General features: G+C 47.8%; 1 protein-coding gene across 3 annotated transcripts; it reads right to left on the minus strand.

Annotated features, from left to right (window-relative positions):
* Nucleotides 1–47,148: 47,148 nt before the first annotated feature.
* On the minus strand, nucleotides 47,149–103,201 carry Lpin1 (lipin 1). Of its 3 annotated transcripts, XM_032907494.1 has the most exons (21): nucleotides 103,129–103,201; nucleotides 92,647–92,847; nucleotides 91,844–91,939; nucleotides 88,881–89,188; nucleotides 85,735–85,860; nucleotides 80,853–80,982; nucleotides 77,814–78,120; nucleotides 77,002–77,095; nucleotides 75,618–75,808; nucleotides 73,605–73,698; nucleotides 72,094–72,163; nucleotides 70,382–70,459; nucleotides 70,145–70,237; nucleotides 66,009–66,088; nucleotides 61,027–61,153; nucleotides 59,603–59,751; nucleotides 58,876–58,962; nucleotides 56,792–56,944; nucleotides 53,860–53,974; nucleotides 52,914–53,017; nucleotides 47,149–49,741 (listed from the first exon to the last, which is right to left on the minus strand). In XM_032907494.1, exons 2-21 carry the CDS (start codon nucleotides 92,836–92,838, stop codon nucleotides 49,582–49,584), a joined length of 2,754 nt encoding a protein of 917 aa, XP_032763385.1. In that variant the 5' UTR covers nucleotides 92,839–92,847; nucleotides 103,129–103,201; the 3' UTR covers nucleotides 47,149–49,581. The 3 variants fall into 3 exon arrangements, with proteins under 3 accessions (XP_032763385.1, XP_032763384.1, XP_032763386.1); XM_032907493.1 differs by lacking the exons at nucleotides 70,382–70,459; nucleotides 103,129–103,201 and adding an exon at nucleotides 83,418–83,516 and having other exon boundaries at nucleotides 92,647–92,844; XM_032907495.1 differs by lacking the exons at nucleotides 70,382–70,459; nucleotides 103,129–103,201 and having other exon boundaries at nucleotides 92,647–92,844.
* Nucleotides 103,202–144,179: the final 40,978 nt, after the last annotated feature.

Raw genomic sequence — 144,179 nt, forward strand, 5'->3', positions numbered from 1 at the left:
AGGAATGCCACTTGAATTTGAAATACACCACAACCCAAGTATGAACAGTTAACAATGGAGAAGATAGAGTAGACAGGATGTAATTGCATAATGCAGTTAAAAAGGCAAAGCCAAGATCAAATATAAACAAGCTAAGTCCAAACAACTGAGGGAGAAATAGGCTCACATCCATCAGCCTCGAGGTCCCATACTGAGTATTTAGATTACAGAATTAAAAGACCAGTTGTGAATATCACCTTTGAGGGGAGGAAGGAGTGTGTCCATGATACTAGCATACAAGTGGGCACATCCTGCCTGGTGGGATGGTATTGTAGCTCCTAGGGATGACAGCGGAGACAGAGACTGACAGCTTTTCTTACTCTGCAGCCTACATCACACCTTCTGGTGTCATGAAAGCTAACCAGAAAGGAGGTAGTTTCTAGTTCAGCTTCTGCTCGATGTGTCTCTATCCTGAATAGAGCATATGGTAACATCAGCAATAAGATCTCCTTATCTAGTGCCAGTGGGCAACATAGGGCATTACCAAGAGACTGTATTGTGGGCCTTGAGGGCCTCCCTGATCAACAACTTCATAAAGCATTACCATGCCAAAGCTATGAATTTTGTTTAATAACTGGTGGCTTCTGGGAGCAACAGCATCTACTCCTGCAGAGTACGTCCCTAAAAACTCTTCTGTCATTAATGTTGTTGTTGTTGTTGTTATGTTTTTAATTTGCTTGCAAAATAGTGGGTTGCATATGAATTTTCAGAACATGTTTGTCAGTTGAGTTAACCAGACTTCCATCACTATGACAAAATGCCCAAGAAATCAACTTAAAAAGAAGGAAGGTTTTTTTATGGCTCACAGTTTCCATCGTATAAATCCATGGTTTCTTTGTTCTACCACTGGAGGCCTGTAGCAAGGCAGCACACCATAGTCATGGGAATATTACTGGGACAAAGAAGCTCTTCACATGTCCAAGACAGACAAACAGACAGAGACCCAGACAGAAAGAAGCCAGAACCAATGTACACCTTTCAGAGGCACATCTGCTTCCTTTATCAGGGAAAAGAGGGCAGTAGAAAATATGCTATTTTACAAGCTAATTAAAAATATGGGGTTGTCGTTGAAGGAATCAGAGAAAGAACTGGAAGAGCTTGAAGGGGCTTGAGACCCCATACGTACAACAATGCCAAGCCACCAGAGCTTCCAGGGACTAAGCCACTACCTAAAGACTATACATGGACTGACCCTGGACTCTGACCTCATAGGTAGCAATGAATATCCTAGTAAGAGCACCACTGGAAGGGAAGCCTGGGTCCTGTTAAGAATGAACCCCCAGTGAACTAGACTGTCGGGGGAGGGCAGCAATGGGGGAGGGTGGGGGGGAACACCCATAAGGAAGGGGAGGGGGAAGGGGATGTTTGCCCGGAAACCGGGAAAGGGAATAACACTCGAAATGTATATAAGAAATATTCAAGTTAATAAAAAAAATAAATAAATAAATAAAAAATATGGGGTTGTGTATTTAGCTCAGCAGTAGAGCACTTGCCTAGCAAGCGCAAGGCCCTGGGTTCGGTCCCCAGCTCCGAAAAAATATATATATATAATAATAATAATTAATAACAGCAGCAAAAAAGAGTTTGTAGGGTAGTACTGTGCATGGGTAAAAAGGTGACTTCCGGTGAACGCTTCCTCCAACCAGACCGTATGTCCACTTGCTAAGAGCTCACCAGTGATGTAATCAGTTGATGAAGTGGATGTCACTGTGCTCCAGTCATGACTCACCTGGAGACCAAACCTTCTGCACACAAACCTTTTGTGAAAGATGTATGTTTTTGTGGTAGTGTGTGGCAGTGATCTCTGAGTTCAAGGCCAAGATGGTCTCCATAGGTCTCCACAGCCTGGTTCCAGGACAGCCAGGGCTATATAGAGAAATCCTGTCTCAAAAAACAAAAAACAGAAATGAAAAGATTTATTTTTATTTGGATGGATGGATGGATGGATGGATGGATGGATGGATGGATGGATGGATGGATGGATGGACAGATGGATGGATAAATAGATGGGTGCCATGTGTTGGAGTACTCACAAAGGCCAGAAGAAGGTATCAGATCTCCAAGAGTTACAAGCCATTGTAAGTGCCAGGGATTGAACCTATTTGTTCTATAACAGCAGCAGGCACTAGTAGACTCTGAGCTATCTCTCAAGCCTCCCGTGGACCATTTTATATCCAGACTGTAACACGGGCACTTGACATGGTTCCCAATGCAGAGCACACATTCCCCTTCACATATGCTGAATGAACAAATGGGTACACGAGTCATAAATTACAGTTAATAGCACAATAATGCAAGTGAGAAAAGGAGGCCCTAAGGGCACAGGACAGGGGCCTCCCACCCACTAGGAGTGTCAGTGAGGAAGTAAACAATGCTGAGCTTGGGCAATGGTCCAGAAGGAATGAAGCTGTTAGGTAGTTAAACAGAGCCAGCTTCACCTCTGCCTGCCACTACCCCCGAGTGTCAGAATTAAAGGTGTGTGCCACCACAACCTGACTTTCTTTTTTTTTTTAAGATTTATTTATTTATTATATATGAGTACACTATAGCTATCTTCAGACACACCAGAAGAGGGCATCAGATCTTATTACAGATGGTTGTGAGTCATCATGTGGTTGCTGGGATTTGAACTCAAGACCTCTAGAGAAGAGTAGTCAGTGCTCTTAATCACTGAGCCATCCCTCCCTGCCTTTCTATTTGTTACTCTTTCTGTAAAGCCACTAGTATCACTTTGGTGGTCCCACCCTCAGGACGTCTTCAAGTTTGAATTACCTCCCAAAAGCCCTGCCTATGATATGACAAAGTATAAAATTGGAGGTACATCTCTAACACATGAACCTTGGGCAACATGTCAAACCATAGCAACTAGGTTTCCACTTTGTACTGGGGTTCACAGCCTCAGAAACTGATCTTGCAAATAAGACTGACTTGTATAGATGAAAGACATGGAGAAGACAAGTACGTTTGGAGACCTTAAAGAAGCTGGATTCGGCCCATATTCATGCCATTCCAAACAAACTCAGCCCAAAAGGAAGAGGTATCTCTCTTGCCCTGTGATATTGGTTTATTTATAAATGTTCAGCATTTTGGAGACCAGAAAATCTACATTTCTAAGCATTTTTCCTTTGTGTTCAAATTTATATTTCATGGGGTGCATCATATCCATTTTCTCCAGCTTCCTATACAATTGGGTCACTAGAATGGCCTTTTATGTCTCCCTAGTAGGCCCATGGTATAGCCAAGAAGTCCTCAAGCTTGCTTAAAGCATCATGGGCTTAAAGAAAAGGAGACAAATTTTGAGTTTGACTCAAGAAAGCTTGGTTTAAGTTTCTAAAGGTATGATTGTCATTTACAGCCCTAATTCTCCCTGCCCCAAGGTGAGTATCCAGATTAGTTGGGTGTGACAAACCACCCCAAGGTAGGTATGGTCTTTCAAGAAGGGACTTTTGCTCCCAGGAAGAGAACAGTGCCTTATTTGTCCACCAAAAGCTGGAAACAGAGGCTGGAGATAGGACTTTGTGGTTAAGATCACTTGCTGTGTGACCATGAGGATATGAGTCTGGGTCCCAGCCCCCAAAACAAGGTGGGCACTGTGTCTTTGCACCGGTAATTCCAACACTGTGGAGGAGAAAGGTGAAGACAGGATGATTATTGGAGCTGGCTGATCACCAGTCCAGCTGAAAAGCACAGCTCTGAGCTCAGGGAGAGATGACACTTCAAAGGAAGCAGCGACAGACAGACAGCCTTCCTGTGGCATCCATGCATGTACACACAGGTGCTTATAAACCAAAGACATATACCATGTTCTCACATGCATAAACACATACACCAAAATAGAAAAGCAGATAGGGAGAGTAAGAGAAAGAGTGAGGTGGGGTGAGGGTGGGAGGCCTGAGGACACCCCATCCAGCAGCAGTAGCTGCTTGGGAAGGAGTCAGCCCTCCTGCATGAGCACATCTAGAATCACAAGTCTTTGGACTGGAAGGGATAATTGAGACCATCCGCTCTAACATCTACCATCTGCACAGCACTCTGCAACAGATAAATCACACTCACACTCACTGTCTGATCAGTTTCAAAAGAGGCTGAGGCAAAGGAAGCTCGGAGAGGTTACACGCACCACCTGCCATCCCGCAGTCACTGAGCATGATGGCAGAACTCAGACACACACCCTTGACAGTCTTGGGGAATGAGCATAACCTAATGCACTAATTCCCAGGGGCCGCTAAGCCAGCAGAGCCAAGGTCCTTCCAGTAACCATCAAAGACAGACAGAGGTGACCTCACTGCACTGACCTCCCTGCTGGCACCTTTCTTATGTGACTGACAGGCTTTAGAATCACCTAGGAAACAAACCTGTGGGAGAGTCAGTTGGGAAGTTTCTTCTAAATTAATTGAGGTAAGACGACCCATTCTGAATGTGAAGATCCACAGTTCTATGGGATAGATCCTGGGAGTGGATTTAAAAAAAAAAAAAATAAGACAACTAGCCAGCATTCATTGCTCTGTTTCTGTAGACATATTGTGGCCTCATATTCCTGCCACCATGCTCCCCTCCACCACTCCCCAAGCCACCATGATGGACCATATACTCAAGCTATGAGCTAGAATAAGCCTTTCCCTTGTTAAGTTGTTTTCAACTTTTATTCTGTCATACCAGTCAGACAAGTAACTTACATGCTGCCCTCTAGGTGTCCCTTGTCTGAAAGAAAATATCAGACAGGAAAGGTTCAACTCTTCTCTGTCACTTAAGACACGATCTTATTGATTCCAAACATGCAGTCCCCTTGAAACCACCAGCAATGGCCCTGCTCTCTTCTACATCTGCTCCTTCTAATTCTTGAGATACAGAACACCCTGCAACCCCCTCTCCACAAGGTAAGTAAGGGAAAAGTAAGGCTCGGGAAGGAAAATCATGGTCTCTGTTGACATAAGTAGTCAACGAGTAACAGAACCAGGAGCTAAACCAGAGCCTGGGGAGATGGCTCATGGGTAACAGCACCTGTGGCACAAATGTTAGGGTCTGGGTTCTAATCCCATTACTCTGATAAAAAGCTGGGCAAGGCCTCTTGGGTGCCTGTAATTCCATCATTGAGAGGTTAGAGATGGGGACTGTTGAAGCCCAACAGTCTACTAGACTACCAGCCTAACTCCAGTTTCAGTGAGAGACCCTGTCTCAGGGGAATAAGATGGACAGTGATAGAGCAGGACCTGGCATCTTCCTGTGTCCTCTGTACTCACCCACATAAGCAAACATCACACTTACACTCCTATAACCATATACATGTACATAAGCACACTCCTATACCATACTCACGAATATATACATGCATTCGTTCACACAACATACATCATTCACACACAGTCCATATTCAAGTACATATACATACTTATGCACATATATGCATATGTGCAAAATAATTAGACTTGAATTTCCTGACTCCAAGCAAAAGGCTTTCTACTAAGTCCTATTGATGGCACTTGGCTACCATCCCACCAGGATAACCAGAGTCAGAGAATGGAGTCCATAGAGGAGGAAGAGAAGAAAAGTTTGCTACAGGCCTGCAACTGAGACAAGGGATTGTGCAGCCCACTGGTTTGGTCGAGTTTGCCAAAATCTTATAGAAAATCTTTCATGTAATGAACAAGACAGACTGGGGTCAGAATGGAGCCTGACTTAGCACATGTCTGAGGGCTGCATTGTAGACACGTGAGGAAGGCACATCATTCTGTCTCTCACAAGTATATGCAAACTAAGCTATAAATTTAGTGGTAATCAGTACCCGTGAGGTGCATTAATTATAAAGTTATAACTCACAAGAGTCCCCCATTACTTGATAATGTATCACCAAAGCTTATGAATGCAAGAATTAATTACTTGGCCCAGATGTTAAAAGAATGTTTTAATTCCTCAAGTACTTGGTTTGAAGCAGCCTCCAGTTTTACACAGCACTAAAATAAGACAGTATACTATTGTGCACTTCTGAATGATTACCTTAGGAAACAGCCAGTCCTGATCTGTAATTTAGTGTTTAGTATTTTGCTATGCTAAGTATCTCAAAGGCATATTTTCATTGAATAAGCACAATAACTACCAAGGGAAAAAAATTATCATGATTCAACATGTTACCAAGAGCTGAGGCTCAGTAATCTAAGAAGCCAAGGTCACAAGAATGATACCACATACCACAGTGACCCTTGTTTCAAAATGAGCCTCAGGTATTTCTGACTTAATAGAATTTGAATGACTGTGAATTTGATCCATTGTAAACAGGCTTTGCCTGGTTTTCCTTTGAAACCAAGGGATATGCTTGCATTTCAAATCTGCATATTCAGAAATCCATTCATTCAAATTGTTTTTGTTTCTCAGCATCCCTTTAGCCAAAACTGAAACTAAATCTTTCTCCACAGTAAGTAACAAGAATAAATTCTCATCATCACAGCAGGGACCTGGGATCCAAATAAGCAGGAAAGCCACAATGAAAAAATTTCAAGTTTAAAAGTCTGGGACTTGTAGATTTTAGGCTTCTAGGACATTTAGAATGTCTAATAGCATGGTTTTGTTTCCCATAATGAATATGACTTGCTTTCTTTTTGTGACAGGAAAATAGGACTGAATTATTAAAATTATAAGTGATTGTTTGGCTGGGTATAAAATTTGTGGTTATCTGCCTCCTCCCACTGTCTAAATGTTCCATTAACAGCCCTAAACAAGTGTTACAGAATCTAAAACCACCTTGATCTCCTCCCCACATTGTATCTTGGGGTTGTTTTGCTTTGTTTTGTTTTGTATTCCCTCTATTAAACATCTTAGGATTATTTTGCCGTTGTAGGAGTTTGATCTGTTCATCAGAATGTATTAAGGTATTTCACTGGCCTAATTTCCTCTAATAAGGTTTTCTTGATAGATTCACAACCCATAAATGTTCCCTGTACCATTTCAGGCAATTACTGATGATAGGCTCTTCAGGCCCAGCAGTTACTCAGTTTCTTCTTGGTGTTGCCATTATCTTTTTCAGATTTGGATCTCTGCCATACAGTTCTTCATGATTCTGCATTTCTATGCTGTTATTATGTTTCCTTATATAACTTTCATCGCACTCCCCCAAAAGTAATACAATAGGGTGACTTGGGAAACAACAACAAAATCCTTAAGTTTTTGTATGGGAATAAATCATTTTTAAAATAATATTTTTGATTCTTTGTAAGTTTCATACATGTAAAAAATATTTTTGATCATCATCATCCACCACTATCCCCACCAACTCTCTCTAGTGTCCCCACCCCCATTTCCCTTACAACTCCAAGCCCCCTCTTTTTATTCCTACTAATAATCCCAAAGTCAATAAATTTTCATGAGTAAATGGAGTTATGGAATGAGAGCAAGGAACTGAACAAATAAAAGTATAGAAACCATGCAAATAAAAATATATTAAAATAAATTTGAAGGTCAAGATCTTACACAAAGTGAGCATGACCCTTTGCAATACAGACAAAGGAAAGGACTTTTCATCCAAGGGGAAAAAATGACCCCCAAAACAAGGAACTTCCAGTCAGACACGCAGATAAAAAAATATCATGCTGGATGGTATAAAAATCTAAGTCAAGTTTATAGACTTAAAATCTTGGCTTACTTGATAATGTGTTTTAACTCAAATATTTTTTTTAAAAAAGTATAGAAACAAATAAAATGAAGAATATTGGCACAATACTCATACTTGAGAGGACTTTAAAAATATTTTTCAAATGAAAAACTAAATATAAAACTGAGACTTCAACTATCTGTCTGTCTATCAGCTAGGAAAATGAGTACCTAAGGCAATGGAGGAAACACAAATAAAAACTGACCAGAACAGACAAGATATCCAGTTAGCTTACTGAAACATTTAACTGCCTTACAGATCAAAGGATTGTAAGTTAAAGGAAGTTGTCTACAGATTCACAGAGGTTACCTCTCACTTCATACTCTCTGTGCATATGTGAGATTTGTGGGAGACTTAGAAAGCTGACCTTCACAGAGCTTTCTGGAGACTGCTTGGGACGAAGGTAGAACATGAACTAAAATAGAGTCACTGTGCCCAATGGTAAAAATATAATACGTGGGCATAAACTCAGTGGTAAGGAATTTCCCTGCGGACAGATGTAGACAGAGACTATCTTATCCAGGATTTCTATTGCCGTGATAAAACATCATGACCAAAGCAACTCGGGAAGAAAATGATTATTTCCTCTTATACCATACAGTCCATCATCCAGAGAATTCAAAGCAGGAACATGAAGGCAGGAGCTAATACAGAGGCCATGGACAATTGTTTGATTACAGACTTGGTCCTCTTGGCTTGTTTAGATTGTTTTCTTATAGAACCCAGGACCACCAGCCCAGGGATTACACGTCACACGATGGGCTGGACATCATTAATATCAATCATTAATCAAGAAAATATACTACAGGTCAATCTTATGAAAGATTTTTCTCAATTGAGACTCCCTCTTCCAAAATGACTCTCACATATGTCAAATTGACATAAAACAAACCAACACAGAGACATGAATAAAAAATATAAATAAATAAATAAATAAATAAATAAGCAAGCAGAAAGGAAAGCCAATGACCTTCGACATACTCCAATCTTGGTCACCTGCTCTTAGTAAGAGAGATAGCTAGATATTCCCAGGAGAAACTGGGTAGTAGGAAACTGATTCAGTCTAAGATACAGTAATTATGCAGTATGTCTGCCTCTCTTGTTTAAAAGGAATTGAACTGTGTATTATTTTTACATAATCTTTCAGCAACTTTCAGTATTTGGCAAAAGAGGCTAGAGGTCATAACCCTCAGTTTGAAAGGTCATGACCCAGTTTAGACTGAATAAAGCGTGGGGAGAGAGTGTGTCGTAGTTGTAGTTTCCTGCCATGCCATTCCTCCAGGAGGAGCATGAACCCCAGCTCTGTTGCCACATGGGATCAGAGTAACCAGCTATGAGTCTTTTCCTAACAGATGCTCTGGGCTCAGAGCGGATCCCCATCCAGGTGTCAAGTGCTGGTGCATAGTAACAACTAGTGTTTGGTATAAAATGTTAGCAGGTGGGAATGTTCTTACAGAGTCCATATGCTCTTACTACCTCAAAAGATCTATTCCTGGCAGAATAGGAAAACAGTACAGTAAAGGCTTCTCCTGAAAGAACTCTGTTCATAAAGCACACTACATTTCTGAGGACATACGCTTCTTTACCAGCGTATTTACTTCTCTGTCAATAACCCTCACACTGGGACTTGGTTTCTCTAGGTACTCATCTAAAGGATTAGGCAGTATACTGTCAATCCCCTTCCAGCTTCAGGCGTTACAGTTTAAGAAGGAAATTAACACATACTCAGAGAGGAACATCTAGAGTCAAAAGAACCAGAAACCATACAGTTATAAGGTATGGCCAGAAGAGCCAAGGACTAGATATCAGGACACTAGAGATACGAGGGATGGCTGCTTCCATAGTTGAAGCTCTCTTGTAGAAGCTACCACAAGCATTATTCCAGTGGTCACTGTCCTGCTTAGACATATAAAGACTGGCTGGCCTAAGTATAAATACCCTGCCTGACAGAAATAAATATATTTTAAGGCAGTGGTTCTCAACTTGTGGGTTCTAACTCCTTTGGGGGGCAGAGGGAAGGGGTCGGACAACCCTTTCAAAGGGGTAACCTAAGACCATCAGAAAACACAGATATTTGCATTATGATCTTATAACGGTAGCAAAATCGCAGTTATGAAGTAGCAACAAAAATAATTTTATGGTTGGACGTCACCAGGTGAGGAACCATATTAAAGGATCATAGCATTAGGAAGGTTGACAACCACTGCTCTAAAGGGACCCCTGAGCCCCTGTCCTTGGATATCAGATTGTTGAAACAGTAAACCTCAAGACATCAGAATTTCCCCAGGACCCTCCTAGAAGAACAAAAGTTTGAAGCCTTGTGGGCACTCAGTGGGGAGTTTGTCTCCTAGAGAAAGACTGACAGCTTACCAGAAGACCAAGGAAGAGAGACAATGTTGGGGTGGGAACCACACCTTGCCGGACTGCTTAGTTATTTGTATTTCTGGCTTTTAAGCCCCATCTCACACTAGAACCAAAGGTAGGTGGGTGGGAAGGGTGGGTTTTTCCCTCTTTCCAGTGCAGCCACAGTAAATACATCTTTTTCTGGTTTTCACCGTTTGAAAACAGGCAGCCCGGCTTGGTACAGCACATGCTGTACCCCTAGCCTGATAACACAGGGAGCTGCCCTAGCTCCCCAGATTAACTGTGGCCCTGGCAGGCAGCACCAAGACCCAGGTCCTGTCACTGCACTCCCACGGACTTTGAGGAAGGTGAGACGCACCTTGCAGACTGTGGCTCTGGGGATGCTGATGCGGCGCTCCTTCCTCGGGAGGAGCGAGGAGCGAAGGCCAGCGGCAGCTTTGCCCACGCTCAGCACTTTCTCCGCTCTCCGGATCTTTCAGCTGAGGCTGCAGTGTTAAATGTACAGTTTTGTAAATTAATTCTTTGAAGACTTTCTCTTGTCAGCTAATGCCGGGGAAGTCACTTAGAAGCAACTGAGTCTTCGACTCCCATGGACTCCAAAGCCTTCTTAATGCAAGACAGTGTCCCAAAACCCTCCATTCAGCGAGACTTACCAGAGATAGGCAGCGAGTCTCAACGCTGTTCACTCCAAATTAATGAGCAAAATGATAATTTCTTCACGTCCCGGATAAGAAATGTGGCTGAAATGTGTTATCTAATGCAAGAGAGAGTGCTGAAGATGAAGACTGCTTCGACACAGAATAATCCCACATGGGTCCCTGATTTCTCTCTCCTTCCTGGCCTCCATTCAGCCCCTATCCAGGCTGGCAGCAACTTTGTGCCAATCTGTGAGACAGTGCCATTGCGCTCTCTCTCTCTCTCTCTCTCTTTCTCTCTCTCTCTCTCTCTCTCTCAATTCCCAGTTGGACCAGGAAAGGACACATAACCCAATTTAGAGTAGAACAGACTGTCCCTAGAAATGCAAGGTAGCCTGCAGCATCCTAGTCCAGGGGCTCCTTCTGCCTCCCAAATTTGAACCATAAATTTGAACGAGTCATTTGCTCTCTCACTGGGACTCAATTTATTGATTGAGCAACAACAAGCTTATTTTTAAAACAATTCAATTTACTCTTTTAAGCATTTTTTTTAAAAGAGGGCCAGCTTTTAACTAAGTTTTCTTTTACTCCCAGTTTCTGAGAGCAGCGGAATAGTCAAGAAAAATTAAGAAGAGAAATCCTCATTGGAAACCGTTGGGAAAGTTCTAGAAAGGTAGTAATGGTAAAAGGACTGTGGAGGAAGAGACAAATGGGTGACCTGAGCTCACTGGCCATTCTTGTATTAGTGTACCACTCCAGGTTTAGTGACAGGTCCTGTCTCAAAACAACACAAAGAGAAATTAAGAAATAACAAGCCTTGATATGGACCTCTGACCTCCTCCACATGCCTGTACACATACCCACAGATCCACGTGTCCAACACATGCATACCAAAAAAATGCACCATCTCCCCCCACGATTACCCTAAAGAAGGATGGCAAATTACAAAAAGGGAGTAGTCAAGAGCTAATTTGTGAACTTTATTAACCTTTTCAATTTCCCGTTGTTCACCAAACAATAATCATCAACCCTCATCTATCTACCAATAGTTATACTGTGATAACAGCCAAGGTTAATTAAAATCTGGATTTGCTGAGACCCCTGTCTCTACAATTTCCAAACATATGTTCAGAGAAGCTACAGAATTACACAATTGCCCATAATATATTGTCTATACCAACGGCATCTCGTGTGTGCTATGTGCATGATAAATAGTGACAATGTTGCTCTGAGAGGATATACTGCAGCTAAGTTCACTGTTAGCAAGTCATTTGCACTTAAGTTAGGAAACCAAGATGGTCCTTTGGAAATGTGTGCATTGAAATCTTCTGTACCTTATCTACACAATAGGCTATTCATTACTACACGATGTCTTCAAGAATGGAACTAATCAAGCTATCATGCCATGGTGCCGTATGTAGACTAGAAGTTTGAGGTAATGTTTCAGCTTGCGGTTGCTTTTCCACAAGGTACAGATTAATCTAGTCCACTGGAAGAAAAGACCACCCATGGGCTAACCATGCAGGTGAGGTGTGAAAACTGCCTCACAGCTAATTTTCTCATAGAATGTATGTAACCAATTGACACATTTCCGAAAAGAAGAAACCACGGAGGGGCCATGGGTCAATGTATTCAACTCCTAGGAAATCTGTGAATTGATTCATTTTGGTTCAATCATCTGAGCCATTGTAATACAGAAGTTTAGAAATCTTGTAAGACCAATAGCTTTGATCTCTTTGTCCCTATTAGTCAGAGGTAAGTGGGGGGCTGGGTCTTGTGATGGAAGCACATTAGTAGCTGCTGCTCCTGTATAAACACAACCCCAGTGACAGGTGAAATGAACTCCACATGGGCCTAGCAAAACCAGCATGTAACCTCATGCCAGGGTGTTATCAGATCTCCTTAGTCCTCGTGGCCACATAAATTCTCATTCTATTTGTACCTCATGTCAATCTGTTAAACCCTGAACTTATCTACTCTCTCTTCCAGCATTCATTCAGCAATATCTGCTTTTATTCATTCATTTGTTCAGAGATCATGGGCAGATCCTGACTTACAGGAAAACACAACACACACACACACACACACACACACACACACACACTTCAAAGAATTCATAGACCCAACCTCGCCTCATCCACACACCAAACTACCAATGCAGAAGCAATCGCCAGTTTTGTAATTATTTTCCTTATTCTCACTATATTGTCCAAGGCCAACCTGGCTAGCAAGTCACTGGAGCTACCTAGAGCCCAGGAGTGTCTGACTACAAACTCTTTGATACTCCCATTTCCCTGGCAGTTTCACATACTGGAGCCTGCCCAGGACAGGAGCAGCATATTGAAAGCAAAGCCTACTTTCCACTGTTCTTGGTTGCCCCCCAGAAGTAGATAGTAAGATGCCAAACTGAACCACTCTGATTATATATAGTTTTACAGAGGAGTCAAAGTGGAATGGAGATAGACACTTTCTCCCTGCTGGCTAGAATTCACGGTGCTATGAAGGCTGCTAGGGGAGGAAAATCATCAGTGGTTTCACCTGGCTGTAAAACAAACACGCTACAGTGCCAACCTGATAAGCAAGAAATATCCACAGGTGCGATAGTGGCACAGCTATCTTGGGCACAACCAACTGTTTTGGGATTAAATATAAGGTCTAGTCTGTAGGAAGAGGTAGCCTATGGCTGTGGAGGTCATGGGAAGGGAATTGGAACTTGATGCATTTCTACTGTTTCCCTAAGTGAACAAGTCATCAAACTGTCTTCTAAAGACTCGTGTTTATATCTATAGATTAATACACCTCTCAGCCTGAGCAAAGAGGAATGGTTAATGCTAAGACTCATATATAGTCCAAGTGCTGAGACTAAGTGGCTGATGGGTACTGGGCCTTAAACAGCACACGTAAGTCACACACTTCCTCTCCAAAGTCCTAGGAACATTGCAGAAGGGAGGGTAGAGAGGATTGAAGAGCTGGAGGATGGGGAAGGATGCTATGAAATGCCACCATCCACGTATGACATCGCTCTTGCAACCAGGAAGAAGACAGCAGTTTTGAATAGCTGCAGAGTCACATCTTACAGGGGAGGAGGAGACACACTCTGCCCTCCCAGCCTGTTCCTTCTAGAAGAAGCCTGACAAGGGTTTGGCTTTTCTCTTTTGTTCAGTCTGATCAACCAACCTAGCCTGGTCATTTGGAGCCAGTGTGGGTGGAACGAGACAACCAAGGCACCCTCACTCCTCAATCTTCTTGGCCAGGCATGAGGCACACTCAAGATGCCTCTGAGATAAACTGACCAGGTTGACCGCTGTCCAGTTCAGCACCAGGATGTTGGGTGGGTAAACAAAGGCATGAATTTTCAAGTAGTCTACAACAGTCTACACAAGGCTGACTGTGCTACTGTGACGGGGGAAATACCACAGGTGTTCAGCAAGTGAAGCCATGAAACCAGAGCTAGAAAGCATTCACCATAAGGATCGTTTGCTGCTCTTCCAGACAGCTTAGGGTCAGTTCCCAGCACCTATAACCAGGCTCACAGGTGACTGTAACTCCAGGTCTGGGAGATCTAGTGCCCCCTTCTGGCCTTTGTGAGGACCTACACATGGAACACACTCATGTAGGCACATACAGATAAATTTAAAATACTTTGTAAGAAGAGGTTGCTTCTGGGTACTTATACTACTGGGCCCCCTGTCAGAATGCAGAATGGGACAATCCTAGTCCCTAACTCCCTAACAGTTGACAGCGCTCAAAGCAAAATGGGGCAATGGATCCTGGCTGCTGAGGCATCTGCTCAAACTGCCGCCCGTGTACTGACGCGCATAACCTCACATCTGCCTGCAGTTGCAAAGGGATGGAAAAGGCACAAGTAGGTGGAAGCCTTGGAAGAACAAGAAATCATCGGAGAGCATGACACTGGCTCCCCTTCAAGGCCACACTTCATCCTTAAAACTACACGTGCCACTGAGGGAGCATGCAGCGTGGGGACCGACCCCACAGTCACTAGAACTCAAATTCACACTGAGAGGAAGACCACTGAGAGGAAACTACGGCAAGCCATTGAGGTCCCTGATGACGACAAGCCAAACCAAGATTGCAAAATGCACAAAGGAGAGCTACAGGTCCCAGCTCCGGGCCAGGCCGACGCCCACTGTAGGAAAAACCAAAATCCCTCAGGTGTGAATGCTGTGCCATTTCTTGCTGGCCTCGCAGCTACATAACATGAGGCCTTTGCTGTTCAGCCCCGTGTCAGCTAATAGGGACCCTGGAGGCAGTTTGCCCTGCTCAGCTAGAGGGAAAAATCATTACACAGAAGAATCAGCTCCACCTGTCAATCCTGGTTCGAAAGACAGACAGCCCTTCCCTTCCCCTCTGCTAAGTGGCAAGGCCTCTATATTTGACATTTTTTGAGAGATGGATTGAAACTGACATTCTAAGCATGAAAGCAGGGGAAGTTTCAAGACAAAATAATAATAAAATAATAATAATAATAATAATAATAATAATAATAATAATGCAGATTCAACACTGGGAAAATACAAATCACTGTATGTCTAAAAATAAATTAACAAGCCGGGGCTGGGAGACATCTCAGTCAGTGAGGTGCCGGCATGCAAGCATGGAGACCTGAGCTCCAATGGCACCTGTAACCCCAGCACTAGAGGGTGGAGGCAGGTGGATCCCTGGAGTTCATAGGCCAGCCAGTCTTGAGGACTTAAAGAGCTCCAGGTTCCGTGAGCAACAATGTCTCGAGAAGTCAAGTAGAGAGTTGTAGTGGAAGGGCTTAATGTCAACCATTGGCCTCTATATGCTTAATATACTCACTTGTGTAGACACACACACTCACTTCGTCTGGACAGCACAGCAAAGCTGACCCTGGTGGTGGGGGCTCAGGTGAGGGGGCCCGAGGGGAAGAGCATAGAAGAGCTGGCCCTGCCACTCATCTGTCTGCTATGAGGTGGCATGGGTGCAGGGGTGATGCCCTTTCTGAAGTGAGGACATCACCACCTGCAACAGTCAGAAGACCTGGCCCTGTCCTTACCAGGCTGAAGCACTTGGGAGAGCAGGATTCTGCACCTTGACAGGGCAGCACAGTAGAGCTGGCCCTGGTTGACGGGGGGATGGGTACGCCAGCTTCACAAGGGCAAGAGCAAAGGTGAGCTGGCCCTGTCACTTCTCTATCATGAGGTGGAGTGGGTGCAAGTGAGCCAGTCCTGCCCCCTCGCTGATTGCAGCACTCAGGAGTGCAGCCCCCACACCCCCACAACTCACCTGGGTAACACAGTAGAGCTGGCCCTGGTGCAGAGAGAGCAGGTGAGCCAACCCTAGGAGTGTGAATGCAGAAGAGCTGGTCCCACCACTTGTCCGCCATATTGACATGGCCTGGGTAGGGAGTGATCCTCGCCCTCCCTTTCTCCCTCACCATGAGCTTCAGTGTAGTCAGGAGAGCTGGCGTCAAGGGCATGACAGCAGGAGAGCTATCCCTGTCCCCTCACTGGTGGTAGCACTCAGGAAAGCCGGCCCTGCACCTCGCATGGGCAACACAGTGGAGCTGGTGCTGATGGTGAAATCACAGGTGATCCAGCCCGGAGGGTGTGAGAGTGGGGAGAGCTAGCCCAGGCCCTCGCAGGCTCCAGCACGTGGGAGAGTGGTCCCTGTGCCTTGACTGAGCAGCACAGTGGAGCTGGCTCTGGAGGCATGGGCATGGGAGAGCCACCCCAGAAGGCATGAAAGCAAGCGGGAGAGCTGACGAGGCCTCAAGCCAATGGCTGCCTAGCCAGAACTGTGCTGGAGAGCTCCCCCTAGTGGAGAGCTGGCATGCTGACCACCTCAGCTACCACCCAGGCCCAGATCTGGGGCTCTGAGTTGTCCCACTCCAAAATCTCTATCATCTGTGAATAATCATCTCAACAAGAAAGGGTCAGTCCTGCTGATCCAAAGCTGGAGGATCTCTGTGACGCAGAGCAGCAATAGGGTCACCCAGAGGAGTCCTGATGAGAATCCAATACTGATGGGGTCCCAGAAGCCAGAGACCTGGAACCGGACCGATGACTCACTGCAAAGAATGTTTACAAGTGAAGATGTGTGGAGAGAGGGATGTACTGTGGGACACACTGCAGCTTCTGAGATGAGATGTTTTCTGTGTTTCACTGTTGTTTGTTTATGTGTGTGTTATGGGGGATGGGCAGGACTGGGGTGCAAGATGTGAAACTCAGAGAGAATCAATAAAAATTTACATAATAAATAATATCAACAAAATTAATAAAACAGGGTTGGGGATTTAGCTCAGTGGTAGAGCGCTTGCCTAGCAAGCACAAGTCCCTGGGTTCGGTCCCCAGCTCCGGAAAAAAAAAATAATAAAACAGAGAGATTTACTCCAGAATATTGTACATCATAGACAAACAAAGAGAACCAACATGAAGACCAAAAAAATAAAATGTACTAAGAGAATAGGGTTAAAGAAGATATGATGGGGTGATATAAGAGTATTTAAAAGTACCCTATTTTCAGGAATAATTTGATACCATCAGAAACTGTTCATCCTGTCAATCAAAAAAAAGGCCTTTTACCACTCTTAAAAATTAGTATTGTGTAAACATGTGTTCACACACGCAGTAACACATTCATTCAGATGCTAAGATGTAATGTCATTGTCTCTGAATGGTGCATTATAGGGGAGAATTTTATATTTCCAAAATTTTCCAAACTAGCTCACACACACACACACACACACACACACACACACACACACACACACACGTATGCATACACAAACATGCATAAGCATTAAAAATGTCTTTTAAGAACAAAATATAGAAGACCAAAAACCTTGCCACAAATTACTTTCCTCCCTGTGTCCGTGTCATATCCACTGCCGCCAAGGCATTCCTCTGCGGGCATTCGGATCTACTTCTTTGGGAATCAACGTAGACTGAAACGGGATGGTTCTCTAGTACTTCCCCAAGGCTGCAACACCACGCTGCGACACCTGAGACATCCAGTCTCAAGGGTTGAAAAGCTACCTGATCTTTAAGCTTTTCCATGGGGAGACACCCATTGCTGGACCACCTGCATTCATTCTAGCCGCTCCATTCCTTTAGAAGGCCCCGACAAATGACCGTACAGCAAGCTCACTCCATTTCTGAGACCCTCTTCCGTGCATACCATCTAGGCATAGCCTGTTCAGGATTCTGACTGGTGGATTCCATCCAAGCACAGTTTCTGGGGAAACGTAAAGGGTGAACTGGGGCCCTGCTGTTGTGTGTCTCGGGTGACATCTGGAACTTAACCCTACCACCCACATGTCCCATGGTATGTAAATGAAATCTCTGTGTGCACGGGGCTAGGGGGTAGGTGTCAGGTCAGCAGGTGTGTGTAGAGTTCCCAAAGGAAGTGGGATACACTGGGCAGGGTTGTGCTTGGGCCCTACTTGTTACATCCTCATTGGCTACTGCTGTGAGGTTTTACACAGTTCCTTAAACCTGAGTGCGGGGATGCTCAGGGAGATACCTCAATGACGAACGTCTTCCTGCCCTCCATCAGGAAGTATCATGAGGCAGTATAACCTCTCTTTCTTCCTGAGGAGCAGGGTCCATAACTCCTTCCAGGACAGCTACTCCTGGAATGACTCCTCACCCAGAGCCCAGTGAGAAGCTGTAGCCCTCGGGGTTGAGGGTCTCCTATTACCTGATGGTTCCAAGTGCCCTACGGAAACCAAGACTTCCAGAACCTCAGGACCTAACATTAGAAAGGGATCAGTAAAGTCCCACATGGTGGCTGAATGACAAGGAGCAGGCCACTCTTATGCCGTCTCTTAGCTCCGGGCTTTGTAGGTCTACAGTGTGTCTCACCTGGGAATACCTATGTCTGTCTTCTTACCCCCTCCCCTACCTTTGGCCAGAGGCTCCTGGAGGACAGAGCCCATTTTTGCAGATCGATGGATGGATGGATGGATGGATAAATGGGTGGATGGATGGATGGATGGATGGATGGATGGATGGATGGATGGATGGATGGATAAATGGATGGATGGATGGATAAATGGATGGATGGATGAATGGATAGATAGATGGATGGATGGATAGATAGATAGATAGATAGATGGATGGATGGATGGACGGATGGATGGATGGATGGATAGATGGATGGATAGATGGATGGATGGATAAATGGATGGATGGAGGGATGGATGAAGATAGATAGATAGATAGATAGATAGATAGATAGATAGATAGATAGGAATTATTGTCTGGCAGAGAGGGTAGATGATGGGTAGAAGCAAATGGCACTTTCTTTTGTATGCCTGTGGTGTGTATTTATTTATGTGCAGGAGTACATGTGTGCATATGTATTTACATGTGTGTATACATGTGTGTGTGCGAGCCAGAGAACGACCTTAGGTATCATTTCTCAGATGCTACCCCCCTTGTTTGGTTTTGGTTTGTTTGGTTTGTTGTTGTTGTTTTGTTTTTGTGGTTTGGTTTGGTTTGGTTCATTTGGAGACAGGGGACTTCGTTGGCCTGGAACTTGCCAACTAGACTGGTTGGCCAATGAACCACAGTGATTTGCCTCTTTCTGCCATCCCGGTGCTGGTATTAGAAGCAAGAGCCACCGTGCCCTGCTTCTTTTCCCATGAGTTCTGGGGGTAAAATACAGTTCCTTGTGCTTGCAAGGCAAGTATTTTACTGACTAATCCGTCTCCCAAGCCTCAAAGATGCTTTCTTGTGTCATGGCGATCACATTTCTGGAATGTCTGACCTATTTCTTAGATACCGACTATAGTCCTGGTACCTAAGATTGAGTCAATGAGTTGGAGTGTCCCAATGGGACCATCCCAGGATACCTGTAAAACAAATGGGGGGAGCTAGAGAGCCAGCAAAGTTAAAAATATCGTGGATAGTCAGTCCATTTTTAGTCAGGAAGAGAAAAACCATGGTGATACGGGCCTTTCCAAGAGTCTTGGCCCTGGGGAAAATCAGGTCTGAAGACAAGACCCCTTTCCCCGCTGGGCAAAGCTTTCTATATTTGAAAATCAGAGCAGAGAGATCCTCAGTAGAGGCCACAGACAAAAAGCAGGTTTCTGTCAGAAGAGCCAGGAGTCCTTCAGGCCTGGAGCTGGGGGAGAGAGTGCACCTAGAGAGTATATATGTCTGAGAGTGTGATCTCTGAATATCTTTCCTTGGCCAGAAAGAACCTGAGAGGAAGCATCCAGAAAACATTTGGGAAAGGTCTAAGGCCAATACGGGAGTCCAGGAGTCCGCTGTGCAAAGTCAGTAGGCAGCCCATGAGCCATTCACGGGAGACAGAGAGAGAAAACGAAGAGGTCAAAAGAGCCCTCCAAACTGCTCCGAAGCACACATCATTCAGTTTGATCTTCAAGGACTCTGCTGACTGACACAAATTGTTTTATGTGACTTTCTGCCTCGGACCTGAAAGGACAGACCTCTCCCAGAGATGAGACTGAAAGGGGGTGGCGTGGGGGTGCGGGGGACTCAAGAAGCCACGACCTTGGTTCCCACGGGAGTGTTGAGCGCCATCTGCTGGTAAACAAGGAGCTCCTCACGCCTTTTGAAGAAGGCTGTTTCTAAGAAGTGGGTGTGTATGCAGAGAGAAACAGAGCCCTTCTCACTGCAGGGAGCCAGCTCCTCCTCCCCTGAACGTGGTATCCCGATACATAGCAATTATTCTGCAATGAGAATCCAGGGTTCAAAGGGCACAGTTAATCTGCCAAGAGCAAGAATGTGCACACTGTCTGCCGCCGAGAGTACCACTCCTTATCCCGAATTCAGTACCTGGAAGACATCCTGGAACGTCGCTTGCTGAGTGAGTGGCTGAATGGGGCTTGAGTAACTGATCTTTTTGTCATATGTCTGTAGGAATCCAACAGAATAGGCAAGAATGAATGCAGAGATGTGAACAGTAGCTGCTGTGGCAGGTGGTTCTCAGGATGCCCGGGACATAGCGGTCCCTTCTCCGTTTTCATCTACGGCATGACAAACACTTCAAAGCTCAGGGTCGATTTCACTCCTTCCTGACCCCTGCCCAGCACACAGCTGTCCTAGTCAGCTACAGAAGGGAGAAAGAACGGATCATGCTGGCTAGGTAGGTGCCACACTTCAAAGATCCTTGAACCAGCCTGAAGTGACAGGTAACAGACCCCCACTAAAGGCTGTGAAGGAGCATTGAGAATGTAATACCTTATACCAGCTGCTTCATCGCGTCCTGGCTGGGAGCAAGACCCTCATTGTCTCAAACATTCTGTGATATTTCAGCCCGCCTAGCCTTTGTTTATCTGTACTAACCCCTCCAACCAAGCCCCTCCCCACCTGCCTCCCTTAACCCAGAGCCTTCCAGCATACTGATCCTTCTGTACACAGACAAAACGGCAGCCACTGCCTTGGCCATGGTGTTTTTTGAAGCAATGTAACAGTGACTAAGATACCTACCCACCTCAATTAGCCATCAGGACAACTCCCAAAGATATGATCATAGTCCAAGTACTCCAGTACCTGATCTCAATAAGTTTTTTCATTAATATTTCTTCCTGGATGATTCTAGGTTGTGTCAAATTGACAATTAAAATAACTACTCACCTGAGACTTTCACCTGTATCCCATAACTCCAAGCCTTGCATTGCAATAGCCATCCCCTCCCCCCAAGGGAAGAAGACACCAAACATGGCCAAGCATCAGCAGCAACACACCTGTGACTTTTTTACCTGCTCCTGGGCAAACATTTGCATCATTTTCTGACAGGGGAAGAAAGACACTCCAAGAGGGGAAACCAGTGGCCCAAGAACATGCAGCTTGCCAGCGGACATCAGGGCTCTCTCTAGGCTTGCAGTACAATGACCCTGCCCCCTGCACTGCTTCATGAGGACCGGAGGCCAAGAACATAGGCTGACCCTCTTCTGGGGGCTTGCACTCTAAGTGACTTCTTTCCAACTTCTAGACATGCAAAAAAATGGCAATAACTCTCTTGAGGATTTGTGGGCTCCTTCACCTATTCAAAAGGACATAGCGGAGAGGAAGGCTGCACATGTGTATGTTATCAGCTCAGTAATCACACATGCTATGTGCCTGCAGACCACAAGACTGCCTGTCTCATCCTAGGCACATCACAGGGAACGGGGGACAGTACTACCCATACCTGGACCGGAAGGCAGTTCCTCGGGCAGTTAAGGTTGACAGTAAGTGTGCTGCTAGTTTTTATAGAGCTCAGAAAAGGCATAAAGGCCAGACCACATTGTGCCACCCGCGAGACCAAATTTCAGCCTAGAAATTGCTTGTTCGGCTTTCTGGGCCAGCTGTATCAGAAATACCTCATGCTCTGAGGCCAAAGACACTTCATCCTGAGGATACAGAGAAACAGGAGACTCTTGATGCATGATCCTCAACAGAACACACAGCCCAGCCACACAGTAGGAACTCTCTCCCACAGAGCAAAATCCCAGCTGCTGTAGAAGTGTTTGCACCTGCACTCCTCAGTCATCGATCTGCTGGGGGTGAGTAGGCATGCTGTGAAATGCTGTGTTCTGGACCTGATGTCGCTATTGTAGTTATGAACTCTCTCTCTCTCCATCCATGGTTACCTGCACAAGACCTATACAAGATCAGGCCAACAAGAGCAGTCGGCACTCCAGCCACAGCACTAGTGTACTCAGTAGGTTCTAGAAAGGGTAAGGGAAGACGTGAAGATAGTGGAAGGCAGGCATGTTGGAAAGTGACTGAGGGGTTTCCTGGAGGAATGAGAGGGGGCCTGCGGGAAAATATGATTAGTTTGTAGATGTTCGAAATTGTCAAAAAAACAAACAAACAAATAAATAAATAAATAAATAAATGATTTTTAAAGAAGAATGACAGGTAGTATCTAAGACCCGATGATACAAAAATGATGTGCATTTAGTAGTGCACTTGGACTTTTAGATTTGTTATTCTCCAGTCTTGTGAGACATGATAGGAGACATTCTCAATGCTGGGCAGGGGCAGGGGCAGGGGTAGGGGCAGGAGCAGGGAGCCATAGTTCCAAGCCAGCCCTGAGATCATGAGAATCACTTGTTCTGTGGTGGACTAGGCTCTAGGGGTTGGGGACATTTCATGCATTTTCCTTTAACTTGGGATATTTTCAACCAACAGTTGGGTGAGGATGAAACCCACTGTACACCGAGAAACATCTGTACGTGCGATAGGAGGTTATGAGTCCTATTTTTTTAGAAGAGTCATATTGCAAGCAGGGGGTAAGAAGCACAGCTGCATATAGGGAAGCTCTGAGAACACAGCCATTACAGGACAGGTTTCTGGTCCCCTCTGAGGCGCTATTGAACAGTAATGGAGTCTGGCTCATTTACAAAGTAGGATCAAGTGACAGATGCCCTCATAGGAGCCTACGTGGGGAAAGAAACAGGTGCTGCTGACAGAGAGGTTCCATAGTTTTCTTTCCCCATGTAAGTGGCCCTAGAGCCAGTGTCAGCCAACAGACCACTTGGAGCAGAGTCATTTCAGGCAATTATCAAAGGCCCAGTGCCCAGGGACATACCTGATCATAAGAGATGGGCTGGCCTGGTATGCCAAGTGTCTAGGGTTACTTCCTACTAGGGACCAAACAGTGGAAGCTTCTAGTCTCATAATCCACATCAATGCCAAGGCCTTGGCAATCTGGCTTTTCCTGAGACCTCTCCTGCTGGCATTAGTTAGTGAGCTAATGTGTCCTCTCATGGGCTTTCCTGTAGGCACACAGACGCCTGCATTCAAATTTCTTCTTACAAGCACACTTTCCCAGTTAGACGAAGACCATGTTAAGGGCCTTTTCATCCTGTCACCTTTGTGAAAGCGACCTTCAGAGGTGTGGGGAGCTCAGAGTTTTGAGGAAGCACAGTTTATCCCCACCACCTGCCCTCTGACCAAGGGTTTCAAGCACGGTCCTTGGTGCAGAACGTATGCTCAGAAGCAGTTGACACTGGGGTCCACGACTGACAGACTGAATCTCTTCCATCTAATCAAGTCACTCCCTGCCGTCTCAGAGCCCGTTTCTCCACCTACAAAATAGAGACAACGTTACTTCAAGAAATGAATGAGTGGATTCTTCGCCTCAGCCTATGCCACACTTTCTAGAATCTTCTCCTGGGTTGGAGGTCCCACTTCCTAAGTACCAGTGATCTTCATGTGCCTTGATGTAGCAAGGAAAATCTGTAAGACGCAAGCACACTATTTCGGTGTGGGCATGTGTCATGGTTTGAACAGGAAATATCCCTAGAGGCTCGTGTGCTAAAGGCTTGGTGACGTTATTTGGGGTATTGATGGGATCTTTAGGGACCAGCCTGAAGAAGTAGATCCCTGAGAGGGTAGCTTTTAGGGGCGTGTCCTGTCCCTGTCCTTTCCTGTCTCCTCCTCTTAGCTCTAGTGGCAGCTCCCACCTGGGTGTTCTGACTCAGCCCAAGTTCAGAAGCAATGGAGCCAACAGCCCTGAACCATTGAGAGCCTGAGCCACAGGGAGGCCCAGCCCACCCCACTCAATTTGCTTCTCTTTGGGTATTTGTCAAAGGGACAAAACTCGAGCTACCACAAATCTTATGATTCCAAATCCTCACCAAATGCCTCATCTTATCAGCCTTCTATGACTCACCTACAAGCCATAGTCTCAGAGAAAGCCATTGGCTTTGGCATTGGAAGTTTGAAGGAGTTGATTCAGGGATGACGAAAATTCAGGCATTGTGACCCTTGACCAGGAACAGTTTCTTTTAAGGGCGCCCTTAAAACCAGCTCGTAGAGGAACAGAGTGACAGGCTGCGGTGGCCTTCATGCACGCAAAACATTCATAGAGGTGCGACTGAGGCTTGTCAGTAACAGTAGGCAAGCTTACTTGCCTTGGAGCCTAAGTGTCCACACCATAAAAACAGTGTGATTTAAAATGTGGCTGTTAGATAGGATAACTAAAAAGACAAGTTAATTACAAATCAAGGCCCACCACGTGTGCACTGTTATTTAGCTCTCTATAGTATAGTATAGTATAGTATAGTATAGTACAGTATAGTATAGTATAGTACAGTATAGTTCTCTCCTCGATGAGATAAAATACCTGAGGAACAACTGAAGTGAAGAAGGGGTTATTTTGCTTCCAAGTACTGGGGATCATCAGTCTGTCATGGCCGAGGAGCCATGTCAGCTGCGGTGGCTCCTCTGAGGTGACAGAAGCACAGGACAACAATTATTCACACCTTGACAGATCAGGAAGCAGAGAACAGGATCGGAAGTAGAACGCCGTGTATTTCTTATATGGCTTCAGTGAGGATATTTACTGGGAGTCTGTTCTTCCAACTGAAAGTTATACACAGATCTTACTAGGAGTCCTAGCATGGCAGCCATACAACACCAAAGACATGAAGCCATCCCAGCCACATGTGGCATTCTTTCAACACAGTGTCACTCCCTACAGGACTGAAATAGGGGAGGCTGTGTGATGGCCTCTCACAGCAGCCCCAGGGAACAAGCAACATGGGTCTGGAGCCTCAAAGCACTGTTTAGAAGGACCCAACTGAGTTCAAGTGACTACCCACTGATAGTGGCCGTACCCGTGTGCCAGGCCAGGAGCTGCCTGCTAGGGCCTAAGACAACTGTTGGCTGGCACAGTCAGTGGCCAGCCCCAGAAAGCAGACCATCCCAGCTACAAAGCTGTCAACAGGAGCTAGGAATACTTCCCACGGGAACAGAGCACCCTACTCGGGCCCCAGGCACCGGTCCAGCGGAGCAGAGCACAGCGCGCAGCTGGAGGCCTGCTGAGCCAGTGCACACTTACCCAATTGTGCCAGGAACGAATGGAGAAACTGTATCTGCTCTGACGGGCTCAAAGCTGCCGTCTGCCCCGCTCTCCAGGTGCTGCCTTAGGAAGCCTTTTCAAGGACTGTTCAGGACAAGAACAGCTCTTCAGGGACATCAGGGCCTTCCCACGGGTCTCCTGTCAGCTTTTGCTGGGGGTTGGGGGGTGGGGGAATAATGTGGAAAACAATCCAAGTAATGCCATACTCTGTGAAGCCTGGAAGCGGCTTCCAGGGTGACTGTGTGTTTTGTTTCCTCTGGGTAAGCCCCGCCCCCCCTTGCCTATTGGCCATCCCACAAGTCAAGGCAATAGGCATAAGCTGTCCCTTTCAAAGGAAGCTTTGCATTCATTTTAACCAGGCCTCGAACTTTAGACTCTCGGGACCTCTCTCACTTCCCCAGGCATGCTAAGACACAGCTGCTGTGTGCTCTGGTGCCTACTCCGATCTAGCATTTCCCGTGAGTTCCAGAGCGAGGGTCAGCCATGTCACTAGGAGAGCATTGATCCAGTCCATCTATTGGCACCGTGCAGAAATCAGGTAAGGACTCCTGAGGTGAGGGTTCCTGGTACTCAAGGAGGTCTGAACCCAATCTATCCAAGTTCAATTTAATGTCACTGTGACCTCCCCCCTCCCTGAATTGTCTCTGTGCATTCCCACCAAGAGACAAGAACAGAATGAGCTGGAAGATGGCAAGGATTGCAAGGGAGTTGCCCCGTGGGTCTCGAATGTTTACTTAGAGCGACTAGAGTGTGCAGTGGTAAGGACCAGGCTTTGGCCATTCTGATGAAAGAGGAACAGTGGGGGACCAAGGCAAGCTGGGGACTCTGCAGAAAATGAGAAACAGCAGAATGAGCACCTGATCGTGGAGAACCTGGCTTTGCACACTTGGAAGGGGTGCAGACAAAGCTGGTGTGCTTTCAGTCAGGACAAACATCCGGGGTGCATCAGAAACAAGAGTCCTCTCAAATACCTGGCTCACAGCAGATGCTTCACGTACCCAGATTCAAGGCACAAAAAATGTTTGCCACTCGTACCTCCTGCAGGCTAGAAACCACACAGCGCTCTTAGCAGAGCCTGTCCAGTTGGGATGCTCTTCCAGACCAAGGCATCGTCTCAGCAATGCAGCAATGTGAATGTCTGTCCCCAGAGACCCAGCACCTTCAGGCCATCCCCCATCCACCACAGGGCACCAGGATAGAGGAAGAAGCAGCCCACCATGATGTTCTTCCTGTGTTCGGTTTGTCTACAGGTCGTAGATTGTGAAAGGTTCATCCCCCTTGGACACAGGGGAATCCATTCCCCTTACCTGGAGGGCAGTTTGAAGAAGGCAGTGTGAAGTTTTAATTACAAAAGAAAGTAACCATTAGGTTTTCAGGAACTACACACTTCACCCTGGCCCAAGACTGGCACTTCTCCCTCTGTACTTCTGCAAGAATGGGTGCTGCTTGGGCAAGCGTCTCATATGTCAAGGTTACTTCATGCTAGTATTACTACAGACAGATGAGAACACCCAGCAATGCCTCCCACGGCCCTGCATGAAGCAAACGGTAACAGAACCATTGCTCTGTCAGGGTGCAGCACCCTTCATACCATTCCATGCCAAGTGGCAACTGTGAGCCCCAACTCCCAGTAGATAAGAACACACGACTGTACCAGAATGAAGGAGCCTGCAGGAGTCCTGGAGAATCCATCTGTGTAGAGTTCAAACCTATATGATAAACAAGCCAGCCATCATTCTAGCATGTAAGGGGAAGGAGTCTGCAAGCGCCCATCCCTATCTGGGGAGCCATAGACAGTTGATGACCTCTGGATGAGGGAGAATCAGGTTCCTTAAGGGTACAGCCCCTGGTTGGTCAACCACACTCCAGGGACGCCTGCACACCTAGGAGTATGTGCCAACACACACGGGACTCATGGGTTATTAATAAAATAAATCAATAAAGCATGAAGTTGGGGCAATAGGAAGATAGGGTGTATCTGGAAGAAACGAGAGAGTAAATATTATACACACACACACACACACACACACACACACACACACACACACACACACGTTGTTGTAAAATATAAAAAATAAAAAAAGTCAGGTTTTCTTTTATCCCCACTAGGTCCGGCACCACGGTGCCCCAAGACATCTGCTGGTTATCTTGCCAGAAGCACACATTCCAACTCCATGGTGGCCCAGACCAGCCGCCCCACACTCCATTACATTTAAATCTACACATGAACGAGCACACAACATAATAACCTTTGGCCCAATTGATAAGATATAATTGCCCACCTAAACATACAAAGCCCAGTACACATCCATCCTTTAAAAACATTAATAACAACCTGTAGATACACAGAGCGGGATCTTAACATCACCTGCTATGGCTTCTCGCCGTCTCCCTCCTATCTCTTCTCCTTTCCGTTCCAGTCTCCTCCTCTTCCTTCAAACTTTTCTCCCGCCCATCCTTCCTTCTCGTCCAATGACAGGCCCCCTTCTATCTTGTACCTGCCTCCTCACCTGTGAATATATATGTATGTATAATTTCTTAAAGGATTAATAAAATAAAAAAAAGGTAAGATAAGGCTGAAGGAGCTGACTCTCAAAGGACTTGGAGCTAAAAAGGTTACCTCAGACTCTATCCGCCTCGGAAGAAAATCTTTTAATAGCAGAGAGGCTACAAACATGAGTGTAGCCCTTGGTAAACCACCCAGGTACACTTCCAGTTCCTCCGATGCACAGATGAGAGATGCTTAAGTTACTCCTATGCCAATATAACCTTTGTGAAGGATCACGTGTATGTATAACGTGGGTTTGAATTTAAGTGTGGTCTAATCATTCAGTTTAATAGCAAACGTGTGACTTTTGTCTTTCCCTAACTTGGATTTCATCCATGCTTGGTAATGCCACCAAATAGTATTAGCAAATATTGTATTCAAGTGTGTCCAAGCTCGCTTAGCCAGCACCACAACCTACAGACATCATTTCTCTTCTAGAAGGAACTAAGAAGAACACAACCTGCCCAAGGGCCAGACCCTTGGTCCCCAAGTCACTGCCGTCAGACACTGTCTGACCTCTGCAAGGATGCCCTCCAGGATTCTCAGTACATGTGTCACAGAAAACCACAACTAATGCTTCCCTTGTCAGTTCCCTCCCAACAGCCATGCCTAGAGCCTGTGAGGCGTTCACCGTGTGCTCTCTAGCTATGCATGCGCTTAGCACGTGTCTGGTACAGCAAACCTTCAACACATGTCAAATAAACAAACGCATGAAGAAAGATTTGCTGGGAACAAATCCAGCGTTAAGGAAAATAAAGAGGAAAGAGTTTTACTATTGAGCGTGTGTGTGTGTGTGTGTGTGTGTGTGTGTGTGTGTGTGAATGCATGTCTATGTACGTATATATTTAGCCTAAGGGATAATATACATATATTTATACAAATATATGTAATCATTTTTAATCTCCAAGACAAACCAAGGAAGAGACACATGCTCCACTTCACAGATGAAACAAAAATTAATCCGGATACAGGAAGATGCTTACATGTTCATGCTCACCAATACTTGTTTTAATGTGGAAGATTTTGAAGTGGGAAAAACCACATTAGTGAGTTTTTCCCTAGAGAATTCTCCCACCTTATCTGCCTTTGAGGGAATCTCTCAGCTCTCTTTACTCTGTGCAACGTAAAGGGTGGACAGTAGTAGGGTGAGTCACCCTGTCTGTGGAAATGAACTTTGTCTATTGGAGAAACGGTCATTACTATCATGTAGATGCTCCCTTGTTTTGCATTTACTTGCAAATTCTTTCCCAGTTCCTGATTGCCTATATTTGTATAGCATTTGAATTCTGCAAAGAATAGGTTTCTTTTCTTTTTTTTTTTTTTACATTTTACTGGTTTCCTCATTAAAACAAAGCACCCTTGACATGTATTAATTAAACACTTTCACAAAGTCATGATTTTACTTTTATCTTCATTGTAACGGCACTTAGAATTCAAACCCAAGGTTATCGGTTCCTTCTGATTAATTAATTACACACACACACACACACACACACACACACGAGCTGATGGAAAGTTCTTTATCATTAAGTTCTCTGTCAAAGGCAAGCAAGCTAACCTTGGTTTAAAAATAATAATAACCTTGAAAATAGGTTAAGAGAGCTCAGCATTAGAGTGTGTGCTTGGCATGCTTAAGGATGTGGGCTCAATTCCCAGTGCAAACACACACACACACACACACACACACACACACACACACACACACACACTACCCTAATTCAAAAGACCTTTGAAAAACTATGTTTTCCTTTCTTTGAGATAAGTTGAGCTCAGATTTGCCATGGAGCTGAGGGTCAGTTTGACCTTCGAATATTCCTGCCCCAACTTTCCAAGTACTAGGATTACAGGTGTGCATGACCACATCTGGGTTATACCGTGCTGGAAACTGAACCTAGGGCTCTGTGCCTGTTAAACAGATACTCTGAAACTCCATTTTTTTAACATTGCCTGGCAAGGACTGAATCAGAAAGCATACTGAATAATGTAGTGGGTTAGCCATCTATGAGAGCTTTTAATTACCAGGATAGCATGCATCCCATCCTGTCTGTCTGTCTATCTATTGCAAATGTTTGTTTGTTTGTTTGTTTGTTTGTTTTGGGGGTTTTTTGGGCTTGCCTGCCTGAACCTCTGCCAGATCCAAAGGTGCCTGAGTGCTCCATTTCCAGCTGCTTTTCAGAAAAAGCAGACAGGTGGTCAAGGCCAAACGGCTCAGGTTAGATGGAGGTGGGTTAGACTGAACAAAGCCCGAGTTCAGCCTCATAAACCTATTCAGGAACACCTGCCTTCCCCAGGATGGGATCCAGGAAATGGTCTTTCAGAGGTGCTATATCCTAAAAGATTCCCCCCCATGAAGACAGCAGCAGCCCTCTAAAGCAGGAAATATTGCAGCTGAGTGACCCTGAGACAATAATCCCAGTCTCTCTCTCTCTCTCTCTCTCTCTCTCTCTCTCTCTCTCTCTCTCTCTCTCTCTCACACACACACACACACACACACACACACACACACACACACACAGAGACAGAGACAGAGAGAGACAGAGAGAAGCTTAATGGATAGCTTCTGGGGCCATGCACCCCTCAGTGGAGTGCACCCAGATACACCTCTCAATACTTTTTCTGAGATTCAACTTTACCATTTTTCCTGGTTGATTTTATATTTCACCTTGGACTAACTAACTACGATAGCCAAGTGTTCATTTCAACATCCAGCTAGATGTTGCAGCTAAAGTAGATTTCAATGTGACTAATGCTTGAGTTTTCCAGGCACCATGATGCACTCCCATAATGCCACCAGTCAAGAAACAGAGGCATGAGGATCGCTGTGAGTTCAAGGCCAGCCTGGTCTATGTAGCAATTCCCAGACCAAGCCAGCACAATATAGAAATACCCAGTCTTGAAACGAAGCAAGCACTCTAATTGGTAGACTTGGAGTGTGGCTTGCGGGTCTCCTCCAATCAACAGAAAGACTAAAGGAACACCAGTGGAGAAGGAATCCTGTCACCAGAAATCCCTGCACTGGGCTGCAGTATCATCTCTCCCCTGGGTCTCCAGCTGCTGGCCCGCCATACACACATCAGACCTATATCCACCATCATCCACTCAAATAACAGACCAGGAGCCCAGTGCAGAGCTGGGCTTGCTGAGAGGCTGTGGGGCAACAGAAATGTGGTTGCTATGACTCTGTAGGTAAAGGAGGGTGAGAGGAAGCGGCGATGGGACTCCTCTTCTGTTCTGCTCCGGGCAGCTCCTTTACTTCCAAAATCATCGCCATCTTCAGCTAAATAAATAAGAAAACGCCTGACCTTAAAGTTACTGTTTGTCTAGGTACAAATCCATAGGCCACCTAAAGCGTGACAATTAACGTTAAACCTCCCTATTGTTTGCAGACTTCTCTATAGAAAGGTTAATGGAGAGAATAGGGTGTCAGGATGCACTAGAATAGAACTATCCACAGTATCCCAGGCCACTCATTCTGATCAAATGCAGAGCAAAATCAGTAGGATGGTGGCTCTCACCAGCTTCCGGACTACAGAACCCAGTGTACAAGTGTGCCTACATGCTCAGCTGTCCCTTCAGGGTAGGTCATTGGCTGTGAAGCTGCCCTTTCAGCCTTCCTATGACTTTATATGTATCTACAAAGGCTCAAAAAAAAAAAAAAAAAAGAAAGAAAGAAAAGAAAAGAAAAAAACCCACAGGATATTAATTCAATTAACTCAAGGTCACACTGAACCCCCATGCTGAACATTCACTCTGGTTTTTTTCTCCCTATAAAAATAGCTCAGCCATATCCACTCTAAAAAGAGCCCTACAGCCATTTTACAACAATCATGGTAGATATCACACTGAGACATAACGTTTAAATTTCCCCCCATTTAGGTGACTTCTGCATAAGAACAAACCCAAATAAACCGAAGTCTAGAATGTCTCACTTGTGGTGCTCATTGTTAAGAGGCTCCTGGTGCCCGTAGCTCTCAGGTGGGTCTCTGGAAGCCTTGACTCCCTGCCCATTCTCAGTGGAAAGATGTCACTCCTTCAGCACTCGGGAAGGAGCACAAATCCACTGCCAAGTCTCACGGGTCCCACCTCCCCCAAGAGCCACTAGGGCCATGGGGTTATCTCACATGAGTTAGAGACATCAAGAAAAATCACCCAACAAAATGATGCCAGGAAAAATTCCTAGTAAATTTCAGACCCCAGACAAACCCTGTAACAGGCATCCACGGGCTAGTGGGGGAAGGAGGGAGAATACACAAAAAAGGTTAAACAGTCATGATTTCAACCACAGTGCCAACATGTCTGGCCAGTTGTTGGGTATGTGCTTCCATAAACATAAACTGAGCAGGAAAACTAACTTTCCAGATAGATTCTAGAGTCGGTGGCCAGTGAATTGGTCTCCAGACACTGACTTCTGTCCTCTTGCAAACCTGAGAAACTTGATGCCTCTATATTTTACAAGACACTCCTGTCTGCCTTTTCAAATAAATCTCTTTATTTCTGGCTCCCCTGGTGTTCTTGGCGCCCAAATGTTCAACCCAAGTATTGGATATGTCTCCACTCCCTCCTGTTGGCCAAGGACAATGTGTTTATTTTTAGCTTTCTGTTTCCTGATCATTCCTCTTTTTTTTCTTTTTTTTTTTTTTTTTTTTTTTTTTTTTTTGATGGACTTGTCCTAAAAACACCCCTTCCCCAACCCACAAAGGTCTTTATCTTTCTGTAGATAAAAATCCACCATCATGCAGCTGTGGTTAAAACCACAGTCTGGGTCTTTCAGATCCATAAAGACAAACTAGGGTTTATGATATAAGAATAATCCAGCAAGAACTGAAGGCAGAAACTTGGAACGGAGAGCAGCACTGGCTTGCTTCCTGGCTCAAGTTCAACTACCTTTCTTATGCACCCCAAGCCCACCTGCCTAGGGACAACGCCACCCACAGTAGACTACCTCCTGGCCCTGTATCAAAAGACAGTTAAGAAATTGTCCCATAGATATGCCCATTGCCACTCTGATGGAGGGGTTTTTCCATTGAGATCCCCTTGTCGTGGATGTGTTTCAAGCTGACAACCAAAATTAGCCATCACACCAACTTTGGCTGATTCTATTATTACCTTTGGCTGCCTCTGTTTACCAGGCCCTTGGCCTGCAAAACCTTCCCGCTTGCATTTCCATGTCTTTGTGGGAATACCAGAGGTGACACAAATTCCTCCTAAGGTGGTCTCAATAATGTCTTCATGTCCACATTGCTACCTTCACTCATGCCCTCAGCCTCCCCATTTCTTCCCAGTAAAGACCCTGGACTACTTCCAACTCCTGTGTACCCCTCTTCGGTCATGCCCAATGCCCCTTTTCTTTCTTTAGTAGCTTCAGGGTACATGAGAGAGAAGAATAGATTATCTGGGGGCTGACAAGATCACTCAGTGGTTAAGCCCGCTGACTGTTCTTTGAGAGGTTTTTAAGTTCAATTCCCAGCATCCACATGGAGGCTCAGAACCATCTGTAATGGGATCTGATGCCCTCTTCTAGCATGCCTGAAGACAGAGCACTCACATACATAAAATACAGGAATAAATAAATCTATGAAAGAACAGAATATCTAGCTGTGGTCCCTGCCCACCTGATCTCCATCTCCAGTGATCTCAGGTAATCCCAGGATTGCTGTCCTCTCTCCATACTGTATCATCCTTCTCCCCAGGTGCCAAAATGCCCCCTCATCTCTGCAGACTCAGCCTGAGTGACCCCTCTCAGAAGCAACTTTCTCTACCCTGGAAACAACCACCGTTCCCCACCTGTCCTCCTGCCTTTTCAAATAAATCTCTTCATTTCTGGCTTCCCAAGTGTTCTTGGCATCCCAATGCTCAACCAAAGTATAGAATCTGTCTCCACTCTCTCCCGTTGGCCAAGGACGATCTGTTTATTCTTAGCTTTCTGTTTCCTGATCATCCCGTTTTTATTTTTTGATGGGCTTGCCCTGAAACAGCCCCTTGTCTAACTCACAAAGGTCAGAAGATAAAAATCTACAGAAATAAGCAGATAAACATGTCTGCCTTCTGTGTACTTCCCAGCATACAGGCTGCCTAGTTTCTAGGCTTGCCCCACCCCCACCCCTAAAACTGCCATTGACTTGGCACACAGCAGGCCTTCAAGGAGGATTTTCCCTCCCAAATGCCTTTTTTATTGTCAATGTAACTCTAAGATATCAAACACCACTCAGGCCAACATATGGGTAATTATTTAACACTAACTGCAGATGCTCTCAAAATTGACCACCATGCTGAATAAAGGGGCAGGTCCTGTAGGATGACTGGTGGGCAGTAACACCTTTAGAACCCAATAGAATGGATACAGAACGCTAGTGATCTCTTTCCATCTCCCCAAGCTCTATTTCTCTCCTGCCTCCGCCATCTCTTTCCCATACCCTCCTTCTGGTTAAATGCTTTCTTCCTTGATCCCCATATTCTCCTGACTTCTCCTAAGGGTTCTTAGTCTATCATTCCCCCTACACCTAAACAATACAGTTACACAGTTCTAAAAGTGGAAGACGTTGGCCAGAAGGCAGATGGCAGAAATCTACAGGGGTTCCACCTGCTCCTCTACACCCTTCTTCTGCTCCCTGGTGATAGCCTTGCCTCCCCATCTTTGAACAGTTGGTTCTGCATTTGTCTCTGAATAATGTAAATGCACTATAACACTTGAGTAACCAAGTGCAGGCATCCTGTCTTACGGCTAATGAAGGTCTGCCATACAAGTGCCTTACTCATCCCCAGTCTCCCACTGTAGAAATATTCTCTGCTCTTCTATGATTGGCATTTCCTAGGCTTTCTTTTCATTGCTCACTATTTTTCCAAAGTTTTTGCTAATTTCTTTTCTATCCTCCAAAAAGTGCAAAAAAAATTAACAAAAAAAAAAAAATCTCAGCATCTTTCTGTGATGAAACCCCATGACCAAATGCAAGTTGGAGAGGAAAGGGTTTATTTGGCTTAAACTTCCACAGCACTGGTTATCATAGAAGGAAGTCAGGACAGGACTAAAACAAGGCAGGGGCTGATGCAGCAACCATGGAGGGGTACTGCTTGCTGGCTTGCTCCTCATGGTTTGCTCAGCCTGCTTTCTTATAGAACCCAGGGCCACCAGCCCAGGGATGACTCCACCCACAACGGTCTGGGTCTTCCCCCATCAATCATTAAAAGAAAATGTTCTGCAGTTGGATTTTTATGAAGGCATTTTTTTCTGATTTGAGATTCCCTCCTACCAAGATGACTCTAGCTTGTGTCAAGTTGACATAAAACTAGCCAGATCAGCAACATTTTCAGCATCACCCAATATATTTACCTTCCTTTTGTTCCTGGAAACTTTCCCACTGTGGGGCCAACTGTGGTCCTGATACTATCCTTCTGAGCCTCTTCTCTGCCTTCCTTTCTTCCTGCTAAGAAAAGACCTGCTTCACAGACTGGTCCAGACACATCATTCTGATCCCATCATGGTGTTATATAAAGTCCCACCTCTCATCTCATGACTGTATTGGTACACCCTTCTGAAGACATCAGTCACAATGCCTGTGTCTTTGTTTCCTGTCTTAATAGTGATGGCAACCCCCTCAATGTTGCTCGCTTGCTTTGATTCCTATTGGGGACTTCTTTACACATTCAGCAATGCTTCATATGTGTTCATAGGTGAGAGCTGAGCTAAAATGTTGTAGTGGGATGTCTGTGGATATAGTCTGTGTCTCTGTACAGAGGATGAATGTGGGGATGTAAATGTGGGTTTGTGTCTGTGTGTCTGTGTTGTGTACAGTGGTATATCTGTGTATATACTTGTTGGGGATGGTGTATCTCATGAGGATAAAGGACAAAGCTATATAAGTGTGTCTCTATATGAGTATGTCTATGTATGCATGGATAAAGATGTGTGTAAGTGGATATAGGCATACAGAGGTAATTTCTGTGGCTCCCATGAGAATATAAGGAATAGATATAAACATGTAGGTATGTGTCTCAGGAGTACATGGCAGTGGACTGGGGACAGTGTCAGTAATCTCTGGGGCATGTGTCCATATTGGGATAGAGAAGATGTGTCCAGGTGTGTCGTGTGTGTGTGTGTGTGTGTGTGTGTGTGTGGAGTGTGTGTGTATGTGTGCCCGTGGTATATGAGATATTAGTGAGAGAGCGGTATCTATGTATGTATATGCAGAACCTGTCAGCTAGTGGGCTCTGCAGTACACAGACTGCATATTTCTTCATTCTCTAATTCAGTCTTTGGAAAAAAGATAGGGGTAATGCAGGATCCGGTAAGCTTAGCTGTGTCCTTTTGTGACTGGGCACATGAAATGAGGACACCTCACTGTTCTAACCCCGGGTGTCTCACTGCCCAGTTTTTAGTTCAGCACCTCACCGCGTCCAAGACCAGTCCCTTCTCTACCACTCAAGGATATTAGTCTTGTAGTTGGCTGCTTAATCTCCTGTCCTTCAAGTTTCTACTCTGCCATCCCCATCTCCATACTGGCATGATATACTGTGCCCCATCAGAGTAAACTCTACTTCAGCGATTCCCCGGTCTCCTACCACCCATCTCTCTGCTCCAACTATTGCTGTTGCTGCTGCTGCTGTTGATGTTTGAGACAGGTTTCCCTCTGTAGCTTGGAATTCATTGTGTAGAACAGGCTGGCCTTGAACTGCCTCTGAAATGCTGGAATCATCATCAGGTGTTGCCCTGTTCAGCTCTCTGCTTCTTTTGTGGCCAAATTCCTTCAGGAGACCCTGTCTGTGCTTTCTCTACTTGTACTTCTTTTGAATCCACAATGTGTAAATATTCACCCCCTCTCCCACTCAAATGCTACCACGCAAGTAAGCAATGTCTCCAATATTCTCCAAAGAACACAGCGAAAGCAGTCTCCTCTCTTGGCTAACAACCATGGAGGGCTCTAGCTGGTCACGGTGGGTCCTCACTTACCCGCTTCTCTCCCATCTTTCTCTGCCACCTCAGACCCTCCTCACAGTATCTCTGCAGCCCTCAAGCCCTGAGGTCCTTGGGACCTCATCCTATGCACCTGTTCTTACTCACTGTTCCTTTCCAAGTCTCTGGTCTCAACCTAAACTCAGAGGACTAATTACTGTCTTTGACTGACTGCTCTCCAATGTCTGCCTGTAGTCAGACTTCTCCCCTGAAGTTCAGGTCTAGACACCCAATTGATTACTCAACATCTCTCTTTGGTGTCTAATAGTTCTCTCAAGTTTACCATATTCCAAAGAAGTCTACACTCCTCCCTGCCCCATAATCTGTTTTATCTTGGCTGTCAAAGCCTTACCCAATCAAAAACCCTTTTCCCCTGAATCATCTGTGCCCTAGCCATGCCCACCACTCCTCTGCCCCCACCCTCCCAGCTCTACTGTGACAGTAGTGGTGACAGGCTGACCCAGTGACCTGTGGAAGTGGGACTCTTGCACATCCCCACAACCAACCTACTTCCGTGTGACTCATAGCACTTATAACCACAGGATGTTTATTTATTCATGTCCCGACACAATATAGCAATCTGAGGACAGAGGCTTTATCTGGTCTGTTGACTTCATTGTTGGTTCCCCCCCCCCAGTACCCAGGACTATCTTTAGCATGCAGAATGCACTAAAATAGGAGAATAAAAACCATTGCATGGCTTTTCACACCTCAAGTTAGACTTCCAAAGTGTACATTAGAGGTTTTGATGGCAGAAGTAATGCCTCATGCCTTTCTGTATCTCCAGGTTGTACACACACACACACACACACACACACACACACACACACCCTGGCTGGTCAATGCCTGCGGATGACACAATGGCTTCAGATGATTAAGTCTACTGAGAGGGAGGGTTAGTTCCTCAAGACCTGCAGCTGATAGCTAGGCCTCTTTTAGGAACCCTGCTTCTGTCTGTCTCTCATCACTGCTGTTACTGACTTGGGTCCATCCTAGTTGCTGGCTCTGGGTCTAGGAGACCAGCTACTAGGGAGGATGGAGGGCAAGGATCACCTGATACGAACCTGTGCCGTGTTTTCCTATTACCACCCGGAAACCAAAGACCCTCTGACCCACTTAGAAGCCGAGCAGGCAGCCTGAAAGCTGAAGTGGAAATGACATAGTATACTGTTTACATAGTATACTTAACCTATATCCCACCCCAGGGGAGCTGGAAGTGACAGATTTTCAGACAAACAAATTTAAAACTCTTTACATTCCAAATAGCATACATAGTTGAGACAGTGTCTATAGCAGTGGGTCTCAACCTTCCTAATGCTGCAACCCTTTATTACAGATCCTCATGTTGTGGGGACCCCTAACCATAAAGTTATTTTTGTTGTGACTTCATAACTGTAATTTTGTTGCTACTATGAATTATAATTATAAATATCTGATGTACAGGATATCCAATATGTGACCTCTGTGAAAAGGGTCGTTCATCCCCAAAAGGGCTGTGACCCACAGGTTGAGAATAACTGGTCTATAGCCTCTGAGAGTAAGTCAAACCTAAGTAGCAAGGGTATCAGAATTTCAGAGTTTCTTGGGTAAATACATTTCACCTTCAGAGAAGTAATCTGCACACATTTAGTGCCAGAGTCTCTGCCTGCCAGGAGCATCTGCCCTTGAGCCCAAGACACTATTATCTAAAATGCCTTCTCTGCTCTTATCAGGAATTCCACTTCCCTCCTCATCATCCTCTGATGGTGTCAGCAATGGTGTCAGCATGTCCAATGAGCCCCGCTGGATAGGGACTGTTGCCCAGTGATTGACTGTTGGCATCTCCAGTCATCTCATTACTGGTTAGCCATGGCTCCTGAAGGCCGTGGTCCTGCCTACAGCCTTCCCACCTCCCTTTATGTCCCCAAAGTTATCCCAGATGGGACACAGGATGAGGTAGCCCCCAAAGATTTGAGGATGTCTTGAAAGAAACACAAACAAACAAAGGAGACATGAAACTCTTGACGGAATACTCCTGTGGCTCTGGACAGAAAGGGTTGGGGAAGCCACTGAGCTCCTAGACGAGTCTGAGACAGGTCTCCTCTCCAGTGTGGATCTTTCTCCTTTCCTCAGTTCTCTCACTCCTACTTCAGACTGTCACAAGCAAACTCTGAAGGCCAGAGCATCTGGCCACCCTGGGAGCTTAGTCCTCTCACAGAACTCATCTTATACCAGCAGCCACTGTCTTCCTCGTAAGGCTCAGGCCCTGAGTTCCCTCCATCTTGTGGCTCTACCCTTTCAGGCCTCTGTTTCTAGTTAATGGATAAAGATCAAGATAAGAGATGTCCAAAACGACACCTGTTTGCTGCTGAGGTCCAGAAGTAATGCAAGTAACCACTACTCGTGTTCCCATTGGCAGAAGGGAGTGGCCGATCAAAGGACAGGACTAGGAAATTCAGTCACTACCACATGGAAGGTAAACAGACCCAAAGAAGGACACCCAGCCACTTCAGGCACACCTCCCGGGCTCAGAGTCTCTGAACTCCCCCTCTGTCCACACATACACAGGAACCCCCAAACCAATCCACTGCCATCAAATGTTTGATGATTGGGAACTTGGCAGCTAAACACGTCATTCTGCCGCACCATTACTCTACTGAACACATGGATGACAAAGAACAGAAGGCAGAAGAAGGGAATGGCGTTTCCGTCTTCACCTGAGCTCACACTCAAGTATGTCAAATTGGCTGGTTTGGTTTGTGGCTCCCCAGTTAAGCTTCGTCCAAGGATAGCTTATGTTCCATGGGCGTTTCCACTACATGGGCTCTGCTCTCCGCCCAAACCTAGTTGGGCTGTGACAGATACCGCTGAGGCAAAAAAAAAAAAAAAGGGTGAGCTCTGCCTGCGGAGAGGAGCCAGGTCTGGTTCACATTTGTTACTGGTCAAAACAGGAAGTGCTTAGCCCAGTTTCCAAAGTGAGCATCTCTCGAACAGCTATTTTAAAAAGCAAATGTACTGCCTTTTGCACAATGATGCAGCCCTGGTTGTTACGTGAGAGATGCTTCTAGTCCTCTCGTCCTTCTTTGGGTCCTTCACAGCCTCTCGTCCTCTCCTCGACCCGCTTCATGCAGGGCACATGCAGGGTGGCCATCACTCCAGTGCTGCTCAGTTCACCTCTAGCTGTGCTTCGCCTGCAATCATGGTATGACTCTCCTGGACATCGGGGACAGCTTCATATCCGATGTCTGCTCTTCCTATAGTCCACAGTCTTGCTCTATACAGCAGCAACCCTAAACTCACCAAATTCCAACTGCGGGATCTTAGTTTCTCACTGCTGTAAAATGATTCTGAAAGCAGATGCTGCTGCTACTGCTAGGAGAAAACATATAGGCTTCCTCTAAGGTCAAAGTCAAAGCTGTTGTCTGCTTCCTCCTCTCCACAGATGTCAAGGGAGTGTCAGGATGGATCCTTTTCTGCCAGGCTCTGTAGCTTTCTGACCAGCTTGATGTCACAGAGGGAGAAGGTGTCTGTGCAGGTGAAACTGACACCGCCTGAGGTCTCCACTCATCTCAAGAGAAATCTCTTCTCCGGAGACTTCAGTGAATCATAATAGATCTGTCTTAGATAGGGTTCCTCTGGCTGTAATAAAATACCATGGCCCAAAGCAACCTGGAAAGGAAAAGGTTTCTTTCAGCTACAGTTCCACAACATAGTCCATCAAAGAAGGAAGTCAGCACAGGAACTCAAGGCAGGAGCTGGCACAGAGGCCATGGAGGGGTGCTGCTTACTGGCTTGCTCCCCACAGCTTCCTCAGTCTGCTTTGTTATAGAACCCAGGACCACCAGCCCAAGAGTGGCACCAGCCATGTCAACCATCATCAATCGAGAAAATACACCACAGATTTGCCCACTAGCCAAATTGGTTGAAGCACTTTCCTCTCCAAAAATAACTGTAGCTTAGGTCAAGTTGACCAAACAACAAAGACGCACAGACCTGAAGGATTTCAAGACTGCTTGGCTATCCTACCCTGCAATTCCAGCTACAGGTATTTATGGAAATGAGAGGGAACCAGGTTAGGCACCCTGATTCCTAGAGAAAGCTGCTATCTATTCTGGGATGCACCAAATGCTTGCAAGGTTCTTCCCTGATACCCACTAGATGGCTCTCAGATCAAGTAAAAAATGATTAAAAAAAAAAAAAAAGCTTAGCAATACCTGTGGCTCCCAGAGGTAGAGTGGCCCACACATCTTTTTTGTTCTTTCTGGCAATGTAGAAATGAAACTCAGGCCTTATACATACTAGGCAAGAGCTGCACTACTGACCATCCATCTCCAAGCCCCAGTTAGACGTTCTACCTTATAGCAGGCACCAGCAGCCATGCCTGTCTGTGAGTTCCCATCTGTCTTTGGAAGGAGGAGCTCTCTAGGTGGGAGCGCTCAGCTTTGGACCATAGGATCTACTTGGCATTGTGCCAAGGCTGACCGGTTATTTCCAAGTTCCCTTTCTGTTGCTGTCTGCGAACAAAGGCTCTGAGAAAAAAGAAAGAAAGAAAAAAACACCTTACTGGCCGAAAGTATTTATTAGGCTTGCACTTCCAGGTCACAGGTCACAGTCCATCACTGAGGAAAGTGAGGAAGGTGACCAAGCCAGCTCAGTCATCAGGGTCTCAAGGGAGGGAGGGAGACTGAAAAGACAGTTAGACAACGTTATAACACGACTCCAGCCAGTGCTGAGGCCGAGGCTGGTTTATGTTTTATTTTTTCCTGGTCAGCTTTTATACCATTCTAGGTACTTGCAGAGAATATCAGTTCTTAGATCAAAGACAAAGTAATCAAACAAGTTAATAAAGAGAGAGATCAAATGGGGCAGTAAACAAAGCCCCCTGGTCACTCTTTCTGGGGGCTTGTCAGGATGACCAAGATAAAAGGAATGCACACATTCCGAGGCTGAGTTTACCTTGAGCTTTGCGTTAGCCCAGATGTGAATATTCTTATCTGAGCCCACCTCCTGGAGCCCAGTGACAAGTACTTGCCAAATGTCTGTAAGTGGCACCAGGAAGAAATGTCTAGCAGGAACTTGAAGCAGATGCCATAAGGAATGATGCTTCTCTGGCTCTCTTGAACTCATGCTTAGCTAGATTCCCTTCAGTTTCTTTGTTATTATCATTATTATTATTTATTATTATTATTAATTATTAATCAGTGATTTTATTATTATTATTATTATTATTATTATTAAGAAAGAAAGGGTCTCAGCCAGGAATGGTGGTACACACCTTCAATCCCAACACTCAGGAGGCAGAAACAGGCAGATCACTATGAGTTCAAGGCCAACTTGGTCTACAACCCAGGACCCCTGCCTAGGGATAGAGCTACTCACAAAGGACAGGGTCCTTCTGCTTCTATTAATAACTAGGACAACCCGCCACAGACGTGCTCACAAGCCAATCTGTTCTGGGCTGTTCCTCAACTGGAGCTCCCCTCTCAGATGACTCTGGGCTATGTCAAGTCGACCATTCTGCTCTCTCATCTTCAAGGTGTCAAAGCGAGGAGGAATTATCCACCTTGGGTGGTCACCGGAGATATTTAAAGGTCCCATGTCAACTTCAGAGAGAAGCTAGTTCAACAGGAAGGTCAGGATTTGGGGCACTCACCTCATATGCACAAGGTCCTGGGTTCCTTCCCCAGCATCAGAGGGGGAAAAAATCATAACTTCATCAACAGCAAAACATCCACATAAACATGGAGTGAGGCTGTTTCATTCTAACTCTTGTAAAAGTCAGTGCTTAATGATGATGGTGGTTTAAGTGACTGCCCACCTTGCACAGAAGTTGAAAGGATAAAGTTGAGAAATGAAACATCAAATGCATCTCTTCTAAACCCAAATGTATCATTTCATATCAGCTTTTCAGAATGTTAATGCTAATTGGAACTCTGACTATGGTTTTAGCTGCACTTAATTCTAAGTGCATTTGGGCTTTGTTAATGAGGAAGGGACTAGGGTTGTGCACAAAAGAAGAATTACAGCAAAAGAATTTCGGGTGTGCATCTCACTTGCTAGAGTCCTTGGCTGCCATGCATGAGGCCCTGAGTTCAATTTCCAGCACTGTGTAAGTCGGGTGTGGTGCTGTGTGTCTGCAAAGGAGGTGGTGACAAGAAGATCCAAAGGTCACAGCTGACCTTGGTCACATAGCAAGTTACAGCTCTAGACTGGCCTGCGACACATGAAACCCTTCTCAAAATAGTAGTACCAATTTGAACTGCAGATACACACACACACACACACACACACACACACACACACACACACACGCACGCACACACGCACACATATCCTTAGCAGCTTCAGAGGACCCAAGCTTGATTCCCAGCCAGCACTCATGTTGGATAGCTCACAATCGCATGTACCTCCAGTTCCAAGGGAATCCAGTCCCCTCTGCTGGCCTTCTCGGGCACCAGGCACACTCGTAGTACTTACATGGAAGCAGTTAAAATACTCATACACACAAAAATCTTTACAATGGTGGTGGTGATCATTTGGTTCAGCTCCACACCATTTTGAAGATGAGTCTTTAAACTTAAGGGGGGAAATTGCTCTATAGCCCTTACAGGCTTATCCAAAGAAATACATGTATACAGGGCCCATGAATTGACCGCTGGGGAAGAGCCTGATGAAACACACTTTATTATTCAACCAAGTCTATTACCATCACTCTTTCCGTGCTGCCCAGTAGTGAGAATCCAAACTTTGGTCCTGATCTGAGTCATTTTCAGTCAACTAAGGGATGGATCACACAATCAACTAATACTGGAAGCTTTGTTTGTTTTTTGGTTTCCTTTGTTTGTTTGTATTTTTAGATAACCCTAAAAAAAATGGTCAAGATGACAAAGAACATTCTGGAAAGAAAGCACAAGTCCCTGAAATGAATGGGTTACTTGAAAAATATAAACCATTTCTTCTCAGCTTGGCTCTGCAGACCATCTCAGAAAAGGATGTTTTTACAATCAGAGCAGAAACACGACCGGCTGCACCTCCATTTACATTTCTTTGTTGCAAAATGAATGTGACTTGTTGGGGTTCCAGCCTCGGGAGAAAGTGGCAGCACTGGTGGTTACTTTCCGAAGTGAAACTTCCAACCACAACCTCCGGTGCACAAAAGGCGGAGTGAGTCACAGGAAGAGGCCACTTGCTTGCAAAATGCATTAAAAGTAATGCAGGCTGAATGGACTTCCTGCACCAGTGAACAGATCGCTGGCAACGGGACAGGCTCCTCCAGACTCCCGACCATTTCTGGGAGGACGAGACCATTAGGAATCTGGGCACATCCACCTCTACCCTGTTCCCTGCATTCTCACTCTGCCCAGGCTGCCAGACCTGCTGTCTCCTCTCAGGCCTACGGCTCCCATCTGAGATTACCCAGGAAGGCAGATCTGACTGGACGGATGCCTCCCACCACAGGGTCACAAGGGTATCTTGTGACTTAAACCTGTGGCTGGGTCTCTAAGGACCTTTAATAGAAAGAGGTGAGGTGTTCTTTGTAGAGGCTTCTCCGGGTGGGACAAGTGGGGTGGGGCTGATGTGTGTCCGGAACGGAGCGGATGGCAATCCTGAGCTGGCCGGATGACAGAAGTAAACAAGGGCCTGGGCTGCATGGGCCACAGCATGTGAGTGCATCCAAAACCCCACAAGGACTTATTAAAATATATTCAGAGGCCCACACCCACTGCTAGGGTTGGTAGGTCTAGGGTAAGGTCCTGAACATTTGTATTTTTAACAAACTCCCTCCAGGGCCACAAAAAAAATAAAAATAAAATCAAATAAAATAAAATAAAAAAATTGTAGATCAAACAGTTTGTCCTCCAAAACTCTCTCAAGGGTTTGGACCTCAGATTGAGCCCATCCAAGGGACATCAATACTGAAACAGTCCCCTGAAGAAACTCCCCTGCCTCCACACAAATCCAATCCACAACCTGGCTGGTCTCCAAGCCTGACACTACAGGGGAAAAGGCCTTTGTCAAAGCAGAGGCTGCTTTGAAAGGCTATTCGGTCAAATAAGAACCAACTGTGCCCCCCTGTGGCCACTGGCTTTCACTGACTTCCAGGGACAGCTTCTCTGGTCAGACTCTGCTTCCCTTCAGGGACCCAGGCTGGCTGTACCACAAGTGATAGCAATCATCCTCTTCGATGCTACAGGATTGAAAGAAGGATTGGGCATGTAAAGGCTATGCTGGGGGTGTGGGGCAGGTACTTGCCTAGCATGCATGAAGCCGTGGTTCAATTACCAGTACCAAGCAAGCCGGTCCTAGTGGCACACACCAGCAATCCCGGCACGTGGGAGGGGCCGGGGAGGCAGGCAATGATGGTAATTCAGTCATCCTTGACTATAGTGCTCCAGGCTATCCTTGTGAGACCCTGTCAGAAAAACTGACGCTGGGAAGATAGCTCTATGGAGAAAGCACCTGCCACTCAAGTGAGAGGGCCAGCATTCTGATCCACAGACCACGCAAAGTCCAGATGCCATGGTCACCTGTAATTCTTGCAGCTCACAAGGTGGAAATGGAATCCCTGTGCGAGCTGACTAGAGAAGGGAAAAACCCCAGAGGCCTGTCACCTCTCCTAGTTCAGGGGAATGGGCAGTGCTGTTCACACTCCAGGACCATCATGGGATGGACAAAGTGAGATGGGCAAGTGGCATATAGGTCTCAGCTCTGATGTTGGGGCCATAGGCCTCCTGAAGTGTTTAGTCCCAAACTGGGCCTCTTTAATTTTCCTCTATGACACCACCATTCCAGGACTGCACCGGGGTCATATGTGTTTATGAGACCAGTCCACCATAGTTCTTGGCATCTGATGCAAAATGGGAACCTGTTATTCTTTGAAACCAGACCAAGCCCTTCAAATGCCGGGTGAACAGAGCTCGTCTCTGGGAAAGTTTGAGCATCCAAAAATCATTGTGTGCATGGGGGTGTGAGCTGCAGGGACACAGGAGAGACTTGGGTGCCACCATGGAGGTACAGTGTCAAAGGACAAAGAACACATATGAATGAATGGCCTACACACAAGTTTATCCTGGTTTTTATTCCAGACAAAAGAGCTTTAGACACTGCAGTCAGGTACCAGAGATCTGTGGTGTTCAAGGGTTTCTCCTGCTTTGTAACATGTTGAATCTACAACACCCAAGGCCCTGTTGGAATTTGGCCTCCTCAGTTTTTACCCAGAAATGCCCTTAGCATTTAAGGATGACACTCTTCCATCCCCTCCATAGTCACCAAGGCCAACACAGCAATCCGCAGGAAGCCATTACTAGTGCACAGTGTTATTAGAATATGATCAACCTCAGCTCAAACTAGTCATGGGCTTTGATGGATTCCTTCAAAATGAAAAACTAAAGACAAATGTCCAAAAGATAGGGGCAGTGGCTATGGACGTGAAGACACCTTACATGGCAAACAGTACCTGTGAGGCCATTGTGTATTGAACCTTCTGTGCCTCCTGGCTCAACAATCCTCTCAGGCTCTTCCAGGGAGGAGCCAACATATTTCAAACAGGCCTCCCAACCTGATGATCTAATGTGAGGTGTGCAAGGACCACAAGCATTCGCTTTAATGGAAAGGACACATTCTTATCTCTCCTGTCCGTCTCAGGGGTAAATGGGGTTGGTATGATACCTGTATCAACTCAAACAACAGAAAAGGTATTTATTCCCATGGTGAAGGGTTCATAACCATTAGGCTTCTTTTTCTGTGTTCCCAGTCCACTTGTGTGCTGATCCTTGGATACACGTGTGTGCCCGTCCATGTAGAAGCCAGGACCTCAAGTAATTGTTCCTCCTCAGATTCAGTCTACCATATTTATCGAGACAAGGGTCTCACACTGGGACCTGGGGCTTATGGATTCTACTAGGCTGTCTGTCTAGACAGCACCCAGGATCCACCTGTCCTCACGTCCCCAGCACTGGCATTACAAGTGCACGCTATGTCATCTGGCTTCATACATGGGTGCTGGGGATAGAACCTGGATGCACGTGCTTGCATGGCAAGTACTCTTACTGCCTGAGCCATCTCCCTAGCCTACATTAAGGGTTTTTCCCCCTTCAAGTAAATGACTAAGTATTGTATACAATAACACACCAGGAAAAAATAAGAGCACCGGAAAAATGATTTAGAGTTCATATGCCTGATTTTCGGAAGTCGTTCACTCATCTTGTTTATTACAGAAATTTCTAGCTCTGCATCAAGCACAACGCAATAAAATATTACATTGATTTCTTTTCCGTCATCACACCGGCATTTGCAAACACACAGCCAACGTTGTAAATAAAATATACTGAAGTAGTGATCTGAACCTGAAGTCCAAAGGGGACGTGTCTGTGACGACAGAAGCCTGTCTCTGCAGTGTGCCAGGTGAGTTCGCCTCCATCTGTGTGATCGGCATTTGAGGACATGTCACTACGGAGCGAGTCGCTCATTTCCATGAGCAACTCTGAAATGTATGGCACCCATATAGTTTCCCAGCATTGGACCTTGGGGCCCCTGGGGTTTAGTGCATATGCAGATAAGTGACTTGAGAGAACCTGGGTGCAGCTACCATTTGGCCTTCACAAGGGAGCCTCATAGGAGGTGTTGGCATCACTGCCTGTCCAGGGCTCCCAAAGAACTTCACAAAGTAGAGTGTGGTTTTGTGGTAGGTGTGCTCTGTTGGAGGGTAGACTGATGGGGAAGTTTAAGGTATATCAGAACTAGGTTCCCAAGTCAAGTGGAAGGACTGCTGCATTCTGAGATGGTGCACTGCAGACCAGCCTTGGTTACAGAGACTCTGGCTCCAGTCGTAGCATGCTGACAGAAAGCTACCTGGACATCTGGCTGCGGAGGGCACTTGAAGAGATTCCAAAGCTTCCCCTGGGCATGAGGGAGAGGGCCTTGAACCTCTCTGCAGGCTGATGAGCTCATACACAGTCCACAGCAATCAAAATACACACAAAACCAACCCACTGTGGCCTCTAAAGGTCAGTAAACAAGAAGCCAGGAGCTCCCTACAGCAGAACTGTGCTTCATGACTTGTGGGACACCTAGAGGGAGCCACACACTCAGGTCTGAGTTTCTCCGTCAGTGGACACCCGCAGTGGATGGCAGCTGCCTTTCAGTGGCCGTTCCTGTGAATTATGGTAGGCCACATCCGACCTTAACAGAGCCCAGTGACTACAATGGCAAGGACTCTAGGTTTCCTTTCACAGAAAGAGTAACAGTCCATCCTGCTCCTTTTTGTCCTTTTTAACTCTTCTTTCTATCCTTTTTTTTTTCTTTTTTTGCTCCTCTGACTCTAACAACGAAATTTAAATAGAAAGGTCTTTCAGTCTCTGGAGTAAATCACCGTTTAAAAAAATAATACTTTCAAAGTAAAGCAAAATCTTTTACCAAAATACTTGTTTCATTTTTCACATTGTTCTGAGACAGTTCACAGCTACCCTCTATCCGCTTAAAGAACATTGCTCAAATTACTACAGTTTTTTTCTTTCCCTTAGACTGCGTGGGGGAAAAAAAAAAACTAAGAAAAGTTAGTGAAGGGGAGGTTCCAGATCAGTGTGGCATCCACAGAACAAGGCTCTTTGGATTGTCTAGCACACTTGACTTTTAATGCATTCATAACAGCCGTAATCCTACGGCTCTGGCTAGGATGCTCACAACAGCAGCCCAGGGACAGTAAAGTAATAAATATTATCTGCAAAGAAAATAATTTAACTTCCGGAAACTATGTTTCTTAAAAAAACAGCCAGTTTCTTTAGCGGCCTCCTTCTCGTTTGGCGTAAATGCTGCTCGAGTCCACACTAGTGGCGCCTCCTTGCTGGGTAGCAGGACGCAGGAGGTGCTGAGATGTCGCGGACGCTGCCTCGGGGACTCCCCACAGTAAGGTAAGGCATTGCAGTTACGGAGAGCTAGACAGTGCACGCTAAGTACATGCCTGCTGCAGATGCGTTAAGGCAGACATAGCCCAGCATTGAGCTATGAGGAATGGGGAGATGCAGCTGCGTCACAGGCCACCTTTAACCAAAGCAACTTAAGAGCTTATCAGCTAAAGTGAGACTAAGCCAGCAATACTGCGAGGGAACGTCTAAAAAGTCAAAGCCAAGGCCAGGGCTGAGAGCCAGCGAGGCCCATGTTCCCTTCACTAAGGCTCGGGACACAGCCTTCCCTATGTGCGGAAAGTGTCATGGATGTCACCGTCGTGGAAATGTGCCCCTTATGCTACCAATAACTGTGCACATCAGAGTTCCAGGGGATGGGGCACAGTGATACTGAGACAGCTCTCAGGTGGCCTGCCGCTTCTGCTAAGGGGCCATCGCCCATATTGCACATTAACTAACTGCTGGAGCAGACTGGACTGGAGGGTGCAAGATGATGTGTGCTAAACCCAGACAGGGCTGCTTTGCACACTGCTAATGCACCCAATCCTCTTGACGCCTATGGGATGAGATGCAGCCTCTCCGCCCTCCATGCTTAGAAGTGCCACCCTGGGGCGAGCGAGTTGAGGGAGAAATGCTTCTCTCAGGCGGATGGCCACATATCAGCCTTCCCAGCAGCTCCAGGGTCCCCACAACCTATCCTTTAATGCTGGGTCGAATCAAGCTGAGGCTGAATGCAGGTCCTGGTTTTCAAAGGGTGGCAGTGGCTCTCTCCAAAAGGTGAAGTTACTGAAAGTGTCTGAACAGGGGAAGTCACAGGAATGGCTTCTCTTCAGCAAGGGGAAGACGTGGTCGACCACTTCGCAGAGCCGCACATACCTGGGAGGTGAAAAGAACAGTGGGGGTCATTGCCCATGGAGACAATGCCTGACACATGAAGGGCAATGCCAGACTCTGGGCTGCACTTCAGGCTAGGGAAGAGAATACTACCCCAACCCCAGGAGCGGCCAGCCACTCAGCCTGACTAGAGCCGTCCTAGCCTTGGGAATTCACTGGAAGTGAGAAGGGGAGCCAGGGTACGCCAAGCCTCACGTCATGAAGAACAGACAGACTGAGCGGAGGTACAAGGGATGGGGGTTCGGGGGATCTGCCTGCCACAGAGGCCATGTGTGGGGTGAGGGGGAGGAGCCACAGTAAGTCGCATGTCTGAAGCAGCAGAGACTACTACAATCAACGGTGAAAAGGTACAGGGTCCCGTTTTTATCTAAGTGCAGATCTGGCATCAATCCTGCCCTGTTATAGCTGTGTGATCTCAGGCAGAGAGGGGCCTGGAAGTCTCTACGCCCTGACTTCCTCTACCATGAGGGGAGGAAAATGAAAACCATGCCACTTGCTTAGCATCAGAAACAAGAAAATAACATACCCAATGACTCCACTGATGTACTGGAGACTCATCATTCCACAGTGGATCACTTAGACGTCAGGAAAGAGGCCCTGGCCATGGGTCAGAAAGCCTGAGGCCTCCAGCCTTACTTGTGTGACTCTGGGAAAGTATCTTACCCCTCCCTGAGCTTCATCCTCACAGTGTGTGGGGCTAGACCACACAAGGGTTTCCTACTCAGGGCATTTCCTCTGCCCCCAGGAAGATGTTGCCTAGTCATAGCCTGCACTACAGGAAGAAAGCAGCCATATGAATCAGCCTGGGAGACCTCCGGGCCCCTCCACACAGTGATTCAGACACACCCAGCCCTCTCCTACACAGTCTAGACTTCTGTTTGACAGTTTCTGAGCCCCTCTCCACTCATGCTAAGACCAAAAGGGGCTTTCGAAATCCAAACGCCAGGAATTAGCATGTTCTGAGGCGTGAAATGCCTTATTCAATAAGGCTGAGTGTGTGTTTAATAAAGGGCCTCCAAGAGACTTGTGAGAAACAGTGTGCCTGCACAAAGTAGGGAAACCTCCCTTAGTAACGCACCAAGAAGTATGTCTTTCCTGGAGATTAAAACAAGCAAGCAACATTTTTAAAACGCCTCCTGACTTAAAGGTCTATTAACCTGAAGTGTGGCTATGGGGGTGGGCGGCTCCCCACAGGGAGAAGCAAGCTGGTGAGGCTCATGTGCCCGGGCAGCAGGGCCTGCTCCATCTGGGTGGCCCATTCTAGCCTCTAGGCATGGGGCCCCCTGGAGCAAGGACTGCACATTCCCTGACCAGAATGGGAGAAAACCCTGAGCTCAGTGCTCCACCCAGTGGGGCTTCACTCAAAAATGCTCCAGTTCATCCAGGCTCCGAGGGATAACACCTGCTTGGCTAGGACCAGTCACACGCATGGGACCGCAAGATAACTCAGCCATAAAGAAGTGCTTGTCTTGAAAGTCCCGAGGCCTAATCCCAGGAACCCACATAAAGGGGGAAGCAGAAAATGGCCTCCACAGAAGCAGTCCTCTGATTTCTGCATGCACACTATAGCATATGAAGGTACTTGCCTGTGCACGCTCTCGCTCTCCCCCCACCCCCGTCTCTCTCTCTCACACACACACACTAAGAATAATTAAAAGAAAAGGTCATGCCAAGATTGGCATACATGCTTCCTGAAGATTGGGGGGGGGGTTCATCTCAGAGAACCTGGCTGACCTACTACAGGACAGAAGGGTGTGGGCTCCATGTTCTCTCCCAACACCTAAACAGCTACTTGAGGGCCTGACCAGGAAGCCAGGGTTCCCTGACATCTGGAACTGCTCTAGTCAAGTTGGATTCCAGTCTAGCTGCAAAATAACAACCATCTTCAAAGTGAGGAACTACCCTGGTGGTCTCTCTCAGAACTCCAGGCTGGCCCGGAACTCCCTATGCAGCTTACAGCTAGCTTCAAACCTACAGCCATCCCCCTGCCTCTGCTTTCCCACGGTACTGAGATTACAGGTGTGAGTTGTGAACCAGGCCCAGCTCAAAAAGAGCACAGGAGGTGCTTGCAAACACGAGGAATCTTACATCCAACTCCCCAGATCCGATGCTCCAGCTTACAACAGTGTTGGGATCACTCAAGCCAGAGGCCATTTTCTAGTTTGGTGCACATCAAACTAAAAGATGCGCGGTCTCTGCAGGGGACAAGACAGAGTGGCGCTAACAAGTGAGGACGCCATAGGAGATGAGGCAGAGCCACGAGTGATGATGCTACATGGACCACAATGCCTCATTCCACAGTAAATCGGCCAGGGGCACACCTGTGGTCCCAGTACTGGGGAAACTGAAGAAGGATTGCAAAGTTCAAGGCCGGCCTGGACTCCACAGCAAGATCCTGTCTCCAACAAAGCAAAGCAAACAACAGCAAGCCAGGAGCTGACCTCCTGTCACCTCTACAGTGTAGGTCACCTCTACAGTGCAGTGCTAGCCTAGCATTTCCAAGACCCTGGACTGTGAGAAAGAAAGCATAGCCTCCCGTGGTCCACTGGGGTTACATTTCTAATTGACACCCTAGCTTGGAGAACTGAACATCTAGCGTCTGAATTCATTCCATTCTGTTCTGCATATGACTCTAGCCTCTAGTTTAAGCTTTACATCCTGAGGGATCTGACTTCTTTCTTATTGTCTAAAAACTAAGCAGGAGAATAAAGATGTAGAGTTGAACTCTATTCTTTAGAGGAATTAAAGATTAAAGCGGGGCCTGGAGACAAGGCTCCAGTTGATTAATTGCCCTCCCTGAAGACATGAGAACTTGAGATTGTCAACATCCACATAAAAAGCCAGGTACCATTCATGCCTGCAACCCAGTGCTGGGTCATGGGAGACAGGAAGGTCCTGAAAGCTCACGGGCCACTCAGGCTAGCCAAGTGGGCGAGCCCTAAGTTCGTGAGAAACCGTCTCAAAAAAGCGATTGGGGAAAACAGCTGGCATTCACCTCTGGCTGCCTTACATATGAGCACATGCACATATGTGTATTGTACATGTGTCCACACACATACATACACAAAGATCAGAACAGAGGTAGCAGTGGCTGCAAGGGTCTGCAATAGACAAAGCTGGAGGGCCCAGTTCCTGGGGAGCTGATGATACTCACGAGCTGATGTTGGTCTTGGCATGCTCCTGCACCAGCTCACCCTTGGGGTTGACGGTGAAGATTCTATTCAGGGACACTCCCACTTGCTTGTAGGAATACACATCCTGTGTTTAGAAGAGGTGATTTAACACGTCAGGGGGAGTGGAGAGCTCATCATACAAACAAGAACATGCCACCTTTCACCAAACGTTGTTGTAGTATCCGATTTTCACTAATCAGCACTGCACCTTGGTAGAATGGGGATATATTCAGCTGGCTCTTGTACCTGGGCCTTAGTTCCTTAAACCTGAGCTAACCTCCCATGCCCCTGCCAGGCTGGCTGGCATTCTAACCTGTTAGAATTCTAACCTGTTCTAAGGCTTATTTTCTCACCTGTTTTCTCATTTCACAATAATCTGCTGCCGGTTTTAAAGGCAGAATTTTCCAGCCTACTTAAGAAGTTAATAGCCAGCTATCTTCTATAGACTACGGGAGGAACCTTTTAGCAAGTTTGTGTCACATCCACAACATCTGGGGACATTTCTACCACCCATGAGTCTTTGCTGCAGGCTTCGAACCTTCCAGAAAGCTTGGGTCACACACATCATCTCCACACATTTCCTTCAGCCAGGGAAATCTCACTGCATGCTTCAGGCTGGAGGGGCTGGACCCAACACTGTGGTAAGGCAAGGCTGGCATAGCCCTCCCATCATGGTGGACACAGCACCTGCAGTGTCCTTGTTTTACTAATTTAACAAGTAATGTGCAATTGCAAGAGATAGCCCAGGTCACCAGCTTCAAAGTCACTGGCCAGCCTTCAAAGAAGACCAGAGGCCATGTGTGACGGGATTTAATCATTCTGCCTTAGGATGAGACTCTCTTCCCATGGCCAAGGGACCAGGCCTTTGTGGAAACTGCTGGCACCAAGGGCGGTGTCTATGACTCCATTAACCCCTCGGGTACTTACGGCAGGCCGGTTCCCAAAAGCAGCATAGAAGGGCTCTGTGTTTGGGAAAAACAGGTTTTTGATGTCTGTCAAACACTGGACTTTGAACTTTTCTGGCTTCTTTTCAATCACTTCTCTATTAAAACAAACAAACAAACAAGTGGTCAGCATGAGAGGACGCAAGCCTTGCTTGCACTGAAGTGGTCTGAGAGCCAGCAAAGCTGCTTAGTGGTTAAGGGTGCGTGCTGCCAAACCTGACCACCTGAGCGTATCCCAGAACCTCAGGGTAGAAGAGGACTGCCTCCTGCATGCTGTCCTGTGACCTGCGCGCACACACACGTGCGCGCGCGCGCGCGCGCACACACACACACACACACACACACACACACACACACACACACACACACACACACAAATAAAGAAGTAATTGAAAACGTAAAACTAGTTTTCAATGTGCAAGCTATAAACTTGGTCCAGCAGCCAGAATGAACCTCACTGTCAGCACAAGAAAACTGCAAAGGGCCAGCCATGGCCAAGGTATAACCTCAGAAACAAAAATCTGTGTTAGCTGGGCCACACTCGTTGGTGAACACCCAGGCAAAGTTCCAAGGGCATCTAAGTGCAAAGAGAGGCAATGTGGAGAAGTAGTCATTACAGAAAGGAGGAATGTCCTCTATAAGAGCAGCATGTGCTCCAAACTGCTGGGCCATCTCCCTAGCCCCATAATAAAAATTCTTACATCAAGAACAGAAAAAAATTCAAAAACCCACTTCAAAAAGCTGGTTGTGGCAGCAAACACCTGTAATGCCGGAACTGGGGAGGGAGAGGCATGGGGAGGGCCAAAAATTCAGGAGTTAGTATGGTCTACATACTGAGTCCCAGGCCAAAACAGGGCTACATGGTGAGTCACTCCCATATGGACCTCTGCAAACATCCTGTGGGTAGTAAAACAACGGTCCATGGAACCACTGCCAGTCAGTACTGGGCTTCTGATATTACCCAGAGAATAACAGAAGAAAAGGTAAATAAAGGCTATAAAAATGAGAGTTCTAGTGCATCATTGTTTATGCAAAAATAATCCTTCTGTATGTATTTGATGAGTTTATTTGTGTGGACGCATGCATGCACAATTCATTCACATAGAGACCATCAGCCAACCTAAGGAATCAGGCTTTTCCCACCACGTGGGTGGGTACCCAAGAGTCTAGCTCAGCAGGCTTGGCAGCAAGCACCACACACCCTGGCCCATCTCACCAGTCCCAGTCGCACAGGGGCTGGGGTGAGTTAGCAGAATAAGAAGAAGCTAGGAAGATTATTAAAAGTCAATAAGCAAACACAAAGCAATGTACAAAAACCAGTGGATGTTTATGCATTAGTGACAGGTGAAAATATAATCACATAAGTAGTATTTTTAACTAAAGTTGTAAACATCAAGAATCTAGAAATATATCTATCAAAGATGTGATAGACGTTCTTGGATAAAATTATAAAAACTCACTGAAATATAAAAGGGCAGAAAATCGTAAGTAAAGAAACAGACTAGATTCTTGAATCGAATGACTATATTATATTAATTCTCTCTAAACTGGTCTCTAGACTTACTACATTTTTAGTCAAATAATAATGGACCATTGGGTGTTGTAATGGAAAAGCCACACAGCAGAGCAGTGGGTCTGACACAGCTTGGATGCTCCTGGGGGTGGGAAGGAAGCACTGGGACTATGATGGTGCTCAGAGAGTCCAGCTTTGGAGTGAGTGTGTATGCTGCATGCACATCTGTGTGGGCACATTAGGGAGCGTGGAGGCCAGAGATCAGCCTCAGGGTCATTCCTCGGGTGCTATCAACCAACTGTACTCCCCAGACAAGGTTTCTCCCTGGTCCAGGACTCACCAAACAGGCAGGCTGACTGACCATCGAGGCCCGGCTGTCTCTGCCATCACACCCATCTTCTCTTTTACATGAAGATGAATATTATGACGACATCTCTTATATCCCAAGACACTGGAACTTTTGCTGAACCTCACAGCCAGAGTTAATATACCTTGAGGTCACTTAAGACTTGAGACTGCCACCCTACTGTGTGCTCAGCCTGTTTGTTTGATTTGCCTTTAAGAGGACAATGTAACGACTACCTTACCCGCTTCGGAGTTCCCATGTAATCCCGTTTTACACCCTAAGTTAATGCACAGCTGTAGTCTTAATTTACGTGCTCTTCCATGCCCTGTCCCAGAGTAACTACTTGTATGTTATGGCAATAATTTCCGAAAAAAAGCAAAAACAGAGGTTGAAAGCAATCTTATTCACCACAAATGTTGAGCATAACATTTAGATATCGCTTAATAGGCAACGATATTTGTTATCTGGGTCAGCCAGAGTCAGTTGGAGCCAGTGACTTAATCCCTTGTAAAGCTCTGTTAAACATTTCTATAAAGCATCCCTCAGGCCTTCCCCAAGTGATTCTTTCTGTGCCGTTCAACGAAGACAGAGCAGAAGCCCTTGGTTAGGAGCAGATGCATACACATACACAAGCAGGGAAAGAGTCACAAGTCTGGCAGGCACAGCCTCAGACATAGGACCGACAGACAAGAGGACAGAAGATAGAGGGAGAAGGAAGTAGAAAATCCAGATCTGGGATTGTTCTTGATTAGACAACACCAAGGGGAATGATTTCTTTCATTAATGCAAGGCTAATGCATTACTGGTGACTCGGAGTTTATTTAGTGTATTCAAAGTGACTGCACTTTGGTGCCTTGTGTGAGGAGTCTTCAATGACGTAATACACACACATGGCTTCTAGGCTCAGACCCTGCTTCACACTTGCAGGAAGACATCCAGCAGCTGAGTCACGTCTCCAGACAACAGGCTGCTCATTCTGCTAAAGTCGTGATGAGGAAGAGGAAGAACAAAGCTGGCCGGCAGGTCAGGGCGTGGGGAGGGCTGTCTGGGCAGTACCTGTGCAAGGCGGAGAAGAGGCTGCTGGGGCTGAGCAGAAGCGGCCCCTGTGGCAGCACTGTGCCCCTCTCGTTGACCCAGTGCAGATAGCCCCTCGTCATGTCTGCCATCCCAATGGCACGTGCAGAACAATAGAGAAACTTGTAGCCATTCCTGAAAGATACAACGCATCCACCTTGAATAGCATCATGGGATAAAGCTTTTGCTCTGCCTGCCCTATGAAGAAAGGCATAGCTGCAAGTGGCCCATATGTGAAAGTCTCTCACCACATCATGACCAGTTCTCCAAGACTTAGCCAGGGTAGCACTCCCTGACAATAAGCCACCATTCACCTGTTCTGCACACCAGACCACCCCATGCTTCCCACAGATGGGCAGTGTTTGCAGAACCCTTGGTAAGCACGAGAATGGAGTGACATTCCTGGGGGTCGGTTGGGGCAGTAAGACTCATCCACCACTGAGAAGGGCAACACCGCAGACTGTCCAGCCCAGGTCTCTGTAAAGTCTGGGGCTTGTCCTATCACTCCTCAGCTGCATGCTCCATGCTCCCAACTGTCCTCTGACTGCCACAATCAGGCTGTGGAATCACACACACACACACACACACACACACACACACACACACACACACACACACACACACCACACACCCCAACCACACAACACAGGATTAGAAATTTCCAAAGCTCACAATTAGCCCATAAATAGTTTTAAATGATTTACCACTATCAAATTTTCCAAGACAAGCATTTAGACTGGGGCCCTTGTGGTGGTGCAAATGAAAATGTCCTCAGTAGGCCCATAGGGAGTGGCACTATACAAGGTGTGGCCTTGTTGGAGGAAGTGTGCCACTGTGGGGGGGGGGGGGAGACTTTGCCCTCGCATGGCGTTCACGTCTGCTGCCTGCAGGTCAAGATGTAGAGCTCCCAGCTCCTTCTCCAGCACCAGGTCTGCCTGCACGCTGCCAACATGTTTCCCACCATGACATGGACTAAACTTCTAAAACTGAAAGCCTGCCCCAATTCAGTGTTCTCATTTATAAGGGTTGCCGTGGTCCTGAGGTCTCTTCCCAGCAATAGAAACCCTAGGACAGTCCCCAACACGGCCACCTTGGTTGGACCTGATGAAGGTAGGGCACCTGTAGTGATACAGTGTGAGGCATGGCAATGTTCCCAGCTTCTAACCACTCGGCGCCCAGAGCACACAGGAACAATGACAGTTAAAAATGCCTTAAAGAATGGTCACTCGTACCTGAAATGTCAGCACTCCTCCTGTCCAGACTCATTCTTCACCCACCCACCTAAGACTATCATGCATTGACTCCTACCTCAACCTCTCTTCCCATGGCTAGACGCCCCCAAGGGGAGCTTCCCTCTTTGAACCCCTACTCATCCATGAAGACCCAGCTCGAATGCCACCTTGTCAGTGAAACCACCTGGGACACCTCCAGCCAGTGGGACTTGGTCACCCCTTCCCTGTGTCCTCAACAGTGTCGACTCAGCGTAATGAGCCCTTGCCACCTTGTCTAGGAATTACGCGGTGTCCTGGCCCTCCAGGACTGTTGCTCTCCTCAGCTACAAATGGATGCAGTTCTCAGTGGCACACAGGCGGAGGCCGATTGAGCACATCAGTGCCTCTAAACCACAGGGCAGCCATGGGAGGCTGTGGGCAGGGGGCAGCTCACAGGGTCATTAAGTCCTTACCAGCTCCAACTTCTGGAAGCCAAACTTCATGGCAGCCTCGCCCTAAATGTGCTTGCCCTTTATTTATCCAAACACACATTCTAGATTATAAACAGTGCATGCAATTGCCGGCTGCCTTTGTCGTTCTCTGGGATGCTCTACAGTCGTCCCCTGGCACCTCCGCCGTCCTTCTCCTGGCCATCTCTGACCCACCCAGGCTTCCTCTGGGAGCTGGCAGGAGTCACTGTGCACAGAGTTTCCTGCCATCATTGTCCCTGCACTACCTCTCTTTGCAGTGACACATCTGCCCCCCAACCTTGGTGGGAGACATTCTGCATACCGAGTGGGGGTTCACACCCTGGCGGTTACAAGGTGGGAATAGAATAGAGCCATGTATACTTACTGGCTTACTTTGTGATACAGCTTTGCGATGCCCTGGTGAGTCCAATCCTTTCCCAGCGTGGGCAATATGTGACCAAGAGTATCAGATCTAAACAAGGATGAAGAAAAACAAAAGCAAAGGGTTACTGTGAGGGAAGAAAAAAATGTCCATTTGGTTTAGATACACTACTCACGCTTCATTAAAAAAAAATTATGAATGAGGGCTGGCAAGAGGGCTCAGAGGGTAAAGGTGCTTGCTGCCAAGCCTGGTGGCCTGAGTTTGATCCCAGTCCTCACATGGCAGAAGAACAGAATAGACTGTCACAAGTTGATCCCTGATGTCAATGCATGCACTTGCACCCACAGAAATCTAAAAACAAAACCAAAGGGACAGAAAACTAAAAGAAACAATAGCGTGAATGAATGAATGAGACCCATGGCTTTCTCGAGACAAAGCCCCAGGCTCACAGAATCAAGGGAGGCCACTAAGGTGAGCCACAGTGCTGAGGACTGAGTTTGCCAAACCAAATGTAGGGCTACTAACCATTCTAGAACAGTACTCTCCAAACCCCATGTTGGAAAATGATGCCCAAACAGAAACAAGCCACAGCCCCAGCGGCAGCTGCTGAGGCCAAGGTGTTGCCCTCTCTGTGCCGTCCCAGCTACACCAGAAACTATACTCTGGCTCCCATGATTCTCCTCAGAGGAAGAAGAAAGCCAGCTGCAGACCGCACCACAGTCAAGCCTACCTTGTGATGGTACCATCGATATCTGAGATGATGACTTTGTCATCCCAATTCCACAGGTAGATGGTGCCCTCACAGCGACAGGTGCCCTGGTACTGGGTAGTGACACTGAACACCACATCATTGGGGCCATTCTTCAACTTCAAGCTTTTCTGGAAAAAAAAAACAAACAAACAAACCATGAACAACTTGTATGCTTGAGCAGGGGTCTGGATTCAAGCATCATTTGGCTTCCATCCCATGAGAAGGACACTTGGGCTTTAAACCGAACCTTTCCCCCAGTTCTGCAAAGTTCTCGCTTCTGTTTCTGTCTCGTTCTTTCCGGGGCTGGACAAGCAACCTAAGTCAAACCCAGCCCTCTCTGTCTCCATGTGTGAAACAACCAGCCACTCGTGACAAGGCATTCTGCCTCTAACGTAATGCTGACTTGATCAGTCCTTAGAGAGTGAGGGTACAGTCAAGTCACAGGCAACCAGGCTTGTCCTAAGTCACATTTAGGACACACTCACGCCTAGGAAACATACAATGCCTTGATGTGAGGACACAAATGTAAGACAGGCAAAAATGTTTCCCTCAAAAGCATGGTTTTGCTAACCATCATAATGACACAGATTGAAAAAAGAGGCCTTTTAAATCCATAAAAAATGCCCAAGCACATCATACCACATTTAGAAAACAAAACTACCTTTGGTCAGTCTTGAGTGTTTGCTGGTACCCTTGAGACACAGCGGCTGGCCACACAGAACCACAGGTTGCCTCCCACAGGTTGCCTCTAAGTGTCCCTCAGGTTCCTACACGTGGCTAAACATGGAATCATCTTTGCCCATTTAAATAACACCCTATCAAAGCCTGCTCCCTTAAATTCTTATAATAAAATTATTTAGAAAAGTAGAAATATCTTTTCATTGGATGGTCACAATTTGAAATAAGTCCAGGGTGGGAAAGCCCCCCACACACACACACACACACACACACACGCACGGAGGGAGGGAGGGGAAATCCTTTGCTTCCTAAAATTCCCTAAATCCCCTCACACCTGCTTGATTTCCATCAATATTATAGATACATTTGGGTTAACAAGCATCTCTCTCAAAGCAAAACCACTCAGGAGAGACATCACAAAGTCTCTCAGGCACTGATAATGAGGATAAACGGACGCAGTGAAAGCTGTCTCCTCCTCGGTCAGAAAAAGAACAAATCAGAATGCGAAATCACACAAAGAGTCCACCTGAGCAGACACAAGTCAGGATGGGAACACAGGGCACCAAAGTGAGGTGTGAGGCCACCAGTGGGCATGCTGGCATACAAAGGGCCCCAGGAAGGGCTAAGTGGGAGCAGAAAAGTAGAAGGGACCCCCAGACCTTCAGCAAAGCCCTAATACTCTATCCGGCCGTGATCTGAGGACCAGAAACACAGCTGAGACTCACCAGCTGCTCCGACGTGAGCCGCAGGGTCTTTTTGTAGCTGACATTGGACAAGAGAGAGAGGTGGCTCGAGCTCGATGGCTTGGTAGCTGAGTGCTCTTCATCACTAGAGGATGACTCATGCTTTATTCTGGAACACATGGTGATGTAATTAGGAAACGCATCTGGGTAACCATTAAAAACGCATTAGGCCCGAATCAATGACTTAGTCAATTGGGTCTCTTGGGTGGTCATTTGCCATATGGCTTTAGATTTATCAATGAACTCTCCTTAAATCCCCATTCATACATGGCTTCATTGTTGAGGGGGAGGGGGCGCCAGCCTCTTCTCATTCACTCCCCAGTTTACGAACTCTCATCACTCACTGTAACTAGTGTGATTCCACCGCTGGTGAGCAGGGCTACACCCATTCTGGCCGGAAAAACACAAACACATACACACTCTCCTGCCTTCTTTTCTCTTTCCACAGAAGGCTGAGGGTCAGGCCCTAAAATCCAAATGTCTACAGTGTAAACACCATCAATTCCCTCGTATCCAATCTCATCAACTCCGCATGTCCAATTCTAGACAATTAGGACTTAAGAGTTACCAGCTCACCCCCTGCCCCCCAGGACTCCTAGGAAGTCACTGTGAGCCGAGCTGTGCCAGCACAGAACCACGGACCAATGCTCCAGCTCTTCTTCTGCCTCCTCCCGGCTGGGGCTGGGAGGCGGGTCGATCAGTCCCACTGTCTGTAAGTGCCTCACAGAAAGCAGGTCAGTGTATCAGTTGCTCCCTGAGCTCAACTTGATGGCTTCATCTCCAACCTAATAGTGTCTGCTCTGCCTCCCAAGTCAGCCCATGCAAAGTGCTTAATGGGCTTGGACAAAATGGAAAGACCCAAGTACCCCCAAAGCAGGCACGTCCCTGATGGTCCTAGTCGGGGTTTCCATTGCTGTGAGAAAGCGCCATGACCAAAAGCAACACAGGAAGGAAAGGGCTGGTTTCAGCTTATAAACTGTCCAGTCACGCACTCCATCACTGATGGAAGTCCGGGAGGACCTGGAGGCAGGAGCTGAAGCAGAGGCCATAGAGGGGTGCTGCTTGTCGGCTTGCTCCTCATGGCTTCTTCAGCCTGCTTTCTTGTACAACAACCTAGGACCACCTGCCCAGGAATAATGGCACTGCCCGTGGTGAGACGGGCATCTCCCACATCGGTCATTACATAAGACAATACCTTACAGACTTACCCATAGACCAATCTGATGGAGGTTTTCTTTTTCAATTAAGATTCCCTCTTCTACGATATGCTTAAGATTGGGTCAAGTTGACAAAAGTAAACCCATCAACAAGCACTCTCTGTCATCATCCCTTTATACAAAACAACATGCGCATCTTTCTTTACCTCAGGAACTGCTCCCTTCTCCTTCCAACATCCTCTCAGCTCATCCCTGCTCTGTTCCCTGGCCTGCCATATGGTCACCCAATAGCCTCCCATACAAGACTCCTCGCCATGTGTACCTATCCAGTACCAAGGAGTCATTAAGGGGAACACTCACACAGCACCCCACATCTGTGGAGACTTGGCTCTCTATGAAGTCAGATATTCAAAAACAAAAACAAACACCAGATAATAGCCTGGTGATTCCTGCTCTCCGCGGGTTTTTTCCTAAAAAGCCAGTTACAACACAGCCACCAGGACGGGGGAAGCGCTCTTGACAATCCCAAAGCTTGTAACTAAGTTCTGGTGGCAGTGACGATTCCAAAGGAGACAGGTTGCACAGGCTGCAACTCTGGTTGATCTGAGACAGACCTGAGTTCAGTTCAAGTTGGAGTACAGACAGCAGCGCAATCTGAAAACCCCAGGTTACCAGCCCAAGGAAGGAAACACATGATGCACTACTTAAGATGAATTAATTATTATTCCTGCCTTTCAGCCCGTTACCCTCATCCTAAAGTCAGAACACACTCAACTCCACCCCTCCAAACCTCAGGATGCAGCAGGTAACGGTGTGTGGAGAATGAGACAGACATGTAAGCCCAATGCCAGACAGACACCAAAGGACTCCTCTCTGGACCTCAGCCAGCTCTCCCATAAAACAGCATGCTCGACCAAAGTCCCTGCCCATTCCAGCATCTGCAGATTCCATACAGAGCCCCCAGGGCAGACATGGTCCTGGAGCCTGAGCCACGTGGCATGCTCCAGACAAAGGCATCCTCGTCAAGCACGATGAGCTGAAGGGCCCTCTCTGAAGAGGAAAACATTGGTGCTCTAACCAGACTAGAGAGAAATGAGATCTAACAACAGACTGATGTATGCCCCTGTGGGGAGGGGCAATGAGTGTGCAAGTTGGAATGGCTGTGATTTCCATCTGCTGCTTAGGAAAAGAACGGCCCACTAAATTCATGTGTCGTGCCATGTTGAAGGAACACAGGGAGGGAAACACAGACTCCAAAACCAAAGCGGGAGTTGTACAGTTGGCTGCTGGCAGCTCTCCGATGGGCACGTGGACAGTGGTTGGAGGCTGCCACCTTCCAGACTTAACCACTCAGAGTGGAACAGGCTGTTCCTAGGCAGAGCCTTCCACATCCCTCTTGAAGTGGCTCATTAAATGTCACTTGCTTTACGGTGGCTGCAAACGGCAACAAAAGGGCCCCAAGTCATTTGAAAAATCTGTGTTCGGATGAGGAACTGTGAACAACGTTTAGGTTAGTGCTTGTCACAGCACACATTTTTCAAATGGCATTTTAATTATTTGTATGGTGACAAGCTGTTTGCTCAATTATGGAACTTTGGGGACTGTTCTGTCAGTCAAGTCTGTCAATTAGAAAAACATTCAGATGCCAGTTTTTTTTTTTTTCTTTTAAGGCATCACATGACTCTGATAAGAGCGGAAGTCAAGGGTGCTGCCATACATGAAGAGATTCACATCCCTCGGGAGAGCCTCCTCACATTTCAGACTCTCAATTGCACTACGCAGGAGCCAGTTCATAATTTCTCCAGTTGGATAAGTGTAATTCAGGACGGGGCAGGGTGGGGCTGCATTTATGCAACAGGAAACACATTTCTCCACAGTTCAGTCCAGACAGGAAGAAAGCCCAGCACAGCACACATAAACTCCACGAGCTATGCTCCATGAGTGTCCTGCTGTCCCTTGCCCTCAGCCCACCCCATGTCCTCGAGTTCCTCCATGGTCAGAAATAGAAAGGATGAAAGTCGTGCTAAGAACAGCGGTGGCACCGTGTGCCCTGTGCCGCTGCCCATGCTCCTTAACAGCTCACGGGGCCCCAGGCCCCATCTCCTCCAGCTCTAGGCCTGGCTGGCAGCAGCAGTGTAAGTTTGGAAGACACTCAGCACGTGGCCCATGCAGTACATCCTAAAATAGTTTGAAATACCGAGTTTAGGATTACCACATGTCCTTAGGTGACTATGGTCTGGCCTGTGGGCCTGTGCATTCTCACCAGGGAGAAAGAGATGTCAGGGCGCCTCACCCTGTGTCACAGATGGTGATGCAAAGAGGAGTCTTAAGGAGTCAAAGGTCACAGAGAGTGGACCTGACACCACCCCTGCTCCTGAGCCCTGCTCTGAGCCACTCTGGCCTGTAGACACCACTGCAGACAGACAGAACTCTTGACCAGGAAGACAGTGCTGAGGCTCACACTGCTGGGCGTCTCATCCATTCCAGGCCTGGGCACAGGAGAGCACAGAGGAGCAGGGCAAGGAGAGTGCCACCACCTGGGCACCAGGAGCAAACCCAGGGGGCCAAGAAACAGCCCATCCATGCCGCCCATGGTGGGCTCCCAGTCTTCAGTTCTTCTCCACCCTCTTACCCCACCCCAGCACCGTCCCTAATTAGTCTTCTCCATGGAGAATAAGAAAGGAGGCCCTTCCTTGTCAATGGAACAAGTTCCTACCAACAGAGAATTCTAGAAATATATTAGTTTAAGGTACAGAGCTGTGGTCTGGAGCCAGCGGACATGAAACCTAAGCCAGCTCTGCCTGCAACTGAACAGGCACACGACAGAGGGACGCCCATCAGATCAGGTAGGTTCCATGTTCTCAACATACCCCAACCATAATAGGCCTAGCTTTGGCCTCCAAGTACAAAACTGATGAAGATGTAGGTGGGACCCTCAGTGACTCTGCCCACATGTTCTAGCTGTTGAGTAAGAAAATCTCTGCTGCCCGGGGAACAGGAAGGCTGTAGTGGTCAGGTATCAGTATGTCAGTTCCAGTATCAACATCAGCATGGACGAAAGAGACCACCCTCAGAGTCAAGGTACCCTCAATCCTACAGAGACTGCCCTGGAGACAGAACTGCAGACGCTGACTAGGGTGTCAAAAGCCAACCAGGGCCTCAGCTGAATAAAGTGCTTGCCGTGCAACCATGAGGACCTGAGTGGGGATCACCAGCACCCACTTAAAAACCGGACCCTTCAGCTCACATCTATAACTCCATTGCTGAGGCTGGGGAATACGGAGACAGGTCTCAATGACCAGGCAGCCTGAGGCCTGTGAGAAACCGCCTCAGAAAACAAGGTGGAAAGCGACAGAGGAAAGCATCCTTTAAAGTACAGAGCTATGGCCAGGAGCTAGGGAACATGAAACCAAAGCCAGCTTCCCCCGTAAATGTATCAGGACACAGGGAAGCCATCAGCAAGTGAGGAAGAGTCCAGTGCTGACCTCTGACCTACACACATGCACTCCCCGGCGTGTGTGTGTGTGTGTGTGTGTGTGTGTGTGTGTGTGTGTGTGTGTGTGTGTGTGTGCCAGGACAGGACCAGGAGAGATAGTCTAGCTAGGTATCTTGATGAGGACTCCCTTTTCCTTGAACCTCAGCTGTCTGAGAAGCTGCATACACTGGAGCACGGAGAAAGACAAGTCTCAGTCCCCTACTGACTCCAGGAACGCAGGCCTAGGATGTGAGCCACTGCCTGTCCTCATCAGGGACTGGAGGCATTGCTGCCCGAAGGACACCCCCCCCAACTCCCCAACTCCCCAATACCTGGTGGTCAGGCCAAGCTGTGCAGGCTGCTCTCCGGTATTGTGGCCCTTCCCAGGCAGGCCTTGCTCAGGCTTGCTCTCCTAGAGAAAAGGACGAGAGGCCATCAGAGAAGAAGGAAGGAGAAAGGACTCTCCAAAAGCTCGGGTCCCACCCAAGGGCTCCCTAAGGTCCAGGGCAAGACAACGAAGGCACACACACGTCCAGGACGGGGACCCACACACAGGAGACTGGTGGGGTGGTTTTTTCGGCAAGTCCTCATTACTTCTTTGCCTAGAAGTATCCTAAGACTAAGGTGAGAAACATTTTGACAGAAATGAGTCTGTTATCCATAAGTGTTCCTGGCACCCCACCAAACGCCACCATCCCTGTCACAAAGACGCATGCTTTACTGGGGCTGCCTGGACTCCTGAGCATCTGATTCATGGCATCATCTTCTAATTGCCAAGAGAAATATTCAAAAATATTTGCACACCATATTTTTCGCAGGGAAAATGAGAACACATTTCTCTCTTCCAATGCAGCGAAATCCTACAGGGAAATGTCCCTTGGATATACTGGAGAGAGCCTAATGTGTCTAAGAAAACCCTGGGTCCAGGCCCATCCGTGGCTTGCGTTTGTACCACAGGGCAAGCCAGCTGACTCTTCCAGCCTCGCTTCCTCAACCTCTCAGACAGTGATGGAGTGGCTGATACAGAAAGCATGACAGCCACCAGGGAGAAAGAGGGGAAGGGACAGGACAAGGCCAGGGGACTACCACCAAATCAGAACAGAGCAGAGAACATTTCAACAGATGAAGGAGACACAGGTCAGGAGACAGGTTAATCACTTCCAATGTCGTGTTTTAATAAAGCAAGCAAGTTAGCTGAACAAGGTGACTCATGCTTAAAATCTCAGCACTGGGGAAGCTGAGACAGGAAGACAGCTGCAGGTTTGAGGTAAGTGGGGCTATAGACACTGTCTCAAGGGGAATGGACATAAATCAAGCCAATAGGGAATACCTTAAAGTGTGAGTACTGGAAACTAGTTTGAAATATTCCTTCAGCTGGTTGGTTGGTTGGATGGATGGATGGATGGATGGATGGATGGATGGATGGATGGATGGATGCAAGGGTCTTGTTATATAAGTCCTGCTTGCCTGACATTATGTAACCTGGACTGGCCAGCAGCCTGTGGCAATCCTCCTGCCTCTGCCTTTAGTATTACAGTTACAGGCATGCAATGCCATGCCCAGCTTTACTTTGTTGGGTTTTGTTTGTTTCTGATTGTTCTGTTTTTGGCATTTCCTTTTGTTTTGTTTTGTCCTGGTTTGGTTTGAGACAGGGCCTCACTATGTGGTCTTAGCTGGCCTAAAACTCACTAGACCACTCTGGTAGACCAGGCTGGCCATGAACTCATAGAGATCCACCTGCTTCTGACTCCTGAGTAATGGGATTAAAGGCATGCACCACCATGCCCACCTGTTGTTTGCTTTGATAAGTATAAAAGCAACAAGACATAGCCAGTTATTTATTATGGACTGAATGATTGTGAATGAGAACAGTTAAGAACTTTTCATTAGGCTCATTCGGAAATGATTTCCATCCTTTACAGAAACATTTGATTCCATAAATGCCCCTTACTATACTGGAATTCCCCTTAAGTCTAACTGTTGAGATTCTAGGAAACCTACAAATAAGAAGTCTTTGAAGTGTACTTCTTCCTGAAATTCTAGAACATTCTGCCCTCTGGTAAGAAAGCTAGAAAGCCCTTAATGTTTTAAGTCCACTGCAGGATGGCATCCATGTTTGTACGACTTGCTGAAACCCTTGGAGATACCGCAGCAGGTGGCAATATGCAGATGCCCTAGCAGCACATCAAAGGACAACTGGATCTGCAGACAGCTCTTCAGGGCACCTTCTCCCTTTAAACTCACAGAATCAAAGGAGTTCAGTGATGCTTCTGGTAATGTTTACAAAACCTTCTGGTTTTTTATACTACCTTCCACAGAAGCAATCATTGCTCACTAAGTACATACCTAATCCTACACCAGCTGCATAGCTGTCAGTGGTTTTTAATCTTCCTGGAACTTAGGGAGGGAAAGAGGTAAGAAATGTTAGTCAAATAGAAGGCCATGGTCTACAAAAGCAGCGACAGCAGGCTGGGTTAATCTGGCACAAAAAAAGAGTTGAGTTGCTGGTTACTTAAGTGAAGAGGGAATCAAAGGGATCCCGACAGCACGAGACAGGAAACAGCATGTGCAAAGGCCCAGGCATAGAGTCGCCTTTGATCACAAACGCTAAAGGATAGAGGGAGAAGACAGGACAGCATGGGAAGTCAGAGCTAGAACCCGCAAGTACTTTAGGATGACAAAAGCCTTGGCCATCACTGTAGAAGCCCTGGGAAGCCACTAAAGATGATGAAGCATGGACTGAAGAGACAGCACAATAGGAAGAGCACTTGCTTCACAAGCAGGAGGGTCTGCATCCGTCCTCAGCACCTACGAAATAGCAGGGCCCAGCTAGACACGCCCATAACTCCAGATCCGTGGCAGGTGGAGGCAGGAGGCTAACAGAGTTTGCTGACTTCCAGCCTACCTCCAGGCTCAGTGGGAGACAGAGTCTCCAGAGAATGAAGAGAAAAGGAATCGAGCAGGATACCGAGTGCCCTCCTCCAGCATACACCAGACACAGGTACACTCTCACACATAAGCACACACATAAATACAGACACCACAGTGAGAGGAGGACGGGGGGGAGGGGGAGTGGGAGGTGAACATTACCGTGTGTGTGTGTGTGTGTGTGTGTGTGTGTGTGTGTGTGTGTATACATGTACACATCAATAATGAAAAACGTTTTGAACAAGGAGCAACATAAATTAGGATCACCACCTTAAACAGATACAGAGAATAAGAAAGAGGAGGCAAGAACCGGCTCAAACACAGCTCAAAGGCAGCCTGGGAGAGGGGAAGGTGGTCTGGACTTGTAGGAGAGCAGCTAAAGGGAAATGTTCAAATCTGGGCAACACTTAATCTGTAATCTCACAAGCCTCCATGGACAGAGCACGAATAAAGGCCATGTCCAGCCACAGATGGACGGTGGAGCCCTTCCCAGCCCGCTGCTTCCACAAAGGAAACCCTGAGCGTGCCTGGAGTAGCTCCCACCTGCATGCCTGGAAGCTTCTGCTTCTCTGGCTAAGTGACAGTGGGTGTGGGACACAAACCAGTGTCTGCTTTGTCTGGCCTGGAAACAAGAAATGGAGCCACCCTGAAGGCATGCACAAGTGGATGCTTGAGGAAAACCAAGAGGTGAAAGCAAAAGAGAAGGGGCCCGAAGTACAGTGCAGAGCTGGCCAGAGGAGGAGCAGCTGAGAGAGCATGGAGAAAATCCAGGAGAGCCCTGAGCCTGGAGGCCAAACAAGGAAGTGAACTGGACACGTGCCGAGAGATGGAGAGAGACCCGAAAGAGCAGAGCCTTTCCCAGGAACTCAGGCAAATCCACATGACATCAGACCTGACCCCTCAGGGACACGACTAATGGCTCGATCAACAGCCACGGCAAGACTCAGCAGTGTCATCCTCATCAGCACAACGTGCTTTAAAATCTAAGTGATGTCGAAACCCTTCTGTGATGGTCAATATTGTCAACTTCGCAAGATCTCGGTTGGGTCCTTTAATCTCGAAAGACACACGCTAACTGTGGGTGGCACCATTCATGGCCTGGGGTCCTGGACTGAACCCAGAGGAGAGTGACAGCCTCCACTGGCTCTCACTGTGACCGGCTAATTCAAGCTCCTGCCACCTTCTTGACTCCGCTTTCAGTCTGTGAAGCAAAATAAACTCCACCTCCCTTAAGTTGCTTTTGGGTTTTCTGTCCCTGAAGACACACACCTAGTACATCTTTTTTTTTTAATGATAAAGAAACTCCAGAGTAGGAAAACAACTTGACCTGAGTCTATAAGTCAGAAGGTGACAGAGCCAGGCTCTGCTGGCCTCTCCTCCATCCTGCCCACCCTCTGCCTGTGGCCCCTTTGCAGTAGGACCAGCTCACCAAACCCCCGCATTATGGCGTGTGTCTCACTCCTACAAACAGAAGAAGTAAACCCAACTACACCAAACCAGGCCTCACGGCGTGCAGCCCCACATCACGGTCTCCACTCACCTCTTTGATTGTGGCGTTTCTTCCTCTCCAGGAAAACCACCATCTCCCTCCCTTTTTGGGCATCTTATCTCTCATGATGGATTCCACAGTGGCCTGTTTTAAATGGATGGTAACATAAATAATGGAACCAAAAAAAAAAAAAAAAGCTCAACGTAGCACACTCAAAACAAAAGAAAACATGCGTACAAATCAAAGTCAGAGGCAAAAAGCAAACAAACAAAACAGAACGCAACATACTGTGGGTGGGCTGAAAATTTTAGAAAGGCAAAACCTAATGGCGTCCAAAATCACGTGGAGGTAACTGAGGCACGAAGACTTAAGAAGATGGGAAAAGAACCAACGGACAACAAACAGAATATAACACAGCAACAACAGGAAAGAAAGGATTAGAAATCATTAGTGGTTAGTAGATCCTAAGTTTTCACATTAAAATGGCTGATTACAGTACTATGAGCGATTACAGTACTATGAGTACTATGGTGATTATGAAATAAAACATGAAAAGAAAAAAATAGTCACTACAGCACAGGATCAAAAAGCTGGAAATGCAGCCAAAATGCACAGGCTTTGGGGTTGCTTGGGTGGTTTTTTGTTTTTTTGTTTTTTTGTTTTTTTTTTACTTTTTGGCTTTTTGGTAAACCTAAGCTTTCAAAGTTTGACCAACTTAAGTTTAGCAGACTGATTTAAAAATCAAGGTTAAAGACAAAATTCCTATGGATACCTTGCATACAAAGCTTGAAAGGGGAGATTAGACATAAAATAATTTTGTAAATAATTCCAACTAGCGATGCCTGACTTAAGGCTATCTGGGGGCCAAGGGCAATGTTATCTAAACTTTCTTCTTCCATTTAGAAGGATTGTAAGCCACCATTACCTTAGCTAAAGAAGAAACCTCCGAGTGGGGAAACTAAGTATTTCAATCTAACAGGACACAAGTAGGTAGACAGATACATGATTCACAGAGTTGGCCTCAAATATGCAACTTGTATTTAAGAGATCTGTATCTGACACAGAAGGTAAACTGAGCCCACTTAATGCGAACCGTGCATACAATGTTTATGGACGGCACAACCTACAAATTCATCGTCTACTCCCCACCTCCACCCGAGCAAGGCCATCCACAGACAAGCCCTACGACCTGAAAAGAAAACCTAATAGGATTTTTAGATGGAGTCTAAGGTTCACCAACAAACAAAAGCAGCCAAGAAAACCCTCAGACAGGATTACAGTACGTAGGCACTGTCCTGTAGGGAGTTCAATCTACAGCAATCTAAAAAGTTCCATGACAGTTCATAAGTAAGCATCACTTCGACAGAAAATCTAAAGTTTAGATTAAGAAATTAGCCTCAATTCATAGGTAAATGGAACAGCCACCACTAACCGACAAGCAGAAGGCTACTTAATAAATGACACTAGGGTACCCTGAGGTGACTCTGAACTTTTAGACCCTGTAATTCAAGCAACCTGCCTCCTTCCAAACTGTGGTCCAAAACCAGCTTGCAACATGTTCAGAGGCACATCCGCACTAGCCCTGTACTGTTCACACTCATCCTGCAGCTCTGCCGAGAACCAGGTTAGAAGTCATCGAGCTTTGAGCACTGAAGCACACAGAATCTGCCCTGCCTCCATCTGAGAGAAAAGTTCTTTTTTTAACTAGACAGAAAGGGTGAATGTGGCAAGGACCTTCCCCTAGTGAATAAAGATTTCAGGGGACCAATCACTGGGCGAGGAGTGGGTGGGATCAAGAGCCTACAATACATGATTTGCAAGCCTTGCCCTGGTGAGGAAGGGAAGTAGGGTCAGGTACAAGACAGGATGATCTGAAACACTGATGTGGGTAACTCGTGAGCATCAAGACACCATGGCCTCAGGTTTCCAAAGTCGAGCTACGATTCCCCCACTAACCTGTCCCTCCCCAGGCCCCTTGTCTTAATCGTGTTAGCGCTCACCTTTGGCAAAGGTTTCTGGAAAGCCTGCATTGCCAGAAGTAGAGGAGCTGCTGTTGTCCAGTTGTAGTACCTAGCGAGACAAGGAAATGGTGTCAGAAGAGGGGGTGGGGACAAAACCATGTCTACTGCCACGTGGGATGTCATGGAACAGGTGGACCCCAGTGAAGCCTTTTATCAAGCCCCAGTGCTTGCTCCCTCCAGGCCTCCATGCTGCCCCTATCTACACAGTGCCTCCCTCCTCCTGCTCATCTCACTGCTGTGGTGAAGGCGAGGGTCAGCAGTAGACAAGGCAGGAGGGTGAGCCACAGACGTGCCACCAGCTGGGCAGCAGCCAAGTCCCACTGTGTGGTCCTGCTCCAGGCCATGACCTACTGACCTTCACAGAAAAGGGACAGGCAGCTACTCCGTAAGCTCCTAAGACAACACAGAAAACACTTGCAACCTCCTCTCAGGGGGGAAAGTCTACTACCCATCAGGTCAGCAGAGATCACGGCACACCAGACCTGGGATGGCAATACACTAATGTCTCTAAAGGGCAGCTGTGCCACATGCCTAGGACCAGACAGAGTCAAAGTCCCACAGTCTGGACACCACGCCTGACGTGGCCAATTTCAACATCTGGTGCAGGCACATATTAAAATCCTCAGGGGTTGGGGATTTAGCTCAGTGGTAGAGCACTTGCCTAGCAAGCACAAGGCCCTGGGTTCGGTCCCCAGCTCCGAAAAAAAGAAAAAAAAAAAAATCCTCAAGATACGGCTGGGGAGACAGCTCGGTGGATGAGGTGCATGCCCTGAAAGAATCTGATTTCAGATCCCCAGTACCCACAGTAAAAAGCCAGGCCTGATAGCCCAGACCCGTAACTCCAGTGCTAGGGAAATATGGAGACAGGGGATATCTAGGACTTGCCCTTCAGCCAGTCAGGCCAAACCAGCAAGTTTCAGATTCAGTGGAGACCCCATCTCAAACAATAAAGTAGACGACTGGTCATGGTGGCAACCACCTTTAATCCCAGCAACTAGAGAGGCAGAGGTAGGCAGATCTCAGTGAGCTTGAAGCCAACATGGTCAACATAGTTCCAGGACATCCAGGGCTACATAGAGAGATCCGGACTCAAAAAACAAAACAAAAATAGATAGCATGCTCAAAGATGACAGACAATGTAGACCTCTGGCCTCTGCACACATACATGTGTAAATGCACACACACACATACATACATACATACATATACATACATACACACATACATACATACACACATATGCAAACACACCATATACACACACATGTGTATACTTACACAGAAAAGGCACACCCATATACACATGCATACACGCACACACACAAACATACACACTCCACGAGACCCGCAATAATCTCGACCCAGCAGCTGCATGGGAACACAGCATTTACGAATAATAAAGGTGATGACTAACTTTAGCAAAGACTTCGTTAAGGCGTGACAGAAACAGTACCATGCCACTGCCAAAAGGACTGTCAACGAGAACTCACTTATTACCAATCTTGACCACGAGGTTGGGATCATCAATGATAGCAGGGTTGTCGGCAAATTGCTGATATGACACGGCTTGTTCCAAAAATGCATCTGTGGTGGCAACAGTAGGATGGGGGAAAAAATCACAAAGTGTATTTCTTAAAGAAACAGGCCAATGTTCAGCTTACTCATCGCCACGTGCTTCCCTGAGAGTTTGTAAACTGCACCTCATCAGACAGTCCTACAAACCTACAGAATGCACTGGTAAAGAGGGAGCGTGGCTTCCTGTTTTATTGGGGGGTGGGGGGTGAAGGATGTCTTAAGATATCAACAAATGTGGAGACAGAGCTTGCCTGTAGAGGCAGAGGAACGTTTACCAGGGACAGCAGCCTGAGTCACTTTTGCTGTGGTAATCTGAGACAAGTGACTGAAGTCCCCAAGCCTCAAAGCTCTCCCCCTTAGCATGTGCATGATGACCATGGTGCTAAAGATGGGGAGGACGGTGGTCAGCATCCCGCCCAAAGTCAGGGCTCAGTCGGTGTTGGAGCAGCACTGCCATTTACTGCCTTCTATGCAAAGTGAGGGAGTGGGAGCTCAAGCCCTGTAGGGTTGGCGCTGACCTGGCTCATCCTCGCTCACCAAGCTCACAGCAGGCCCCCCAGGCAGGAATGCTATGGGTCAGAAGGCCCGGTCCTCAGCCCTGGACCAGAGAGCCTTTGAGTGTCTGGCCAAAGACACTGACTTCCTTCAATTTCCCCACTCAGCTGGGCCATGCCTTGGCCCTTAACTGGAGCTCAGTCTCACTGGCCCAAATCATGCGCACTCCTTCCCTGGGGAATCCTAAAGCTTTGGGTGACAAAAAGTCCCAGATGACAGCAGACATGGGGGATCACTCCTGTCAAGGAGAACAATGTCCCTTGGTGATATAAACCCATACATACTGGCCTCCAACAGGAGCCCTCAGGATCATAATGAAGACCTAGTGTACTCTCTGGGCTTCCAGCCACCCCTGACCACACAGGAACTCGGAACTCCCACCAGCAGTGCACTGTGCATGTATCAGGCAGGGAGTTCCAGTATGTCACCAGCAGAGCAAGCTGCCCCATCACAGCTCAGGAGTATAACAGACACAGGTGTCAAAACTGTGGTCTCAGAAGATGCGAAGGAAAAAAGGATCGAATCGCTAGGAAGGACTGGTGGCACCAGGCCAGGATAAGAGGGCCCAGTCTGTGCATAAGAAGTCTGCCTAGGAGGGACACCACCATGGTCAGTAGAGCAGGAAGAGCACGACCATCCCTGCTGGAAAATCTGTCCCCTGGGGATGGAGTACAAAGAGCAAGCAGCAATAGAGGGGAAAGAAGAAAGATGGAGGAACATTAGGTTCAGGAATCCAACAGGCAACCGCTGCTGCTGTACCAGCGAGGAGTCTCAGGCATGCACAATGGACCCATCATGGGACATTAGCCCTTTCTTTCCAGAACGGCAGACAGTGTATGTAAGGCCTACCCGTATAGTAGCCTCTGGAACTATACGGGTGAAACATTTCCAGAATTCCCCAAACTGACTCAACTGCCCTTTCCCTCCTCTGGGGCCCCAGAGATTTCACACACACTCCCAACGTGATATGACATCCAGAGCGACTGTTGATCCCCACCCCATCCCCCACAGAATCGCCTTGAACATTCTTCAGGGCTGGCTCTGGACATAGGGGACACCCATTTGTGCTCAACAATCATCTCTGAGCCCAACAGCCTCCTTGGTGTCTGAAGGCCCTTGCACCCTGACAAAATTCTAACTGTAACCAGATTCTTTTTTTCGGAGCTGGGGACCAAACCCAGGGCCTTGCGCTTGCTAGGCAAGCACTCTACCACTGAGCTAAATCCCCGACCCCTGTAACCAGATTCTTATAGGACCAGAGAATGGTCCTTTTTCTCACAGCCAGGAGCTAGAGAACTGATCCTAGAGTTCTCGGCTCTGGGGGTTTCTGACCAGCGGCCACTAGAGGGTGCTGTCCCATTACAGCCTAGTACCTTTGGTGATCTCTCTGTGGTCACTGAGGCCACCGCAGAGGGAGATGGCGATGGACGGCAGGTCCCTCAGGCTGTCGGAGGTGCTCTCCACGCCGCTGTCAATGCCCGAGCTACCCACCGACTGTGGGGACTGGTTGGCTGACCTGGCTCCGTTGTCACTTGCTTGTTTGGGAAGCCCACCGGGATCCCCACTGAAAGGAGAGAGAAGCTGTTCTGAGCATCCCACCCTCCTCGCTCCGATTATATCAATGACCCTCTAGAAAGCTGCACCAAAAAGGAGCAACTGCTGTCACCTCAGGGCAGCTTTGCCATCAAAACACTGGTACAGACATCCAAGTTAAAGGACCCAGCTCAAGAGGGCTTCTCACATTCTCCTGTGACACTTCAAACCCATATGAAGTAAACCCCAGAAAAAGTGTGCCTGGGAGGCCACCGTCACCCACCAGGGCACTGGGCCTCCCTACATCCCAAGGGAGCCAAGGCTGGGTTGTTCCCCCAAAGCTGAGTGTGAGTCCCACTCAGGAAGGATAAATCAATCTCTCTCTCTCTCTCTCTCTCTCTCTCTCTCTCTCTCTCTCTCTCTCTCTCTGTGTGTGTGTGTGTCTGTCTCTGTCTCTATATATGTGTGTGTCTGTGTGTCTCTGTCACTCTCTGTCTCTGTCTCTCTCTCTCTCAGGAAGGATAAATCTCTCTCTCTTTCTCTCTCTCTCTCTCTCTCTCTCTCTCTGTGTGTGTGTTTTCTACTGGGCTCCCTGTTCTTTCACACTGTTCATTCTCTCTCTCTCTCTGTCTCTCTCTCTCTCTCTCTCTCTCTCTCTGTCTGTGTGTGTGTCTGTGTGTCTCTGTCACTCTCTTTCTGTCTCTGTCTCTGTCTCTGTCTCTCTCCCCTCTCCCTCCCCCCCCACCTCCCCCTCTCTCCTTACTCAGTCACTCACTCACTTGGATGGGAGCCACTGATCACTGAAACCCAGACTCAGGCTCCTTCACAGAATAGCCTTGAGCTCACATTCCTGTAGTGAGTACAGGGCAGCCATGTGCTCCTACAAACACACACACACACACACACACACACACACAGAGAGAGAGAGAGAGAGAGAGAGAGAGAGAGAGAGAGAGAGAGAGAGAGAGAGACGGGGGGAGGGAGGGAGGGAGGGAGGGAGAGAGAGAGAGAGAGAGAGAGAGAGAGAGAGTCTTTTAACTGACCCTTCTTATACTACAGAAAATGGTATCAAAGCCAGATAAGATATCTCAACCCTGCAATCCAAGCACTCAAGAAGTTGAGGCAACAGGACCACCATAAATTCAAGAATACCCTAGACCACAGTTAGACTGTATCTCAGAAGCCAAAAAATAAAGTAAGCTGAGTAATGAAAAGAACTTTTACTTCTTGGGGAAATACAGGGCAGCCACTTCCGGATCCATGTCTGTGAGGTCATCCAGATAAACGCCGTCAGCTCCGAGGTGCCGGCTTCGTTTATCTGAAAGAGTGCATGGAGTGGGTCAGAACAGTGTTACCCCACAACCCAACTCGGGAGCTCCATCTCCAAAGTGCAGATCTGCTCCCCAGTACAACAGCTGCCTCCCCCTCCCCCTTCCCGTACCCCTCCCCCAAAGAGCCACACACTTCTGCATAACCCAGAGGGAGCGACAGCATAGCACTCATCCACAGAGGGCCTAACAGCAATGTCAGTGTCCCTCAGCAGTGAAGCTGTCACCATGATTACCGTAATTGATAGCTATAATGCTTGCCTGAACACTTCCCTGCTGACATGCTAAGGCACAGACAGCATCCCTACGGCTACATGATGGGTCCCTGGGCACCATGTTCATAGACCTCCTCTCCACTCCCTGCTGAGAGACCTGTGGCTGGTCAATACAAGCCCTCGGTGCTGCACCAAGCTACCCGGCTAACCGGGGCGGGGCCCAGCATCATCGCTGCTTGGCCCTGGTGGCGAGCTGATCAGGCATCACTGTCACTGACAGGGTTGGGTAACACGGATCTCTAACAGTGCTAAACATGTCTGGCCTCACACTAGGACAATCTCCTCATGTGGTGAGGAAGCACAGGTTAAAGATTAAACACAACAGATACCATGGATCTGGGCCTTCTCTGACTGATCTGAAACTGGACAAGGCTGCAGTGTCTCTGGGGTGCAGCCTGGGAGTAAGCGGGGAGCCCCACGCTTGCCTTCATACCTTTTTTTCTGGAAGGGGAATCTGACTTGCTTGATGTCTGTGCTGTGCTGGAGGCTGGGGCCTTGAGCTCTTCGGCCACAGACAAAGGTGGGGCTGCGGCCCCCAAGGCCTCAAGGTCCTCCTCATTCACAAACTGCATTTCCGTCTGAGCCTTGCTCTGGTGGATGAGCAGCCCCCGGGCCATTGTTGGGGACTGGTCACTGAAAGTGTCTGAAGACTCGCTGTGAATGGTCTGGAAGTGGATTTTATCAGCCATCTTCCGACCTCCTAAGGGGCTGGAGTCTTTCATCTTGTGCGGAGATGATGGCTGTAAGAAAGGAGAAGAAGAGGGAAGGGACTTGAGGAGAGTTGAAAGCCCAGGCAAAGAGAAAAACTGCAGAGCCAAACAAGAGGTCAGTTAACGCTCTGCAACTCGGCCTAGGGAACCCAAGAGCGGGGTCTCCGACGCTTGCAGAGAAAACGTCTCGGCCCTGGCATCATCTCTCGCATGGCCCAGGTTTTCACTGCGCTGCCAAGGCTGAGTGGCCGAAGTGCACCCAAGTGTATTTGGGAGGGGTGGCACAGCACGGTGGGAGCTGTGGACACTTTGGGTCCGAAACTGAATCATAGACTAGAAGGAGGGACACTGTTGCTGGCTGTGACAGCTCTGATACATCTAAGTCGTGTGCACTTTCACCGGGCCATCCCTGCCCAGATGAGGACCCCCATCCCCCGCTCGTCATCTCCCATGAGCTCTGTGTTTTCGCTGTAGCACTTTGCTTTCCGTATCTTCCTCATTCTCCTCCAAGTCTAGTGGGATCTCAGTTACATCTAGAATTATGAGTAAAAATTAAATAAGCACAAGGAAGGAAGGAAGCATCAGCTGCCAAGCAGAAGTGACTGAGAGTGAGGGAAGCTAAAGGCAGGAGGTGCTGCAGCCCCCACCACCCTCCACAGAACGTGAGGTGGGTCTCACAGTGGGGGATTCTGCAGAAATGAGAATAAATGCATTCCGTCTATGCGGAACAATGTGGGGGAAGGGATCCCCACAAAGCCAATCTCTGTTACCATGGGGGGGAGGGGGGCACAGGCAGCACAGGCAGCAGCTAAAGAGATTAAGGATCTCCATGCTGCTGGCCACGCACAGCCTCTCTGGGACCTGGGATCAGGCTGCTTGCACCCGTTGTGAAAATGCAGAGCTGTGTTCTTAAAGCCCGCATCTCTCTAGATGCATGTATCAGACTTCACTAAACTTTCTCCCCGAAACTGGGACTGAAGACGCACGGAGGTGATCAGTTTGCACGAGAGGGAACTTACCATGCAGAGACCTGCAGTTACGGTACAAGGAAGGCAAACAAAGCCTGAGGTGCTGATCTGCACAGACAGACCCTCCCTATCTGAAGTCCCTGGGTCCCTCACAGACAAAACCACACTGAGGCAGGTCTGCAATTAGAGCCGCTCAGTCAGAAGCAGCCAGGTCTGCACTTTCACACTCGCTCTCCCGCAACTGCTGAGGTGAATTTGTTAAGATGTCTGGCTGCACCAGAACTGAGGCTCACAGACCAACCGATCAGAACTCTCCACCAAAGCATAGTACAGCCTGGAAGAGGAAGGGAGCCATCCATAACCAGCCACAACAGACCCACTCTCTGCCTTCACCCATGTATGTACTCACTACATGCTCTGAACGGGGCTTCCAGGGACCATAATATCCTCTGAGAACTTTGTGATATAGACTTAATGTAATGCACATATATGTGTACATATGTACTAGACAGATCACAGACAGGGTCTCGCTGTGCAGAACTTGCTAGACCAGCTCTATCTCTGACACCCCTCGCCCCACGTGCAGGGATTGCAAGCCTGCACCACAACATCCAGCCCTGGTGATTTGTTCTTACAGGGGTGGCAGTGAAATCATTCAAGACGTTTGCAATGCGTTGAAACATGAGACAAAGTGTCTTGAAACAAAATATCGTCATCCTGTATTCTTGGAAATGCGCCTGCCAGCCTGCCATATATATGTATGTATACACACAGTGCCAACTGTAGATGTGAACTTTACAGGGTGAGAAACTGAGGCAGAGCCAAGAAGAAAGGGAATAAAGACCTGGTTCATACGTTAAGGGCACACACTGCTCTCAGAGGACCACGGCTGGGTTCCCGGCACCCACGTCTGGTAAGCCAAGTTACCCAAGTCACAGCACACTGCCTGTGACTCCAGCTGCAGGGAGCCTATGCCCCTGCTCTCCTTGGACACTTGCATTTAGATGCAGGCTCGCACCCATGCACACCCACATCATTAAAAATAATGTTTTTAAGGAGCCGGTGCTTAGAGAAGGCTTGAGGAAGCGACTTCACAAAGTATCTCTTTATCTTCTTATATTTTACTGATAAGGATACAAAGGCTTCCCCTTGCCCAAGACCACCTTGCTACCAAGTGCAGTGGGGGAACTCACACCCAGGGCAACGTACCTCCGGACCCTCCTGGCCTCCACCACACCCGGCTTTTCTCCATCTCTTCCAGGGTTTACAAAGGTACAAGATGAACAGCTCACCAGCTAGATGCTAGAACTATTCTGCACCGATGAGCGGAAGCCTTCACACTCCATACCTGTGTTTCCACTGGCCTCTCCTCCCTATACTGCACGCCCAGTGGCTTCTCTCTAAAGAACGAGGTGCACAGGGATTCCAGCCTTTCCTACATCACAGCCTTTCTTCCAGGGGCTCAGATCCAGTGCCTCCATTTCTATGACAGGACACCTCCCTATCCACCGTGGGCCTCGGGGAAGTAAGGCAGCAAAGTGTTTTTCTTTGCAGCTTCTAGAAGCTAATGTCTATACCCAAGCTGTGTTGTTTTCTTTACTGACCTAGAATTCACTGTGATACACAGTGTAGGTTCATTTGTTCAAAATACACAGGCACATCCGGTCCAAGCACACATCCGCTGAGTCAGCTCCCGGCAGTGCATCCCTCTACAGTGCTGGGATAGTAATTCCACATGATTGGAGCTAACTTAGAAACCCTCCAGGTACTGTAGAACTGAGATCAAAGGCTTACCTTTGCAGCCTGTGGCAATTCACCCCATAACCAGAGCATTTCCAGGTTATTCTTTGGCATCAATCTGTCTGCAGACTTACTGACCAGCTCAGAATCACTTTTTGGTGTTGAGGGCCGGGAGCCTGAAGGACTTAAGAAAACACAAACCCATGATTTGAGTGAAGAAGAAGGGGGAAAAAGCAGAAAACAACGACAACAACAACAACAAAAAAAAACCTTTGGTTTTGTCCCAGAGTCAAAGGTTCTAGTAACCCTGGGGTCATTCCCTCTGACTATCCCTCTTTTGGCCACTAGAGGTCAGTGTGCACCACATCCAACAAGGTGACCAGCCTTGTAGCCAAACTGAAGGACACTAAGAAAAGGAAGAAGCTATAACTTGAAAAGTGTGGGGATAGAATCAGAACTGGAAACGCTCAAAAAACTAATGGAAGAAGAAGGAGAAGAAAAGGAGGATGGAGAAGAGGAGAAACAATCAGAGAGACAAAGAGAGGAAAAGCAGGGAAGGGGCTCTTGGGTACAAACTGCTGTCCTTTGTCACACCCAGGCTTCTCACCTATGCTCTCGTTTTTCCTAGCAAGCACCTCCTCTTCCCGGCAGGTGCAAAGGGGTCCTGACCAGCTGACACTGTATCCCGAGTTTAGACGCTGGCTTTGAGAACAGGGAAAACATCTTGTGTACCAACTTCGTTACACTGGGTCACCAGACAGCTATCTCCAGAAACATATCAAAGGCTTTCTGTGTCACCTCACTGTGCTGCTCCTAAGTGACAGTGATGTGCCTCCCTTCCACAGCACACAATTCTACCTTAACATTTGACCCAAGACTTAAGTCTGTTCAGCCAAATTAGCAGGCCAAAAGCATCAATGTGGGTCTGATTCTCACAGACACCAAGCCGCAAGGCCGGAAGAAATAGCACAGAAGTTCTCTTTCTCTTTATTCACCCACACCACTTCCCTCAAGAGGAACACAGCGGCCCTTTCACACAAAACAGGAAATGGCTTCTTCACAGACCCTATCTGTTCCCCTGGCTGCACTGAGTCTCACTTAACTAAGTCAAGTCCCACCTCCAACTCAAGAGGGCATTTCCTGTTGGTTCAAGGAGAGAGCCCTCCCTCATAGAGCACACAACCCTGTGGCCACATATATCTTGTATGTACACAGCTAGGCTGGTCCTGGTGCTTCCATAAAGCCAGACTACAGACCCTCACTTTACAGTGAGGCATCTGCCTCCCTTGGCACCCGCTGACCACTGATCTTTCCAATGAAGCACATTACCATAGGGCAACCCTCATGTTCTAGCCCTGACATGAGAGCTTCTACAATAGAACCCTACAGCATACACACACAGACACACACACATACACACACACAGACACATACACAGAAACACACACAGACACACACACACACACACAGACACACACACACACACACACACACGAGCTTCTACAATGGAGGACCTACACCACACAGGAACTGGAGAGGCAGCTGGAGAGGTGAAACATGAAGGAGAGTAACTGCTCTTGGCAGAGGACTGGAATCCCCAGCACCCATCCCAGGTGCTCACAACTGCCTGTAACTTCAACTCTAGGGGACCCAGTGCCCACCTCTGGACTTCACTTACACACGCACACAGCCACCTAGACGGACACACACATAAGTGCTTTGGGGGTTGAGGGGTGAGGCAGTAAATATAATTAAATGTAAAGTCCATCTTTAAATTTTAATTCAAATAAAATTGTGGAATTTATGTTTCTCAGAGAGAAATTAATCAGTGCTTACTTGATTATAAAGTTTCAAAAAGAGGATGAGGAATGTCTACAAAAATAAACAATACTGAGGAGGAGAGGAGACATCTCAGACACCTGCCCCCGATAAAAACATAAACCCATGCCTGCCCTAAGACGGGTCCTACGCCGTTCTCCTAAACTCTGCTCTGGACGTGCTGTGCAGTGTGTGAATCCATTATACAGACAGCTAACAGGCTGTTTAAATATTTATAGTAAGTGGCTTGACTCATTTTCTAAAGTGACGTTCCAAAAATAGCTCAGAGACTTGTCTGTCAATCGCCAAACCACAGAAAAGACGGTCTCTCAGTCTCGGGCTCCTTGTCCTGATTTTCAAGGCCACTCACAGAGCCAAGCAGCACACGAGACAGACCATTCGAGGGGCTTTAAACAAGTCTAGTCCGGGCTCGTTGCTTAGGAACACACGCTCCCCAACCAAGGGTTCCACTTAGATTCCCAGTGCACCAGTCCTAGTTCCCGGGGGATCCATTGCCCTCTTCTGGCCTCCTTGGGCACTGCATGCATGTGGGTACACAGACATGATTCAGGCACGCATTCAAACATATCAAAGTAAATACATCTTTAAAATAAAATAAACATTGTCTTATCGCCTACTTATGACTTAAAATGGAAGGGAGTATATTGTTTCATAAGTTGGTTAGTGAGTACAATTGAATTTAAGTGTTAGATCAAAATTTGTTTCATATCATGTCAGTTAGATTTCTTCACAAATGATTGGGTTAGAGTTAGATCACGGCTTCTGTAAGAACAGGTCTACCTTTCCGAAGCATGGAAGTGGCAAGACTGCAGAGGACAAGAGCTAGAGAGAACTCCCTCGGCCAGGTGAGGGGGAGTCCTCTGACAATCTACCAGGCTGCTGGAGGCACCGACAGACACACAACAAAAAGAAAGGGGAAAAAAGTTAGTCAGTTAAAACGAAATGTCCCATCTCTGCTTGCGGCTCTCAGCACACCGCCTTTAACACACAAAAACATTCGGCTGGCAAATAGCAAAAGGCCAGTCCATGTTGAAATCGGTCGGAAAGCAATGTGAACTTTCTCTTGAGACCAGCTTTGTGGTTGAGGACGACCTTGAACTGCCTGGTTTTCTGCCATGACTGGGAGTGAATCCAGGACATCATGCCTGCTAGGCAAGCACTCCACTAACCTGAGCTACCCTCTAGACCATCAGCACAGACTTCCTGGGATGCAAAGACAGGAAGCTGCCAAATGTCCCATTTGTCTTCCCCTTTCATCCTGTGCCCTTAGCCAAGGCAAGATCATTCATGTCTGGTCAAAGCTCAGCACTGAATCGAACTCCATGATCTACAGGCTTGACATGGGCTCTCTCTATTAATAAAAACACACTGCTCTAAGTGTGGATGTAAGTATCTACATATCCTGTGTGTAATCCTGTGACAATAGTCACATAATCTGAAGTCATCAGTATCCTGGACTCACAAAGTGAACAGGAAAGGCAGTGAGGCCCTCTCTGGGCAGTTCTAAACCTTTCTTTTATATTCTTCAGGTTAATGAATATGCTTTCCAACTAGTCAGCAGTCTCTAAATACCGTGCTCTGTTTTCTTCCCAAATCAGTGTATTTGTTTTCTTTGAGATCATCTTCCCTGAAGCAGGAGAAGAACACATGAGATTCCAAGCATCTTAGAGATCCACCATCAGTTGTGTGCTGGGTATGAAGAATGGATCACTGATCTTAAAGATTTATTATGAAAACAAGATTTGAAATATCTCATTAATGTTTTTAAGTGGACTACCTTGTAAAATGTGGGTCAAATAAAATCTATCTTTCAAGTATATTTGAGTTTTCTGCAAAAGTTTATTTTTACTTTTGTTTGTGCACACGTGTGTGTGTGTGTGTGTGTGTGTGTGTGTGTTGCTTTTTTCAGGGCATTTTATTACAGCAATAGGAAAAGAAATTAAAACATGTCTAACATAAAGCTACATACATACACATATACATATGTACATACACACATGCATATATATGGCTAAGTATTAGGTACCTAATGGAAGGTCTGATCTCTAAGCGGGTAGACCCTATCCTCTGGTAGATGAACATCTCCTGTCAGTCCCAGCTAAGTCAGACATGATAGATAGCTCAGCCCAAGTTTATGACTGAGGCTGCCTCATTCTCAAGATGACCCTGAGCAAACAAGAACCAAGACAGGTGTTTGACAAAGATGGCAGCCCATGTCACAGCCCCAGGGTGCACCCCTCTCCATTCTAAACTACAAGTAAATCTACAGAGTCCATTAGGATAGCCCAAGGGCACCAAAGTCATCAGGTTTCCCAGCCTCTTTATTATCTCCATATCTCCAAACCTCTCGAGCAAGTTAACAACCTGTCCCCACCCACCATGACATTTAAAGCTATGGTCCCTTAGAGACCACAACCATTATCATGCCCAGGATTTATCTGCCGCCCAAGAACCAACCAGTTTTTGCCCTAGCAGGGGTGAGCCTGTCCCATGGAGAGCACAGAATTTGGGTCTCTGCCCTTCCTGGGTTCTCAGCAGAAGCACTCCAGAGACCCCTGTCTTCTGAAGTTTAAAGGATTTGAAAGCGTCTGGGGTCCTCAGGAAGTTCCCTGGTGCTTGGTGCAGCTGCAGCTCCGGGCTCAGGCTCACATGGGTGCTCCAGGGACGCACGTGCTCCTGAACCCAGCAGTGTGGATTAACTGGAGGGCAGCAGCCCTCAGCCAGTCCTTGTTGGCGTTACAGGCCCCCAGCAGCAGTGTCCCTGCATTTGAAATTCACTTCAAGGCTAAGGACCAAAGTCAGGCTGGCCATGCTGCCCTCTCCTGCTGCCAATGGGCACCAGGTAACTCAGCAGGTGCTTTTCCTCCTGCTGGGCCTTCGCCCGCAGGACCTTGCAGTACGCCTGCCTGCAGATGGGATCTAAGGTCAACGCAAGTCTGAGATTCGCTCACCTTCCTTCCACACTCAACCCAACTCACACCTCAGCACACACACAAAGATTCTTAGCCTAATTATTTTCAGTTTTAATTCCTCTTCACTATTTTTTTAGACATGCTTCCTATAGCTGACTTCTAAACACTCAAACATAGCAACTTACCTGGGGCTGGGGGACCACTCTCTGTCTGAATTGGGGTACGATGCTGACTGGGGATATGTTGAAATCGAGGGGAGGTTTTCCTTAGGAATATCATCTTGGAATGGTGGTACATCATTAGGAAGAGCTCTAGAGGAAAATAAAAAGCCATAAAAGAAAAATTACCAATTACCAAGGGCAGATTCATAATAGAGCCAAGTTTCTTCTTGCTTACATCTAAGGACTTCACTAATTAGCATGACCTCCGACACACTCAGGCACACTGTAGGAAATGGAGATGAAACGGAAGAGGGGAAAGTCGGCACGTATAAATGTGCATTTGGGCATCTGCCTTGGGTGGGCTGTAAACCTAAAACGTTCTCACCAGAGCATGAGCACAATGGCTGTACCAACCACCACTGTAGCATCCTCAAGCATTCGTAGGAACCTCTGGTAGCATCAAGTGTGAGTGACCACCACAGCATCCCCAAGCGTGTGTAGTCCTGGTAGCATTCGTGTATGTGTGAGTGTGTGAGTGTGTGTGAGTGTGTGAGTGTGTGAGTGAGTGTGTGTGATTGTGTGAGTGAGTGTGTGTGTGTGTGTGTTGAGTATGTGAGTGTGTGCGTGAGTGTGTGTGTATGTGTGTTGAGTGTGTGTGTTTGTGTGTGAGTGTGTGTGAGTGTGGGGGTGTATGACAGACAGGGGGAAATGAAGATAGCAAATGTGTTTGTGTGTGTGTATATGTGTGTGAGTGTGTGAGTGTGTGTGTGTGTGTGTGTGTGTAGCTGGGGATGGAACCCAAGACTCACAGATGGTAGGCAAGCACTTTACCACTAAGCCTCTTACACTTTGAGATAAGCTCTCACTAAGTCACCCAAGCTGGTGATCCTCCTGCCAAGTCTACCCAGTTCCGGGCTTCCTGGTGTGTGCTACCACACCTGTCTTGCATTACAGCATCTTATTGTCACCTTTCACATTTCCCCTCACCAGAGCCTGAGAGGTAGGTCAACTGGACTGTATCCAGGTATTCCACAACATTCCCGTTTACAGGGCAACTGCCACTCAACCACACACACACACACACACACAGAGCCCACAGAGAACATGTCTCATGTCTGGCCAAAGAAATAAATGGCAGCAAACGTGTGTCTCTCTGAATTAAAGATGACTGTAAAGCCCCCTAGCTTCACAGAGGGCCACAGACATTACAGCACATGGCCCCCGAGCCCGCTCCCGCAGAGGCATCGGTCTACACTTCGGATGCTTCTGGAAGCACCTGAGGAGAGCCGCTGGAACGGAAAACCACAGAGAGGCCATTACAACCAGTCCAAGACCAACAGCCCCTGTACCCACAGCAGATCACAGGCTACAGTTAGGGAAGACAGTGATGCCAGCCAATGTCTAGTATAAACCAGAAGAAAATACAGATCTGAGGACGGGGGCGCAGCTCCATCGGCTTTGCCTAGTATGCTCAGAGCTCTGGGTTCCATCCCAGTGCCACCAAAAAAAAAAAAAAAAAAGAGTGCAGTGGCTTACTCCTGTGACCTCAGCACTTGGGAGGTAAAGGCTGGAGAGTCAGAAGTTCAAGGTCATCTTCAGTCACAGAAGGACCCTGCCTCAAAAGATAAAAATAATTCACTCTGACCAATGAAGCAGAGGAATATTCCATTCTTGGTGTTCCTTAGCCCTTCTTTATGTTAAAAAGACATAAAAATTAACAAAAGCCACATGAAATTTTAAACATCTGAAACAGAGGCAGGCTGAAGACCTGGCTCAGAGGTTAAGAGCACCGACTGCTCTTCCAGAGGTCCTGAGTTCAAATCCCAGCAACCACATGGTGGCTCACAACCATCTGTAATGGGATCTGATGCCCTCCCTCTTCTGGTGTGTCTGAAGCCAGCTGCAGTGTACTCATAGACATAAAATAAATGATTTTTTTTTAAATCTGAAACAGAAAATATTCTTTACAAGTTAGTTTTCAAAACTGGCTTTTTCCACCAAAATATATACATACGAACTAAGCTTCACTACAGTCCTAGAAGCAAAGACATAAAAGGAGAGAAGCTCATCAAATTGGGGGCATAATTCAAATTAAAATAGAAAAGTTTGCTTAACATGGAGTGAGTGTGGGCTCCAGTCCTCTTTAGCACCAAGCTGACCACACACCCTCCCAACCTACAGGTCCGCCTCAAGGCCACAGGCAGACCTGGGGCAGCCAGTGAGGGTAGGCGGAGGGACTCATGGCACTGTGTTGGCTCAGCAGGCACAAGGCCACAGATCTGGCCCCCAGCACCAGTCAATAAACAAGGTCTTAGGAAACAGCTTTCATGAAATACTCACTTGCTGGTTCTTGCTTCTTAATACGACTTCAGAAAGCTGAAGTTATCAGCCACAGAGGCATGGCGTGACCAACTGTGTCTTAGGCTAAAAGCCTGAGGGAGGCTTCATTCCTCTCTAAGTTGGGCCCACAAACTGCAAAATTCAGTCTAAGAAGCCTAACAGAGGAATGAACGGCTTAAAAACAAAACTTATAAAATCATCTTTAAAAAACTAACTCATTTAGGACTAGGGATACAGTCCAGTTGGTAGAGGACTTGCCTAGCATGCATAAAACCCCACGTTCAAATCCAGCTAACAGGGCACGATGATGTGTGCCTATAATCCCAGCATTTGAGAGCAAGAGGCATGATGTCCAGAAGTTCAGTTGTAGTGATGCTAAGCTACAATTCAGTTCAATTTGTCAAAAAGGAAGGAAGGAAGGAAGGAAGGAAGGAAGGAAGGAAGGAAGGAAGGAAGGAAGGAATTAATTCATCCTCCTCCAACAGACCCCTGTGCTCCCTCACTGCCCACCTGCTCCATCCACAGACCCCCGTGCTCCCTCACTGCCCACCTGCTCCATCCACAGATCCCCGTGCCACTCACTGCCCACCTGCTCCATCCACAGACCCCCGTGCTCCCTCACTGCCCACCTGCTCCATCCACAGATCCCCGTGCTCCCTCACTGCCCACCTGCTCCATCCACAGATCCCCGTGCTCCCTCGCTGCCCACCTGCTCCATCCACAGATCCCCGTGCTCCCTCACTGCCCACCTGCTCCATCCACAGATCCCCATGCTCCCTCACTGCCCACCTGCTCCCATCCACAGATCCCCGTGCTCCCTCGCTGCCCACCTGCTCCCATCCATCGGTGCTGTGTCCTCATCCGAGCTCATCTCTATGGGAAACATGTCCTCATCCTCAGATGTGTTGACATTGTCGTCTCTTTTGAGATTGTCCAAATGGACCTTCCTCCTCCTTTTCCTTCTCTTCTTCCCCAGAGAACCAGTGGATGGGGTGTCGCTGGGAGGCAGGCCCTGGGCGGCTGAAGTGGGATCCAGGCCCCGGATTCTGTCCACAGAGTTCCTTTTCAGCTGGCTTTCCATTCTCGAAGCTCCTTCTGACAGGATGGGGGACGTGGCTAGGTACATGGGGATGACTTCCTAAACAGGAGGTGTTCAAGAGTCCCATTAACACAGCTGGAGGGAAGGAGAGGGGTCATGACAAAGGACTTACTCGGGAGACAGCCCAGCAGGACAGCCCAGCATCTCATAGCCAGAGGGGGGCATCAGAGAGTCAGAGTCATCCACTCCTCAAACACTTTTTTGTACTGAACACAATATTCATAGAATCGTAAGAGTCAGGCCATTACTAGTGATTTCAAATCAACAAAACTCATCTAAAACATCCAAGGCTGAGAAAAATGAAAACAGTCACTGACACTATTATGGGACCCGGACACAGCTTTACATTGTATTGTGTCAGAGTAAAGGTAAGTAGGTTTCCAGGGGCAGCTGGGTGAGTGTGTGCATGTGTGCATTCTCACACCCCGGCCCATCTCATTTTAAAAAGAGAGAAAGAATCCAGATGACAACTGTGGGCCTGTCACTCCAGAGCACATCCAGCTGCATAGCCGGTGAGGTAGGAGACAGGAATCACTGGAAAGACATACAGAAGAGTAGAGCTGGCCTAAGGACAAGGAAGCAGTGGTGATAGTGTACAAGTTTCCTGTCCAGCAGGCTCCCAGGCACCCCGAGGCTGAGCTGGCCAGCTGGTACACAGCCTCTGTGGCATAGGAGCCCCAAACGGCTCATCTCATGAGAGCCTAAAATGGGTCCCAGCCAGGAGCAACGGGAGGTTATAATAAACCAGCTAGAGAATTCAGGGTTTCCCACAGACAGGAGCTGCCTGGAGGCTGTGGGGCCTACTGCAGACAGTGGGGCAGAAGCAGCCCTTGGCTTCAGGCCCAGAAACTGTTCCCTCAAGTAGATAACGGAATCACTAGCCTAGGGCCATTTAAATTGCAGACACTGTGTTTACTACCTCCCAGTAAGGAACCAGCTTAAGTGGGTTCAGCAAGGAACCCCTGCAAAAGATCACTTCATTGGAGCCCCAGAAGGGCCGCCAGATAAGAACTCTATTGTTCTTCACCCCACTGAGCTCAGACAGAATCTCTCTCTCTGAACCTGAACCTGGCTGTTTCAGCGAGGCTGGTGGCAGGCCAGCGAGTTCTTTGGATCTGCCAGTCTCTGCCCTGTAAGGCTAGAGTCAGAGCTTTTCTTAACCTGGGTGCTAGAGATTTGAACTCGGGTCCTCAGACTTGCAGAGCAAGCGCTCTTAAAACCACTGAGTCTTCTCCCCAGTCCCAGCCCCTCAAAGTGTTAAACGTCATGAAGTTACCACTCAACCCAGTAATTTCACTCCTAGGCATACACAGGGGAGGGAGAGGGCAGGTGGGGTGGGGGTGGGGAAGACCAAAGCACCAGTGCTCACAGAAACTTGAATATGAATGGTCACAACACCATTACTCACACCGGCCAAAAGATGACAGCCCAAGAGTCCCTCAGGAGACAACTTGAGTAAACAAAATGTGGTATATCAAACTATTCGGCCACCGAGAACACTAACAGGGCCCAAAAGTTGGCTCAGTAGGTAAAGCACCTATTGCCAAGCCTGACGATTCAAAGGCCCACCTCTGGGACCCACACGGGGAAGAACAAAACCAGCTCCCAGAAGGTGTCCTCTGATGTCCACACAGGCGGTGGCACACGTGCACCCCCAAGAATAAACCAGTGTCAAAACTGAAATTCAGACACGTGCGAGCACACGGCTGAAGTTCGAAGCGTTGTGTAAAGTAAAAGACACCAGGCAGGAGCGCAGCTTCCTGCCTTATTTCATTCGTGTGAAAACTCAAAGTAGGTAAGGTAGCTCCAATGGCTGTCGGGCCAGGTGCTGGGAGACCGGGTGCTGGGAGACCAGGTGCTGGGAGACCGGGTGCTGGGAGACCGGGTGCTGGGAGACCGGGTGCTGGGAGACCGGGTGCTGGGAGACCGGGTGCTGGGAGACCGGCTGGATGTAAGGTGGTACATGGAGATGTGATGTAAAACTCCCAGAACGGAGGGGCTTGACCACTGCGTGTCTGCAAACACACTAAAAACCACTGAACCACTAGTGATAGGTATCTCGGTAAAACTGTCAGGACATCATGGGTAAGACTGCTCGCTCTGAAAGGAAGAGGACTTGAATTCAAATCTTCAGCACCCATGTAAGAGCTGGCCATGACGACACACATGCTGTGACCCTGGAATCGGAGAACTGCGACAGAAGGATCACCAGAGACCAATGCCCAGACAGAGGGCCAAAGCAAGCTTCAAGTTCCATGAGAGACCCTGTCTTAACACTAAAGTGGACAGTGACAGAGAGACACTATATACGTGCATGGGTACAGTCACGAGTAACACACATAAATACACACCTTACGTGCATAGCCCACATATACATAACAATATTAACCTGTCTAGAACGAGAAGTCAGGCATTTCCGATTTGCATACCAGTGAGTATTCAGCCAGTGGATACCGTGAATCCCCACCCCCACACCACCCTGTCTCCTGGAAATGACAGTTAGTTGAAGAAGGCCAGGACTGGGCCGCTGTGGTCTCAGCATACACACTGCCTGACTGGCTTAGTCCCTCTGACAGGCAAATCTTTGCTCTGATGGCAGTCAGCATCTACCCGGCAAAGGCTTCAGAATTCCTTCTCTTGGGCCCACCTGCTGTCCACACCCTGGAGTGACCCTGGACACCCAGCCCTCCTCACCTGATCATTGTCAGTCTCTTGAACAAAAAATGCTTCTCCGTTGTCTCCCAACTTCATGTGCAAATCCACAGACTCCCCATTGATTTCTATGTCCACCTGAAGGGGAAACACAGTTAAGAGCACAGTGAGCTTCCCTGAGAGCAGCTCCCATCTCAGCCGGTGTCCCTAATGCAAGCACGCCTGCCCTGGGCACTGGTTTCCAAACATGGCTACACTGGTCCTTTATAGTACCTCCACTGTTGATCCAGAACTTTCCCGCTCCTACCAGTGTGCATACTTGCCCTCCCTCTGAGGATGAGGAAGCCTGTGACTGGCACCCGACCAGTAGAATACAACAGAAGTAACTCCATAGGGCTTCTGAAACCACGGCATAGAAACACCATGTCCACCATTCCCTCATAAACAGCTACCATGTGGAAAGGGGACCACACAGAAGGGCAACTTAGAACACAGAACCTGGTCCCAGGCACAGGAGGGGCTGGGCCATCAGGTGATCCTCAGCCTTGCGTTTTCCTGAGAAGTGGCCTAAAAGCCACCCCGGCCTCACTGTGCCATGCTCTCTTGCCCTGCCCTGCCCTGCCCTGCCCTGCCCTGTCTGCTGTGCCTTCTGAGCCTTGTACTTGATAAGCAATGGGATGGGTGTGCCCAAGTCTCAGAGTAACTGTGGATGCCACAGTGCCCGGAACAATGTGCTCACTGGTGAGCACTAAACTGTGCAACGAGGCTTCTTGCACGTTGAGTCGGAGCACTCAGGGCAGGAGACAGCGCCCTCGTGCCCTGAGGAGGGGGTGCCCAGGCCTCACCACTTTCTCTCGGGAGCGTAGGACACCCATCTTCCCGAAGCGGACGTGGAACGGGGAGCACTGCAGACTGCCATTGGGCTGGCGGACAACAATGATGTCGATGCATCCTGACAGCGTGGCAGGGTTCAGTCCCTTGTAGAGCTCCTTCACCGTCACAAACACCTGGCCGGCCAACTGCCCTACGTAATTCATCGTCTGAACCTGAGACACAGACAGAAGGCACAAGTTCACAAGAGCAACTCACAGTGGAAGGCCGCCCAGGGCCTCCAACTCATCGCTCCATTTCAACGATGCAGCGAACGCATTCTACTCTCACGCTCTGCCCACATCACTTTGGTTCTGGAACGTTCTCCACAGCACCCCTGTGCCGGTCCGGTCCGTTTCTCCCACCCCATCAAGAAGCCCTGCATCCCTCCCACCACGGGGTCCAGCACAGAGAGGCCCAGAATCCTAACCCAAGAACATCCCGGGATGACGGTGAATGCGATCTCTCACACCTGTGCTTGGCAATGTTGCTTCATCATCAAACACAAGAAAACTTAGGGGGCTGGGGATTTAGCTCAGCGGTAGAGCGCTTACCTAGGAAGCGCAAGGCCCTGGGTTCGGTCCCCAGCTCCGAAAAAAAGAACAAAAAAAAAAAGAAAACTTAGGCCGCTGGACTAGAGAGAGCTCTGTGTGTGCGGCTTAGCTTAGCCAGAGGAAGTGCCTCACAGTAGGAGCTGGGACGCAACAGCACAGGTAACATTTGACACTCCTCCCCACTCCTCCGTCCCGCAGTCCTTCCACACCAAGTACTCTTCTGTCACGTTCCCCAGGCCTCAAAGGGGGTGACGCACTTGGCCAGTCAGGGCCAAGCACTCCACAGTTGCTTATTCTCAACATTCTGATGAGTTAGGAGTCCCCATTTTGACCAGTGCTCACTGCCTGTGGTGGTTTGAATAAAAATGGTCCCCACAGATCCATAGGGGGCGGCATTATTGGGAGGCGTGGCTTTGTTGGAGTAGGTGTGGCCTCGCTGGGGAAATAGAGGAATGGCTTTGAGGTCTCAGAAGCTCAAGCCAGTTCACTTCTGCTGCCTGTGGACTCAAGAGGTAGAACCCTCAGCTCCTCCTCCAGCACCATGTCTGCCCGCTCGCTGCCATGCTTCTCACCACGATGATGATGAACTGAAGATCCGAAACTGTAAGCCAGCCCCAAGTAAGTGTTTTCCTTTATAAGAGTTACCATAGTCGTGGTGTCTTTTCAAAGCAACAAAACTCCAACACTGTTGAAAGGTATCTCTGATCGAGCCGAGAGCCTCAGCTACCTGTATGTATAAACCGTAACTGTTCAGGGGCTGGCAAGATGGCTCTGCTGGTACGAGACTTGCCACCAAGCCTGAAAACCTGAGTTAGTTCTGCAGAACACCAGGGAGGAATGGGAACCAACTCCCACAGATCAGCCCGATCCTCCCACCTCCTCACATTTGCACTGGTATACACACTCTCACACACACACACTCTCACACACACACAAATTAATGCCATAAGCATTCAGAAGTCCGTTTAGTTATGTGTCCTTTTGGCAAAGCATTAGTAGCAGATTCCCCCACATCGGTAGTAGGTCCCTCATAGGGCCTGTGGCCTCCCTCCGTAAGCTCTTGAGCAGTTCTACATGCAGTGTTAGCCATTCATTCTCTCCCATGGAGCAGACTTCAGAGCCAATCGAGAAGCAGTTGGTTTCCTCACAAGCATGCCACTACTGCAACATGGACGTATCTTACAGGTCCATTCAGTACTGTAGTACACAGGGCCCATGGCCCAGGGTGATAGCTGATGACTTTTACCCAACGGTCAGCTTGTATTGCATTCTGACAGTGTGAATGCTAATCAACAACAGGGAGACAGGGGCTTTTATCAGTCTCTGTCCAGTGCCTGCCTACCCACCTATTCTCTGACAACTGCAGGGGACACGTATGCTGGGGCGCTTGCCCTACCAGCCAGCCAACCCCCATCCTCTGCAAACCTCTGGGACTTCTACCCTATGGACCTGGCACTACATATAAAAGACAGAGTCCCGGGCCAGGCTTGTGATAGAGAACTAATACACCTATAACCAAAATATCAGTCAGTGACAGCCCATCCCTGCAATCTCAGCACACGGGAGGGGGAGGGGGGAGGATCAGGACCACAGGTAGCCATCCTGTGGGATGACGTCACAGGTGAGGCAGGCACAAGATAGAAGGAGGCCTGTCATTGGATGAGAAGGAAGGATGGGCGGGAGTAAAGTTTGAAGGAAGGAGGAGGAGACAGGAGCAGAAGAGGAGAGGGAGAGTAGCCAGTAGACAACAATGGAAGGTGACGTAAAGATTCCGCTCTGTGTATTTACAGTTGTTATTAATGTTCTTAAGGGATGGATGGTACTGGGCTTTGTATGTTTAGGTGGGCAATTATATCTTATCGATTGGGTCAAAGGTTACTCTGTTGTGTGTTCTTTCGTGTGTAGATTTAAGTGTAATGGAGTGTGCGGCGCCTGGTCTGGGCCACCATGAAGTTGGGATGTGTGTTTCTGGCATGGGAACCTGCGCTGGGAACTAGATAGTAGAGAGATGGCTGACGGCTCAGAGAGAGGCCTTCGGCAGTGCGATATGGGATGGAGCAGAGCGGGTGAGAGGCTTTGCTGACTGAGAATTAAGATATCCAGCAGATATCTTGGGGCACTGCAGTGTAGACCTAGTGGGGATAAAAGGCAGCATTTTTTATGTTTTATATTTTTACAACAACACCATCCTGTACTATGTGAGATCCTGCCTCAGAAAATAAAACAGGAGATGCAGAATTCCCCCAAAAGACCTGCAACTTTAAAAAGCACAATGTCCCAACCCTGACATTCTTCCACAGAATGTCACCCTTCACATTAAACTTAAGATTTTAGCCTTTGCTGAGTCTAGCAAAAGAGGAAAAGTCTCAACTCTCTAGTCCTGTGGGATCATTTTTAAGGGCATTTTTTTTTCACAATTTCTGTCATGTATCCAATCTCACATCTCTGTGCCTCACTCAATAACCCTGTGGGTAGGAGGCCTGTCACAGGAAGAAACAGAAAAGTACATTCAAACATCACAAAGCAGATGTCCATGGTCACAGACTTGGTACCAAGCTGCCAGATCAGAGGCAGGCTCACTGGAAGCAACCCCTACTCTGGTCCAGTCAAGCCCTCTTGTGACATCTACGAGAGCATCCCCCTAACTCTATCCTGCCCCTACACAGACTGTGCTTACTGTGCTTGGTCACTGAACAGCAGACCAAGTTCTTGGGCAAGGAAGCTGCAGTCCAGGCCAGTTCAGCTAAGACTGACTTTGATATTTTCCACAACTCGGAGCAAAGAGAGTACAAGATGGTTTGTTCTAGAATGAATGCAAGTGAGCACTGGCTGACAACACAAGTTCAGCTGCCCTGAGTCCTATGTTGCATGAGACTGTATCAGTCACGGGAAACGGAAAGTCATATATGAAGACATTTGCCTGACAATTGGCTAAGACTATATAAGCAGGGCACAGTGAAGGTAGAAAACTCTGCTGCCAGGTTTCAAGTGTTATCCAGCGAGAGTCTTAACGGCTGAACTGGTGGAAGGCAGTGCAAGAATACATCTGCAAAGTGTTGATAGTCAAAAGGAAGTGACATCAGTGTGGAGCTTTGAATTAGAAATCTCCCCCACGGTTGAACACTTGGTCCCCAGTTGCTGGCACTGTCTTGAAGAGGTAGAGGTGATGCTAGAAGTATATTACTGGGGGTGGGCTTTGAGAGTTAAAAGTCTCCCTAGGCTTGCCCAATCAGTGAGTTCTGGGTTCAGTGAGAATTCCTGACCTTAGTGTGGTCAGGAGAGAGAAGAAGACACCCAGTGTCCACTCTTGGCCTCTACATTGTCTCAGTTAGGGTTTTACTGCTGTGAACAGATACCAAGACCAAGGCAACTATTATAAAGACAATATTTAATTGGGGCTGGCTTAAAGGTCCAGAGGTTCAGTCCAGTATCATCAAGGTGGGAACATGGCAGCATCCAGGCAGGCATGGTGCAGGAGGAGCTGAGAGCTCTACATCTTCATCTGAAGGCTGCCAGCAGAATACTGGCTTCCAGGCAGCTAGGGTGAGGGTCTCATTGCCCACACCCAAATGACACACCTACTCCAACAAGGCCACACCTCCAAGTAATGCCCCTCCTTGGGCCAAGCATATTCAAACCATAACACACATGTACATACATGTACACACATGTACACACACACACACCCAATCACATACACACATTCAAGAAGAGGAGGGGAGGGAGTTCTGCCACAGCATGGGTAAGGCAGGAGAGCGGTGAGGATGGTGAAAGAAGCAGTCAGAACAGGACAAACATCCACAGGACAACCAGAGAAGTCACAGTAGAGCAGCAGCTACGGGGGGCTGAGAGGAAGAAGCGAGTGGACAACCTAGACCAAGGGTTTCTGATCCAGAGGGGTGCACTGATGGCTGCACTGAGTGCACACCATGGTGGCTTGAATAGGAATGGCTCTCAGCTCCCCAAGTCCCATGTCTGCCTGCACGTCCTGCCATGATGTTAATGGACTGAACCTCTGAAACTGTAAGCCAGCCCCAATTAACTGTTGTCCTTTCTAAGAGTTGCCTTGGTCATGGTGTCTCCTCACAGCAATGAAACCCTAACTAAGGCGTTCACTTTAAAATTACTGAAGAGCTGGAGATGTCGCTCAGCAGGAAGAGCATCTGTCTGGCACGCAAAAAGCCCTGGGTTCAATCCCCAACACTGCCTCAAAAAAATAAGACTTGAAGTGCAAGGGACAACTCCTCCCCAGGAGGCATGTGACACACTGTGACCTTTTACAAGCCACAATAAATCAGGCCCCTGCTGGGCTGAAATCAGGCAAGGTGGGTGTAGACCAGGCCCTTCTTTCTCTGCCCCTGCCCCACACTAGACTCTCTTCTAAATAAGCCCTGTGCAATTTTTTCTTTAAAAGTTCTATATGATCAAACCAATAGACAGAAAGTCCCAAATTTCACTTCCTTCAGCTGCACCAGCACTGAAGGCTCTCAAGGAAGAGGATAATTCCATTGGCCTGAAGATAAACAGCCAGAATAAACCTGCCCAGGCAGAGCGGCTTCCCACAGGCCCATAATCCCATTATGCCTGAGGTGTTTCAGCTTCCTTGAAAGCACCAGATGAGGCAGGAAGGGAGAGGTCTGATTTGAAAAGGAAAGTATCCGGACACAAGTCCAGGGTGAAGGAAGATCAGAGGAGCCAAAGAGAACAAAGACCAACGCTGACGTTTCTGACGGGCCTGCTTGAAGACACGGCCACCAGACTACTTTAAAGTCCACCGGGTCTGCTGGGTTTTATCTTGAATTTGGCGAGATATTGTACCTGGCAGAGTTTAACACACTGGAAACAGGAGTCCAGGGTCCCTGCCTCAAATGTATTTTGAAGGAGAATGTTACCTGTTCACAGAGACCCCTCTGACAAGCCTGGAATTCTCTATACCAGTGGTTCTCAACCTTCTCAACGCTGCAACCCTTTAGGACAGTTCCTCATGCGGTGACGACCCCCAACCTTAAAATTATTTTCATTGTTACTTCAGAACTGTAATTTGCTACTGTTATGAATCGTAATGTAAATATCAGGTGTGCAGGATATCTGATATGTAACCCTGTGGAAGAGTCAAGACCCCCAGGTTGAGAACAGAACCGCTGCTCTGCTCTGGCCTCAGCCAGGGCCTTGGGGAACTCTGCAGTCACAAAACACAGATTTTTTTTTCTTTAATGTAGCTGCTTCTCGGTTGGCATTGTAAACCAACAATAAGTTCTCCGAAATGCCATCTCTCGGTAAGATCTTCCTAGATAAATATGAAGTTCATATTGGGAAGGAAGCCTCACTTCAAGGCCCCAACCTGGGACTGGAGGCCATGTGACTCCATCAATCCTGGCATTCTGCAAAGGCTTGGCACAGCCACCACCCCAGTCTCAGACTGTCCCAGACGTAGCCTCCGGACACCATCAAGAAGTGCCGTAAGTCTCGTGACTCCTGATCTAGTTAGGACATTAGGAAAGTCTATACTTCATCCAAATGTGGTATCCCTCCCCCCACTTTGAAAATCTGCCAAAATTCAAAATCCTTGCCACAGCTCTCCTAACCCCACACATTTTGTTGATGCCTTTCCACTGCCTGAAATATTAAGGTCATGTGAGGGTGGCTTCGGGTCAGTCACTCCCGCTGTAAACTTGTCACAATAACATAAGGGGATGATGTGACAATAAAGGACTCTCGGACAATTATGCATGAGTAGCCATCAACCCAGATCCCCGCAGATATGCAAATCAAAAGAGGGATGGCTTAGTCCACAAAGTACAACTCTCAAAACAGGACAACCTGAGTTTAATCCCAGCACCCGCATAAAAAGGCTGTCACAAACCACTGGGGAGGAACAGAGAGGAAACAGTGAGATCCCTGGAACCTCCCAGGACAGTGAATCCAAATGAATCAGGAGCAACAAGTTCAGGTAGAGACCCTCGCTCAAAAGTTAAAGTCCCTAGGGAAGGTAATGTCAACCTCTGACAACCAACACATATGTGCATGTGTATACATCCACCTCCACACACAAACCTGCATGCTCACATATGCACTGGCCCACGCACACATACACATCTGAACACACACACACTTGCTGCACAGGCACACATCTGCATATTCATACAAACAAACCCACCTTCGTGCACACATACCCCCCCACACACACGCACACAGACCCACTCACACACACACAAGCCCTTGCACTCACATGCACAAAATGATTTAATTTTTAAGGTCTTTCAGAAAGCCCCAAACAAAAACATTCCACAAACACCCCGATAGTGATGGCAGAATCACAAACCACACACCCAGGGCTCCGGTCATTAACACGACAAAGTCCCAGAAAGAACTGCCCGATTGACACATACAAGCAAACCCCAGCAATTCCTTAGCAAGAACTGATTCTACAGATAGGTCATGTTTTTAGAGTGTGTGTGTACATGCAGGGACATGCATGCACATGCCACAGCATATATGTGGACCTCAGAGGACAACTAGTGGGAAGCAATTCTTTCTTTCCACGAAACTAGCGAGAGTTCGTTCTTTCTTTCCCTGAATGTGGGTTCTAGAAATCGGACTCAAATGATCCTGTTTGGCAGCAGGCACCTCTACCTGCTGAGCCATCTCACCAGCCCCCAGAAACAACAGATCTTTGTGAGTAGCAGTAACCACAGACTTGATTGTGATGGGGAAAAGCAGAAATCACTTTGAGATCTATAGACCCTGGGTTAATAAATGACGGACCGTCCACATTGTATATGGAATAGCATGCATCTATTGCATAGTGGAAAGGAGTCGTACGCTCCATAAATATCCACGCTCTCGGGACTGCAAGCAAGCGGGTGGGCAGTTTTTCATATACACAAGTATTGCTTTCACATCAGTTTTAGTGGGGAGTCTGAGAACTCCTGTGCACTTGGCCTCACGGTTGCTATGTCAATGAAAACTACTCGGCAGAAAGGAATATGGAGGAACTGGTGAGATGGCTTACCAGGCAAAGCTGCCTGCTGGCAGACCTAAGGACCTGAGTTCAATCCCTGCAGCCCACATAAAGGCAGGGGCAGAATAAAGACTTTATGAAGTGGTCCTCTGACCTCCACACTCATGCTGTAACATGCATAATCAATCAAATCACACACACACACACACACACACACACACACACACACACACACACACACACACGTTTCTGAATACTGATTCTAACAAGGTTCTTGTTAGCCTTCATGTTAAAAGAAACAAGGCCCCAGTAGCAGGGACAACTAGGATATGATCCCTGCTCTGGGCTGGAAGGTCATCAACAAAGTGACATGGACTTCTCAGAGCTGAGCTCTGGCAACAAGTGGGTATTATAATTCCAGGTGATGAGTGTCCTCAGTTCCCTGCCAAGAAGCACCCAGGGCCTAGCCAGCAGGAAAGGGACACACGGAAGACCCATTATGGCCTCTGTGCTCTGTGACACTGCCCTGGGTTGGGACCCAGAACCTCACCGGTCCTTAACCATTAGCTCCTTTGCAGGGCACAGAGCCTTTGCTCTCCTTGGAAGCCCCAGTGTCTTCTCACACACTTTCGAGAGCCCTCTGTCCAGATGCACATCTTGGTCAAGAATACTCAGCTCCTGGGACCTTTATACATCAATGCACTGCCCTGCAACCCTGTCACAGCCATTAGTAATGGACACGTATCCCCGTCTGTCCAAGAGAACTGTGGCTCCATTCTGAGCCTGTAAGATGGGTGATTCAAACAGCACCCACCACCCAGAGGTACTAGGAAGTCGCCTTTCCACCGTCTACATCCCAGGTAAAGCCTGGGTATGGACCCAATGGTAACAAACAGCTCCAAAAAAATACTGTACGACGTCTCTTGCAGCAGAGTACTTCATGTGTGTTTATATTTAAAGTATTCCGGTTGTACACACACACAGGCAGAGCAGGGGACACTACTGAATCAGATAAATCCTGGGCCACTGGAAGGTTATATTCATGTTTCACAATAAACATGGTTTGAGGCAGGCAAGGTATGGTGGCACACCCCTATGATTCTAGTGGCAAGAAGGCTGAGGCAGGATGACCTTGAGTTCCAGGCTAGCCTGGGCAAGACAGTAAGGTCAAGAGAACAGCTCCAAGTTTACGTACAAAGACGTCCAAGTACATCCGAATTACCCACCAGCCTGCAACATTCCCTTCTGTTTGTTTTTCAAAAGGCTCCAGAAGCCTGGGCTGTTATTGGACTGGACACCAACCCCATGTCCAGCTGTCCTGGAACAAGTTACCTGTCCCCTGAACACTGCCATCCACGTACTTGCTCAAATAAATTCATATCTTTATTGGTCCCTTACAGACCCCGAACCTAAGACATAAAACACACAGGAAAAAAATGGATTCACATTCTAAGGTGGGGGAAGGGTAAGCCAAGACAGGTCAACTATGGACCAGAGCTAGCTTTAGGTAGCCATGACCGGACCAGCCCTACAAAGGGACCTCAGTGTTACCTTGAGCTCCCCTGTCAGAGTAACAGCCTGAAGTTGGTCTGAAGCATCCGGTTCATTTGAGCACCAGTCTAGTAAATGAAGTGTGGTTTTTCCCTCACTCTAGATGGGGAAACTGATAATCGGGCTCCACAAGTGATGACTCTGGCCCTTAGATTTCCAGCTATCAGTAGTCAGTTGTCTTGCCATCTCCTGACCTTTCCCTCTCTCTAGCCTTCTGAGAGCAACAGATAAGCAAAGACCCACCCCAGCCCCACCAACTGACAACCTACCCCACACAGAACAGCAACCGAAGACCCCATCTCCCTCATCTGAACCCCATCTTATCACCCAGGCAACAAGATCAGGCATGTGTTGTCCCTTTCAACAGAGTGACAAGAATCACAGGAACACTGCTGACTGCCACCTAAAGTGGGTAGTAATCACGTGAGGCGGGACAGCCACCAAGACAAAACCAAGCACAGGCCCCAGGCTTTCCAATCCAACCACCAGGCCCTACACAAGTAGGGATAAGGGCCAAAACACACACCCACACACACAAAACCCGTGACAGCAGAAGCTAAGTCGGCAAACAGGAAGCTTTGTCAACATGGGGAACCAAACACTGGGATCTTTCAGCCTTTCTGGGAACACTAGAAAGTCCCCTTAGTGGTGCAGATATTAGTCTTTAACTGCCTTCATTCATAAAACTTATTTCATGGAACAAACGATGGAGAGTAAACGTCTGAATCCCCATGGGCCGCCATCCTCTCCTTCAAGAACCGTTACCGGCTCATCTCCCCCACAACTTCACTACCGCGTTGGAAGCGGCTTTTTCCCACATACCCCAGACCAGACCGACCTGCCATTGCTTTCTTTCTTGCCTCCTACCAAGGAGGGTGGCCATCTGAAGCAACTACTGGCCACACAAATTATCAGCCAGCCCCCTGGACTCTGTCCCCCCACCCACCCCTTAATATTTAATATGACTTCCAAAGTGTTGCTTTCCCTTCCATATTCCCCTGGCCTTCCCCAGGAAAAACTGCCTGCAGCTGCTGGGGGAGCCACAAGCCCAGTGCCCACCAGACTGCAAAGCGGCATAGAGAGGCCTGCTGCGAGCCTGGTTACCTGAGAATCCCGGTTCCCAGCTCGCTGCCGCCCAGCAGAGGTGTGCCCTTGGGCACGAAGGTCAACCCCACTGCCGGGACTCAGTTTCCTTGGCTGCAAAGCCAGAATCCTGAACCCTTTGGGATGAGTCTCATCCGGGTCTCGGACCTCAGGGTCCCAGCAAGCTTCGACGCTCTACGGGAAGGCCCAGGGATGTGACACGGCCCACGCGGCCTCCTGCGGGGCCCCACGTCTCCGTAACGGGCTTTGGGGCGCATTCTGGGCCCCAGGTCCCCATTACTACTCACCAAGAGGACTCAGGAACGTTCGTGCGCGCGCGTGCAGCCGCCTTTGTATGCAAACACCCGGCCCCGGCCGCTGTCAGCTAAGAGCACGGCAAGGGGCGGGGTCTAAACGGAGGCGGAGTCTCCGGGGCCGCTCCAGGGGCGACTCTGGAGGAGCGCGCTACTGGGACGCTTTCAGGGCCCCACCGACCCCACCCCCGCCCTCCCTCTCACATCCCCACCTCCGCATCCCACCCCACCTCTTCCCAGACTGATCGGTCTGTCTGCCTTGGCTTTCCCGGGAATAGGCGGCCAAAGTCGTCTATTTCCACCTTTAGACCTTATGACAGTTTACACTTAGTTCTTCCCCTAATGTGACACAAGCTAGAGATCCCAATCTTAGCACATCCTGCCTCCCTCCTGGCTTACATTCACCACCAGGCAGCAAAGCCAGGAATGAATAAGGGACAATGCCAGGTCTGCTGGTGGGATGGCTCAAGTCAGACTAAGTCACTCTTAGTGTCACTAGACCCGGAAGGACAATAAACTGTGTTTTATTCTGTTTGGGAGACAGGGACTCATATATCCCAGGCTTGTCCCAAGACCCTGAACTTCTGATGTGCCTATCTCACCTCCCAAATGTTGAGATTACAGGCAGCCATGACCACGCCATGCCTCCTTTGCTAACTGAGCAACGTCCCCAGGTAATAAGTATCAAATTGTATATACAAAGACCTTCCAAAGAGGCAGAGTTTTCTGTGGAACAGAACAGCAAAGGCCCTGAGGAAGGCTACTGGAGGACACATACCTGGGGCAGAGCGAGTCCACGTATTATATACATGTCATCAAGAACTATATAAGGAATATGGGTCAGAAGGGGATGACAGCCACAGGCTATCCAGGAGGCCAGGGCGAAGAGGGTGGTCAGAATGATGAAGAGTGCATCCCACCTTGGGGAGATCTAGCTTGGGGAGAGGGACGGGAGGGAGCGTCTTGTGTTATCCCAGGCTGGTCCCACGAACTTCAATTCCTTCTGCTTTCAGATTGCTGAGATTACCGATGCCCGCCCCCACACTGGGTTTGCTTGGTACTGGAGATCCCACTCAAAGGATTCCGCCTTCCAGTCAAGTGTTCCTCCCACCAAGCTAGGCCCCCAGTCCAAGACCAGATCACTTGCGAGGCCACCACCGAGGCTACTGCAGACCTGCAGGGAAACTGAGCCAGGCTGGGCTGGTTCCACCCAGGAGATCAGGAGATCAGCATCAGCAGGGTGACTGCATCAAGCCAGGAGTGCAAGCGCTCCAGCTGCACTTGGGGCAGCCCAAGCTGCCAGGAGGATTGCCTCACTGCCCACAAATTCCTGGGGCCCAACAAAGGCATCCTGGCCCACCCCCCCCCTCCCCTCCCCCCCCCCCCTCCCCCACACACACACACACACGGGCTTTCCAGAAAGCAAGTCTTACATTGTGTCATCTAAATAAAGCCATAATTTTTTTAATTATCCAGATTTGAAGACAGGTGGAGGGGGGGATTTGAACATATAAAGTCTACCAAAAGCCCTTACCCCACAAATGAATCTGGGGACTGGGGCGCATGCACACACACACACACACACACACACACACACACACACACACACACACACACCAACGATGCACCCAGACAGCTCCTGATTAGCATGTTAGGTCTAGCTTTGCCTGCTGCCTATAAGAAGATCGCACAAACAGGACACTTATCTCAGAAACATTCACTAGGTCACAGTAGATGGTCACACTATACCAAAAAAAAAAAAAAAAAAAAACTGGAAGCCCAGGAGCTCTAATCCGGCAAAGTCTGGAGCCCCCCTAATGGGGCCCCTAGCTGTGTTTGGTCAGCAACCAGGCTCCTGCTGAGCTGTGACTCAGCCAGAGAACTGAGGTGATCCCCTGAGCCAATCCCAGTACCTGCTGTGTTCTGCCGGAGTCGGAAGAGGGGAAATAACCTAATGACTCTAGCTAGAGGAGGAAGGAGCTAGACATGGGCTCAGCCGCACAGCATCCTAGGTTCCAGACTCAGTTTTACAATCCAGGAAGTGGGTGGAGGTGCTAGTTAAGCAGGTCCTTTTGAGGCTGGAAAGGAACTTGGTATGTTCTTGACCGGATATTGCCTAGATTTTCAATTTTAAAATCCAGTACTGCTAGGAGTGGGAATTACATGAGGACTTGGTGGCTGTCCCACCCAGTGGCTGCAGCTGACTCCCTGGCCTCTCAGAGAGGACAAGCATCATGCGGGTGTCCTTCATGAAGGGACAACAGGCTATAACAGCTGAAAATTGCTCTTCTGCTAAACATGGGACCTCAGGTGTTCCTCACCACACCAGGAACTGGTCCCGGCTGATGTGTCTATAATAACTTCCGCCCCTTATGAAAAGCCATCTCCTCACTTGCTGGCAGTGACCGATGGAAACTGTTCAGTCCTTAGGTTCTGTTTTCCAGACAGAATGCTACATGGCTAACAGGTCTGACCCAGGGTGCCCGGGCGGGTGTGGACAGAAGAGTGAGCCGCCCTCTGCATGAGGCCCCTACAACCACTAGAGGTGAACCTCTCCACTCTAGAGGTCAGCGCTGCAAATTCCCAGCAGAAAGGCTTGCAGAGCCACTGGATGCTGTCCCAGAGAGACAGAGTACAATGCCTAGAGCTTCGGGGAATGGGAGGCTCTTCGGAGTCTAAAGCTAGCCCTTAGTAGAGGGCCCCCCAGCTTTATGGTACCCAAAGGGGACACTGTAGGCCCGCTCTTTGAGACAATGGACCTCTGGAGAAATTGGAATTTCCAGAGGACTCCCAAGCTGGGAGAAGACAATGGCTGAATCCTGCAGGAGGGTGCTTGTTTCCAGGAGGTTTCCCACACACCTTCTTTGTTCCTCTTCCTGATGGGGCCCACACTGAATGCAGCTCCTTTCTCTGCTTTTCCCTGTTGCCTGTCTGTCTAACTGGCCTGTTCAAGGCATGTGGAGAGCCCCACTTGTCGGGGGATTAGGACTGGCAGAGCCCAGGCTCCAACCTGGAGGTGACAGAATGAGGCATCTTCAGCATAGGGATTTCCTTACTGGGGTCCTTAGACGCAAGGCTGGAAGGGAATTGTGGCTGCCTGGGTCCACTTCACTAGGGGGCCCATGGCACTGTGGCTGGGCCTGGAGAAGTTCTGGGAAGAGGAGAGGAAGGCAGAAGAAGAGGAAGGTAATCCAGAAATGGCAAGGGGGCAGGAACAAAAGCATCAGGGAAGGCAGACTTTAGAGGGTCACCAGGACCATCTTAATTAGGTGAGGTTCCAGGCAGGCAAGGGTGGGAGTCGTATAAGGGAAACTGCTAGTTGGCAGTAAGTGGGCGTCTTAGTGGCTGTGCTACTCCAATCCATCCCCCAACGTGCCAGGAAGTAAATAGCACCCAGGCTTCCCAGAGACCTGGGCCTACAACATCGCCAACATGCACAGCCTCAGGGCCAACACATGTGAGCCAACACCCACACTGTGGCTATGTTCCCTAGTCCAGTCTCTGGAATGAGCAGCCACTGCCCGTGGCCTCATTCACTGACTTCCCAGTCAGCACAGTGGCCTGTGGTGTGGTATGTTCCTGGGGTACCTGTCCTCAGTAAGTAAGCACACAGTCTCAAGTAGTGATCACACGTACAGTGTTGCTATGAATCCAAGGGTTGTCCACTGACGAAGGGTTTGGGCAGCCCGGTCCCCAAGCAAGAGGATTCAGCACAGTCTGCAGTCCTGAGTTCCTCTAGGCAAATCCAGGCCAGATGGAGGAGCTAAGAGCAAGGGAAAATCAACAGCCTATTCTGAGAACCTGACAGGGTTCAGGGCTGACAGAGGCTGGCCTCGGGTGGGCAGGGACAGCCATAGCTGCTGTGTAAGATGTCTCTCCCTCAGAGAAAGCCAGAGGGGGCTCACCATAACAGCCTTTTCACAGTGGTCACTGGGAAGGATTCCTAATGAGCTGAGCTAGAACAGAAGGCGAAGGGCAACACAGGAAAATGGCTGTGCCAAGGTACAGAGGGAAGCTGATGGAAGTCAACGCCAGCACAGGCTAGAGGAATGAATTCCATGATTTGGGGATGGTGGACGCTGCTCTGGGAGCTACTGAGAGCTTTACCAGGTGCTGGGAACAAATGAAAATTGTCTCTGTCCCCAGTCAGCCCTGGGTCACCCGTGACCTTGTCAGGCAAGTGTGAGGGGAACTAGCTGCCCAGGAAAGATGGAGACAAGGGCAGAAACCTAGAGAAACCTTAAGAGTTCAACATGGCAGGGGTGGGGGTGTGTGTGAGTGCGGTCAGAGTCCCTCTGTGAATCCCATCACTATGTGCAACCTATGTAAGTTTTCGAAAAGTCAAAGTTTAAAGGCTGAAAGAGTCCCCCCTGTATATGGAGTGGCATCCCAACAGAGATAGAGTAGTGTGACAGCCGTGGCTAGCGTTTAGAGGGTATTTGCGAGTCAACCCCAGTGCTAGCCTCTGGACACCGCATTTCTTTTTTTAACAAGCCCTGTGGGGTAGATACCGTTTGCTGTCTCAGAGGAATGAAGAAAGTAAGGCACCAAGAAGTGGCTGAAGTCACACGGCCAGTTAGCAGAAACCAGGCCTCATGGTACATACTTGTCCTTCTGAGCCTAGACCTTTCCCCTGGAGTCTCTTCAGCCACAGTGCTCCCTGGTCAATGGAATTCCACGTCTTCATTTTCAGGGCAGAACCGAAATCCGATAATACAGGATATCTGATATGTGACCTCCAGAGGAGTCATGACCCACAGGTTGACAACTGCTGCCCTACAATTTCTCGTGAAAAAAATAAGCTACCTGGGGGGGGGGGTGGATACACAATATTCAGGGCCTAAAATTTTGTGGGCCTGAGTTCCAGCCCAGCCCATCCATGGCGCAGGCGCGGCTGAACCTCAGCTCCCTTGGCTATCCATCGTGAGCGACCAGCCTCAGCCCAGCATGTTGTTGCAATCAGAGGCGTTACTGTGTTTGGACACCGATCGAGTAAAATTCTTGCCGCTGGACCAGCCTTAGCTCTCACCCAGCCTAGCATTCACGGAGGCGTATTGTTGTTGATGATTGACAAGTATTTAAGAAAGAATGTCTACCGTTCATCTTGCCAGACTGTCACTTAGGGTAGGACAGGACGCCCCAGCAGATGACAGCACTTTAACACGGTGACTCGGTGCCAACAGGGTGGGAGACTGTTAAAAAAATGAGCTTCTCCCCATGGCGTCTGTCCATGGGAGGTTCGAAGGCCAGACCCATCCTCGCCTTCTCCAGAGGGTCACCAAGCAAGTTGCTGGTACCTCTGGGGCAGACTTCTGGGGCCCAGCTCAGCCACTCATCTGGGCTTGCCAGGCCCAGGGCTGATGTCTCAATGGCCTCTGCCCTGTGACCAGCCTGTGCATTGAGCTCACAGTCAGGGAAGAGTGGGGGACATCTCACATCTTGGGAGGAACAGCCCTGGGCCTTGCGTTTGGTCTGGTTGCTTCTGATCACTGGCTTGTCTAGGGGAAAGGACTTTACAACTTTTATGCATTAAAATTAACTCCGGATCCACGGGGAAGAACAAGATATTTTGATAGATGCGTGACCTGAAGCAGCACCCAGAAGCCAAGGAAGAGTTCATAGAACCCTCTCCAGACAAAGGCCCTCTCTCCCACACATCCTTCTGCTTCTAGACCTCCACGACCCTGACTTCCTGCTATCACATGCTGTCAACTCTACCAGGTTTGACACCGATAAGCTGTTCTTCATCTTTTCCCCTCTGGATTTTGATTCATTTGTTTTTATGTTTTGATACATGGTCTCACGCTACAGCCTAAACTGTACAGAAACTCACCTCAAACTCACAGCATTCCTCCTGCCTCAGTTTCCCAAGTGCTGGAATTACAGTCGTTGCCACAATGCAAGGCTCTTTAGTGCTGGTGTTGAGTATCCTTCTATTCTCTTTACACCTTAAAGAAAACAGGGTCTGACCTCATAGCCCTGGAACTCACTATGTAGACCGGGCTGACCACAGAGGTCCTCCTGCCTGCCTCTCATCCTGCTGAGAATAAAAGCGTGTGTGGCCACACCCAGCTTCTATTCCACTTACTTTTACCCTCCTGCATTGTTTAAATTGGGTTTCCTGTTCTACGCACCAGTATCATTTTTCTTTTTATCCAATCAGACAATTCCTGCATTTTAATGTGATGGTTAGCTCTAATTGGCGACTTAACTGAGTTCAGAAACACCTAGACAGCTGGTAAAAATCCTTTGTTTTTGTTTTGTTTTGTTTTGTTCCCTTTCTGGATGTATCCATGAGGTGCTTCTGAAAGATAATGACATCTGAGTCAATGGATCAAGAAGGAATGATTTTTCCATCAATGTGTGTAGTCACCATCCCTCAGCTGGAGGCCTAGATAGAACACTGTCTTTGTCAGGGTTACTACAATTGTGATGAAACACTATGGCCAAAAGCAGCTTGGGGAGGAAAGGGTTTATTTGGCTTGAACTTCCAGATCATAGTCCATCACTGAAGGAAGCCAGGACAGGAAGGGTAGGCAGGAACCTAGAGGCAAGAGCTGATAACTCAAAGGCCATAGAGGAGTGCTGCTTACTGACTTGCTCCTGGGGGCTTGCTTGGCCTGCTCTCTTATAGAACCCAGGACCACCAGCCCAGAGTTGAACCCGCCACAGTGGGCTGGGCCCTCCTCCATCAATCACTAATTAAGAAAATCTTATGGAGACATTTTCTCAACTGAGGATCCCACCTCTCCAATAACTATAGTTTGTGCCAAGTTGGCATAAATAGCCAACACACACACACACGCAAAGGGAAGTGGAGTTCATTCTGCCCTTTCTCTCTCCCTCTTTCATTTTACCACCTTTGCACATACAAACTCCAGGCTTCCCTAGTTTTACCCCCAAAGTGAACAATCCCATTGACTGCCTGGGTCCTCTGCTTTCAGACTAAGAGTTGTCAAAGTCGAGCCAGTTTCCACCTAACTCATCTTCCCAAACTGCTTGTGTCCTAGGACCCCATTTCTCAGGAGAACACTGAGTACTCCAGGCATTCTCATTTCACATCACTGGTGGCATGGTTCTCCTGAAGAATAGTTATTTTTAGGGCCTGGAGAGATGGCTCAGGAGTTAAGAGCACTTGCTACTCTTGTGGAGGACTCAGGGTTTGTTCCCAGCACCCACATGATGGCTCACAACCATCTGTAACTCCAGCTCTAGGGGACCCGACCACCTCTTCTGGCCTCTGTGGGTACCAGGTATGCATACACTCGAGAAACACTCATACAAATATTTTTTTAAAAAATTATTTTAACAGGGCATGTTGGCACACAACTTTACTTCTAGCACTCAGGAGACAGAAGCAGACAGAACTGAGTTCAAGGCCAGCCTGGTCTACAGAGCGAGTTCCAGGACAGCTGGATCTACACAGAGAAACCCTGTCTCAAAATAACTATCTTAACATGCTTGTCTACTATTCTGCCACCTCTGACGATCCTGTCTCTGCTCATCCTATGGTTTGAGTATGAAATGGCCTCCATGGATTCGTGTGTTTGAAAACTTACTTCCCCAGCTGGTGGCACAATGTGCAGTTGTGTGATCTTTGGGGCATAGAACCTAGACAGGTGGACATAGGCCAATAGGGACACTAACTTGAGGATTTTAATCCTACCCATTTCCTGTTCTACTGTCTCTTGCCTCGTGCTTCAGAACTGTAGTTAGTGGCCTCTACTTGCCTCCATGCCCACAAACTCCCCAAGCATGCCTTTCCCACCATAGTGGACTGGACCTTTTGGGACTGTGAACCAAAGAATATTTCTCCCCTCCCTTCAGTTGCTTCTACTAGGTGTTTGGTCACAGCAAACACAATTAATGAATGATTTCCTCCCAGATTGTGATATGATACTCCTGCTTCTTTGCAAGCCCTGTGTTTTTGCAAGGACATTTTGCCTTGTAGTGGCCGGGTTTTGTTACATTCCTTTAAGCTTTATTGGGCTTTGCTCTGAGATGCAGGTAAGACACTTGAGCTTAATTGAGTCCTTCTAAGACCTGACTTCAAGCCTGGCTCCTGCAAATCTGGCGTACCCCTTGCGTGAGGATTCATGTGTCACTAATGCTGTAGGACTCCCTTCATGGTCCTTTGCCCAAAGCTCTACATTGTAGGGAACCCTCCCACCTTGGATGGTTACCTGTTGCTGCTTAGTTTGTCAATGAGCACCTTTTCCTTTATTGAGATCTGAGGAACAACCACACAGGGTAATCTTTGGAAATCAAACTGTGATCTCTGAAAAGGTCATAGTCATGGTGACTGGGGCTGGGACCTGCTTCCCACAGAGCTCGTTTAATGCATCTTGGTAAAGGACTCAGATTCTTACCATAGGGATCTCCCCCTTAGGCTGGCTTGAGTGACATAGCTTTGGCTTCCCCCAGAGCGGTGAGTCTAAGAGAGGGCGAGGTGGAAGGCAGAACACCTTTTATGGCCTAGTTGCTTGCCCAAGTCACACTTGCCACCCTCCCTGACACCACACTCTGTTCCTGAGAACTAACATGAGTAAGTAAATCCAGCCACACTTAGGGGAAGTAGGATCAGACTGAAAGAAGAATCGCCACCAGCCCAGACCATTCCGGGCCTGGATCCTCTCTGGAGACTGTTACAGCCACAAGACGCCCCTTATGCAGCTTCAACCAATCATGGGCAGACTGAGGCTCAGTCAGAGCGAGGGAGGTCCTCTACCAACCTCTCTCGGGCTGAATCCTCTCTGCACGCTGCCCTGCAAATTCTAAGTCTCAACTCCAAACTCTCCTTTTCTTGGGAAGACCTTGGGCACTATTTAGGGCACATCTTCCACACTGAGCTCGAACATGTGTTTTGTAAAGGTTGTGTGTGTTTTGTGGCACACGAGGGGGAGTTCCCAAGGAGGTTAGAGGAGGTCATTATATCCACTGGAGCTGGGATTCTGAGCCAACCCAACATGGGTGCTGGGAATCAAACTCTAACCTCTGGCACACTAGCAAGCTATCTGCTGCAATCTCTCTTGTCACAGCCTCCACTGACCGATGTTTCAAACATCTGTCCCTTTCTCTGGCTGTTCAGTGGTCTAAGTTTTCCCCTGTTGCTCCATCAGTATCATAAGTGGCCATCCCTGGTAGCTGCAGTGACCTCTGGTGTGAAGCAATAGAGATTCATGTTCTTCCCTTCAGACAAATGTTGCCTTCTTTTCTCCCTGGTCCACTTCTAGGTCTACAGGGCCCATTTCACAGGAAGGCATCTGCATTGCTGCCTTAGAAAGGCCCTTCAAAATATTCTTTAGAGCAGAACGCATACATCCAGCTCTGTAGGCTTCGTCCTCCTAGCCTTCCCTTCAGCCTGAATGACCACTGTCTCCCTGCCTGGTAACTATTTTGAATGAAATGTGTATCAGCCAAACAGAACAAGTGCTAGACAGAGCAGGGCAGAGGTCTGCAAGGTTACAGAGCAGGTTGAAAGAAGCATCATCTGGGCCATTATCCCCTCTCTGGGGGACTTAGAGCAATGCTTAAAACTGGCATTTCTAAGGTTTAATTGTTGCCAAGGTTGTAGCACATATAGATAGACAGACAGACAGACAGACAGATGTGTGTACATGCTCAGCCAACTGTTGTATTCTCATTTCTCTGTTTGGTTAAGACAGGATCTCACACAATGTAGGCTAGCCTCCAGCTTGCTACATAGCTAAGGCACAGGCCACTACAGTGAGCTTTATACAATGTCAGAGAGCAAACCTATAGCTTTATGTATGCAAGACGAGTGTTCTACCAATGCAGCTATTTCCCCAACCTGTAGGTGGAGTCGCTCTAGAGCAGAGGTTAGAGAGGGCTCAGCAAGTTAAGAGCCGCCCTTCCCAGCACCCAGCAAATATTAGGAACTCATCTGGCCTGTGTGGACATAGAAAGAAAAACTACTTAGTGCTATTTTTCACCACGATGGGGAGAAGTATCTGCTGTTAACTAGACATTTATGCCTCCCCCAAACTCATGCACTGACACATTCTCCCACGAAACCAGGAGGTGGGGCCTTCAGGAAGTAAAGCTAAGCTCAAGGGTGGATTAGAGCTCTTCTGAGACCAGAGGAAGCCTCCGTCACCAGAACTACTCCATGCTGGCTCCCTCATTTTGAACCTCCAAGCTTCTGGGACAAGGAAAAATGAATTCCTGTTACTGGTCTTTTTTCTTAAGGTTAGACCCGGAAGAACTAGACAGTTTATTAAGCAGACTGGAAAAGCTCGTTTTAATAAAGACCCCAAGTGGCTCTGATCTGCAAAGCCAACCTGTCCAGAAGGTATTGCTGGGGTCATTCCTCAGTCCTTCTTCAGTGCTGGTCAGCGAGCTAGGGAAGCTGGTGAGCAACAGCCTTGGATGCCAGTCAGTGAGCTGTCCAGCAGCCGGTCAGCAGGATAAGACATCCAAGCCACCCCCAGAATTAATTGTTCAGCTACTGGGAGGTAGTTCAGTGGAATGACCTTTGCACCACTTAAGATAAAAATCTTCAAAGCCCGGGGACAGAATCATTAATTATCTCTAAAGAAGCAACCAGGAAACTAGAGAGATAGACTTTGCCAACAAATGATAAGAGTTTCAAAGTTGCCTGCAGAATTCGCAGCTGCCAGCTTGCCGCCTGGACACCTGTGATGGTTGACCTAGAACCTGGCTGGTAGGGAGAAAGGCTTCCTGCTTTTCCCCATCCCACGGGGTTTGCTGTGTGCAGGGCCCACAGGAGAGGCCCAGCAGACCGTGAGGTGACTGCATAAGGTTGGGTGACCAGAGGAAAAAGTAAGAAGACTTTGAGCAGCTTCCTAGATTTACACACATTCCTTTGTACATAGAAAGGCGATATAAATTCAACATAAAGCACAGTATTAACTTCGTATACAGATAACATTCCATACATCTAAAAAGAGAGTCAAGAATGCTAGGCAAACACTGTCCTCTTCCCTTTCTCAGCCTTCTGGCTCTCGTCTCTACGCTCACCCTTCAGTTTTGTGAGTGGAGCTGTGGAGTGGAAGCTCAGTGTCCCAACCTTCCTTTCTCCTTGTACACTAAGGGAAAGCGATTACCTTTCCTGTTTTTCATGGAGCATTTACAGCAGCTACTTATAAATTCTTTCCATAGCCCTTTGAGGGGTGTGTGTGTGTGTGTGTGTGTGTGTGTGTGTGTCCATCCCCTCAAGTTCAGGAATAGGCATGCAGAGGCCAATGGTCAACATTAGGTATCTCCCTGTCTTTTCTTCCACATACCTGAGAAAGAGAGACAGAGACAGAGACAAACAGACAGAGAGACAGACCGACAGATCGACAGACAGATTATTCTTTACAATACCCTCTTTAATTCATGGACAAACACACAATGTCTTTTGCCCACATAGAATGGTTGAGTACTGTATAGGAAAGAACCAAAGATTTAAAAATCAGAAAAGATGGCCTTATGTCTCTGCCCTGCCTCTCATTGGCTGAATGACTTTGGCCAAGGTACACGTGAACTTCAATTTGATCATACCTTTACAAAGAGATCTCTCATAACCCCCTCTATTGTTATTTTTAATAAAATGGAATTTGGAGTTCTTATGCGTCTCCCTAAGGAGGGTCACACAGGCTATGCCCTTCCACTCATTGGAAAGAAGGCATAGCTAGGGAGTGACACAACAGTTCAGTTACAGTGGTGAGGAAGAATCCTGATCTGTGCTTTTGCAGGCCAGCCCCCCACCCCATAGGTGAATGCATGTGCTCGTGTGTGTGTGTGTGTGTGTGTGTGTGTGTGTGTGTGTGTGTGTGTGTGTACACATAGATGTATTGCTACATTAAACCCAGAGTCACCTGAGCAGCTCCCTGGAAGTACAACAGGATAGAGGCAATCTATTGATTGCGATTTTGCTTGGGAATCAAACTCTACAGAGTTAAAAGGGCAGAGTTAAAAGGAGGTAGACTCTCAGGGAACCTGCCCGTGTGATCCTGAGTGACTGTGGAGCTGAGAGGAGGAGGGTAAGAGTTCTGGTGGGGAACTCGAGGCTGGGGAGTGAAGTCCTTCAGGATGAAGTACAAGATCTGAATGTCATGGCCACTCTCCTACTTCTGTGCATGAGCAACTGTCTTCACTGCTGTTCTATTGCTGTGACGAGACACCGTAAGCAAGGCAAAAAGAAAGCATTTAGTTGGGGCTTGCCTACAGTTTCAGAGGGTTAGTCCATGCCATCATGGTAGGAAGCACGGCAGCGTGCAGGCAGGTGTGGTGCTGGAACAGCAGCTGAGAGCTTACATCTGATCCACTAGTTGGTGGCAGGGACACAGAGACAGACTGGGCCTGGCTTGGGCTTTTGAAATCTCAAAGCCCACTCCCAGTGACGCACCTCCTCCAACAAGGCCACACATCTTAATCCTTCCTCAACAATTTATCAGGTGGGAACCAGACATTTAGACGTATGAGCCTACAGGGGCCATCCTCATCCAAACCACAGTAAGTTCTGCCTTCCTTCCTAGTGCATGTTGAAGGATTGATTAGAGAGGCCCACAAGGTTGGGCTTGGCTCCTGTATGCAACACACATGCACGCGCACACACACACATACACACACACACACACACACGGGGTGGGGGGAGAGGGAGAGGGAGAAGAGAGGGAGAGATGCCATTCTGGTTGTTGCCTTTGAAAAACTTCAATTTGAAAGTTCTGTAGAGGCACAGCAATGACTAATGTAGTTTGTTATTTCTTTGTCTGCATATATAAATTCCCTTAAAAGTTATGCTTTACCAGCATATATTTTGCCACAAAACACAGATCCTGTTTTCTACTGCTAAAGCAGAATACTTGGTAAAGCAAAGGAATTCACAGAGTCACAGTTTTGGAAACTGGAAGCAAGATCTATTCAGCACCCAGTGAGGGCCTCCTTGACTGGGTCACAACATGGCAAAGGACCAGAAAGAAGAACGGGCATGCAAATATAGGGTAGGGTAGCCTTGCTTTACAACAACCCAGCCCCATTAGTACTAACTCTCCCAAGTCAACCAGCATCATTCTCTTCCTGGGGTGGTGCCTCTAGTGACCAAAGGACCTCTAACTAGTCCCTGCAGGAAATCCTTTGGGTTCTGAACTATGCAAGGGAGGATGAGAGAGAGAGAGAGAGAGAGAGAGAGAGAGAGAGAGAGAGAGAGAGAGGAAACTGAAGATGGAGAGAATGTCATAAAAGTCCAAAGGAAACCAACTAACAGGCTGTGGATGTGAGACACCAAAAAAGCCTTGGTACAGGGCTCCAGTTCCCAAAACTTCTCCTAACAGTTATCCACTTGAGTTCGGGTTTAAGAAACCACTGGGAGAAACTGACATCCAAAGAGCTATTGAGCACCCAGGGAGATGACTCTGTGAATGAAAGTGCTTAATATTCAAGCAAGAGGACCTGAGTTCAAATCCCCAGCACTCATGTAAAACGTCGAGCATGTCTGCACCAACATTGATACCCCCAACTCTATTGCTGGGCGATTGGGGACAGAGAGGCTCTCTGTGGCTGCCTAGCTGCCAGCCTAGCTTCAGATTCAGTAGGGAGTAGGGTAAAGACCAAGACACCCAGCATCCCCCTCGGGCTTCTACTCCACACGCGGGCACCTTCACTCTTGCATGAAAGTTCATATGTAGCAACACACACACGCACGCACGCACACACACACACACACACACACACACACACACACACACCATACATATATGTCAACACACAAATAAAGTAACTCAAGAGCCCTCGAAGCCTCGTTACCCTCCACCCTTCCTGACATCATGTACCTTAGTTGCCTGAAGAAAGCCTCTTCTCCTGTGAGGACTCCATTTTTCTTCCATTAGCTTCACAGGAAGGTCCCTGCTTGTGAACTTTTTAGTACCCCAGTGGATTGTTCTTTTTTCCTCACCGTCCTATAGGTATTAGTCTCCTAGACCCACCCTCTGTGGTTTCGATTAGGGTAGGCATGACTGGCTCCCCGAGTCTCCCTCTTCCTGTTCTTTCCTCCCCATCCTCCCTCCCCCACTTCCCCCCACTTATTCTCTCCCCTTCTCCAGCTTTCTTTCGTGACCATTCTCTGCTAAGGCTCCAGGCTCATTGGTGGGTGTCGGGATTATGACATCATCACTGGGGGTGTGACATCACCATCTGATGGAGCTTAGAAGAGAGAGATGGATGAGGACTCAAGCAAATGCTTAGAGTTAGAGGCCAGTTTCAGATTCAGCATAGAACAGATGGGTCCCCCATCCTTCTTGCAACCACAGATCCCATAATCCAGGAATTGACACCCAACAAATAGAAGCTGTGAAGGGAAGAAAGAGCCACTTCTGCTTTGCTTTACAGGAGCATGGGCAATTAGTGTTGTTTACCAAGACTCTTATTGGGATTCTTATAGATGTTGTGTAGAAAAAAATCAATTCCAAAAAATTGTGAGGTCTCAGAAATGCCTAAAGCAGGGGCTGGGGAGACAGCTCCGTCAGTGACTAGCTTGCCTTGCAAGCATGAAAGATGGCGTTCAAGACCTAGTATTCGTCTTTTGTTTTAAAAATGTAGGGCATGATAGCATGAGTTTGTAATCTCAGAATGGGGAGGCAGAGACAAGGGGAAGCCTGGAGCTCACTGGTCAAGTGAGTTCCAAGTCAACCAAAGAGTCTGTCTCAAAGGAGATAGACAGCCTTCCTGAAGATGACCTCTGAGGTTGTCAACACACACACACACACACACACACACACACACACACACACACACACACACAAATAAAACAGAAAGGGGAGCCACATGCAATCACAGGGTGAGTTCATTTAGTCAACAAAATTTTTAGTCTGTCAAAGGCAAAGGAAAACGATTTTAGACAGCCTTCCAGGTGTCACTAGCTTCCCAGGCTTTCTCTAAGAAGATGACCATGTGGAGACCTAGGATCAAGTTCATGATCAGGTTCTAGCACAGGTGTCAAGGTGAATCCTGGAAATCACAGAGCCTGACACACAGAGTCACACACACACACACACAAACCACTGTTTAGAGTCAGGCAGAAGGGTGTAGAAACCATAGGGGATCTCTGCATTATTGGTTGGCTTGTCCTTAGAGGATAGCCCCTCTTAGTAAGCCATGTGCACCTTCAGCTGTCTTCTAAGAGAATGAGATTGTACCTCAAACACCTGTGAAGAATTCCTACTGAGCACCAGACTCTTCTACAACAACTGCATGTGATGACCCTTTGGGGGGATAATTCAAATTATCCATCACTTGGAAGTTATAATTCTTTAACTTTTTATTGATTCTTTTTGAATTATCTCATGTCTCATCTCCCTATCCTCCATATCTGCCCTCCACCTTGCACACACACACACACACACACACACACACACACACACACAAAGCAGGAGGACTGGCTCTCTCATCCCTCTCTCTCTGTCTCTCTCCTCTCTCTCTCTCTCTCTCTCTCCCTCTCTCTCTGCCTTACAAAGTGAACCACTGTGTGTTTTGCCAATGGAACCTGAGAAGTTCATGGGGAGCTATCCTGTCCTCATCTGAGGAGATCACAGATGGACCTGGAGTGGGCAACTAGAGAAGAGCCAGCTTCTAAAGGCTGCTATGACTCCACCTTGCCAGGCCTCGGTGGTTTTTAGTGGCTTTCCTCTCTTCCATCCCCATCGAGGATGATCTATCTGGACATGGGGTAACTCCATGCTGGATGTCTATGAAGAGGGGACCACAGTTTCAATCCATGAGTCATGAGGGGTCAAGAAAACTTGCTTTGTAAGTTCAGAGTTTCCCATTTGCCCTTGAGCCAGACCACATATGCCACCTGTGTGCCGCTCAGTTCCCAAAGTGATCACCGGATCACTGTACTGAATCTGTCCTGGGATCCAGCCATTCTGTTCTGTTTTACTTTGCACCCCTCCCCAAAAGTCAGGTCCAGTGAAAACAACCAACCAACCAACCAACAAAAGCGCTCGGATCTTTCTAGAACCTACTGTGTCCTGACAAGAGTGAGCCAACAGAACAGGACAGGGTTCCAGGTTGTTCTCTGACATTACCAGGTCATATCACCCCTGGACCCCAGGCCTCCCACTAGAAAACAACAATGAACAGAACCACCCGGCATCTTCCTCCTCTCACCTACCGACTCAATCAGGGCTTCATAAACTTCCATCCATGACAGCGTGTTGTGACCCTGAGTACATAGGTATATAAAGTAGGTATATAAATCAAGCAATCTCTGCTAATAACTCAGAAAGAAATTACTTAATACAGTTCTCTGGGAGCTGAAGAGCTGGCTCAGAGATTAAGAGCACTGGTTGTTCACGCACAGCACTTGGGTTCAGTTCCTGGTACCCACGGGGTGGCTTGCAGTTCTCTAAACCCAGTTCCAGAGGATCAGACACCTTCTTCTGGCCTCCATGGGCACTGCACTCATATGGTGCACTTATATAAATAGAAACACTCATGCACATAAAATTAAAATAAGTACATTTTTAAAATAGTAGTTGACACATATAATTTTACAATTAAAAATAGGAGCAAATTTGCATACTAATGAGATGCACGTGCTTGCTTGGCTAATACAATCTAAAGACATGCTAATTTGATATTTACATGCTGAGGACTGATGGTAGAAAACCATTGAAAATCTTTGTTTTCTGTAATTAAGCTGTTATGTTTCTAATATGTTAGCAGAAAAAAATTGTACGTACAGTGTAAAAAAAAAAAATTGCAATACCCGAGATAATAGTCGTGAGCCTGAGTCAAGGTGTTTCAGGCCTCGATAGTTGAACCCACACAGACACATGCGTGCAAAGCACACACATTGTGTGTGCAGATCCAAGGCTGCAAAAATGTCACATGATGCCAGAAACACCTGTGTTTGTTACACTTATGATGTTTTAATTAATTTCTGACAGTCAAAAGTTCAGAAACTTTTGTCAAATTTATTTTTTTCCTTTTTTTTCAAAGATTTATTTATTTAATGTATATGAGTTCACTGTCACTGTCTTCAGACACACCCGAAGAGGGCAGCAGATCCCATTACAGATGGTTGTGAGCTGCCATGTGGTTGCTGGGAATTGAACTCAGGACCTCTGGGAGAGCAGTTGGTGCTCTTAACTGCTGAGCCATCTCTCCATCCCTTTTTTTTTTTTTTTTTTTTTTTTTTTTTTGTGGCTGATTCCCACATTCAGGTGTCACAGTTGGGACCCACATGTTAAGCTTTGATGTCCATGCCTGTGCTGGGACCTCCCAAGATGGCCACCATGTCTTTGCACCCTCACCACAAATGTGTATCCTCCCAGAAATGGTCAACCTGAAAGGTGTCACTAAACACCCCTAACCACCTAAAGGGGTGTTAGAATCACTTCAGAAGGAGGAATTAGCATGAAGTCCTTATAATTTTAGAATAGATAACACACCATCCAATACTCTCTCACCCCTCTGCCTGAGTCACTTACACAAGGAACGGACCTAGCCGAGGAAGATTCTGCCCTTGGAACACCCCACCACCACTTTGAATTCTCCTCTTACATTTGCTTTGTGGAGTCCACTGTGTCACTGTGTGAACCAGCTAAGCCACCCGCTCCACTCTGCTGCAGTCAAGAGAGCCGGGGCTACCCAGCTGTACGAGAGCACACAGAGCAGAGAGATATGAGGTATCTCTTCATCAAACGTCTGACCGCCAATCAGAAGCCAGCCACTACTACCCTGTGGCGGTGCCGCTTCCCCTCTGACTCTGGGTTCAAGCCTCCTTGGGTCATTTTCATTCTTCACTGTTGTGAATCCCTTCTGCCACAGTGCCTTTGTCCACGCTGCACCCTTGTAACATTAATTGTATTGGTAAATGATCGTGTATTTGTACTCGGTAAAATCGGAGTCTGAGGAGGAGGAGGCGCCCCCTCTGTCTCAGACTCAGCATGCTTCTATCAAGCGTCCTCTAAGACACTGTGTTCTGGGGACCGGTCCCCTGGTCCCAAAACAGGGAGGTAGGGGACCAGCTGAGATTGTTAAAAAGCATCACACTCTTGAGAACAGCTGGAAGGGGCAACATTTCCAACTGAGGTCAGTCACCGTGTTTATCATGAGGTAGAAAAAACCAAAACAAAACAAGCCTGCAGCTGGAAGCTCACCCACAGAGAGACGGCTCTCCTCTGCCTAGGACGCCCTTCGTGACTTCAGCACACTGTCCCCAGTCATCTCTGCTGCATGCCCTAAGCCTGCTGACTGGACGATTTCTCTTTAATCTGCTGCTTCTGCCTGTCTGCCTCTCACAGTTTGTTCCTTTACTTTTGCTCACTTTGTACTTAAAAGGTTCCCTCATTCAAAGCCCAAATCATGTCGAGGGGGGGACCATTCTCTATTCAGAACAGCCTCCGGGAAAGGGACTTCCCCTTCTCACCTTCAACCATACAGTAAGTATCACTACCTCCACTCCCAGCAAACTACCTCAGAGTCAGAGACTGTGGCTGCGCTGCCCAGAAGGACTCTAAAGGCCGTGTTCCATTTGTACGCAGGACTTTATGAATCACTCTGCAGTCGGCAGCTACAGCAAGAGGACAAAGACTATTGATTTTTTTTTTTTTACACGTATCTAAACTGTGCCTCACACTCAGGTCTCAACAATATTTTTTCAATGAATGACTAATTATCACATCATGAAGTGTCATGCCTGGATACAAATAGGCTCATTATAATTACAAATAAAGCCGTGATAAAATATACACTCATCACACTAAAAATAAGTGAGTGAGCCCTGTCGCCATATGGACGGTGTCACCGCCCCGGTCAGAGACCATCCTGATGCTTACATCATGCCGAGCCCAGTAGCGAGTAAGTACATAGTAGATGACTCTACCCTCGAGGAAGTTAAGACCCAACCCAACGACAGATCCCAGGCCCCTGGCAAGAGACAGCAAGGAGAGTCCAGACCAAGGTGCTCCCTGGGGTGGGGAAAGAGATGGCTATAAGGAGAGCCATAAACAGAAAAGACAGAAAACTGATCTGCTACTACAGTGTGGCCACTGACAAGTCAGGCAATGCCTTGGGGCATCTCTGGAAAACCCAAGAAGCCACTGAATAGAAAAAGAAAGCTCTATACTTTATGGTTATAATGAAAGCTAAATACGTCATGGTTGTAACGGACTGTGCGGTGTCTGTTGGTAATCAACGCCCCCAATAAACTGATGTTTAAAACAAACAAGAAAAAACCCAGCAACTGGCTCCAAGATAAGAGAGCATGAATATCACCAGATACCTGAGGGGACTCCTCTCAAAATTCCTCGCAAGGAGGAAATCACGGCAGAAAGCACCTCAACAGGACAGACCAACATATGCTATGTCCCCTTTGCTTCAAAAGGTGTGTCTTAGGGTTACCATTGCCGCGATGAAACACCATAAGCAAAGCAACTCGGGGAGGAAAGGGTTTATTTCACTCACAGTTCCATCATCAAAAGGGAGCAGGATCTCAAGCAGGGCAGGAACCTGGAGGCAGGAGCTGATGCAGAGGCCGTGGAGGGTGCTGATTACTAGCTTGCTCCCCATGGCTTGTTCAGCCTGATTACAATTAGAACCCAGGACCAGGGATGACCCCACACACAATGGGCTGGGCTCTCCTCCATCAATCACTAAGAAAATACCTTACAGGGTTGCCTACTGCTAGGTCTTCTGAAGGTATTTTCTCAGTTGAGGCCCCCCCTCTCTGATGACTCCAGCCTGCGTTAACCTGACACAAAACTAGGCAGCATAAGTTTTCAGAACGTAAAAACTCAATATTGGGAACAGGAGGGCCATTTCACCCACTTCCTGGTTTTATGTCTGTTGCTGTGACCAAAGCGACCTAGAAGAGAAAATGTTTGCTTTTAGCTCAGCCTCGGGTGAGTGACATCACTGCAGAGAAGTCAAGGCAGGAGCCCGAAGTGAATAGTCACATCCACAATCAAGAACAGAGAGAGAATGAAGATGTGCATGCTTAGTACTCAGCTCCCTTCCTCTACTCTTCCACAGTCCAGGGCCCCTAACAAGGGAATGGTGTCACCCACAGTGGACTGGGGCTTTCCACATCAATTAACACTAGTCACCAAAACAACGCCCCACAGACATGCCCACAGGCCAACCTGAACTAGACAATCTCTCACCGAGCCTCTCTTCCAGGAGGTTCTGGGTCCTGCCAAGTTGACACAGTAGCCGTCACAATTGAAGCAGAGATTTAAGCAGATGTAGAAGCAAGAGAGTTGAGGTAAACACGCCATTATCTGAGGTCCCTAAAAGACCAGATAAGTCCTCCTGGTCACTGGCATCAGCTCCTGACGCCTCCTCTCATTCTTTCTGTATCTCCAATGGCTCCCCTCGCCAGTCCTGGAGCCCAGTGCCATTTCTTACCTCATGCTCAGCCAACTGTTAGAGCTCTTCCATTGTTCCCCAGAAGACTCACCTTATATTGGAGACTTTGCTCTAAAATAGTTCCCAGTCTTTCTCTACCCACCTCAGAGAAACTGTTAACTCTCCTCTCCTACTGCAGAGGCTTGTGGTAAACAGCAAGCTCTCATGTTGGATTAAGTGATTGTCTATTGTACGCAGGAACTGGTAGGTTATTAGGCATCTCTCTCAGGGTCTCTCATATATTGTAAGTGACAGAGCAACAGCCATAAGTTGGGATTTCATCCCCTATGTTGGGTGATAAAGATGTTCTGTAATTTTGCCCTTTAAGTAAGATAGCCAGTTTTGGTCCTCTGCCCAGTGTCCTGCCTTGTTAAGGTCAGTTAGTTCTTCGAATAGTATCTATGGCCAGTGAGCTGCTTCCTTCACCTGCCTTGCCTGTGAACCATAACCACTGGCCTGCATGTTTGGCCAGAAGTGGGCTGAAACCTGGTAGCCATGACTTCTACCCCAGGTTCTGAAGAATAGGGAGTTGGCCACAAGAAGTGATGTCAAGTTACTTCCACAATCACCAGCCTACATGGCCATCCACAGAAAGAGCATTGCTTACCCAGAGACTTCCTGCCCCTACTCATAGAACACTGCCTCCCTATCCTGGGCTCAACTGCCACTAACTGCCCACAACTCGGGCTTCCTGGCCTCCCATTGGGCCTACTACTCTCTATAGCTTAGAAGTAGAGCTCCATCCATTACAGAGTTCCTGGAGCTCTGTCTCTTTCAGCTTCCTTCCTCATTTACTCCACTGGGACCTCGGGATCAGCACAAGGATGAATCCCTTGCTCGAGCAAGCACTTCATTAGGCCTCTGAGGTCTTCTGGGAGTGGCAGTCCACACCTTTCTCCTGAATACCCCCCAGCCTGTGAGTTCTTTAAGGGAAGACCCAGAGTAGTGATGTTTGTTTTACAACCTCAGAACAAGCCGCAGTAGAGTCCATTAAGCCTCAGATAGCGATTCTCCTTTGGACTATTACAACAGCCTCCCTACCTCAAATCCACTGCCTGCTCTAGATGGTTCAAACGTTCAACAACCTGGGCTGTAATGTGCTGTATGATGATGCTTTTCAAACTATGCCAAGCACCAGGGCAAAGGAACTGTATGCTAAGAAAAGGATTTGGGAGGTAGCAGGACCATTTCCAAGATCCCAGTCACTGAGTTTGCCCCAAGATCGGGTCAAACAACCCCTCCAATGTCAGGTCACCCTGGTAAACCCTGCCCCCCCACAACCCTCCAAGAAAGCCTACCACCTGCTCAGTTCTTTGCTGCTTCTCATCCAAGCAGAGGTAGCCACCCTCCTTGATTTTCTTTCCCAATAAATCTCTTGTGTAAAGTTTGTTGTGTGGTGCGACATTGTGGTGTTCCTTGGCCTCTGGCTGCCAGGATACCTTTCCGTCTGAGCTGTAACAACTTACAGTGGGTATCAGGCTATTGAATATGGTGTCTGGGGAGATCTACAAAGATGGGCTCCAGGGGCAAACAGAACAAGGGCAAAGTGTAATCCTAGAGATGTGGGGAAGGGGTGGAAACTACTCCTACTAGCCACAAGGAGAAAGGAGTCCTCAGCAGGACCCAAAGGAAGCTGTGAAGAGCTCAGGTGTGGCTCCCCAGGCTCTTATTAGACACTCGTAACCACAGACAGGGACACCTGTCAAGGGCAACCAAAATGTTAATGGGAAGCTTCTCCATCTACGCTAGGAGCCCTTTGAATCTAAAGTTTAGAGGATGTTGTTTAATTGGGGAGATGGCAAAATCCCATCTGTGTCTGGAGGGGAATGGGCTAGAAGGGAAACTGAGAAGCCAGGCAAGTGGTTAGCTGCCAGGGCAGAGCTTATGAAACACAGGGAGTGCTCTGGAAGCATCTACTGAATGGCATAGTCCCTGCTTTGAAGACTGTGTTTGCCTACATCAGGAAGCTGCACCGTGACAAGAAGGAAGGTTTCATCTTGAGCCATGAAATCACGAGAACACCTTATAGCTGCTGTACTCACATTAATGTTTGAAGGCCACACGTTTCGGATCCATCCAGGGTCTCTCATTATTGGAATCTGAAAGACAAGAACAGAAGTTAATTAGAGATGTGCAATAAGCAAGCCATGACCTGGGCTCTGGTCATACGTCAAAATCTTTATATTTTTACATATCTAGTAGAAAATTATGGAGCTGGGGACATGGCTCAGCTAGCAAAGTGCTTGCTCTACAAACATGAGGACCTGAGTTTGATCCCCAGAACCCTCATAATAAAGTTGAGCATGGTGGCATGAATTTGTAATTAGGGAGGCAGAGAGTTGCTGGCCAGCTGGTCTAGCCAAATCCTCTGCAACCCAGGCCAGTGAGAGACTCACAAACTCCAGGTAGGTTGCGGGGAGATAGCTTGGTGGGTATGAATACAAGCTGAGGACCTGAGTTCAAATCCCCAGCACTCACTAAATATGGTGGGTATAGCAGTGTGTGTGCATAACTCCAACACTGGGGGCATGGAAAAAAGCAGATCTCAGGAGCTCACTGGGCAGCTGAAACAGCGAGTTGGTCCCAAGGCAACAAAGGGAAGAAAGAGAAAGACACCCAATACCCTCCTCTGAATTTGGACTCTGCATGTGCATTGATTGGCATTCAGAGAGAGAGAGAGAGAGAGAGAGAGAGAGAGAGAGAGAGAGAGAGAGAGAGAGAGAGAGAGAGAGGAAGAAGAAGAAGAAGAAGAAGAAGAAGAAGAAGAAGAAGAAGAAGAAGAAGGAAGAAAGAAGGGAAGAAGGGAAGAAGGGGAAGAAGGGAGGAGAGGGAGAGGAGAGGGAGAGGAGGGGAGAGAGGAGAGGAGAGGGAGAGGAGGGAGAGGGAGAGGAGAGGAGAGGAGAGGAGAGGAGAGAGGGAACAACAATCATTGTGTGGTAACTCTCATCTGTAATTCCAGTGTTCAGAGAAGTGAAGCAAGGGGATTGCAGACAGCTTGTGACTCTCTTAGGCTACACACTGAGTTCCAGGCCAGCGGAGACTATAATATGAGTGAGACCCAATCTCAAACACAACAAAACAGTTAACAACAAAACACGTTTTTAGAAGAGTTAGTGGAACGATCTAGAATCAGCCAGTAGAGGGGTTAAACAACCAGTGACTGTGCTAAAAACCACAGAGCTATGCACTTTAGCCTAGAAAGCTGCAGCTCAGCCTTTTAAAGAGAAGAATTCAGGGCTAAGCAACATGTGGTGGCTTCCCTTGGCATCTAGAATGTGATGTGGTCAAAGCCCCATTCCTTCCTTCTTTCTCCATCCCATCATCCTACCATAAAACGTGGGTGAAGCCATGGGTCAGGCAGAGAGTTAGCAATGGGATCAGAACTCAGGAGAGCAGGCACAGCTGTTTCTTAGGAGTGTATCAGCGCTCACAGCCCACTTGTTCATCTCTAAAGGGGGATCCTATGGGCATTGTATGAACCGAGTCCACAAAGACCAAAGAGCAAAGCCTAGTTCCTGGGGACAGCTGTCAGTACTCCAGGTACAGTGTGCCCGTGTTAAGGAGACCAGTAACCATCTCTTCTACAAAGGACCCAATTAGCACCACGTAGAGTGTATATCACTATTCAGGGTTAGCCCAGCTTTCTAAAGGACATGCTAGCTGTCCCGAGTCTTTAATTAATTACGTCCCAGTTTTGCTCAGAGCATGCCTTTCTTAACTTCTTTCCCCACTGCTGTGGTAAAATACCCAAGTAAAGCAGCTTAAGGGAGATGAGGTTTATTTCAGCTGACAGTTCAAGTCCATGATGATAGGTGAGTCAGGGCAGCAGGAGTTTGAAGCCGGTGGTCACGTTATATCCACAGTCAAGAAGCAGACGCTAGCAATACATGCTTGCCTGCTGACTGACTCTCAGCCCCATTCTCCACTTTATTTAGTACAGGATTCTTCTGCCTAGGAAATGGTTCCACCTTCAGTCCACATGAGCCTCCCCATAACGTTTCACATGATCAAGATAGTCCCTCACAAGCACGCTCAGGTGCCCATTCTTCCCCAAGGGATTCTGGTTGTGTCAAGTTGATGATTAATACGAACCATCACAGTACATGATTTGAGCTCAACTAATACCGCCCTTAATAATCAAGCCCCATAGTCCCTCCCCCACCCATCTTGCTACTTTGTTAACTGACTGATGGTGAGTGGTGATGTTCTGACCGTTTTGTGTTGAGTGCCTGTCAAGGTCCTGTGCTTTGCTTGGTTCTTGGAGCACAGAAATGAGTGAGACGCGACTCTTCGAGTGGCTTAGGACTTAGAGTTACCACAGGAAGACAAGTGAAATTGAAGGCCAAAGTTGACCTTCAAGAGGTACCCAGTGGGATGGTTACTGTTAATTACCAACTTGGAAGAATCTAGAATTACCTTCTGAGTGAGTTTCAATGAGGGATTGCCCAGATCAAGTTGGCTATGGCGGGAAGACTATCTTGGTTGTGTTAATTGAAGTGGGGAAACCTTCCCACTTTGGGTGAGCCTATTCCCTACGCAGGAGATCCTGGACTGGGTAACCGTAGAAAAAGCAAGTTGAGCATTAGCATGCATTGCTCTTTGCTGTTGACCAACAATGTAATATGACCAGCTGCTTCAAGTTCCTGCTGCCTCAGTTTCCCCACAATCATCATTGTAACCCAGAATCATGAGCAAAATAAACCCTTTGACCCTCGCATTTCTTTCTTCGAGTATTTTATCACAGAAACTGAGAAAGAGACTAGGATGCCTAGGGAATAGTGAAAGCACAGAGGAGGAAGCCAGCCACCCACCTTCCTGCGTGGGCTCAGACTGGAGAAGGCTCCACTCCTGTGCAGAAGTGCAGAAGGCACCATCTGACATAACTCAGAAGGCTGAGTACCTCCCAAGGTGAAGCAAAAAGATAAGGCTTCTACAAGCAGAGAAGGGGCTGCTCATGAAACTGAAACCCAAGCCTCAGGGGGCCCTGTGAGTACAGAAACTTGCCGTGTGCCCTGGCGTGATGGTGGTGAAGGGGACAGAAGGCTGCTAGGGCAGGATTGGGAGGAGTTCAGATTTCCATGGGCGCTGTGGTAAGCATTTTAAGAACATGTTTCTCACAGCTTCCCCCATCTTGGCTATAGAAAATCTCTGGACCACAGAGCAAGAAAAGGGAGAGGATGAGGGGTGTGGCTCTTCTATGGATCTCAGTATGTAGACGATGCCCAGGAGGCAAAAAACATAGTCCCGACATGTGGCTAGGTCCTTGTCTCCAGTTAAACCGAGGCTCAGGGCTGGCAAGGGCGTGACATTGTATGCCCTGAACCACCCCCAGAAAACCTCCCTGTTGGAAGGTCAAGGAGAACAACCTTTCTTCCATCTACATCCCTCCTCTTTATGCCACACTCTGTAGCTCATCTGGCTTCTGAACACAGTCTTCCCATCTTCCCGCAGTCCGTTCCTCCTGCCTGGGATACACTTCAGCTGGCTAGACACAGTCACGTGTGTCAGCTCTCCAGCAAGGCTGCCCTTGGCCTCCGCACCACGATCACAGAGAATTGTACCTTCTCGGAGCACCTGCGTGCTCCCCTCATAGCACTTAGCACAGCTTGACAGCATGCATTCGCTTGCACAAGTGTTCATCTAACGACAGCCTCCTCTGTAAGGAACGTGGCCTATTCTTGTCATCTAATTCGCTGAAGCCTCTGGCCGTGGTAGGTAGTCATTAAATATTGCTGAGTGGAAGAACAGAGGTATAATTTTCTCAACATTCAAGGGAAGGCACTGGAGCTAAGAGGGTCAAGTGAATTAGATCATTACATAACCAGCAGATTGGGAGGGGGAGGTGAGCTGGGATTTGTCCCCGGTTCCAGTAACTTCAAAGCCAGGAAGCTGTCTGTATTCCAGGCTGATGGCTGTGGGAGGAGCTAGCACAGCCTTACTCTTAAACACCTTTCCTGAAAAGGTCTGTGTGGGGAGGTGGGGATCCTTCAGTTCTCTCTGCAGCTCTGCCTTGGACCCAGGAGTTCCCTTCTATTCTCTGTTCCTAGCCACATCTTCTTGGCTACATGCAGGAGAGCTGAGGTTCCCAGGCCTTACCCAATGTTCACATAAATGTGTGGCTTCTGCAGGACCCTCAGTAAGTCTGGGCACATTCCACAGAACAAATCTAACAAGGACGCTGGAGAGGAAGGACCCAGGATGTGTGAAATCCAAGGAAGATCCACCAAGGACTTGGCCCCATGTCCTGGAGTACATCGAGGGGCATGGTGCTACCTGAGCCAATAGTCACTGACTCCTGTGGGTTTGCACAACTCGACTTGTGGGTTCAGATGTCGTGCATACTCCATACAGGAGGATAACAGATATCAGTAGATTTATCAAGGGGTGAAGAAGATAATGATGGATTTAAGTCCCAGGGCAGAAAATGTATAGTAAGTCAGACCTGAGACAGACACTTGTAGGCAGCCTGTGAGCTCCTACAAAAAGGTCATCATAGGGCCTGCTACTTCCAGCCTACATATCCCTGCTGGGATTGACTTGAGCTTCCATGAGCTCTGCAGATTCCTGTGTGTAGTGTGTGTGTGTGTGTGTGTGTGTGTGTGTGTGTGTGTGTGTGTGTGTGTGTGTGACAGAGTGTGTGCTTGTGTATACCTGCTTGCATATGGGCATACATCTGTTCTAGATTAACAATGCCTTCAGATTCTTTGTGACTCTTGGTATCGAGGAATCTGACCACTCTCACCTTAAATCTGAGCCACCCCGAGTGGCTGACTTGGTCAATAACATGAAGGACCCATGACAAGGTCCTCACAGGCCAGGTTGGGAGAGCCCTCCCATCATCCTCTTCTGCCTCCAGCCACACTCTTTCTTGAAGTGTTAGACACCAGGTAAGGGTCCTGGCTCTGCAGTGTCACCCCTCTGCAGTGTATGACTCTTGCCCACAGTGCCTACTGCCCTGGGCCCTCCAGCTCCCTTCTCCCACAGGCATAGACGGGTTCCTCCAAACCAGCTCATTTAGCTGACAGGTACCACTGAGGCAGCCAACACCGAGGGGCAGAAGAATGAGAGCTGAATCCCACACACAATCCAGACCTGGAATAGCTAATATTCATTATCATACGTTGGTTATGCATAATGGGTTTCACTGTGGTGTTTCCATACATGTAGATAATGTATTTTGACCCTCTTCACCCCAGTTCCTCAGTCCCTTGTATGCCGCTCCTCCTCTCATGGATCCTCTTGCTCTTCCCACCCAGTCTTTCTTCAACTCTCAGGTGTTTTTTTAAATGACCCAATGAGTTTCATCAGGGTTACTTACAGGAGCATGGGTCGGGGCTGTTTGCAGGAGCATGGGTGAGGGTGTTGATTACAGGACACCTGGCCAGCAACCATAACTTGTCTACGAATCCTCAGGGAGAGTTGGGGTTCCATGAGTGCCCCATCCCCCTTCACGACAAGATGTCCATGGGCCCATTCTTGTGCAGGTAACACAGTTGCTATAAACTCAAGAGTTCAGTGGTCACATCATGTGCCGAAGTCCACACTACTCCCCAACTACTTTCTCCAGTTTGTACATTTTTTTAAAAAACAGTCTCATTATACAATGTAGGCTGACCTTGAACTCACAAAGACCGGCCTGCCTCCTGAAAGACGGGATTAAAAGTACGCACTACCACGCGCAGCCCACTCCTTACTTTTTAAAACATCCTTTGAGTATGGGCACAACTGCTCCTCTACGACAGGTATGGGGGTCAGCAGACGCCTTGCGGGACTCAGTTCTGTTCTTTCATTTTTTTTCCTGCTCCTTCTTCTACAATGCCCCCCAAGCCTTATAGGAGGTAACCCAGATATCCCATTTAGGGATGGCATTCGGCAGTCACTTCTCACACTGTGGCTGGTTCTGAGTCTCTGCGGTAACCACTACTCACACACACACAAAAAAAAAGTGTTGTGACCAAAGCTGAGGACAGTACTAACCTATGGGCATAAACATCGTTGTTTAGAAGACAAGTTTGTCAGGCACATCGTGTCCATTTAGCAAAACAGCAAAACATCAGAGGCTTCCCCATATGTAAGCCAGTAAGTATTGGAGCAGCATGTTCCAGAAGAGTAAACAGCCAGAACAGAACATGTACACAGGACCAGGAAGACAGTCTGGACTGGGCCTGCATCTACCTGGAAGGCGACAGGGACAGTGACTTTGCCTGTCTGGGCAAGGATATCTGTCTTGTCTGTAGGAACAGTTTTGGCCCCTGTGTGATTCATATCCACTCTGTGTGTGTGTGTGTGTGTGTGTGTGTATGGCAAAATGACACTCTGTCTGACTGAAATCAATCCCACTGCTCACTCACCCGCATGACTATTTACGAACCACACCATGCAGATCCCACGTGTTTACACACGCAAATGCTGCTGTGTTAGGCCAGGTTGACTGGGAAACTGGCCAACCCTAGGATCCAGAGTTGAGAGGCAGCTGTCCCAGACTCACTGGCCTCCCTGGAGTCCTGGCCTCCGAGTCTGGAGACAAGCCAGAGCGTTGGCCCAGAGCCACCCCAACTCCAGTCCCCCACCCCCACCCTGCAGCAGGGAAACATTCTCAGAGGGAACTGGGAGAAGGGACATCCCTCAGTTCTCACTGCAGCCTTCCTCCTAGCTATCCACAAACTCTGTGGGCTTTCTATTGCACAGTCTCTTCCTTGCCAAGCCATGCCAAGGAGAGCAAGGTTTGTCTCTCTCTCTCTCTCTCTCTCTCTCTCTCTCTCTCTCTCTAGACTCCAGCTTTTTTTTTTAATTTATTTAATGTATGAGTGCTCACCAGTGGAAGGGGAAGCCCTTGGTCCTGCCAAGACTGAACCCCCATTGAACATGATTGTTGGGGGAGGGCAGTAATGGGGGAGGATGAGGAGGGGAACACCATATAGAAGGGGAGGGGGAGGGGTTAGGGGATGTTGGCCCAGAAACCGGGAAAGGGAATAACAATCGAAATGTAAATAAGAAATACCCAAGTTAATAGAGATGGAAAAAATAATAATAAAACAAAAAATGTATGAGTGCTCAGATGCATATACAGTCACAGGCCAGAAGAGGGCATCAGATCCCCTTAGAGATGGTTGTGAGCCACCATGTGGTTGCTGGGAATTGATCTCAGGACCTCTGGAAGAGCAACCACTGCTCTTAACCACTGAGCTGTCTCACCAGTCCCCCAAGTGGCAGTTTTAACCATGCTGCTTCTTTAAATTTATTTCTTTGGGGATTCTTTGAGATAGGGTTTTGCTGTGCAACCCAAGTGTCCCGAGACTTGCAGCAACTCCTGCCTCAGTCACCAAAGTGCTAGGATTACAGACATGTGCTACCATGCTCTGCAAAATCTTACATGCCATGCGTTCCCATCTATTTGAAAGGTTTTCGGGTTTTGAGGTACTGGGCACAGAAGGCAAGGTCTCAGAAATGCTAGCTAGACACGGATGCTGCCACAGAGCTTCACTCTCAGCTCTTCTGTCTTCTTACATTACACGAGGGGCCGATGGCAGATCGCACACACGTGCATCAGTGCCGAGCTACATCCTCCGCTCTCTAGTCTTCTGACGTTTTGCTGCACTGATGTCCTCTCAGGGCTGGCCTTGTCTGCAAGGCAGCCATTCACAAGCAAACCAAACGAGTCAGAACCTTGACTGCAGCTGCCACCTCTCTGGGCTCTCCTGACCTTGAGCCTCCAACCAACCGTCTGTCCCTTTCACCTCAGGACTGTCAGCACACAATGAGGTAAGTTCCTCTGCCCCAGATGATACGAGCTGATTGGTTCTAGCCTGAGTGTCCTGCCTTATTTCCTCTTTCCCATAGAAGCCCCATCTGGCTGCATTACCTGACTTTCTATGCCTCCGGGACAGCTCCTGCTTCCCTAAATGATATTCTAGCCTCCTGCTTCCTAGGGTGTCACCACACTGCCCGTTCATGACACTCATTTCCACATCTGCACGCCCAACACACCTTATTAAAGAAAATCCTGAATACCTTTAAACCTCTGGCTCCCTGGAGCCCATGACTAGCTAAAACCCAGTGGAGACAAGCAAAGTGGCATTGGTGTACTGACCACCAGACACTGCACAGGCTAGTTCAAGCAAGACAGCATGGGGGATGGGCCTGGACCAATAGACTTCTGCCAGCCAGAACAGACAAACCAGCCTTGGGTTCCCCTATTCTCAAGGTATACTCTCAAGGACTGCTTGACGCCCTCTAGAAGACTCGAGTTTGACCAGCAGAGCTCAACCCTGACCCATCACCCACATTCGTTTCTCTGCTGTAAGCAAGATGATGACACACGTTAATGCAAGACTTAAATGACAACAAGGGTGGGGAAATTAGTCCAGAAAGCAGAATGCTGTTTGAACTTGACAACTATCAGACTTCCGTCGTTTGGCTGTTATTGTTTAGTATATCACTAACTAGCAACAGGGCAGGGCAGTAACTCTTTGGTGTGACAGTCCCCAAGTCTGGGCCATCTGGGTCCTATGCTGGGGACAAATCTAAGAGCTTGTGGCAGTCGGAGCACAAGCCCTGGAGACTGGGTTGGCCGAGTCCAGTGTCACATGCGCTGGGCACTTTCTGCGAGCCATGCCTGTGCTGAGTCGCTGAGCTCACGCAGTGATTTCTAGGAGGATGGAGACAGGATGTTTGGATCGCTCGTGGTAAACAGGGAGGAAGTGCAGAAGCTGCTATCCGTAATTTAGCACAATGTGTATCTCAGAGAAAGAAGGATTTTTTTTCCCTTGAGAAATGAAGGGGAAGGGGAGGGAAGACAACCCGAGAGGACCAGACAACACAGGGAAACATGAGAAGAAGAGCAAAGTCAAGAAACTTAGCAGGGGAGTCTTGAGGTCGTGAGTAGTGAGAATACAGCTCAAGGCCCCCCGGGAAGAATGAATTGATAAAAAGAAGACATTTGGCCAGTCAGAAAGAGAAATTAGGAAGAGACAGAAGGACTCGGGGCACCAAAGAAGTGTTTTGTTCACAGTAGAGACAGTGAAACTCCAGCCATAGCCACAGAGGAGCCAGGAAAGCTAAGGAAGGAAGATGAGCTACATTCCACCCTCTTCATCTGTCAGTGATCGTCAGCCATGATCCTTACTCTGCACCAGGGATGTAGCTGTGTGTCTTTCTTACTAAGTCTGCCACTTCTCTGGGGGCTCATCCACTTAGAAACAATGAAGTCAAGACTCAAAGCAGCTTTATGCGACCTGCCCAAGTTTACACACGTACAGTGACCCAAAGAAGACTGAACTAGGTCTGTCCTGCCCCAAACGCCTTACTCTCTCAGACTCTGCCTCCTGAGAGGTCCACGCTGAAGCCCAAGGGGTGGACAGCAGTAGAACAGAGGGAGAAGCCATCATCACACGAACCAGGGTCATGAAGCATGCACTGTGGGTGTTGTACCCCTGATGAAGGTTGGTGTAGTCCTCCAAGCACCTATTATTTTGAGCTGTTCCTGTAGCAGGGCAGACTTGAGGCTACAGCGTAGAGTGTGTTCTTGGGCACCGGGTGAGCATGCACAATAGACAGTGATCCCAGCACTGAAGTGAGCCTGACACAAGGAATCCATTGGCTTGCACCTGTAGGAACTTCTAACCTGTGTATCAAGGCAGACAAACCATGACAGAAACATAAACTCCTCCTCCTAGACTAGTCAAGTACTATGCCATGTTTTTCTATTGAACTCGTTTAATTGTCTAAGCACTGAAAGCGTCAACATTATGGTCTTTTCGTTTTGGTTGTTTCTGTTTTAGTGAAACTGTTTCAGAAAAGTTGACTCATTTCCTCCAGGCCAGTGAGTCTCATCCTCAACTCCCATCTCTCTTCACAGAGCTCCTGCAGATGGATGTAGCCTTTCCCTATTCTGCCCCTCCCCCGCACCCCAATCAATCTAAGAGCACCAAAGGCAGCCTCCAGCCTCATCCTTCTTGTTTATTAGAAGAAGGTACATGCTTCAATCACTTGGTGACCCTTGACTCATGGCCATGAAGTATAGAGGGCAGAGGTAACATTACTATGCTGGTGGCCAGAAGTCACCACACTTAGACCTTCCCAGCACATGTGATGTCAATGCCACCTGCTACATCACAGGCTTGAAGGGTGGGAAAGAGGTTCTGCTAACTTTGTGACCACCAGGAAGGGATGGGAAGATGTGACTTCACTTTCTATTCTGTCATCTTGCTCCCACGTGTCTCATGGACTCCCCTTCATGACGCCACCTGTCCAGTATGGGGTGTGGGCAAAGCCACAGGACTCCTCGGAAGGTTGGAACTCCCCCAGCCCATTAAGTTAACCTCACTAGTTTTCACTCATAGGGCTGAAGTCAGCCCGTAAGGTATTTCTTTCAACACAGGGATTTTTTTTTTTCCTGGCAAGAAATAGTCTTCGGAAGTGTCTGCCTGTGACTCGAGACTGCAGAGAGATACGAATTTTAAGTCTTCTTAAATTTTAAGCTTTATTTTTAATTTGTATGCAAAGTAACAGGTTTTCCTGCTGTATTTTTATACATTCTTAGTTCTTGTCGCCCCCTCTCATCTCCCTGACTTGTTCCTGGCTATGTCCACCTGCCCCCGGTATTCCTCTGTTTTTCCAATTGCATATCATGTGTTGCGTTAAAGCTCCTTCCTCCTCTGATTTCCTGACAGCTACCCAGACTCTTAACCATATACATACACATAAATAAAAACTAGACACTGGGAAACACGTGTGTGAGAGAACACATTGTGTTTGTTTTTGGTGTGTGTGTGTGTGTGTGTGTGTGTGTGTGTGTGTGTGTGTGTGTGTGTACCTGGCTGTCCTCACTTCATACATTTTCACAGCTCCATCCATCTTTCTTCCTGTCAATTTCATAATTTCATTTTTCTTTATAGTGGTCCACTCTTTTAATTCAATCCCAGCACTCGGGAGGCAGAGGCAGGCAGATCTCTGTGAGTTCGAGGTCAGCCTAGTCTACAGCATGAGTTCCAGGACAGTCAGAGCTATGCGGTGACACCCAGTCTCAAAAAAACAAGCATAAACAAACGAACAAAACATTGTGTATATGTATAAACTTCATTATCAATTTATTGGTTATGGGCATCCAAGTTGATTCCATTTCCTTTCTACTGAAATAACACAATATTTTGCGTGTGAATGAGGTATCTGTGGACTTGGCCTCACAGCAGGAGGACTCGCTAAGAGTGCATGCTTGGGGGAGGGGCTGATATTGCATCGGACATCTACCTTGGGTACTTTAGTCATAGTAAACCTTCTGCTTACAAAACGCAAAGGCTTGACTTTGTTCATAGCACAACAGCTTCCAGCTGAGCAGATTTGCACACACAAAGAGAGCAGAGCCCCTCTTTGGAAGGCCAGCCCAGAACTGACAGCTGCTAAAGGACATGGCACTTTGCAGAGTAGGAGGAAAGAAGTCAGTCAATGGTCACCGTGCAGCTGCATGGCATCGTGCCGCTGACAACTGTGACATCTAACTCTAAGTCATCAACTCAAAAGCACAAGTTTATCGTAGAAACAACAGCCCCAAGTATGGAGAAATCACATTTCTGACGACATCAGTGCCTAGCTACTGTCCTGGAGGCGCCTGGATTGTTCTTATATTTCTTAGAAGTGGTAGGTGCACGGCAACCAGTTCTGGCAGCCGTGATCAGGAGAGATGTTTTAAATAAATAAGTCAGACAAAGCCCTTTGGCCTCTAGAACATCCAGTTCCTCCTCTGAAAGCCTCTGGCCTCCTGAGACTGCCGTGGTGACATTACCAAGCATGAATGAGGCTATCCACAGTCAACTGGGTCCCTGCCAATGTAGCTAGCAGTCAAGAGTGTCCCGTGTGCTCTAGCCCTGGTTAGGTCTCGCTGCCTATGAGGATGAACTACATGAAAATACAGACCCCCACATTCCTGAAAAGCCAGGACCTGGGTAGGATTCTAACTTCAAGGGGGTTCTGTCACTTGGGAGAAAATAATGCCACAGTCAGTCCTACATGGAGCAAAATTCCAAGGCCTTGCCTGCCTGGCATGGGAAGCCACCCAAAGCCCAAGGGCATGCTGGGAAGCCACCCAAAGCCCAAGTGCATGACAAATCAGGCCTATCTTCCTTCCTTCAATAGTTGTCCTCAGAAGACCCATTTTTGAGCTCACTTCTCCTTCAGCAGGATGAGGTAGAGGTTGTTCCCCAGCCCTGTAAGATGGGCGGAAAGAGCTGAGGTGAGGACGGAAGGACAAACTCCAGGTGCTTGTACACTAGTAAGGACTCAGGGTACTTAGACTTGCAGAACCACATAAGGACATCATTCTGAGACTTTGCCTTTTTGTTTTGTTTTGGTTAGGGTTGTTTGTTGGTTGCTTTGTCTTTCTCTCACCTTTCATGACCTGCAGCATCAAAGCGGCCTTTCCCAAGGGCAGCTCTTACTCCATCCTGGTTCCCATTCTCAATTAGGATGGGCATTGCTCTAAAAGACAGGGCTGCTCAACACACGTTCCCAGCATCCACCTCTGTACAAGGTTACTCTGAACTCAAAGCCAGTTCTTTGCGAGTACCTTCAACCACCATGTTCTCTTTACACCCAACAAAAACAAACTGAACAGGGTGAGGACTCTGGGTCCTAATTGAAATGTGCCCTGCTTTTTAAAAAACAAATGGTGCCGTTGTCTCTGTGTGCCCAAAGGCAAGCCACAGGATGTGTGCTTCCAATTTCTCAGTAGTAAGATAGAGATAACAATTACTCCCAGGGGTATTTCAGTGCCTGGTGAAATAAGACTCCAGAAACCACATGTGCATGTGCGTGTGCGTGTGTGTGTGTGTGTGTGTGTGTGTGTGTGTGTGTGTGTTGTGTGTTGTGTGGTAAGGGCAAAGAGTGGATCAGAGACTCACAAGATAAGGCGGATCCAAGGATAACATGGGAAAAGGGAGTTTCAAAGGAACTCATGCCAGGTTCAAAATGGTCCCGGGTCCCTCTGGGATGCTCTACATTAAGAACTTAGAGCTGGTGAATATGTGCCTGGAACAATGAGAGAGAAATAACAAAATCTTTAAGTCATGTTTTGTCTAGAGAGCTGGCTAGTCAAGAAGGAGGAAGGTTGTACCCTAAATTCTGCCTTCCATCTCCTCTCCAGCCAGCAGGCTTTGTGGGGGAGGGATGGAAACAAATGGAAGCAGTCATTTCAGCGTTTAGTCTTTGCCTCTCCAGTCAGGTGGTCAGTCTGGTCCCTGAAGCTCCTGATAGCTATGTCTCCCTCGTCTCTTACATTTCTCCCTCATTATCTGGAGATCCGGGCTCGGGTACTGTTTAAAATGTTGACTGTTGGGACAAGTGAGTTGGTCCATCAGGTACAGGCTCCAGAAGGTCTGATGTCAACCCCTACAACTCATGTGATGAAAGAAGAAAACAACTTTCAAGTTGTCCTCTCACTACCACACATGTGCACACACACACACACACACACTCATGCACACACATACACACACACACACTCATGCACACACATACATGTGTGTGCTTGCACACACACAGGCACATGCCAATGTGCATACATGCAATGTATGCACATGCCAATGTGCATACATGCAATGTTCCACCCGCACCCAAAATAAATATAAGAAAATTTTAGATGTTCAATCTAGTTAGTGTTCCTTGATGTCAACCTTGTGCTCTTTTCACAGTCACCTAGGCTGAGCCGCTAGCTCAGACCAAGCCATTAGCAGTACAGTACATACCTGCTAAACCATTAGTGCCTCATATGTATAGTGGATTCCTTTTTGCAATACAAATGTCCCCATATAATATAAAATACAGTCTCCTGTTCATCCCTCCTGGGCCCTAACAAATCCTCTATCTGGAGCACTTGTCCCCAACTCAGTGTCAGTTCCTTTGGTCCCCTTCAAGTCTTTGCTGAAATGGCGTCTTCCCAGTGAGCCCAGTGTTACTGTCATCCTCCCTCCCCACTCAGAGCCCTGTCCCTGTACTCTGCTTCACTCTCCCTCTCAGAGCACATCACTCAGTGTTTGCTTTCATTGTTTATAGACTGTCCAGACGGGAGGTCCAGGGAGGCTAGACTTTAGTCTGGGTTTGTGCTGTGTGGGCCAGGATTGTTCATGAAATATCCAGTGGTGAAACACGCATCTAACAGCTCTCGGTAAACATTGCTGGGCCACTGAACTGGGCAAAGCACAGCCTGGTGACTGCCTTGGACCACGGTGTTAAGGTCTGATTTGGAGCCTGGGATATAATTTAGTGATAAAATGTTTGCCAAGGGGTTGGGGATTTAGCCAGTTTAAAGCCCCACATGCCAAGAAATCAAGGCCCTGGGTTACTACTCCCCAGCTAAAAAAAATAACCAAAAAAAAAAAAAAATGTTTGCCAAGCATGTGTGAGGCCTTAGATTTAAACCCCAGCATCACAACAATGATAATAATGGTTACTACTACTAATAAAAATAATAATTAATAATGCCTCATGTAGACTATCATTGAAATCTGCTGAGAAAATAATTGACTGTTTTCTCCTTACCTTGTGTATATATAGACAAGTGTATATATCTTAAAAAAACAAAATTTCCAAAGCTATGCATGCCTATTATATGTTCAGTCCTAGCCCCAGTGGCCTGTGATGTGCTCAAAGAACCATGGCCCCGCAACACCAAGGCTGGAGAAAGAAGCCAGACCAGAGGCCGCTGTCCCATAAGATGCTGCAGAAGGTCAGAGGAAACAGAGATAAGGGAGAGAGGGGTTGCAGAAGCTGAGCTCAGCTCTCTAGAGCCAAGGGAAGGGGGATTTCCTAGAGATGGCGTTGACACGGAGCTGGAGGGCTCTGCAAACCCTGTACCACACACACACACACACACACACACACACACACACACACACACACACACACACACACTCAGGAGACTTCTAATACCTTTGGCTCCCAGCTGTGAGGCTTCTATCCAGTTCTCCGACTCTCTAGCGCCACCTACTGTGCACAAAGCATCCATCCTCTCCACCTGAAAGTTCCTTGTAGTCCACTGGGACCCAGTTCATACAAAGTCTCTATGATTGATGTATATGGGAAAGGCTGATCCCTGCCCCCCAAATAACACCTCTTCCTGACTTCAGCTACTCTCGGACTGCAGCAAATTCTCAGTATCTCAGGGGGAGGTCAGAATCCCGCTCCTCTCTGTGGCTTGGAATTTAACAAAAGGTGTTTGAGGCAACCGTGTGTCACTTTCTGATCCCTATTATCAAAGGAAGGCATCTATAAAAAGGAGCCCGAACAAATCTTGTCCTACAGTACTCCGTGATCCAATCCAGGCAACCCTAGAGCCTCGTGTCCCTTGGAGGGAAGTAGAGGAGGAGGAGGAGCGCTGGGAGTCGAGGAGGAAACATTTGTACGACACTTGCATGAAGCTCCTTTCACTGCTGAATGGTTCACAAAGTTTATGGTACAAAGTCTAGTTGTCGTTTTTTGCCAGAATCAGCTAAAGGGTTTTGATAGCATTATATATTCCCAATCCCTGCTTATCAGTTACCGATAGCAAGTGGATGAGCCAATGAGAAAATTCAGCCTGAAACTCTTTTGATTTGACACACACACACACACACACACACACACACACACACACACACACAAATAATGCCCTTGGCAACTTAATTCTTTCTCCTGAGTTTATAGACTATGCACACATACTTTTCTCCCAAACAACACACCGGGCAACCTCAGAACCCCCTGGGCCTCTCCGCCCATACTAGGAGACAATAGTCTTCTCTGCCCCTAGTAACAGCCAATTTTAGATAGTTGCTATCCACATATATTCCTAGCGTGTCCAGGTATGAAGAATGGAAGGGCCAATCTGGTGAGAACTTGTTTAGCATGCATGTGCAGTAAAGCAAAACTATGCCCACCTTGTACCATCTTATGCATATGCAAATTGGGCGTGCATACAGTTAAAATTAAATGCATTATGGGAAGGAACATACACATTGGGAAAACGAAGGTGTGATCAATCAAAATAAGGATCCATTTACTACTTCCCCTGGTAAAGTGCCCTCCTTCCTGGTCTCATGGCCCACTGTCAATCTTGATAGTAGATCCCTCTACGACCGGAACTACGGATTTTCAAACGAAATTATGTCGCTCCTTTTACAAATCTATGACCCCTTATTTTCAGATCTTTAGGTAAGAAGCCAAGAACCTGGAAACGCCCGGCTCAGACGCAGACGGCCTATGGTAATGCGGGGACTTGTCAAAGCTCTTGGTGACTCTTGGTACTTGGGAGCCACTGACTGCTTTGCTTACGTCCCACAGCAACCGGACTCACAACTAAGGCCGCTTGGGAGCAGAGTGACTCACGGACATCACAAAGCAAGGATGCACCAGAGCCAAAGCAAAGCTGAGGGAAGAGCGTCAGCTCCTGGAGTGGCACTTTCACAGAAGGTCCAAGTACTGACTACTGCAGGTGAGTAGCAGTGTACACCCTTTCGCTTTGAACACATCAGCACTCCTTTAGGATACCCAGGTGTCAGGGTGTGGATTGTGTCCTAAATGCCTCCCAGTGAGTCATTCTCAGCCTAAGAAAATGAGAGACATTAACTGCCTGTAAGAAGGCATCGTCGGGAAGAACTGGGCTGAAGCAAGTTTTCCTTTCCCATGGAGAGCTTGGAGCATCAGACAGAAGTGGAGGTGCAGGCGCCCAAGGGTGCATGTGCTCTGCACTCCAGGAAGGCATTTGATAAAATCTTTCATGAGGCCCGATAGGGTAGGTGAGAGGGCTTGTGGGTGGTGGGAGTTCATGTACTGAGTGCAGCTAGATAAACCATCACATTCAGGAAAGGGGGATGGTTCAGATAGAGGCCTCAAACAGTACACTGGTGCCTCTAGTCTTACCCTCTCTTAAACACTTTAGCAATGTTGGGTTAGGGCAGAAAGCACGTTTGTAGCTTATAGCCAAGATGATGTCATGAGCTGGTTCTTCGAATCATCTTAACCCCCTAGTATTAAATAGATAAGGCAAAGATTACATCATAGGAAAAAGACATAGGCTTAAATAGACAGTGTTTGCAGAAGCCAAAATCAGAGCAGAAGTATAAAGAGAGGGCCAGCAAGATGGCTTAGTGGGGAAAGGTGCTTGCGGCTAATTCTAACATGAGTTCAATCCCTGACTTCCGCATGATGTGCCCTTCCCCTACACACACACACACACACACACACACACTCACACACTCACTCACACAAATAAATGAACAATGTTTTATAAACAGAAATGTAGAGAGCTGGATGTGGTTGAGCAGACCTCAGGCCTGCACACCATGGCTCACAACGTTCTGTGACCCCAGTTTCAGAAGATTCAACACCCTCTTCAGACCTCCCCTGGCACTCCCATGGTACATAGACGAACATGCGGGCAAAACACCCATACACATGAAATCATCCAAATAAAGTTTAAAAATATTTTATGACAGTTTTTGCTTCCTTGTTATGCATGGACACGTGCCACAGTGCACATTTGAGGGCAGAGTGCAACCAGCAGGAGCCTGTGCAGAGACCGAGCTGAGATCGTCAGCTTGGTGCTAAGGGTCTTTACCTACTGAGCCATCCCACTGATCCCCTGTAGTCGATTTATCCCTCCCTCCTTCTCTGTGTGTGTGCCTCTGTCTAGTTCTTTTGTCTATCTCTGACTTTCTTTCTCCTCTCCCTCTCCTCTCCCTCTCCCTCTCCCTCTCCCTTTCCCTCCCACTCCTCTCTCTCTCTCTCTCTCTCTCAGACAGACAAATCTCTCAGACAGACAGACAGACACACACACACACACACACACACACACACACACACACACACACAATCCCACCGGTTCTTGGAAGCACCAGCAAGTCAAAATACAGAACGTAATTCTGACATTACAGAAAGTCAGGCTTCATTTCTCACAGGAACTCTGGTGCAATTAGAATGAACTTTTTCAGCCCCAGCCAGGGGTCACCACCAGAGCTGTAAGAAAACAGGGATGCCCGGGGCCCAGGCGCATACATTCAGATCTACGTCATCTGGCTGTTCTCTGAGCGATCCTGACTGCCCAGGGCTGACATGAGCAGAAGATGCCCATGAGGCTGGATGACAGTGCCCAACTCTGCATATAAAGCTAGATGACCAAGCGGGCTCCACTCGCAGTCAACACTCGAGGCTAATGCCCCATCAAGTCTTCTTTCCCATGGAAATTTCCAAAAATGAGATCCCTAAAAGTCACTCTCTTGCCGCTGCTCATGTGCCCACCCCATAGCCATCACCCCTAAGAAGACCCGTGCTAGCATCAGCGGGAAGATGAGCATCACTTCAGTGACATTAGATCTCTAACTCAGGCTGGAGAGCTGAAGGATGTGAAAGTCAGGTCCCACCCTTCATGTTCAGAAACAAACAGGAAGGCAGCATCTCTAGCGGAGAGAGCAGAGTCTTAGGAAATAGGGGACCCTCCATGGAAACACAACATGACTGCCGGGATGAGACAGAGAGAGAGAGAGAGAGAGAGAGAGAGAGAGAGAGAGACAGAGAGAGAGAGAGAGAGAGAGAGAGACAGAGAGAGAGAGACAGAGAGAGAGAGAGACAGAGAGAGGAAGAGAGAGAGAGAGACAGAGACAGAGACAGAGACAGAGACAGAGAGAGGAAGAGAGAGAGAGAGTCTC

Source organism: Rattus rattus, chromosome 7, assembly GCF_011064425.1.
Source record: "Rattus rattus isolate New Zealand chromosome 7, Rrattus_CSIRO_v1, whole genome shotgun sequence".
Taxonomy (NCBI): Eukaryota; Metazoa; Chordata; class Mammalia; order Rodentia; family Muridae; genus Rattus; species Rattus rattus.

Bases quoted from the DNA above. Each gene is read 5' to 3' on its own strand.
- Lpin1 (XM_032907493.1), bottom strand. From the start codon at position 92,838: ATGAATTACGTAGGGCAGTTGGCCGGCCAGGTGTTTGTGACGGTGAAG. The intron at 89,189-91,843 runs GTGAGGAGGGCT...CCTCCTGTTTAG, and splicing joins AAGAGACTGACAATGATCAG to GAAGTCATCCCCATGTACCT. The intron at 85,861-88,880 runs GTGGGCAGCGAG...ATTTTCCTCTAG, and splicing joins GCACCGATGGATGGGAGCAG to AGCTCTTCCTAATGATGTAC.